Genomic DNA, 143771 nt, shown 5'->3' with positions numbered 1-143771 from the left:
TTAAAACTAGGACTCCTCTCATGATGAAAGTGGATTCACCCCTACCACTTTCATAATCCTCCATACTTGAAAAATTATTAAGAAGTCGCCACTGATGTGCAATAAGCCCACCATGCAAGGGCTACTACAAAGTCAGTTTCATTGCTTTTTCAAATAATTCACTTCAAGCTCAAAGTGTATCTGATTGGAACTTGCCAAATTTTGATGTTTTACCAGAGGTTTGCTCTTGCCAACAAAAACCAAAAGCTTGAGGGGAACTGATTTCACATGTCTAAAGATAGCATCATCACTCTTTGGTATGACCTGGTACCTTATGTCTGGACAATGAGGAATTCCCTCTCATTAATAAGCACCTGACTGCTAACCAGCCTCGGCGTCCTCTCAGGTGAAGAAAACCTCACAGTAAGCGCTCTGGGAACATGGTGATTAAGAAAGCCCTAAGAAGCGCTGCGACGTGCGTGTCTTCATTCATGAATTCTACAACAGAGGCAGTGGGAGTAATTCTTTAACTCGGGGTGAGGTGACTAGTCAGCTCCAGACTACTGTGTCTCCGGAATGGGAGGAACAGCCCACTAGCAAGAGAAGAGGGATGCTGAGCCCTAACGCATGTTTAAATATATATTTCTAATCTTTAACAGTTCAGCATCGGGCGCACTGGGCACACCAACCACCGGGCACTGTCAAACCGTGGCCTGAACCTGCAGTGGCTAAGGTCAGAGGGAACAGGACTGCTCCCCCTCCTACTCTCGCAACCTCGAGGCACACAGTGTATACTATTAGTGCTAATTAGCTCCGTCCGTCTTCCAGGTGCCTTCGCAACCCTCGCCAGTCCCTTCCCTGCCCACAACGCCGTCCGCCGCGGAACCCACGCGACCAGAAGCCGGAGATGACTAGCGGGTCTGGGGGTGCAGCCGCCCCGCCCTCTGGAGCGCACGCAGACCACTGACTCTTCACCCCTGAACTGAGGCAGGGGGCGGATTCCCCAGGGGCTGGGACCCGGAGGTCGCGCTCACAGCCCCGGCCGCAGAGGAGCGAACGAGCGGACACCGGCTCAGGGAGGTTCTCCCGGTCTGCGAAGCTCCGGGCGGGGACTCCGCCTTCACGCCTCCGGCCTCGGGGAATGCCAGCCTTGCTTCCTGCTCCTTTCGCTGTAAATGACAACTCCCGTGCCGAACCCTCCGGGAAACCCAGCCTGGACCCGAAAGTGGCCCCGGGCCCGGACCCCCCGCCGCCGCCTGCCTGGTGTTAGCCTCGCCCCCCGAAGCTCCTGACCTCCGAGTCTTTGCGCTGGTTGCGGTTGAACTCTCGGGCTTTGCCCCCGGGCAAGAGGCTCCCGGCGGTCCGCGGTGCCCCAGTTGGAGGCTGCGCCGTTGCGGGCGGCGGAGGTGGCGGCGGCTGGGGCTGCTTGTTGTTCATGATCAGCAGGCCGGGACTGCCGACCGCCGACTCCATCTTGGCTGCTCCACACCCCCGGCGCAATTTACAGACTGTAGCAGTGATGCAACTCTCGCGTGATTTCCTCCTGGAACGCTCCCTGGTAGCCATATTAAGTGTGGCAGCAAGTGGCGAGCCATCTTGGCTGCCCAACACCTCGCGAGATTTCCTCTGTCTGAAATCTAGTCCTTCTACGTCTTTTTAGTTTCTACCCTGTTTCTTTTCCAGTTTAGAGGTCGTTTTATCTGTGAAGGTTCCCTTAGCCCCTTCAGTCAGTTTTAGTGCCCCTCCCCTTCCTTTAACATCGCTTTGCACTTGTCACTTTTACAGCCCTGTCCAAAGGTTGGGGTTATTGTAGTGAACAAGATGGACAAGATCCCAGTCTTCACGAAGATTACATTCACGTGGGGGTGATGTGGGAAACAAATGAGTAAATCAATGAAACAATTACAGTTTTAACATTAATTAATCATTCATTCAACAAACATTTAATGAATGCCTCCTAGGCTCCAGGCAGTGCGATAGAATGGGGGACAAAATCAAGTTCCTGCACTAATGGTACATAACATAGAGCCTAGTGGGAGAGACAGACAATGCGGTCACAATTAGACAAATAAGTGCTGAGAAGAAATGAAAAGAAGTGTAAGGGATTGGAAGGTGACAGTGATGGGGGCGGGGGAGGTGCGGCAGGGCTATATTAGATAGGCTGCTCAGGGAAGGCATGCCTGAGAGTGCGATTTTGAATGAGTTCTCAAAGAAGTGAGGGAGGGCCACACCAAGATCCATGGAAGCAACACAAGCAGAAGGACCAGCTAACTGCAGAAGCTCCGAGGTGCCGTGGCAGGAACTGAATGAGCCAGGGAAAGAATAGTAGGAGATGAGGGCCATGTAAATGCAGGGGCCAGATAAATACAGAGGCTTGAAAGGCATGGATCGGAGTTTGGATTTTATTCTAAGTGAAATGGAAAACCAGCAAAAGGTGTTAAGCAGGCAGGTGTAATGGTCTGATGTTTAAAAGGCCAATCTGGCTGCTTTTGGAGAAGGGATTGGGAGAGTAGGTGCAAGAATAGGTGAGGGTAGACAGGTTAAGAGACTGTATAGGGAGAAATGATGGTGGTTTACACTGGGGCAGATCATTGGGTTGATATGGTATTTCTATATTGTGTAGGTAGATTCAACAGGATTTGCTGAAAGACTGGAATCCTATCAGCAGGATAGAAAGGAATAAAGAATGAGTCCTAGATTTTTGGCTTGAGCACTGGGTGGGTGGTTGTATTGCTTATTAAAACAGAGAAGTCTGGGAGAAAGAAAAATGGGTTTAGGGGGAAGATCAAGATGTCTGTTTTGGACGTGTCATGTTTGAGATGTCCATTTGACATCTTAGAGGTGATGTGTAATAATTACCTGTCACTATGTTGTGAAATCCTTAAAGGCATTTTATTCATCTTTCTCTCTCCAGAACTACATTTTGGCTGCTCCACACCCCCAGCTCAATTCTTGTAAAGTCATTGTGATGCAACTCTTGCATGATTTCTGCCAAGGTTCCACCTAGTAGGTGCTTTAAAAGTCTTTGTTGCAAAATAATGAATAAGCCCAAAGCTGCTGTGCTGGCACTTCCTCCTACCTATCTTCTTATCTTTTGCCCCTGTTCCTTCTCAAATCCAATAATACACTTTATAAATTAGCATTTCATCCAAGCTGGGCTGGGTCAAGCTGATAGGAAAAACTAAGGAATTTGCAGGAAAAGGACCAATGCTGAGAGGCTTTTTAGATAATACCTGCAAATCCCACACAGCCCAACATCTGACATCTAGTTTCAGTGACCACAGTTTGGTCAAGTTCTAAGGCTGACCAAAAGCTTAGAAGATTTGGTCAAGTTCTAAGACTGACTACTACAAGTTCTATCACCCAACACAGCCAAAAATAAAATAAATAAATTTATTTTAAAAATAGTACAGAAATAGTATTCCATTGTTTATCCAGTTACCTGTTGATAGACATGTGGGTTGTTTCCAGTTGTCCTCACTTGTTCAAACTTAATATCAAGAAGTAACATGCCGGGGCTTCCCTGGTGGTGCAGTGGTTGAGAGTCCACCTGCCGATGCAGGGGACACGGGTTCGTGCCCCGGTCCTGGAAGATCCCACATGCCGCAGAGCGGCTGGGCCCGTGAGCCATGGCCGCTGAGCCTGTGCATCCGGAGCCTGTGCTCCGCAACGGGAGAGGCCACAACAGTGAGAAGCCCACGTACCGCAAAAAAAAAAAAAAAAGGAGTAACATGCCTTTTTTATAAGAATTGTCTCTGCTTGTGTGGAAATCTTTCCTGAATGAAATGCAAGGTCTCCAAGCTGTGACCAGCTCAAGAATTCTAAATAGGAGAGCTGCTTAAATTGGCACCACTTCTGAGCTCCAGAGAGTCCTCACTTCACCATGGCAAAAACTCCTTAGCCTGTATTCCATGTGGCACCTGGTAGGAAAAGGAATCCCAGATGTGAGGGAGCTGAAGCACAGCTGGAGAACTCACTCCCCACCTCCCCACTCCCCATCCTCCTCCTCCCCACATTGGCTAAGAAACTTTCAGAAAATTACAACCCAGTAGAAGGTGGAAGATGTAGAAGTGCCTTCATGCAGTTCTCTTTTCTTTCTTCTTTCCTCACCTGTAAAATGAGGATAATCCCACCTCTCTTTGAGGCTATGGATCAAGTAAGCTAATTTATGGGAAATCATTTTAAAAACTATAAATCACTGTTTTCAAAAAGAGAATTATTATTATTACCAAGAGGTGAAGCCTATGATGAGAAGGCCCTTCCTTTGCCAGAAGCAAACATGGTTCAAGAGACCAGAGGAAGGGGGGACTTAGATGGTGTCCCAATGGTTAAGACTTTGCATTCCCAATGCAGGGGGCCCGGGTTACATCCCTTGTCAGGGAACTAGATCCCGCAAACCACAACTAAAGATTCCTCCTGCCGCAACTAAGACCCGGCGCAGCCAAATAAAATAAATAAATAAATAAATATTTTTTTAAAAAGAGAGAGAGAGGGACCAGAGGAAGGGAATTCCCTGGTGGTCCAGTGCTTAGGACTTTGCGCTTCCACTTCAGGGGACCCAGGTTCGATCCCTGGTAGGCGAACTAGAATGCCACAAGCTTCGCAGCCAAAAAACAAAAAAGAGACCAGAGGAAATGAAATTTCATATTTGGGTCACAATAGCATTGCAGGGGCTGTATTAAAAACATGGTAGAGAACACGTCTTCCGCCGCCAAGGAGTCACCACCTTCAGCTCCAGCTCTGTACTTTTCGGCTGCCCCAATGCATGGCAGCTCTCACAGCCATGTGGCTGACAGGGTCGTGGTGCTCTGACTGGGTGTCAGGTCTGTGCCTCTGAGGTGGGAGAGCCGAGTTCAGGACATTGGTCCACCAGAGACCTCCCAGCTCCATGTAATGTCAAATGGCAAAAGCTCTTCCAGAGATCTCCATCTCAACGCTAAAACCCAGCTCCACTCAACAACCAGCAAGCTACAGTGCTGGACACGCTATGCCAAACAACTAGCAAGACAGGAACACAACACCACCCATTAGCAGAGAGGCTGCCTAAAATCATAATAAGGTCACAGACACCCCAAAACACACCACCAGATGTGGTCCTGCCCACCAGAAAGACAAGATCCAGCCTCATCTACTAGAACACAGGCACCAGTCCCCTCCACCAGGAATCCTACACAACCCACTGAACCAACCTTAGCCACTGGGGGCATACACCAAAAACAACGGGAACTACGAACCTGCAGCCTGCGAAAAGGAGACCCCAAACACAGAAGTTAAGCAAAATGAAAAGACAGAGAAACACAGCAGACGAAGGAGCAAGGTAAAAACCCACCAGATGAAACAAATGAACAGGAAATAGGCAATCTACCTGAAAAAGAAGTCAGAGTAATGATAGTAAAGATGATCCAAAATCTTGGAAATAGAATGGAGAAAATATAAGAAACGTTTAACAAGGACCTAGAAGAACTAAAGAGCAAAGAAACAATGATGAACAACAAAATAAATGAAATTTAAAATTCTCTAGGAGGAATCAATAGCAGAATAACTGAGGCAGAAGAACAGATAAGTGACCTGGAAGATAAAATAGTGGAAATAACTACCACAGAGCAGAATAAAGAAAAAAGAATGAAAAGAATTGAGGACAGTCTCGGAGACCTCTGGGACAACATTAAACCCACCAACATTCGAATTATAGGGGTTCTAGAAGAAGAAGGGAAAAAGAAAGGGACTGAGAAAATATTTGAAGAGATTACAGTTGAAAACTTCCCTACTATGGGAAAGGAAATAGTCATTCAGGTCCAGGAAGTGCAGAGAGTCCCTTACAGGATAAATCCAAGGGGAAACATGCAAGACACACATTAATCAAACAATCAATAATTAAATACAAAGAAAAAATATTAAAAGCAGCAAGGCAAAAACAACAAATAACATAAAAGGGAATCCCCATAAGGTTAGCAGCTGATCTTTCAGTAGAAACTCTGCAAGCCAGAAGGGAGTGGCAGGACATATTTAAAGTGACAAAAGGGAAAAACCTACAACCAATATTACTCTACCCAGCAAGGATCTCCTTCAGATTTGATGGAGAAATTAAAGCCTTTAAAGACAAGCAAAAGCTAAGAGAATTCAGCACCATCAAACCAGCTTTACAACAAACGCTAAAGGAACTTCTCTAGGCAGGAAACACAAGAGAAAGAAAAGACCTACAATAACAAACCCAAAACAATTAAGAAAATGATAATAGGAACATACATATCGGTAACTACCTTAAATGTAAATGGATTAAATGCTCCCACCAAAAGACATAGACTGGCTGAATAGATACAAAAATAAGACTCGTATATATGCTGTCTACAAGAGGTGCACTTCAGACCTAAGGACACATACAGACTGAAAGTGAGGGGATGGAAAAAGACATTCCATGCAAATGGAAGTCAAAAGAAAGCTGGAGTAGCAATTCTCATATCAGACAAAATAGACTTTAAAATAAAGATTATTACAAGAGACCAAGAAGGACACTACATAATGATCAAAGGATCAATCCAAGAAGAAGATATAACAATTGTAAATATTTATGCACCCAACATAGGAACACCTCAATACATAAGGCAAATGCTAACAGCCATAAAAGGGGAAATCGACAGTAACACAATCATAGTAGGGCACTTTAACACCCCACTTTCACCAATGGACAGATCATTGAAAATGAAAATAAATAAGGAAACACAAGCTTTAAACGATACATTAAACAAGGTGGACTTAACTGATATTTATAGGACATTCCATCCAAAAACAACAGAATACACTTTCTTCTCAAGTGCTCATGGAACATTCTCCAGGATGATGATATCTTGGGTCACAAATCAAGCCTTGGTAAATTTAAGAAAACTGAAATCATATCAATTATCTTTTCCAACTACAATGCTATGAGACTAGATATCAATTAGAGGAAAAAATCTGTAAAAAATACAAACACATAGAGACTAAAAAATACACTACTAAATAACTAAGAGATGACTGAAGAAATCAAAGAGGAAATAAAAAAATACCTAGTAACAAATGACAATGGAAACACGACAACCCAAAACCTATGGGATGCAGCAAAAGCAGTTCTCAGAGGGAAGTTTATAGCAATACAATCCTACCTCAAGAAATATCTCAAATAAACAACATAACCTTACACCTAAAGCAATTCATGTAATTAAACACCTAAAGAAAGAAGAACAAAAGAGAAAGAAGAACAAAAAAACCCCAAAGTTAGCAAAAGGAAAGAAATCATAAAGATCAGATCAGAAGTAAATGAAAAAGAAATGAAGGAAACAATAGGAAAGATCAATGAAACTAAAAGCTGGTTCTTTGAGAAGATAAACAAAATTGATACACCATTAGCCAGACTCATCAAGAAAAAAAGTGAGAAAATTCAAATCAATAGAATTAGAAATGAAAAAGGAGAAGTAACAACTGACACTGCAGAAATACAAAGGATCATGAGGGATTACTATAAGCAACTATATGCCAATAAAATGGACAACCTGGAAGAAATAGACAAATTCTTAGAAAAGCACCATGCTCTGAGACTGAACCAGGAAGAAATAGAAAATATAAACAGACCAATCACAGGAACTGAAATTGAGACTGTGATTAAAAATCTTCCAACAAACAAAAGCCCAGGACCAGATGGCTTCACAGGCGAATTCTATCAAACAATTAGAGAAGAGCTAACACCTATCCTTCTCAAACTCTTCCAAAATATAGCAGATGGAGGAACACTCTCAAACTCATTCTACGGGGCCACCATCACCCTGATACCAAAATCAGACAAAGATGTCACAGAGAAAGAAAACTACAGGCCAATATCACTGATGAACATAGATGCAAAAATCCTCAATAAAATACTAGCAAACAGAATCCAGCAGCACATTAAAAGGATCATACACCATGATCAAGTGGTATTTATCCCAGGAATGCAAGGATTCTTCAATATATGCAAATCAATCAATGTGATACACCATGTTAACAAATTGAAGGAGAAAAACATATGATCATCTCAATAGATGCAGAGAAAGCTTTCGACAAAAATCAACACCCGTTTATGATAAAAACCCTCCAGAAAGTAGGCATAGAGGGAGCTTGCCTCAACATAATAAAGGCCATATATGACAAACCCACAGCCAACATCGTTCTCAATGGTGAAAAACTGAAAGCATTTCCTCTAAGATCAGGAACAAGACAAGGTTGTCCACTTTCACCACTATTATTCAACATAGTTTTGGAAGTTTTAGCCACAGCAAGCAAAGACAAAAAAGAAGTAAAAGGAATCCAAACCAGAAAAGAAGAAGTAAAGCTGTCACTGTTTGCAGATGACATGATACTATACATAGAGAATACTAAAAATGCCACCAGAAAGCTACTAGAGCTAATCAATGAATTTGGTAAAGTAGCAGGATACAAAATTTATGCACAGAAATCTTGCATTCCTATACACTAATGATGAAAAATCTGAAACAGAAATTAAGGAAACACTCCCATTTACCACTGCAACAAAAAGAATAAAATACCTAAGAATAAGCCCACCACCTAAGGAGACAAAAGACCTGCATGCAGAAAACTATAAGACACTGATGAAAGGAATTAAATTTGATACAAACAGATGGAGAAATATACCATGTTCTTGGATTGGAAGAATCAACATTGTGAAAATGACTCTAGTACCCAAAGCAATCTACAGATTCAATGCAATCCCTATCAAACGACCAATGGCATTTTTCACTGAACCAGAACAAAAAATTGCACAATTTGTATGGAAACACAAAAGACCCCGAATAGCCAAAGCAATCTTGAGAAAGAAAAACGGAGCTGGAGGAATCAGGCTCCCAGACTTCAGACTATACTACGAAGCTACAGTAATCAAGACAGTATGGTACTGGCACAAAAACAGAAAGATAGATGAATGGAGCAGGATAGCAGGCCCAGAGATAAACCCATGCACATATGGTCACCTTATATTTGATAAAGGAGGCAATAATATACAATGGAGAAAAGACAGCCTCTTCAATAAGGGGTGTTGGGAAAACTGGACAGCTACATGTAAAGGAATGAAATTAGAACACTCCCTAACACCATACACAAAAATAAACTCAAAATGGATTAAAGACATAAATGTAAGCCCAGACACTATAAAACTCTTAGAGGAAAACATAGGCAGAACACTTTATGACATAAATCACAGCAAGATCCTTTTTGACACACCTCTTAGAGAAATGGAAATAAAAATAAAAATAAACAAATGGGACCTAATGAAACTTAAAAGCTTTTGCATAGCAAAGGAAACCATAAACAAGATGAATAGACAACCCTCAGAATGGGAGAAAATATTTGCAAATGAAGCACCTGACAAAGGATTAATCTCCAAAATTTACATGCAGCTCAATATCAAAAAACAAACAACCCAATCCAAAAATGGGCAGAAGACCTAAATACACATTTCTCCAAAGAAGATATACAGATTGCCAACAAACACATGAAAGGATGCTCAACATCACTAATCATTAGAGAAATGCGAATCAAAACTACACTGAGGTATCACCTCACACCAGTCAGAATGGCTGTCATCAAAAAATCTACAAACAATAAATGCTGGAGGCGGTTGGAGAAAAGCGAACCCTCTTGCACTATTGGTGGGAATGTAAATTGATACAGCCACTATGGAGAACAGTATGGAAGTTCCTTAAAAAACTAAAAATAGAACTACCATACGACCCAGAATCCCACTACTGGGCATATACCCTGAGAAAACCGTAATTCAAAAAGAGTCATGTACCACAATATTCATTGCAACTCTATTTACAATAGCCAGGACATGGAAGCAACCTAAGTGTCCATTGATAGATGAATGGATAAAGAAGATGTGGCACATATATACAAGGGAATATTACTCAGACATAAAAAGGAACGAAATTGAGTTATTTGTAGTGAGGTGGTTGGACCTAGAGTCTGTCATACAGAGTGAAGTAAGTCAGAAAGAGAAAAACAAATACCGTATGCTAACACATATACATGGAATCTAAAAAAAAGGTTCTGAAGAACATAGGTGCAGGACAGGAATAAAGACACAGACATAGAGAATGGACTTGACACAGGGAGGGGGAAGGGTAAGCTGGGACGAAGTGAGATAGTGGCATGGACACATATACACTACCAAATGTAAAATAGAAAGCTAGTGGGAAGCAGCCACATAGCACAGGGAGATCAGCTAGGTGCTTTGTGACCACCTAGAGTGGTGGGATAACGAGGGTGGGAGGGAGACGCAAGAGGGAGGAGATATGGGGATATATATATATATGTATAGCTGATTCACTTTGTTATAAAGCAGAAACTAACACACCATTGTAAAGCAATTATGCCCCAATAAAGATGTTAAAAAAAAGTAACTTACATTCTCAGGTGGAATATTATTTAAGTAGAAATAAATTTATGAAAAACTTAGGTCTAGTTAGCTAATAATTTATTATACGTTGGTCAGAAAGAGTTATTCACTGGCACATAGTAGGTATTCAAAGTGGTTTATTAAAATGGAATTATAGTGGAGGAATTCACTGCATTTTTAATGGAACAATGAAGTGAGTTTGGAGGCAGATTGTTTACAAAAAATACTTTGCCTATTTCAGAGCTGAGAAGATACGCTTTCTGCTCTAATATTTATGACCTGGAATCATAGAACATCAATGTTAGAAGAGTCTGTGGAAGTCAGCCTCCTCAACATCCAGATAAGTAAACTGAAACCAAGGAGGTTAAAGGACACACTGGGTAATCCAGAAGTCTCTTCTCTTTTTTTTTTTTTTTTTTTTTTTTTTGCGGTACGCGGGCCTCTCACCGCCGTGGCCTCTCCCGTTGCGGAGCGCAGGCTCCGGACGCGCAGGCCCAGCGGCCATGGCTCACGGGCCCAGCCGCTCCGCGGCATGTGGGATCCTCCCAGACCGGGGCACGAACCCGTGTCCCCTGCATCGGCAGGCGGACTCTCAACCACTGCGCCACCAGGGAAGCCCCAGAAGTCTCTTCTCTTGAACATCCTGATTTTGTCTACTCAGTTTTTGCTTGACCATTTTTGGAATGAGAAGATTACCACTTTAGAAGGCAATCCATTTCGGTGTTGAAAGCTGTAATGGGTTGAATAGTGTCCACCAAAAATTCATGTCTACTTGGAACCTCAAAATGTGACCTTATTTGGAATGAGGATCTTTGCAAATGCAATCAAGATGAGGTCATATGGATTAGGGCAAGCCCTAAGTCCAATGACTGAAGTCTGTCTAAGAAGAGGAGAGGACACACAGAACCTCTGACACACACAAGAAAGAAGGCCATTTGAAGAGGGAGCAGAGATTGGAGTGATGCAGCTACAAGCCAGGAACCCCAAAGATTGCTGGGATACACCAGAAACTACCAAGATGCAAGGAAGGATTCTTCCCTAAAGCCTTCATTCAGAAGGAGCACAGCCCAGCCGACACCTTGATTTTGGACTTCTAGTCTCCAGAACTGAGAGAGAATAAATATCTGTTGTTTTAAGCCACCCAGCTGGTGGTGCTTTGTTACAGCAGCCCTAGGAGACTAATACAAATGGCTTCAAATGTTTTAAATGTATTTGTTCGCTACTGCAATCACCAGATGTTAAAGGAGCGCTCTTTATGTGCCAGGCACTTGGCTAGGTGTATCAAAGATAAATAAGACATGCTTCCTGCCTCCATTCCTAGAATGTGTCCATCAGGAAAGACAGCTATGTAAATACATGATTGCAGTACTTGATTAGGATTGTGTATGAAGTTCAGTGGTGGCACAGTGGAGCTGGGGGAACCACGGACGGTTTTACAAGTGACCTTTATGCTTGGTTTGAAAGAAAGAGCTGAACTCAACCTCTGTGGGAATTCTGCTTGATTCTGCCACCACTAGTGCTATCACCCCTAACTAGTTCAAGGTATGTAGCAACGTGTTGTTAGCATTCTCTCACCACAGATCAGTCAAAGTAATTTTTATTTTTATTTTCTTATTTTGGCTGTGCGGCACAGCTTGCAGGATCTCAGTTCCCTGACCAGGGATTGAACCTGGGCCTCTGCAGTGAAATCACTGAATCCTAACCACTAGACGATCAGGGAACTCCCCGAAGTAATTTTTAAAACGCAACCAGATCATGCTACTCTGCTGAAAACATCGATGGGTTCTTGTCACGATGAAAATAAAATCCAAACTCATTTTCATCATACAGCCCCATAAAATCTGATCCCTCCTAGCTTCAGTCTCATCTCCTTCTACAGTGGTCTTCTTGCTGTCTGTGAACGCTGTCAGATTTGTTCCCATCTTTGACTTTGCACTTGCTCTGCCCTCAGACCCAAGATCTTCCATGGCTCCCCTTCCTTCAATTCTCAGTTCACCTTTTGCAGGGAGCCTTCCCTGACCACCCTATTTAAAAAGCACCCCTCCCCCATCTATCTTATTACCTTTTTTTATTTATGGCACATATCACTAATTGGATTTGTCTATTTCTGCCTGGCTTCCACCCCCACCTTACCCTCCATCCCTGACACCATAGAATGTATGGTCAGGAATCAGGGATCTTGTTTATACTGTTTGCTGCTTATACTGTTCACTGCTGTGTCCCTAGTGTACAACACATAGGAAGTGTTCAGTACAGAAGAATGAATAAAAACTTACTCTTTTAGTCTCATGCTTATCATGTCAGATTATATGTCCCCATGACTCTCTTTGGGATGCATCCCAAACTGTATTCTTATAATTTCATTTTATAGTCCAAGCCTATTCCCTCCCTGCAAAATTGAACCTTCATCTTTATACCCTTTCTGAGCTGCCCTCTGTGGTATTGGAGCTATCTTAATCTCTAAAATTGTGTAGTCTTATTTAAGAATGCACTGAGATTTAGAAAAGTTGCCCAAAGTAACACAGCCATAAATGGTGTTTCTAGGATTTGAACTTAGATCTCTCTCTGACTAGAGGGCCTTACTGGTTGTGCTCCTATGGGGGGTTTTTGGTGAGTGGGAGGTAAAAATCCAGAATTAAAATAGGAGCCCTGTCCATTTGGACTAGAAATAGCAAACATTTATTATTTGTTTCTATAAAAAGAGCTGGGTGATATTTGTTTAAAGGAATTTTAAAAAGTAAATTTAATTTTTTTTGGACTAAAGTTAATTTGCTCGTTATAAAGAAAGAAAGTAAACATCATCCATAGTCTACCACCCAGAGACAACTGCTGTTAACATAAAGAACATTTTTATCCAGTATATTTCTGTGCAGAAAGAAAATAATGTCATGTCATTTTCCTACACAAATCTTTCTCTGAATTTTGAAATAATTTCCTAATGTAATTATTAGATCAAAGCATATTGCCAATTTTTTTTCCAGAAAGGTGATCCCAATTTACATTTCCATGAGCAGCATGTGAGTGCCTTTTCATACTGTGCCAATATTTTTGGTTTCCACTTCTTGGATTTTTCTTGATATTAAACTTGGAATATATGTTTATTAGTTACCTACTATCTTCTATGACTTGTCTATACCTATTGCCTATTTTTCTATTGGCAACTTAGTATATTTTAAATCAGTTTTTGAATTTTTATATCGATAATGAAAATTTTGTCATATTTGTGGCAAACTTCCCCTTTTTTGACTTATTTTTATTTTTTTTAAATTTATTTATTTTTGGCTGCGTTGGGTCTTTCTTGCTGTGCTCAGGCTTCTTCTAGTTGTGGTGAGCAGGGACTACTCTTCGTTGCAGTGTGCGGGCTTCTCACTGCGTTGGCTTCTCTTGTCACGGAGCACGGGCTCTAGGCGCGTGGGCTTCACTAGTTGTGGCATGTAGGCTCAGTATTTGTGGCTCACGAACTTGAGAGCACAGGCTCAGTAGTTGTGGTGCACGCACGGGCTTAGCTGCTTCGCGGCTGTGGGATTTTCCTGGACCAGGGCTCGAACCTGTGTCCCCTGCATTGGCAAGCAGATTCCTGACCACTGCGCAACCAGGGAGGTCTCTTGACTTATTTTTAATAAAATGATGTTCTACCTGTACTGCTAAGCCGTTATCCTAGTAAGTCTTATCTCTTTAATGATGTAGTCATCAGAGTGAATTTTTGTTAATAAAAGTTTTCAGCACTTTTAATTCTTCCACACAAAATTTTTGTCTTCAGCATACTAATTTGATAAAAATCTTTCTCATTTTAATAAGTTGTATGGACTAATTGTCAATAACAAATTATAGCTCATTATCTCTTTGTATTTTAAATATATTGTAGAAAGAAGGTGACATAAGTACTTTTCCAGAATAGAACCAAGAATGTGAAATTGGAGGAAAAATTTTATGCTTGGAAAATATATTGAAAATGAATGACTTGAGAACTTCTGAGTGTACTTTCTAAGAACTCTCACCATTAAAGCATTTGGCATGCAACCTATCCTCCTCCTGCAAACATCTTTAATTTTGTGATAATAACTCAAATTTTGTAGTAAGAAAAATGGAAAATAGGACCCATTTTACATGGCTTTTCTAAAATCTCTAAAATTTTAGAGAGAATTTATGTCTTACAAACATTTAAGAGGATTTTTAATGGCTTATAATATTAACATAAAAGAGGACAATTTGAAGATAAAAGCAAAAACATACGTTACCTGAAATGTGTAGAACCAACATTTTCATTTTTCTTTCATCACAGTGAAAATATTCCAAATTCATTTTCAGAGAAAACTTTCCAGAAGTGACTTCAAGAATTATTTGTGGTTGGCTTCGGTTCATTTCCATTTGAGATGTAGTTTTAATAACTTTTTCAAGGCTTTCCACTTTTATTTCCCCATCAGTGGTGTTTTTAAATTTCCTTTTCGTCATTTTTTTGTTTGTTTCGTTAGGGTCCCTTAGAGCAGGATTCAAGTGGGCTGTGCAAGAAAAGCCATTAAAGACGTAAAAATAAAATTTTAGAATGTTTATTTTTAACCTTATTGTTTCAGATCCTAATTTCATTTATGTTACATGGAGTACATAAAATTATATGTATCTAATTCATAAATAAATGCATTACAAGTTTGGAGAAAAAAACAAAACAAAAACATGGTAGTTTTTCCAGCTGGGCTCTGTAGAAGGAAACTGGCATATACTGTGTGTCTATAGGGTGTCAGGTACTGGGCAAGATGCTTCACATCCATCCACCCCTAAGTGCATGATGGGAGGCAAAGTGAGCCTATTTCTGGCAATTTCCATCTTAGCTCTGGCCAAGATATTGCTAGTCTCTGAAGTGCTCAATGTTAAAGTCATGACCCTTGGAGCATCTACGGGCCAGGTCTTAACTTCTAGTTGCAGTGCCACGTGGAGTTCTCTTCATTAATGGCTATGAGAAGAGGAAAAGATTAATAATGTTTTAGTTAGTTCGTAAATTAATAAATAAGGCAAATAATATTAATCCTGTCTTCCAAAGGAATCAGTTAGCCTAACTCTGTCTCAGGTCAGATTAGTTTATAATCTCCTAGCCTCTTACATACAGTATGGCTTGGTCAGAAGAGGATCCAAACATACATCAAAGGGCTGATTTGACATCTCACTTGGATGTCCATTAGCATTTCAAACTCAACATGTTACAAACAGAACTCTGGATTCTCCCTTTCTTGCCCCAAGCCTGCTGTTCTCCTGTTTTTCCTTATCTAAATCAATGGTATTACCAACCACCCATTTTTTCCTCAAGCCAAAACTAAGGAGGCATCTTTTTTTTTAAATTAATTCATTAATTTTTGGCTACGTTGGGTCTTCGTTATTGCACGCAGGCTTTCTCTAGCTGCGGCCAGCAGGGGCTACTCTTCGTTGCAGTGTGTGGGCTTCTCACAACGTTGTGGTTGTGAGCGGTGACTTCTTTTATTGCCAAGCATGGGCTCTAGGCAAGTGGGCTTCAGTAGTTGTGGCACACGGGCTCAGTAGTTGTGGCACAGGGCTCAGTAGTTGTGGCACATGGGCTTAGTTGCTCCGCTGCATGTGGGATCTTCCTGAACCAGGGATCGAACCCATGTCCCCTGCATTGGCAGGAGGATTCTTATCCACTGCACTACCAGGGAAGTCCCCAAGGAGACATCCTTAATTCCTCTCTTCTTCACCTCTCACATCTAGTCCACCCATGACTCTCTTACCAAAACATATCCTGGAGCTCCCTATTCATGATCATTGTCACGCTAGCCTTTCTCACTTACCCTCCTGCTGCCCTATAACTGGTTATCCCTGAAGCCAGAGCTTTTAGAGCCACGGACCAACTCGTGTCACTCACTTGCTCTCAATCTGCCATGGTTTCCCACCTCACTTAGATTTAAATCCTAACTCTTTACCCTAACATGCAAGGCCCACATGGGGCCAACAGGGATCTGCCTTCTTCTCTGACCTCATCTCCTACCACTCTTCTCCTTTAGCCTCATGCCCTCCATCCTATCTCCCTAGCATGCCAACCTTGCTACTACCTCACAACCTTTGCACCTGCTGGTTTTCTGAGGGTGACAGCAGGGGTGGGGGAAGGAGAAGCCTGGAATGTCTTTGTACAGATAGTAATAATAACAGCATGCACACATATTTATGTGTGCTTACTGTATGGCAGGAACCATGCCAAGGACTTAACCTCATTGAATCCTTACAACAACCCTATAGGATGGACACTGGTATTTCTCCCATATGGAGATGAAGAAACCAAGGCACATAGAGTTAAAGTATTTGCTCCAGGTCACATAGTGTCTTGGGTCACGGTCCCCAGAAAGCAGGTTCTCAGGCAGAGATCTGCAGTTCGGAGATGTTTTGGGGACCGTCCCTGTGCTCCTGGTAATAACACCTACCAGGAGGTGAAAGAAACAGGATTGGGTGGAGGGAGAAGTTGAACTGTGACACAGCTGCAACAGAGGTCTCAGTGTGTCCTTCAGGGCACTCTAGAACTGAGATGATCCCTCAGAGTTGTCCCGCACTGGAGGCTAAGGGGCCAGGCCTTTATATACCTGCACGGACAGATCCATGGATGGCAGACTGTCCCTAGGGAAGGGGCATGCTTATCTTTATACATGGTAGTTTTCTTTACCAAGGGCAATAACTGGAGAAGGACTTAGCTGCGAACTACCAGCATCCAGCGTTCCTGGCAGTAGAAGAATGAGAGCCCCAGCCCTGGACGGGGAATTTGAGCAGTGCATCATAGTATCCAGGATACATCATGCATTTGCTTCTAGTTTGTGGAGCAAATTACCCTAATACTTAGAGGATTAAAAAAACAAACATTTATTAGGACTTCCCTGGTGGCGCAGTGGTTAAGAACCCGCCTGCCAATGCAGAGGACACGGGTTTGAGCCCTGGTCCCAGAGGATCCCACATGTCGTGGAGCAACAAAGCCCACGCACCACAACTACTGAGACTGCGCTCTGAGAAGCCCACGCACCACAACGAAGAGTAGCCCCTGCTCTCTACAGCTAGAGAAAGCCCACACGCAGCAATGAAGACCCAACGCAGCTAATAAATAAATCAATAAATAATAAAAAGATAAAAACACTTGGAGTTGTTTTTTTTTTAAACCAAACAGGGCTTCCCTGGTGGCGCAGTGGTTGAGAGTCCACCTGCCGATGCAGGGGATGCGGGTTCGTGCCCCGGTCCGGGAAGATCCCACATGTTGTGGAGCAGCTGGGCCCATGAGCCATGGCCGCTGAGCCTGCGCGTCCGGAGCCTGTGCTCTGCAATGGGAGAGGCCACAACAGTGAGAGGCCCGTGTACCACAAAACAAAACAAAACAAAAAAACCCAAAAAACAAAGAACATTTATTATCTCATAGTTTCTATGGGTCAAGAATCTGGGGATGGCTTATCTGGGTGCCTCTAGCTCAAGGCTGTTAAAGAAAAAATTACTCTGACACTTGTTAAAATGGTAAGGAAGACTTTATCCAGGACAATTGTGATAGGTGTCAATGCTATCGCAATAGGTGAGAGAGATTGGGCTCAACTCCAAATACGACAAAGACAAGTGGAAATTTGTAGCCAACAAGTGGAATGAAGGGGTCAGTGGATGAAAAATTACTTAAGAGGAGACATCAAGGGTAGGGGGATTCTTGCTAAGCTGACTTAATAAGATTCTTGCTGAAGGCAGGCCAGGATGATCAGATATCATGGGTAGGGGATGAGGAATATGATCAGATATCAAGGGTAAGGGGACTCTTGTTAAAGTGACTTAGCAGGATTCTTGCTACAACTGGGCTATGCAGACCTAGCAAGGATGGGGGCCAAGGTCAAGGCTTAGACAAGAAGAAGGGTCAGAGAGCCTGACTAGAGTTTGTTTAAGTGGAGAGTCTTTGTCAAGGCCTCTCCTGAAGTTACAGCGTCGAGCTATTGGCCAAGGTTGTGGTCTTCTCTGGAGGCTTGACTTGGGAAGCGGGGAGATGGTGGAACATATTCAAATGATATTTAAGTGGTAAAATGGTAGGAATTGTGGGAGAGGATTCTGGGAAGATACAGGGAGTAGGAAGCCCCAGGAATCTGGCTCCCCACCTAGACAACATTTGCACTGGTAGAATAGTCTGATATAATTATTTTGGAACTCTGGAGTCTGTTGAACGCTTACAACTTCCAGGGGAAAACTTGGAAGGTAGATTGTGGTATATGCATGAGCGAAATATGGTACATACATACAATGGGATAGTATTCAGTCTTATAAAGGAAGGAAATTCTGGGCTTCCCTAGTGGTGCAGTGGTTAAGAATCCGCCTGCCAATTCAGGGGACGCAGGTTCGAGCCCTGGTCTGGGAAGATCCCACATGCCGTGGAGAAACTAAGCCTGTGCGCCACAACTACTGAGCTTGTGCTCTAGAGTCCGTGAGCCACAACTACTGAGCCTGTGTGCCACAACTACGAAAGCCCGTGCACCAGAGCCTGTGTTCTGCAACAAGAGAAGCCACCGCAATGAGAAGCCTGCGCACCGCAACGAAGAGTAGCCCCCGCTCGCCGCAACTAGAGGAAGCCCGCGCGCAACAGCGAAGACCCAATGCAGCCAAAAATAAATAAATAAATAAATAAGGAAGGAAATTCTGATACGTGTTACTACATGGATGAACCTTGAAGACATTATAAGTGAAATAAGCCAATCACAAAAATGCAAATTCGTATTATTACACTTATATGAGGTACTTAGAGAAGTCTAATTCTTAGAGACAGAAGTATAATGGTGGTTTCCAGGGGCTGGGGAGAGGCGGGAATGGGGAGTTATTGTTTAATAGGTATAGAGTTTCAGTTTCACAAGATGAAGAGTTATGGGTATGAATGGTGGTGATGGTTCCACGACAATGTGAATATATATACCACTGAACTGTGCACTTAAAAATGGTTAAGATGGTAAACTTTGTTATGTGTATTTTTCCACAATGAAAAAGGAAGACTTAATTAAAAAATCAGTTGAATATAAATATTATAAATATTTCTGGGAAAAAGTGGTAGGGGTTGCAGCATCTTCATTTTCGTATTATTTAGTGATATTTTCATGTTTTGTTTTTTTTTGCGATACGCGGGCCTCTCACTGCTGTGGCCTCTCCCGTTGTGGAGCACAGGCTCCGGATGCGCAGGCCCAGTGGCCATGGCTCACGGGCCCAGCTGCCCCGCGGCATGTGGAATCCTCCCGGCCCGGGGCACGAAACTGTGTCCCCTGCATCGGCAAGCGGACTCTCAACCACTGCGCCACCAGGGAAGCCCCTTCATCTGATTTTTTAAAAGGTGCTTTTATTATTTTTAATTTTTAAAATTTATTTGGCTGTGCCAGGTCTTAGTTGCAGCATGTGGGATCTTTTAGTTGTGGCATGTGGAATCTTTAGTTGCAGCACGTGGACTCTTACTTGCAGCATGTGGGATCTAGTTCCCTGACCAGGGGTCAAACCCGGGCGTCCTGCATTGGGAGTGTGGATCTTAGCTACTGGACCAGCAGGGAAGTCCCTGTTTCATTTGATTTTGAGAGGAAAATTAGAAAAGAGCAAAGAGCTTGTTTGCTGGACATTAGGAAACCCACAGCACAGATAGGAAACAGCCGCAAGTGCTGGTTTGCTCCCCATTGTATGTGTGACAGGTTTCTCCTCATATCTTACCATTACACTTGAGATAAATTAGTCTTTCCTTGAAAACAAGTTTACACAAACCAATCACCTCTGTTGACAAACTTGCGTAAAAGCAAGCAGTGAGAGGTAGTGCACCTCAGAGAAGGCTTCTCAGTTGACCTTCAGCTCCGAATTACACTTCCACTGACTAAAAAACACTTCTAAATGGCCCTTGGGAAGTAATTTGCCCAGATAGAAATACAAAGGCAAGAGAATCATTGAAGAGAAGGGCATTTTGTTTGGTGTTTTAAGCACTGAAATAGAGGAATCAGTAATGAAATGTGTGGTAACTTTCGTGACTTAAAAACAACCAGAGCACAAGGGCCCAAATGTTCATCAGTGAATCTTTGGGGCCCCAAGAGTAGGTAACTCTGCCCCAATTTGGCTCTAGCTTCGAGAAGCAGAGGCTGGTGCACTAGGATGCAGCAGGTTCCTTAGGTGTTCAGGGCTTGCATTCAGGAAGTATTAGGGAAGTCATGGCACCTGCAGTTTGGGTCTTCATGCCCATGCTAAGTTTCTTCTGCTGAGATATGAGTACCAGGGTATTACTGCCTGAAAGTATCCTTGGGGAGTCCCACGGTGACTCCAGAGAAGGGCCACAGGAAGCCAGAAAGACCAGGGTCAAATCCTAGCTCTACCTATCAACTGCACTGTGACTCTGGAGAGATATTTGACTTCCTTATAGCCCTGAGAGTTTGTTTCAGTAGGTCTGAGACAGGATCTAGGAATCTCTATTTTTAACCAGCCCAGCATATGACTGATACTAGAATCCTGGTTTGCGGCTGTTTCCTAGAATTGGTAGTACCTAGAGACAAGCATGAACCCTGGAGCCAGACTGCCTGGGTTAATTTCAGCTCCACCAATTTAGGAGTTGTACACTCTTGGGCAAGTTACTTCACCTCACTGTCTCAATTTCCCTATCCATAAAATGGTGATAAAGGTCGTACCTATCCCATGGGGTTATTGTGAGGTGATCTCAAGTATGCTAATTATGTAAAGCATTTAAAATGAAGCCACTTACACAGCAAACACTGTTATTCTTCTTCTAGATCTACAAACCTTTATCTACAACTCCAGAATTAAAAGAATACTAAAAATCAAAAAGTCTTCCCCTAAAGTTTGGCACAAATTAATTTGGCAGCAAAACCTGATCTAACTGACGGGAGGCTATTGTTAGTCTGTATTTATCCCTTATTCTGTATTAATAAACTTAAAAAATATCAACATGTTTGATTATGGAATGCTGCTCCGCAGCCCCAGAATAGGTGTAACATAATAAATTGTATATTTGTGTATTTCCTAAAAATCTGAAATGTTCTCAATTTCAAAACACAGGAGTTTCAGAGAAGGGAGTGTGAACCTGTATTTTATTATCCTTTGTTGGCCAGAGACCGTGTGTGACGATTGTGAGAAAACTCGCCATCTGGTGGTTGCAGTGGAGAACAAACAAAAACAATAAAACAAATAAAATAAACAAAATGCCATTATTAAAAGTTCCAATAATGTAGAGCTTCCAATACTGCATATATACAAAAAATTGATTGTAACTTAAAATTGATTACTAAGTCTAAATTGATTACAGACTCTAAATTGGAATCATAAATTTTAAAATATTTTTAAATTGCTTTATCAGTTTGCTGAGGTTTGCTAATCTCAGAGTGACTCCTAGCCAGGATGCAGGTGGATTTAGCATGTGCTACTTAGACTAGAATACTCTTTGATATTCTTTACTTTCCAATGCTTTCATTCTCACTTTCTGCTCTGAGACTTTCTCTTCTTACCTAATAGAATGCAAATCAAATGCCTTTGGACACCTTTCCCTTTATACCTAACACAACCTTTATGCCTGGGGTCAGCAAACTTCTTCTGTTAAGGGCCAGTTTGGACTTTGTGGGCCATGTGGTTGCACCTACTCAACTCTGCCATTGTGGAATGAAAGCAGTCATAGACATTACATAAATGAATCAGGGTGGCTTGTGTACAAAACTTCATTTATGGACACTGAAATTTAAATTTCATATAATTTTCACAAGTCACAAATATTAGTCATGATTTTTAAAAACCATTTTAAAATGTAAAAACTATTCTTAGCTTGTGAGATGTGCAAACACAGGCAGTGGGCCAGATTTGGCTCATGGTGTAACAGGGAAGAGCCCATTCTGACTCCATGTTGGATCTGTTTCTTTTACTTTAAGCTTTGCTTTTTGTTGCTTTTGATATTGTAATCAAATTACAGTCTATAGCTGTAGGCATACATAATGGCCTGACACAGGGAACGATGCCCCTCTGCCTGTTAAACTAAAAGGCTTTTGTTCAGCTCATAGAGAGACATTGACCCTGCCCACCTGTGAATGGCTGCAGAAAAGAAGAAATTAACACACACGCTCCTATTTTTTTAAAAAGATTTATTTATTTATTTTTGGCTGTGTCAGGTCTTAGTTGCGGCATGCAGGCTCTTTGTTGCGGCACCTGGGCTTCTCTCTAGTTGTGGCACACAGGCTCTTTAGTTGAGGCACGTGAGCTCAGTAGTTGTGGCACACAGGCTTAGTTGCCCTGCAGCATGTGGGATCTTAGTTCCCTGAGCAGGGATCTAACCCCAGTCCCTTGCATTGTAAGGTGGATTCTTTACCACTGGACCACCAGCAAGTCCCCATCCCCTCCTATTTTGCAAGATAAATGGTCTTTTTACCTTACTTCCTCACCTCCTCCCCGTTCTACAAAAGAAACTGGCATCGAGACCCCGATACGATGGTTTTTTGGGGACCCTAGTCCACCATCTTCTCGGTCTGCTGGATATCCAAATGAAGTCGCTATTCCTTGCCTCAACACCTTGTCTCTCGATTTACTGGCCTGTCATGTGGCGAGTAGAGTGAGCTTGGACTTGGTAACAATTGGGAGGGCTATAGTTTGCTGATGCCTGCTCTAACTCAGGGTTTCACAACCAGTTAAGCAGTGATGTCAATTCTTATTGTACATTCTTTTACAATTCAGACTTCTCTGGAATTTCCCACATTCAGAAGTTATTTGGCAGGTAAGATTCTGTTCAGGGAGCACTTCGGAGTGGAGCCGCACCTCTTATCCCCACCTTCCTGTTGAACCATCGAGGTCTACGTATTACTTTCATTGAGCTTGTCAAGTGAAATACTTTGTTTTGTGCAGGCGTGTAAAATATAGTTTTTCTGTTGCTTTCTTTTCCTTTGCTAACCCAGAGGGCTTAATACCTTTATTAGTACTATCTGGTCTAAGACGTTCCTAAATGGAGCAAACAGATTTAAAAAATTTTCTAAATCAATAAAGCCAAAGTCTGATTTTATTTTTTGATTTTGGAACTATTAAAATTTTTTAAAAATCTTTGCAATAATCAAACTTACAAAAACGTTAGTACATTATAATCTTCTCCTGACCTGAGAGTCGTTGACCTGATGACCCATCACCCCAATACTTCATCAGGAAATTAACACTGACGTTACTACCACATAGTCCTCAGACTAGTTTCACCAACTGTTCTAATAACGTTCTTGATAGCAAAATGATCCACTTCAGTTCGTTCAGTTAATGTATGTGTCTTCAGTTCTTTGTTCTTTGACCTTGGTAGCCTTGGCACTTTTGAAGATTATCGGCCTGTTATTTTGTAAAATAACAATTTTCAATTTGGATTTATCTTATACTTCCTCATGATTACATTCAGGTTTTGCATCTTTGGCAGAAATATCACAGAAGGGATGCTGTATTCTTCTCAATGCATCCTATCAAGTGGTGGAAGACTTAGATTTCTCCCATTTTGTTCACTTAAGGTGAACTCTGCCAGGCTTCTCCATTTTAAAACTCCTCTTTTTCCCATTGTACTTAAAAAATATTTTATGGAGAGGTACTTTGAAATTACTTACATATCCCATTCTTCATTAAACTATTCATTCATTCATATCAGTATAGACTCATAGTTTTCTTTTATTCATTGATTTATAAGCCATTATTTGGACGCTCAGATTGTTCCAGATTTGCCCAGCAAGTCCCTTAAGGCTGGTTTCTGTGTCCTTGTGACATGCAATTATTTGAGTACTTCCTTGCTTTCTTGCTCATCTTGTACTTTTCCTGCCCAGCCATGGAATCAGCCATTTCTCCAAAGACTCCTGGCTCCTTTAAGTGGAGAATGTAGTGCCTGAATCTGGATGCTAGGTGTATGCACTGCATTGGAGGAAGAGGGGAACTGCTGCTCCACGGCTCACTTAGTAGACAGTGCTCCCCTGTATTTCTTTATGTTGAAATTCATGAGTTCACACCAACCCAACACCCCTTATATTCAAACCCAATACCAGAGTTTATTCTAGTCTTTTCCGTTTCTGATGTGTAACATCTCCTCTAAAAATGAGAAAGCTGGCTTCCATTATCCTTAATATTTCTGCTTATTTAATCAAGTTCCCTGTTCCTACCCAATCCACCATTGCCATCCCTCCCCTGCGTGGATGCCCTCCCCATCCCAAGTGTAGGATGACTTCCAGCACTAGGCCACACCCCCAGCTCCTACCCACACACACCAGGCTGGGAACCCATGTGGATGCCTTCCCCATCTAATGGTGGAATTGTGGGTAAAGGAAAAAGGGGAAGGGGAAGGCTGAGTCTTGTTGAGGTTTTATGTAATTCCACAAAGGAAGAGATCTTGGTTTTCACTGATGTATCCCAAATACCTAGAACAGATCCTAGCACATGGTAGGCAATAAAAAACACCTTGAAAAATTTATAAAACTATAGGGTCAACAGTTCATTTAAATTCTTTATATTCAAAGATTTAACTTCAAGATATTTCCCCATCATAAGAGATTAACTTTTTATAACTATAAAGTTATCAGATTCAGGAAACAGTTAAAAAAAAAGGTTAAATCTCTGATTAGGCAATGTGAAGTTTGTCTTAAATTTGGATTTATGTGCATGGATAAAACCTCACAGAATTGCACTGAAAACATCAACATTGTTTGGGACCAATTTAACAAAATAGAAACGGTATTACTTCTGAACAATATTAACAGATACATTGTTAAATCAGAACACATGGGAGACAACTTCAGAGATGGGTACAGGTATGGGGGGGCTGAAGCTTACATAACTTTGGAGGCATTTTTTAAGGAAAAGAATTAGGTACAGGGTCTTATAAGGGGACTGTGTAAGTGAGGAGCCCTGAATTTTAGGCAGCAAGTCTGCTCCTGGAGGGAAGTCCGAATGAAAGTGTCCAGGCCCAATGCTCAGCACAGAGCAGGCATACAAAATTTTAAGATATTACTGAAGAACTCCGCATCCAGCCTGTTCTTCTACATATTAGGTCCTAAACAAATCTCTCTTAGATACTGCTAACTGACCCCTGACTTGTCCCTTCTTAGAAAACAGGTTCTAATGAAAGTTTTGCTGTATCAACCAGGAATGACACAGGATTCCAATAAGGTCTTATCATTTTAATTGACTTTAATGATTATTGCTCATCTGCAAGGATTAATATTGCATTCATTAAAAATCATTCAATACAAAATAAACTTGTTCCTCCCAAGTTGCTCTCTACACGCTCCCTCTGACGCCAGACATCTTCCCACAGTGTCCTTTGTTACATGGCTTGACAGAGACGGAGCCCTTATCTAGTATTCCTATGGACACTGTAATAGATATGGGAGCAGGGGCAGGCCAGAGGGCAGCAGGACCTGGGCCCCTTCCCTCCAGCAGAACTCACACGATGGATACCACTGTTGGCCAGGTTACCTCCCCTAAAGGATGTGCTGTTCTGATTGGCTGGTTAAACGCCTTGGGAAAAAGGGCCTGAACCATTAGCATCTACAGAGAAGAAAGCATGGTCACACTGGCAAGGAGTGGGAATGGGCTGGTTACGGAGAAACAGGAGAGGGAAAAACGTTTTGGCAAGATCACTGACCCCTGCTAGGAAGTCACAGAGTGAAAGCTTTCCTTCTTATATTTCTCTTTTTAATTAATGTTTGTCTTCTCTGATCAATGGCAATAGGGAAATGAAAATATCTAGTATCTAGCACTACTGCCTGACCCAACTTTGAAGGATCACCAGCTAGAACAAGTTGAGAATTTAGAATCCTGGATAATTATACACTTAAAGCTCATGAGCATAGGCTCACCTGACCATGCAGAAATGCTGGTAAGCAGGGTGCATGGCATGGGAATACATCTCTCTTATCTGAGGATTCTTTCAGAGTGTGAGCCAGGACACACTGATTACTTTCTCTATGCACAAACTGCCCTTTAAGGTCTTAGTTCACAAACTTTCTGTGACATGCGTCAATCAAGTGGTACTGCTTCTGTAAAACTAAAGTTACATGGGTCCTAAAGTCCCAGACAAGTTATACAGAGCTAATTTCCCTCACCCTGACCCAATTTATCATTCCTCCTCCCATCCACATCTACCTCCCTTTAAGTATTTTAAATTGCAGAAGCACAGCTGATTAGAAACTTGCGCTTAAAGGATAAATCCTGAAGACAGAGCTCAGTGCTGTATACTGAGTGATGGCTCAAGAAATTTGCTTTCAGCACAAGCTGATGGGGCAGAGCTGATAAAATTTACTGTTATGGCCCCAGTTCAGTGATGCTATAAACTATGGGCTAGAAACAGAGGGATTATCAGAGTTTGAGATCTGCATTTCTCTAGACTCAACTCTGCACTTTTCGCTCCAAAGGTTCAAAAGATAAACTGATTAACAACTAACCACTCAAGCAGCTCCTCAGTATTAAGACTAAACATTTTTCTTACTTAAAAAAACAAAACAAAAAAACAAAAACCAAAAAACAAACAAAACAAAAACAAACAGAAAAACCCAGAAATAAATGCTAGGGGACAAAATTCAACTTAATAGAGTACAGTCTGGATAAAAACCTGGAAAATGAGAGGGTCTGGTGGGAGTGGAGGACAGGCTGTACTAAATCCAAGTGGGCCTACCAGATCTTAACAAGCGACACTCGCCAGTACACATCTCTGAACCAAACATACCACCTTTACACAGGAAACAGGGCTTGGAACACCTAGGGGAAATTAACATGCACCACCTATATATAACCTACCTGCCTGGTAGGTACCATCCCTGCTCCTCTGAAGAAGTGAAAGAGCACTGATTTCAGCAGCTAAGAAATGGGCTCTTTTAAGGCAATTTAGACATTGCAGATTGTTCCACATAGAAGGTACCTTAGCATTTCCTGTTAATAAGGTACCCAATTAAGACTATAAAGTCCCCAGAAATGGTAAAGAAAGAATCACCTTTCTGGGCTGGGAGAGTAAAATCCTTCTTTAGTGACTAGGGTGAGAAACCTTCAATCTCAGTTTCATCTAAAGAGCCATGAAGCAAGTTCCTGTGTGGTCTGCAGAACTTGGATAATGAGATGAAAAAACAAGGAAGAAATTATAGGGAAAAAAATCAAGAGGAAAGGATTAAGAAGAAAATAAAAGTTTTCTTAAAAAATATTTCTTTTAGAGTTGTGTGGTTCATGTGGGCTGGTCCTTGGTAATACGGTCCATTAGTATCTGTAAAGAAAGAGATTGACTGTTTAGTACTTGTGCCTTCCACATGAGAGTTCCAAGAAAAGAATCCAAAACAGAGAACACTCTCCAGGGTCCTTCCCTGCCCAGGCCAGGGATGCCTGCAGTAATTCCCCAGGGATTGCTCCTCCCTGCGCTTCCAAAGGATTTCCAGCAATGCCATCTCTAGCTGTATCTCCTGCTCCCTAATACTATACATCAGTGGTTTTCAACCCTGACAATACATTAGAATAATCTGAAGAAGTTTTACAAAATAAGCCGGGGCCCCATTCTAGACTAACTCTATTAGAATCTCGGGGGGTGAGGCTCAAGCTCCAAAATCTTAGAAAATGCTGACTTCTTTACATCTACTACTAGATATACAATTTCTCTGTTTACCTTGTTAGTGTGGGGCAGAGTTCTTGTACTCTTCAAAATTAGCTATAACACTATTTAAGAAAGTCGGCTAGCCTGCATGGCTTAATATTGGGGAGAAGAGCTTTTCATTTACTTTCTCCCAAGTTACCTGTAATAATTGGGTTTGAATGGCCCATTTTTGTTGAGTCCCAGATATTTTGCTTGGTCATCTGTCAGCTCTGTCAGGTGGGCATCAAATGATGGCAGGTGCAAGCTGGCAACATACTCATCTAGGAAGAACAAAGCGGCAGGGGGGCAGACTCCATTTCAAACATGCCTCTCAGGGCATAACTTCCCCCTATTTTCATCTGAAGCTTCTTTGAGAGAGACGACAAGGCTTGGAATAACTGTGAAAGAATCAAACTCGGAATATTTGCTTAATTTAAAAAAAACCCTCAAAGTTGCCTTTAAGGTATTTCTCTCAGTAATCCAGAGTGCATTTAGAAAGCCATTTGCCAGCGGGACAAAATGGGCCGACTTGTTCCTCCCCATTCTTCTCTGGCAAAGCTTTTGGGTTCACCTCAATGGCCAACATACCATGTACTATTCTCACTTTCCTGCAGCAACTTCCTTAGCTGGATCATAGTCAAATTATGAATCAAAGTGGACACCAGTAAGGTCAAAAGAGTTAAGTCATCAACATTTACTTACGATAAGATCCATAAGGCCTCAAATCTTAGGATCATGGATTTCTAAGGCAGCTGGCACAAATGTATTAGTTTTCCATAGATAAGCTTCCTGGGCTTTTACCTTTATGAATATGAATTAAAAACCAAAAGCCAAAACCCAAAGGTAAGCTGAGGTAAGCTGTTGAAGGGGACAACAGCAAGAAGGTTTTTAGCTTTAAGAGGACAGGGGTTTGGGCTGACCAATGAGAGGGGAGGTTTTGGCACCATATTCAGAAAGGTAAAGAACTAAAGATGATGCATTATGTCACGTGAACACAACACAGTTGACCTCTGGAATGACAGAAGATTGTTCGTATATCTCATAGAAGATGGACAATAAAAACTGTATTTGTTTCTGTTTCTCCCATTTTGGTCCCAGGCTGTAATCAGTGGTAGTAAGTTTACTAAACTTCATAAAGCTACTCAGGATAAGAGCATCTACCCTAAACCATTGTGCTAAAGCAGCTTTACCATTAGCTGTAATTCCTACTACAATTTTTCAATATACTTAGTATTATTCTCACTTTACTGATAAAGAAACTGAGGCTCATGGAAATTAGAGCTTGTCCCGAGGTCCAAAAACCACTAAGTGCTAGAACAGGGATTAGAATCTTGACTCTAAATCCAATGCTTTTCATGATATTCATTTTATCAAACCATGCAACAGTCTGGGGATCAACATAGGTTTCTACTGTTTTCACTCACCCATTTTCTTAGGAAGCAAGTATACATCTTGTTTGTATCGTCCCTCAGGTGCATTATAGAGTTCTATCAGTGCCAAAGCCTAAGGCGGGAAAAGAGGGTCAAAAAACACAAAAACACTTCTTAGGGACATTAAGAAACAAGAACAAAAGAACTAGATTTAACAGGGTCTTGGGGTAAATATTTAAGTGATCTACCACAGTGACAGCACGCAGGACTTGGACTGTAATAAACACCAGCACACATCATAGGAGGATTATTGGTGCTTTTGTTTAGTTCCTAATAAAAGAAGAGACTAAATACAACTGAGCTGAAACACTATATTCTAAATTAAAACAGCCAACCAAAGGGACACAAACACTGACTCTGCCTAATGATTATTTTCTACACTTGAGAAAGCCGAAATCTTGACAACTGGTAACCTGAAGAAAACAGGTTGATGAGAACACAGGAGGGCGCACACTCACTGGAACTCTGATCTAGGCCCAGTTCCACTCATCTTAGTGCAGGCTAGGCCGGCCTTTTGTCACATACCTGTGTTGTAGCTGTGATGGACAGAACAAAGGTGGGAACTGTGGAGCAGCTCAGATTGAGCAGACGACCCTGAAAAGTTGAAACAGAGCCCTGGTATGAGTTGTGTTATCCCTCTGTCATGTCATGCAAGTCACGCAAATGCTGGAAAGGACTTTATACTCCTCTAGACTCAGTTAGTAGAGGAAGAATTACAGTTCCAAATCAGGACTCTAGGTTTTATCTTATTTTCTGCAAGTCCATCTGAGTCTGACAAACTGAAGAATCAGCTGTGGTCAGGAAGTAGTATGTTACTTAGTAAAAAGTAGATATTTTTGAGTGATTCTATTTTGGAGACCAGGCTATTTGAGAAATATACCTCTATCCAAAGACAGAATTCAGGGAAACATAGGCCGAATATGTTTACCCTGCCGCCCCTCCCCGGATGGCTCTAACCATATTGCTTGTGCTGTACTGCCCGAACCCTTCTGTGTGTGCACCTCTGCCAGAAGGACGACGCGTTTGCCATCTGGCCAGATGACATGATCCACCTGAGAACGTACTCGCTCCCATGTCAGCTCCGGAGTGCGGAGGCTGGTCTGAAAGGAAGAGAGCGCAGTTGACTGGCTATAATGGAAGGAAGCAAAAAAAGGCCTAGCAACAAATCAATGAGAGAAGGCTTACCACATCAATTTCCGTGTTTGAGTGGCCCATATTGCACACGATACAACTGTTTTTCATGCGATCCAAATGCTCCCGTGTCACTACATTCTTATTTCCTAAAAGTAAAGGAGAGTGGCTGGGGAAACAGATCCTAGAGGGGAAAGGTACTGACTGGCTTTCAGTTAGAACATGGGAGAGAGGTCTGCTGGCACTAAAGAGCATGTATACATTGTGAGGAAAGAAGTGTGCGTTGCAAAACAGCTCTTTAGGCTCAGTTATTTGGTTTTAAGATCAAGCAGGATAAAAAGCCATCAAGGAAAAAGGCTCTTTGTTCTGGAAAGTATGTTAAGGTTCTGATAGCTTACTCTAGTTCTCAGACTTTTAAACAGAACACAGGTCTTACCTACTTTATATAAAAGTCAATTAGATCATTTTCAAGATTTAACCTCAGAGTTTATACTCCTCCATGTACACCAAAGCACTGACACTTACCTGTGCAAGTTATTACGACATCCACTTGCCGGATGACTTCATTTAGCTTTACCACCCTGAACCCATCCATGCTGGAAGAAAAGGAAGGAACACTATAAGCAAAAGCAAGGAGGCAGTGGGACAGAAGCTGTTCACAAAATGAGACAATTAAATGTCTTTCTAAAGTTAAATCCAGGGCTACCTCACTGGAATGGTAGTAATAAGCTGTGCTAAACTATACACACTGGGCTCTTCAGACTCCCCAAGATTCCATCCAGGAAGGGAAAATACCAAGAAGCTCTATGAGTGCCCTATGATTACAATGCAGGGAACAAAGCAATCTTAGCCTTCTCCTTCTTTGAGAAATTTCTCCAAGGAATGGTTAATACAATAATCAAACTCTTAGAAACATAAAGTCCCTGGAGTGAACCTAATGGTATTACTGCTGTTCTTACCAGGCCTGCAGAGCACAGATGGGGTCAATTTCTGTGATATAGACAATTGCTCCAAGGGCCTTAAGAGCAGCACAGCAGCCCTTTCCCACCTGCAGAGCATAAGAAAGAAGTCAGGTCCATTCAGGCATGGATATTTAGGCAGATAGGCTCTCTGGGAGATGGGAATTAGCCTCCCTGAAACCATCAATCATCTAGCAAGTCCTTGAAAAGATGCTCCAATCCAAGCAGAGGAGAAACAGATCCTGATTATGTTGTGACCCTTAGAGGAGTGATTTAGCAGACATTTCAAGGGCTTTAGCAAGGGCTGGAGCTTGGGATAGTAAAAGAGATTAAGGAAATAGAAGTATCACCATCAAGGAAACAAGACCAAGGAAGAGCAACTGTAACCTCTAGTTTCTTGTTCCAGGAAAACCTGATAACTATCACTTGAGAAGCATCTCACTCAAGGACAGCCTAGCAGCTCAGAAACTTCTGTGGGTCACTGTTTATGACAATAAATAAAATCTCTTGTCATCTATTCTAGTTTAGAGATAATCAACTATATGCCACTTCAGATTTTACCCTTCACTCCACTAAGTCACCTGTGGGACCAAAATGCTACATATTTACTTGAATTAAGTCTCATAATGAAAAGGTTACTGTTATAACTGGGCGGAAATGATGCCAACATTCCATACCATAAGACAAAGTGACGAAATCTGAAAACTCAATTCGTTCTATATGTTTCTATTCATAAATCTGAATAAAGGACTTTTGCTACTATTTTGAGACACTTTATCTAAAAGCATATTTAAAACCCTGCATCAGTGACTCTACACTGACAGCACAAGTCTCCTTCACTCAAAATTTCTAACAAGTCTGAAAAGGCAGACACTGAGGCCCAGCTACTTACCTCACCATAGCCACACACCACCACTTGTTTCCCACCAAACATTACATCTGTGGTCCTCTTCAGGCTGTGGAAACAGACAAGCCTCAACTCAAACATTACTAGCTCAAATACAGTCCCTCTGAAAATTTAATGGGCTCAGCCCCATAAGAACTTCAACTGGAAGTTGGCTGGGCTCAGTATGAGATAGAACACCTCTAACAAACTTTTAAAGCCATAGGAAGACCAGGAGGCAAAACTGGAGGGATATCAGACTAACATTATAACCCAACCCAAATTTACCCCCTATAAATTTGAATAATTATACGTTTCAACCTACCCATCTAAAATGGATTCTCGGCAGCAGTATAAGTTATCAAATTTCTGTTTGGTAACAGAATCGTTGACGTTCATGGCTGGAACACAGAGTTTCCCAGCTTTGGAGAGCTGATACAGCCTAAAGGGAGAAGAAAGCCACAAAAACAAAAACAAAGTTAGCTGGTAAAACACAGTAGCTGGCAAAGTCTGCCTAATTCTCTTAAAGCTCTGTGCTGCCCTCCCCAGTCTTAGTTATTGCCCAAGAATATTAGTAAACAAGGTAATTCCTTGTTATCCCTCCTAACTTCTTTTCATTTTCTCTTCCCCAACTCCCGCCCCCCTTTTTTGGAAGGAAAAAAACCTTTCAATTGAAGAAATTTACTTCTCTTTCATAAAAGGGGATACATTTCCTTAGACCAGCATTTCTTAATCTTTAAAAAAAATCCATGCCTACTTCTGATAAAGATTATCAATGATCCTGATATGGTTCCGTGTGTGTGTGTGTGTGTGTGTGTGTGTGTGTATGTGTGTGTTTAAGCATGTGCAAGGTGCCCCCAAATGAGAAACACTCTCTCAGATATTTTTTAGGTACTCCAATAAGCAAATACTATTTTGCCCAGTTTTATTTTTTGTCATGTGTATAACATATAGTTTTACAATAGATTTTTTTCGTATTTCAGATATAAAATTATAATCCAAATTTGAATACAGTTTTTCAAGATATATTCACTCCCTACCTCCCAGCAATGACTGAGAATCACAGTGGAATAAATGGGAGAGAAAATCTCTGAACTAGAATCTGAAATAACTTCCTTTTAGGGTCTCCTTGATTTTTTTCAAAGGTAAATATACTCAAAAGTTTTATCTAATGAAGATACTCCCATTTAGTTACAAGCCTGAAACATAGCCCTAAAGCCTAAATGACCAGAAGAATCTGCTGAGGCAAGGACACAAGGAGCAGCTACTCCAGAATCTGTTACCTGTGAACACCAGTCACGCTCTCTTCCACAATGCCTCGGATCTTCTTAAACACGTTTGGATACTTCTTATAAACCCAGTGGGTTAAGTCTCCCCCATCATCCAGGATCTACAGAACAGCCAGAAGACTTCTATGGGCATTCAGGCTGCTAGAGCTGGGGGGAACTTTGAACCCACTTTCTGCACTAGTAAGAGAGCCCTGTATGTTTTGGAGAGCACTCCTCAGAGCTCCTTAGAGCAGGTTGAGACAGTGGAAACACAGTCAAATTTGTTGGTGTAAAATGTTTAAAAGGATTCCTAAGTTTGTTCTAGGCTATGGTGAAGAGTAGTAGGCTAATCACAGACTCATTTTTCAGTCTAGAGCCCTGATATAAAGCCCCTTGGAACGTAAAAGGAGAGCTGGGGCAGGAAGGAAAGAAACCAGAATTTTACTCCAAAGAGGTACCATATCATTTTCTTCTATTTCATTCTGCTGTGTATGAGCCACATGTGTTCAGTTGGTCTTACCCTTCCCCCGCCTTTCGATTCAGTACTCAGACCCATCCTGAATAGGTATCAAGCTAACCATTTTGGCAACAAAGTAAGTGCATTAAGACCAAACATCCGAAACATATTTAGGGAACCATGCTTTGAGGGAAAAAAGGAAAGAAATCCATTGTCAAAAGTGTAGGATGAACATGCGTTATTACCATGTTGGCTTGCCACCCATCCATGTTCACACAGCGATCAATACACCACCAGAAGTCATCTTCTGACTCGCCCTTCCAAGCAAACACTGCAACTCCTGTAGAGATGGAAACAAATCAGCTCATTCCTCTTTGGGGGAGTGTCCTATACCAACATCACTCTCTGAGATCCAGGTGAAGAGAAAAAGGCTAAAGAAATTACGCCGGAAAGGAAACAACTTACGGAGGGCAAGAAGTCAAAAGAGCATCTTTAGTTCAGAAATTAGTTAAGAATATAAGGGATTTTTGTTTTTGAAAGTATTTTAGAACCTTAAAATGTTATTCTCTTCGGTCAATTTTATACGTGGAGCTTTCTTCTAAGGAGATAAAATGAAGTGGGAATCAAAACAAAGCTGTTCTCTACAGCATTATTTATATTAGCAAATATCTTGAAACAACCTAAATGTTCAACATTAGGAAAACAGTGAAGTAAAATCACACGGCCATATGACTATTATAAATGATGCTGTCGAAGTTTTCAGTGACATGGAAACTACTTCTGAAAATGTTATATTTACGTTATAAAATTGTATATATACCGAGACTTAGTTCATCTCTGTAAAAAGTGAACAGAAAAATGGAAAAATATGTCAAATATTATCTCTGTGTAGCAGGATTTTAAGGTTTTTTGGGGAACTTCTTAAATTTTCTGCAATCAACATCAGAAAAGAGCAAACAAGAAAAACAAAAGTACTCTACAGTTGCTTTCTGAGGATCATAGGAAGATGGGAGAACCTTAAAGAAACTTCAGAGTGATTTTCCTTTGAACATTTTAACAATAAAAATTACTTTATGTTTAATTGAACTCGTAAGTAGTTCATATATTTTCAATGCAATATTGAATACCAAATTATCTAATGAACTATCAAATAGATGGTACTTCTTACTTGTGTTCTCTCCAAAGTGAGGAGACTTTTGTGAAAGGAGACCAGCTGAGCTCATACTCACACAGCTCACATAGTTTAAAGTTCTTTCTCATTCATTTAACATTAGAATTGGGCATTTCCCCATATATTAGATTCTTTACAAAGATCATTTTAAATGACTATACAATATTCCATTATGCATATGGACCTTTATTATCCATTTCCTTCCTGTTGACACTTTTATTACCCTCCACATTTTATAGCACCTAGACATACATGACATTGTAAAGGTAATTCTGATATGTAAAAATTATGTTTAGATAATTATTTTGCAGCAAAGTCGGTGAAAAAAGCTGAACTTACCAGCCTCAGCCAGTGCTGCAGCCACTTCATTTTGAGTGGAGTAGATGTTGCAGGCAGACCAGCGGCACTGAGCCCCCAGGGCACAGAGTGTCTCAATCAACACCTATATAGATGTATAGGAAGACAGAGTGAGAAGGAGGAGGGCCAGACTTGAGTGGTGATTAAGAGAACAATGCCCAGCAACTCAGCAGCAACAGGTGCTACACTGGGAAGTTACAAAAGGGTGTGTAATCCACTAGTTAGTATACTGGACTCTAACTTTACCCCCCAAAAATGGTCCCAAAAGTCTTAATAACATATTTATAACAATCACATTTTTGCAAATCGAGATCTCCCTAAGTTAGGTTGGTTAAAAGTAGGTTATATCTATACAATCAAAGTAGAAAACCCCATTATTGTGTAACTGGGAGGTTCCACTTAATAGTTAGCACTTGGAAGTTAGATAGGGAAGGAAAAGCAAGTAAAAAAAAAAAAAAGAAAAAGTGTCCCTCCCCACCCCCACTCCCATCAGAAGACCATCACTTTTCTCCCAACAAACTCACCGCTGTCTGGGCTGTGATATGTGTACAGCCCACTATTTTAGCACCAGCCAAGGGCTTCTCCCCCTGAGCACGTTTCCTGAGTGAAATCAGAGCAGACATGTCTGTGAAAGAACAGAGTATTTGAGCTAGGTCTGTACTAGCAATATCATTAATTCCTGCCCCAGCGACATCTAGGGCTGGTCTGGATCTGTTGAGATATGGTGAGGTAAGGAAGAAAAAACTCTAAGCACATTTTTTTTTTTTTTTGGCCGTGCCACGTGGCTTGTGGGATTTTAGCTCCCCGACCAGGGATTGAACCCGGGGCCTTGGCAGGGAGAGCATGGAGTCCTAACCCCTGGACTGCCAGGGAATTCCCTCTAAGCATATTTATTTGATGCCTGGCAGCTTCAACTGCAGAACAACAGCAGTGAGTTGTCATCTAATCACTTGGAATTTCTCTCTTCCTCTACTGTTTCAGCCTTATATGTAGAGGGCTTATATGTAGTCAAATTCTCAAAAGTGATCGAAATGGAAGGTGAGTGTCATCATTCATCTGGGAGAAGAGGGAAGTAGTTATGGCATTGGCTAATGGATTCCTATATACTACAATCATCAGACCAGGAAGAAAGACTTTACATCAGCAGAAGCCACTTGCTTCTGTTTTTCTACGCTGTCTAATCCTATTCTATCAGTTTGTTTGAGTTCTGTACTCCTGCCCAGTATAGAACATGCCTCCAATGTGAAAACAACAAGAGTAAAGAGACATTATTGGGAGTGAGGCAGCGTAGAGAAACCAAGATTTAACTGATTGTCAGTCATTTTTACTCTTGCTCCAGCAGAGGGTGCTCAGGATCAAAGACCAAAAGAGACCCTAAGTCACCACATCCTTAGCTGAAAACCCACCCACATTTGCTGCTTCTGGGAAATCTGGGTCTCTGAGATTGGCAGCTATGGTAGGATCCCGCAGAACTAACCACCATGTACTGATCCAGGACCTGCTGACTCTGCAAGCAGATCTTTGAATATGGTATCATGCAGGAGGAAAAGAGAAACTACTCTGTGTAATTACCACATGCTGAGAACAGGAAGCAGCAGGGAGAACAAGAACAAGAATCCTGAGGCTCAAGCTCCATACAGATAGATTTGTTTATATAAAAGTCCAGGATACTGGAGTTTCCCAGGAGACTTTCAAGTTAGCTTTCAAGCCTTAAGTTGCTTGTGCATCCTGATGACTAGCAAGTGGGCTGCTTCTGGTCCCCTACCCACTCCCTTTCTTTACCTTGCTCTGCAATCTCAATCTCCCGGCGTCCAAATTCTGCCTGCTTGATGTTCTTCACACAGAAATTGCTGCTGCCCTTGGAGTTGGTTTGCTGCTTTTCTCGGGGGGAAACCTCATCATCAGAGCTATCTGTATAGGACGCAGCTAGAGCCAGGAAAGAAAGAAATGAGGAAAGAAAAACCTCAATGGCCCCAACTCCACAGAGTGCAGTCACCAAGGGACTGTCGTTTAAGTTAAGCGAACACTCTTAATTGGAGCCACCTTTTACGTCTCTCTCCGTTCTACTCCTCCAGGGTCTAAGAAATGGTATGAATGAAACTGTTGTAGATCTTTCAGTATTGTGGCCCTTTTACCACACGCCCCCACCCCAACCGGTGACTTTGCCATTAGTGCCTGTGATAAGGAGCTATTGATCCCAAACCTGCACCAGCTCAAGAGAATCCCTCAAAATAGGGACACTTGGTCCCAACCGGGACTGGAACCAGACATGGCAAAAATGGAAGAATAATTTAGGGCATATAAGGAATGTTATTTCTATAGATCACTAGTTCTCAAACTTAAGTATCTAAAGCATCTGTCAGAATCACATGGAAGGTTTGTTGAAACACAGATGGCGAGGGCCCCACTGCCAGAAACTCCCATTCAGTAAGTCTCAGATGGGACCCAAGAATTAGCATTTCTCACAAATTCCCAAGTGCTGCTGATATTGCTGTTTAGAGGATCATACTTTGAGAACCATTAATGTAAAAGAATAAAAACAGTAAGATAACCTTATCTTATAAAATCTTATGAAGAGATTTTACACTAGGTTGCACTAAGGAACACAGAAATGACACAAAAGATGAGCAGCATTGGTTCTATTGCCAGCCCTGAGATCACTCAAGATGCTCAACTTTAAAAAGCAGCTTCACAAAAAGCTAAAAATGTCCTTTCAGATAGATACGCAGGAGAATATAAAACAATCACTCCTTACCTCTCAAATCACTTTTTTTCTCTCATTGAATATTTTCCCGATCACCGTCTCTGCTAGTGTACCAGGTCTCTCGCTGACTTCTACATACACATCCTCCTCTGTCCAGCTAACACAAATACTACTAAAGGTAATCTATCCACTAGGACAATTTAACTCTATCATTAAGCTTTTAAAAATGCTCTACTAGGTCCTCATAAAACATGGCCATCAAGATCTTTAAAGACTTCTTAAAGCTTCCATTACTCATCCCAGCTTTTTCTCTTATAACTCAATCTTTCAAATTTTTTTCTCTTAGCTATAATTAGCCTGCTTGTCACCTATCACTTTTTGTATCTGTCTCACTCCAAGACACCTTTTCACTTATGATAGCCATTATATTTTGGAACCTTTTCTTGCACACATGCTCATAGTGAGACTGCATATTCATTTATTTCCATACTTAACCCTGTAAACCACCATTTGTACTTGTCTGCCTATTTTGTCCATAATGGGTTATCAGTGTCACAGGGCAGAGAATAAGCTTTTAAAAATTGTCTATCCGTTTCTTTTTTTTTAAACAGTCCTTATACCTCAAACCCAGTCCTAATGTTAGTAATACAATGCAAACGAGATTATGGCAAAAGAAAATAAATGGCTTTTGGTACAAATTCCTTTGCTGACATTCATAGCAATCTATGACCTTGAGCAAGCCTTTTAACCTTTTAACAATGTTTCCCTCAGTTGAACAATGAGGGGGTTGGATTAGATGCCCCATTTCCTCCAGTACTCAAACTAAGATTCTATATCCTTTTCCATGTTAATTTTCTAATACCCGCCTCTAAAGTTCAGAAGGGCACAGTTCAAAGCAGAAAAAAAGACTGCTTATATAGGGTTAAGATAGGAGAGGAGAACTAAAAAGAAACAGCTGGAGCCACATTAGTTGGACTCTTTCCCACTCCAGAGGTTAACAGGGGAAGATATTTCAACATAAAGGGTAACCTAGTAAATAAAAAGAGCTAAACACTAATTTTTTATTTTTCATTTTTATTTTTTATTGCGGTACGCGGACCTCTTACTGCTGTGGCCTCTCCTGTTGCGGAGCACAGGCTCCGGACACGCAGGCTCAGTGGCCATGGCTCATGGGCCCAGCCGCTCTGCGGCATGTGGGATCTTCCCAGACCGGGGCACGAACCCATGTCCCCTGCATCAGCAGGCGGACTCTCAACCACTGCGCCACCAGGGAAGCCCACTAATTTTTATTGTTGACAATTCAAGCAGTCTTAAAGGCAAGAAATAAAAATAGGTGGCAGGGTATATCTTTAACAAAGAAATCAGAAATTATGCTTCCAAAGTACACCTCTTCTTCAAGGCCAGTTCTGGTAGCCAAAATACCATTGATTTTCTCCCTTCTCAATGTGGCTGAATAAACGTGGGAATGGGAACTGGCCCAGTACTACCAACCAGGCACTGGCCACAGACCACACACAGAGACCACTGGGGAGGAAAGTCTCAAGATGACAGAAGCTTCTCCAGCTACAACCCTGGCTGGGAACATTCCCATTGCCCAGCCACTAGTTATCAGCTTTCAGCACAAAGACAGGCAGTCCTGACATGAGGTATTTTCAGATCCTAGATACGTGAAGAGAACTGGGTAGAGTACTAGATCAAGACTCTGGAATAGGGAGGAGAGATCAGAGAGAACAGGAAGTTCACACCTACCTGAACTGTAGCTGTCAGTGGAGGACTGAGAAATAGAGCGAGACAAAGATCGTCGACCAGTCTTGGTGGGGAATTTGGTGAACTCCTGCATGTCATCAGCAAACTGGATTTGCTATAAGAGGAAGACAAAAAGTTGAAACTTACACCAAGGATTCTATGAAATGTTTCATTTTTAAAGGCCATACATTGTCTCCCCTAAAAGCTAGTATTATCAGGTGGCTCCTACTAAGCCAGCAATTCTTCCACCAGAAATGAGGGCAGAGGAGGTTATTCTCCGACTCCTCCCAAAATGCCGATTACTATCTCTTCCTGATGGTTTCAGCAGAATTTTGTGGGGAGAGGGGGAGGAGAGAGAGCGTAAGACCCAACTTCGTTTAGCATTTGTCTAATTTCACAGGTCTTCCTTCCCACGTTCCATAAAGTTTTCTTTTCTCTTATAATCCTGAGACATTAAACTCTTTACCCTTGCTCTCAACTCTATCAAAAAGCAGGCATAATCTCTTAGGACTTCTGCTTGTTTTTTATTTCAGAATATTCTCTTGTAGCACATTCTTATCCTGAAGTTAGCAATGGTCTTGTTTTTTGAAAGAATTATGAAGAGATGCCTTAAATGGTGATGGGCATTGGGGTGCTAATAGTCAGAGTCCAATCATGTACCTATCCTTCACAAAGCCAATGGAATATTGCCAGAACCTTCTATACACAGTAAAATACCAGAATATTCTAATAAAAATTTAAAAACACACATACCATAGTAAATTCCAACTACTTAGGACTAATTTTTTGTGTGTGTGTGGTACGCGGGCCTCTCACTGCTGTGGCCTCTCCTGTTGCGGAGCACAGGCTCCGGACGCGCAGGCTCAGCGGCCATGGCTCACAGGCCCAGCCGCTCCGCGGCATGTGGGATCTTCCCGGACCGGGGCACGAACCTGTGTCCCCTGCATCGGCAGGCGGACCCTCAACCACTGCGCCACCAGGGAAGCCCAAATTAGGACTAATTTGAAGGAAGGAGAAAATAATGACTTGGTAAACTCTGTATTAAAAACTTTCTTAACCATAATTCAAAAAGAGTCATGTACCACAATGTTCATTGCAGCTCTATTTACAATAGCCAGGACATGGAAGCAACCTAAGTGTCCATCGACAGATGAACGGATAAAGAAATATGGCACATATACACAGTGGAATATTACTCAGCCCTAAAAAGAAACGAAATTGAGTTATTTGTAGTGAGGTGGATGGACCTAGAGTCTGTCATACAGAGTGAAGAAAGTCAGAAAGAGAAAAACAAATACCATATGCTAACACATATTTATGGAATCTAAAAAAAAAATGGTTCTGATGAACCTAGGGGCAGTACAGGAATAAAGACACAGACGTAGAGAATGGACTTGAGGACACGGAGAGGGGGAAGGGCAAGCTAGGACGAAGTGAGAGAGTAGTGTTGACATATATACACTACCAAATGTAAAATAGCTAGTGGGAAGCAGCTGCATGGCACAAGGAGATCAGCTCGGTGCTTTGCGACCACCTAGAGGGGTGGGATAAGGAGGGTGGAAGGGAGACGCAAGAGGGAGGGGATATGGAGATATACATATGCACATAGCTGATCCACTCTGTTATACAGCAGAAACACAACACTGTAGAGCAATTATACTCCAATAAAAATGTTTTAAAAAAACCCTTTCTTAAATAAGGCAGAAACAGATAACTTTTGAAGGATACTTGGAAGACTGGCTTTAATAAATAGCAAATAGCTTACAATTAACATTATTTATAGTCAAATTAATGTTTCTGAAGTGTAGGAAAACACTTCTATTAACTGGTTTAAACCTTCCTCCTAAACTCCTGTTTAAACTCTGATAAACCCTTTCTTTGAAATATAAAATAAACCTCGACCTCCTCTGAAAAACAGAATGGTTTGAGAATCTGAATCAAGCTTCTCCTCACAAGCTGATTAAATCTGAAAAAGTTCCCATGGAGAATTCATTAAACTAAGTTTTCAGCAAATAATATCTGGAAATGTAACCTATTACAGATTAAAATCTTCTCTCCATAATGCTAGCAACCTGGTTATAGGCATTTTGAAGCCAGGAATAGTAAAACGCCCATTAGCTACAGCTGCTAAACATTCCCCTCCTCTGTCATATGTACCCTCCAGCTAGGGTAGCATCTGGTGGCAGTGTAAGAATCAGGCATAACTGTGCAGCCTAGGCACAGGCAGCTAATATGAGCAAGGCAATTACTGAATTAGTAGGATTCTACAGGTAATGAAGCAGTAATCAAGGGAACACAGACTTGTGTTTTTACACCAAGAATCAAAGCAGAGAATACTGACGTCATAGATAATACTACTGGGCAGCAGGCCTGAAAGAAAAACTTCAGTGTACTTTCATTTTAAACCTACCTTGGCTTAACATCCAACCGGGCAGTTTTTCTTTAGGTTACTTTGTGAAGTAGAGAGGAGGCAGAGTCCACAGACTGTATTTTTAAGTCTAAGGATAGATCCTAAAGGCACGGAAGGGAAGGAGAGCTACCTATTCTGGCATCTAGACCAGGATCTTGCACATAGGAAGCGTTCAATAATTATTTGTAGAATGAGTGAACCTTTCAAATTTCTTTCTTCTATAAGATAAAACCAATCGAATTTCAAAAATAAATAAGTAAATAATCAAGATTCAAGCTAAACCACAAACACTACACCTGAACTTGATTAACAAGTACCTTCGTACACCTGAAGAAGCAGCTTTTTTAGTTTAGGTGCTAAAACTTTAATTAGCTTAAATGTCAAAAACACAACTGCCTTTCAAACCCAACCCAACCCAAACCAAAACCATTTACTTAAGTGGCCACAAGTCAGCATCTGCCCTACTAGATAGGATTTCCCACTGTATGTTCACATGACTTCTGCAGTCAGCAAAGCTAGATTTACTGAAGGGATTAATCCAGGACCAAGGTAATGACTTTCAACCCAATATGCAGTTATTTTGGTGGCAGAAAAAATAGTCCAAAGACCATCAACACCATTTAACACTCTCCAGAGGCAGCTCTTCCTCCATCAGCTTCCTTGCTCCTGGCCTAGGCAGCCTATTTGGAAGTTGCTCTCCTCTAATGACTGTTACGATTCTCTCCCTGTTCATCTTTATTTTTTTCCCCAAAGGTTCTGGGTATATTCCCAGACACCACCTACCTGGGGGTAGGAAGGGTGGGGGAGGGGAATGCAGTAACATTTGCAGTTTTTTAAATAAAATATATAGACAGCCTGCTGTGTCAAGACAGATATGTATTTCTTTAGCAACCTAAGAACTAATAGTCATAATCCCACCTTGTAGAATGGGATTAGGCTTTAGTAGCCTAAAGCTTAGCAAAATCTTTCCCATCTAAAAATATGAGACTGTTGCAAGACTGTTGCAAGCAGCTTACTAATCACTGCAGCACCTCATCTCTCAGATAATGAATATGGTCCATATTTGAAGTGGGCAGAGAGTTAACTCAGGCCATGACATAAATGGGTCGCTGTCTATTCTTGCAGCATTTTGATAATCTCAATGCTTATAAATAAAATGATTCAGCTACACAAAGATACATGATAAGCTTGTCTTCTCTCCCACCCCAAACTACTTGCAGAAGAGAACCCATATCAATAACTGCTGCTGTGAAATGCAGCTTCTCTGCTAGTTTCCATCAGGCCTGCTAGCTCCACTGGCTGTCTTCATAGCTAGTAGCTCTGTCTTCTCCTTGGTGAAACACCTCCTGGAGTGTTGTTCACCTTCACATTGTAAATAGACAATGTTGCCAAAAGCAATTTACAGATATCACAAGTTTTCTCTCTAGTGAAGCTAGATCTCAAAATAGCCTTCTAATTGGGTTGGACTCACTGCATTTAAGCGAAACACGGTCATTTAGTTGAAAACAAAATACAAAAAATGACTACAAAGTCGTTCTGTTTACATTACTTCCTATTTATCATGATTTCTTCCAATCATTATTGCCTTAATTGGTATGCTTTCATGTTTCTTCAAATCTAGACCTATAAGGAATGCCAGGTCTAATATGATGTAGGATGGGGATGAGGAGGAGAGAAAAGCAGATAGTTGAAGTCCAAAAAGGTCTGAAAATCAAGAAGTCCTATGTTAAAGAACTATTCTAAGGCTTCCCTGGTGGCGCAGTGGTTGGGAGTCCGCCTGCCGATGCAGGGGACACGGGTTCATGCCCCGGTCCAGGAAGATGCCACATGCCGTGGAGCGGCTAGGTCCGTGAGCCATGGCCACTGAGCCTGCGCGTCTGGAGCCTGTGCTCCGCAACGGGAGAGGCCACAACAGTGAGAGGCCTGCGTACCGAAAAAAAAAAAAGAAAAAAAAAAAGAACTATTCTGTGTTTCAATACTCACCACCCCACATAAACAGCCTTACCCACAACAAACACATTAGTGTTCTATTTTTTTGGCCGGGCCGCATGGCTTGCAGGATCTTAGTTCCTCGACCAGGGACTGAACCCAGGCCCACGGCAGTGAAAGCATGGAGTCCTAACCACTGGACAGCCAGGGAATTCCCATCAGTGTTCTATTCTTGAACTAATATCAATCATATATGAGAAAGGTTAGAATATCAGATTGACCCATTCTGCAAATAGCACATCCAAATACAGAAGTGTACTTGCTGTGCTTTAGCGACTCAATTAAATGTCAGGCCAATTTTATGTGCTATTTTAGAGCACCTTTTAAAATAGCTTGGTGGATACAATGGTTGACTCTTCTATGTGATACTGAGAATGTTAAGAAAAGCTCTACTGAAGAAGCAATTTGGCGTATGGTACATCTACCACCTAGTGTTAAGTCTAGTGACAGACTGAGCTAAAAGAATTGCTCCACAGAACTTAGCAAGAAGAAGGAATCATAGGCAATAGATAACAGCTGTAAGACTCCAGAGAAGAAAAACAGTCGTATACTACTTGCTTAGTTTATCTTAATTGATATTTTTTACCATCAGAAGCTGAGAAGTTTACTTCCACAAACATACGGTCTATCTACTCAGATTAAGTAGCTTAATTACACTTCCTTCCCAAGTCTCACCCAATTTTGCCTTCTAGGTCCTAAATCAGAGAATTAACAGCCACAAGAATTCTGCTATGACACTATGGCCAGTGGAGGGTGATCAGGATAATATTCAGAGTATTACATTCCTTTAGTCAATACATCTAGTAGGCACCAACTAAGTACTCAGTGCTATTTCAGGAAAGATCTATGGAAGATCTATGGAAAGACCTATGGGCTCCTTCCAGGACTCCTACCACATCTTTTCTAATCCCCTTTTCACACATCTTCTGGCTAATTTATTCTTTCTTCCACAGATTCTACTCTCACCTGCTCTTTTTTCAGAGGAAATGAAGAGTATGGCTGTCAGCATAAAAGAAGTCCAAGACCTTTTCTTGATACTTACCACTGATCAGTCTGATTCCCATTTCAGATGAATCCAAAGAAACAGTTATTAATAATCACCAACTTCTTGGTACAAGACCTATTTCAGACTTTCAGTTAGGCAAAAGACATTTCCCAAATGAAAGGCATCCCTTTCTCAACTCGTGGCCCGCAGGTACACCAACAGAAAACAGCTTATCTCAAGGGAATCAATCTCAGGCCACAGAGTCGAATCCAGAGCCACCTCCAGTCACTTCTTCCATTCCCTGGTGCAGAAACCAGTCTTCTGAGACTCGGCAGGTTTTGGCTGCTCACTGTCCTCCTTCCCTGTCTCAAGTTTCTTAAGTTCTCAGTTTCCCCAGATGGGGCCTGAGTTTCTAGAGGGAGGGGGTAGGCAATCTAATCACAGCACACATCTCCCTCCCCCACTCCACCGGGCTGTGTCTCAACAGTAACAGGATATAACACACACACACACACTGCTAGAATCCAATTCCACTGTCAGAAGAAACACTCCTTTCAAAATGGGACCCAACTTGATCTTTCTTCAATGTTGGTGGGAGCAAGGTGTGTGGCAAAACCAGGGCCCACACTGCTGAGTCACTTAAATGGTGAGGAAGGAACATAAAGCTTGAAAAACTCTGCCAAAGAGTGGTTTTACTCTTATCAGCTACTCCCCCTCTCTTCGTAACAGAGAGCACACTTCATTGGCTTTCTATTATCTCCTAAAGTGCTCTAGTGAAAATGAGTGATCTAGGCCTCCAACTGCCAACTAGAGGTAAAACTAAGAGGTTTAAAAAATGGCAACAGCTTACCCTTCCCCCTCCCCAGAGTGGCATGGACATATATACACTACCAAACGTAAATTAGATAGCTAGTGGGAAGCAGCCGCATAGCACAGGGAGATCAGCTCGGTGGTTTGTGACCACCTAGAGGGGTGGGATAGGGAGGGTGGGAGGGAGGGACACTTAAGAGGGAAGAGATATGGGAACATATGTATATGTGTAACTGATTCACTTTGTTATAAAGCAGAAACTAACACACCACTGTAAAGCAATTATACTCCAATAAAGATGTAAAAAAAAAAAAAAGGCAACAAGTAGGAGGAAAGGCTTCCTAATCTTTTGAAAACCACTAATTACAGCAGAACATAACACACAACCGGACTATGTTTCAATGCCTATTTAGCTATCTACCTGTCTAATTGCCTGGCCAGTCCCAACTTTCCTCATCCTCAATCCGTCTACCAATATTATATGAAAACATTCCAGTCATTCTTCTTTTTCTCCTGACACTGAATTATCATTAACTCTAGGGTTGTTTTTTTTGTTGTTGCTGTTTTTTGTACAGGTGACTGAAGAAACCTAGGTTCTTAGAACATACCCATGACTTTACTGATACACCAAAGTTCCCCCCACCGCACCCCCCAGAACCAGTTGTACTTTCTATTTATTCTTCCAACTTTATTATGATCATTTTCAACATAAAAAAATTAACATAATATAATGAACATTTGTATACCCTCCACCTAGATTGAAACTTTCCATTTTCCATATTAGGTTTCTTTCTCTCTATATATACATATATACACATGCATACTTTCAAACAGTCCTGCAAAAAAAAATTTCCAAATATAAAAATTCATAATAAATTCTTCAGAATGCATCTTCTAACAAAGATATTCTTCTGCAGAACCACTATAACATTATAATACTTAAGAACATTAACAATAGTTCTATATCATCAAATATCCAGTCTGTATTCAAATTTACTTAATTTTTCTCAAGTATATCCTTCATAGTTGTAAACCCGACTCTTCCAACCCAGGATAGAATCAAGGTTCACTAAATGCATTTGGTTGTTAGGTTCTTTTAGTCTCTGCTAATCTAGAAGAGTTCTCCTGCTTCCCACATGCCCCTGTCCCCGCCCCACCCTGCTCTGTGATACTGACTTTTCCTCCCAGAGTCCAAGCCAGTTGCCTTATAGAATCTCCCATATTTTGAATTTTTCAGACTGTTTCCTTCCTGTGAACTGGATGGTCAGTTTTGGGGTTTGATTAGAAAGAGGTTAAAATTTGGTAAGAATATTTCATAGTTGGTGTTGTATACTTTACTTCGCAGCATATCAGGAGGCACATAAAGTCAGGTTGTTCCACTACTGGGGACACTAACCTGAAACCCTTGGTTAAAGTGACGAACATCAGTCTTTGAAAGGAATATTTTCTCCTTTGCAAGTAAAGGTTAATTTATGGGGTGATCCTTGTCAGCCTGTGAATGTCCTGTTCCCTAGTGACTTTACCATCTGTTCATAATCCTTGCCTGAGCCAATTATATTGGGGAGGAGGGGGGTTTATAGAATCATGATTCCTATCATTCTTTCCACATATATTAGGCTGGCATGTAAAGAAAAGCTTTTCTTCTTTCTCTTTCACTCTTTTTTTTTTTTTACATGGCATTCATATTTTATTTATCCAATATGTTACACTCAATTATATGAGTGCACTGAATGCTCCAATTGTCCCAAACTGGGCCAGTGGGAGCCTCCTTTAAGCTGACTCTTCTGTTCTTTTGACATGATCCCATTTAAATGATTCCTTTCTTTCCGACATAAGAAGATATACCAGGCTCATCTTGTTCTTTCTCTGCTTCAGACCTAGAATCAGTCATTTCTCCAGGGAGCCCTGATTTCTTTCAGCGGGGAAAGGTATTTAGAAACTAAAATCTGGATATAATGTCTGCCTATTGCTATGAGAGGTGTCAGTGCTTCTAAGTTCTTTCAGTAGAGAGAGAAATTAATTTTTTTTGTTTTACTCAGGAGTTCATATTGATACTTCTATTTCAAATGTAACATTACCATTTTTTAAACTTTTAATTTTCCTATTTGTATCTTTTTTATGGTGACAATCTTGGTCTCTAATAGCAATACAATATTTACTTATTTGCTTTAGTCTATACTACACATAAAATAATTTCAAAATTACAAGACTAATATTATTATTAACAATAATCTATGCAGTGAAGTGTCAATATTTCATTGAAGTTTTTTTCCTTAGAATATATTTCACAAAGAGTATGCATAGTCAAAGTACTTTTTTCTGGGTGATTGTGTAATCTTCCTGATATGTAGTTAGGTTTATTTGTTTCTGTTTATATGCAATTTTAAGATTTCCTTTTTCTTCTCTTAGTTTTATTTTTTGACATATAAAACACATCTAAAAAATTTTTAAAGGTATACTCAGAGAAGTCATTTCCATTCCTATCCCCCCAACTCTGTTCCACTCTCCCCAATTTTCATTAGTTTCTGGTTTAGCCTTCTTATGTTCATTTTTTGAGGTAGGAAAAGCAAATATGTATTTATATTCTTATTTTCCCTCTCTTTCTTACTCAAAAGGTAGCATGCTAAAATATTCTGCACCTTGTTTTTTTTTTTTCACTTGGAAATCACTTTGTTTTGGTTCAGAGAGTACAAGAATCAACAATTCTTGAATGTCAGGAAAGACCAAGCCTGGTTACACATATATATAAACCTTACATGTTTGTAATAAAAAGTCATTAGCCTTAATTTGCAGTCCTCTTTAAAGCCAATACTGATTTTAAGTGAAGCTCACAAGATGTTAAACTTGCAAACCTTACTGCAAAGTATGCTGGGATATTCTTTAAGATGAAAACTTGTCAACTGCTTACGAATTAGGCAAATCTGTATTCTTCAAACAAATTGCTATGAGAAGAAAAGTTAACACTGAAAGAAAGTAATCAGTGGATATCTCTAGAAGGAAGATGGAGTCTGGCATTTTGGAAGGTGGCCACATAGACTGAGTAAATGCCATCTGTGTAATTTCTTAGCCTATCAAGTTGGAATAAGATTGGAGATGTTATAAGAACAATTCTTCCTTCCTTGATCTGGATGTCTAGCTTAAATAAACTTGAAAGCCAATTACATCTTAGAAATTTAAATCCTCTTTACATATTCACTTGAGTGAGTGAATCCCACCTGTGATATGGCAGGAGAAATACAAGTAGCTCCCAATAAGTAGCAGCTGAGTCCAAGAGGGTCAGCATTCAGAACCCTAGACTAATACACAACAAAGGTTAATGAGACATTTTTTTTAGTCCCCATCCACTGCTTCCCATCAAGTACAGGCTCAACGGAGGAAAAAAACACCAAAACTCAATATTAAATAACATTATCTGACTTTAAAGACCTAATGTTAAATACTATGTAGTAACATGTATTGCTTCCAAAGATGAGTGGGTCAGTGGGACTCTTCAGAATCCATTCTGTAGTTAGACTGGATATTTTCAAGTTCAAAGGACAAGGTGAAACCACTTTAAAGATCACCTACAGCAAGCTTTAGTTTCCATAGCTCTTAAAAACAAAACACAAAATATTAAGCTTCTAATACATGGACAAGAATCTATCAAAGATAATCAGTCACATCAAAAACATGATTGTAGGGACTTCCCTGGTGGTGCAGTGGTTAAGAATCCGCCTGCCAGTGCAGAGGACATGGGTTCGAGCCCTGCTCCAGGAAGATCCCACATGCCATGGAGCAACTAAGCCTGTGCACCACAACTACTAAAGCCTGTGTACCTAGAGCCCGTGCTCAGCAACGAGAAGCCACCACAATGAGAAGCACGCGCACCACAACAAAGAGTAGCTCCCATTTGCCACAACTAGAGAAAGCCCACACGCAGCAACGAAGACCCAACACAGCCAAAAATAAATAAATAAAACATAATTGTATTTTTCATTCTAGAGAGGCAGTATTTGCCATCCTTCTTGACATTCTAACTTGAGGTGTTTATGTTCAATTTTAGATAAGTCTCAGTATAAAATAATGACCTTAGATAGCCTATAAGAAACAAGCTGGTTGAAAGAAATTGTAGGGGCTTCCCTGGTGGAGCAGTGGTTGAGAGTCCACCTGCCAATGCAGGGGACACGGGTTCGTGCCCTGGTCCGGGAAGATCCCACATGCCGTGGAGTGGCTGGGCCCGGGAGCCATGGCCGCTGAGCCTGCGCGTCCGGAGCCTGTGCTCCGCAACGGGAGAGGCCCGCGTACAGCAAAAAAAAAAAAGAAAAAAGAAAAAAAGAAACAAGCTGGTTGAGAGAAACTGTAGGCTGAAACTTCTTTGGAGCTATTGAAAAATAAGAGCTACCTGTTGTTCCAGAATGAATACAGTACAATCCCCCTATTCTCGCTGCCTCCCAGACCTGAAGACAAAAGTTTGGGTTTTCCTGACCTATGACTTTTTTTTTTTTAACACCTTTATTTGAGTATAATTGCTTTACAATGGTGTGCTAGTTTCTGCTTTATAACAAAGTGAATCAGTTATACATATACATATGTTCCCATATCTCTTCCCTCTTGTGTCTCCCTCCCTCCCACCCCTCTAGGTGATCACAAAGCACCAAGCTGATCTCCCTGTGCTATGCGGCTGCTTCCCACTAGCTATCTAATTTACGTTTGGTAGTGTATATATGTCCATGCCACTCTCTCGCTTTGTCACAGCTTACCCTTCCCCCTCCCCATATCCTCAAGTCCATTCTCTAGTAGGTCTGTGTCTTTATTCCTGTCTATGACTTTCTGATTAGCCATATTCTAATGAGTAGACAGATGAGCAAGGATAAAGTTCTCTTGCTTTTGGCTATATGGTAAACCAAAAGCCAAAATAAACTCTTGTATAGGAAAAGTTATTCAGCAAATTTTACCAGTAACACTGCTAGAATATCACTGATCTAAATGTTTTTCAAACCATTTTTGTTTAAATCTTGGCATACAAAGAACAAGTAAAACCACCCGAGAGCACTCAATTAGGACTTTTTACTTAAAGCTGATTAGCAGTTTGAAATCCACACTTGCTAGCATGGTGAAAACCAAGGTCCTGAATGCCTAGATTTCCATGACTTTCTAGTTTAAGCACCTGCTTCAACATTAGTGGCTGTGGCTAAGACTTTCTTATAGAGGATTTGTATTTTCAAAACATTCTGGAATCCTCTGACTGCTGGATCTACCCTTCACAGATGACAAAACAGAACAGGGGTGGGAGTTAAGTGACTTGCTCAAGGCAATTTGCTACCAACATTAAGATTAACAACAAGAACAACAAACTCAGTTAAATAATAAACAAAACAAAAACAACCCCCCCCCCTACAAAAACAGTACTATTATCCTTCTTTTGTAACAGGCTGGGGGAAACAGCAGCGTTCCCCTTTATTTTCAAGGGGTTAGTTTACAGAACAGTCTACTATTGCACTAAAGCTTTCTGAACTTACAATACCAGTTGAATATGGTGAGCTTTGGGGAGGGAAAAGAACTCTCAGTTCCAAAATCCAGACTGGTTTTGGGAGAAGTGAAATGATGCAAAGAAAAGTAATATTAAGTTGCCAATGAATTGCCATTGAGAGATACTGCTCTTTAGACTTGGAAAGGGTGAAGAGAGAATAGGAGAGCCCAAACATTGTGGAAGCAAAAAGCTCCACTCTGGCATATGCTTCAACTCTCTTTTGGGGATGGATTGGGGAGGAGGAGAACGTACAAGCAATCTAATCCTGACACTTCACTATGATGAAAGAAATGAGCCCAGAGCTTCCCATTGGAATCAAAAGCAGTTTAAAAACTCCACCTGGTATATAAACCAATTCAAATGATTGTGCTAATTTATTTCCCCTAGTTGACTACCTATAAAGTTGAATTACATATTTACAACTATATAAGCCTAAAATTTTAGACATGAAATTTTTATTTTTTTAGCCGTATCAAAGAAAATATCTTACGACGTAGATTTCTCCCAATAGTGAGTATTTACTTCCTTTTAGGAAAATGCCCCTTCTGTTGATATTTTATATTTGGGTTTTAATGTAATTTGGATTGGATATAGAGTTTATCCTTTACCCCTCTACCCTTTTTTTTTTTGGCCACACCTCACGGCATACGGGATCTTAGTTCCCCAACCAGGGATCGAACCCACACCCCCTGCAGTGGAAGCTCGGAGTCTTAAACGCTGGACCGCCAGAGAAATCCCTACTGCTCATATTTTAAATAATTTCTGCTTTCTTTTAAATGAGAAATATCTGATCTTTTAAAAAATATATAAGTAGGACATTTAAATGTAATTTATTTAGTACCTTTCATGTAAGGAGGAAAAGTTCATGTGAAAGATTTAATATTTAAATTTTAGATACTCTTAAACCTTCCAATCCTTAGTGTCTCTAGTCTTTCAGAGCCTCTTAAAAAAATATAGTAAGTCCCCTACATACAAACCTTCAAGTTGCCAACTTTCAAAGATGTGAACGTGTTTGCTTGTCCAATCACACAAGTTAGTTCACGTGTCTGGCATACGTTTTGCATCCCCTACCAGTGGCTGTGCTTTTGTGTACTTTACTGTATAGTACTGTATAAAGTACAGTAGTACAGTATCTTTATTTCAAGTCCTGGATGTCCAGAAGCAAGTGTAAAAGCAGCAGTGATGTAGCTGGTACTGCTAAGAAGAGCCAAGCAATAACGATGGAAACAAAAGTGAAAATAATTGAGAGAGTGGAGCGACAAGAGGAAGAAGTAACTGAAGAAGAACCAAAGAGATTCACAACCCAGGAAATGGCAAGGGAACTTTCTTTATTTGACGAGGCACTGTTAGTTTTTGAGGCCCAGGACCCGAACACAGAATGGTACACAAAGGTTGCAGCAGCCTTCAGAATGTTCAGAATGCAATCCAGTGCTACCGTGTTACCTATGATGAGAAAAAAAAGAGCTACTACCCAGACATCACTGGATTGTTTTTTCAAGAGGGTAGATGGAATTGTATCCAGCAAGGAACCAGAACCTGTGCCATCAACGTCAGGCATTTGAGTGAAATTGCAGCTTGCCCTCTGTCTCCTGTTGCTGACGATCCTTCAGCTCTCCCATCTCCCACCTCCTCCAGTCAGTAACTCTTCTTGCCTGTTCACTCAATGCCAGCCCCTGTATGCCAGCTGCTGTACTGTACTACTGTACTTTTCAAGGTACTGTACTGTAAGATTAAAAATGTTTTCTTAAAAAAAAACAACTCCACCTGTATTTACTTATACACAGAGGTTTTCAATTTGGTATGGTTAAAACTGACCAATGATTTTTTTTTCTGGTTATCTTGGAAACCTGCTGGCTATTTTCATAGGATATGACGATGCTTTAAAACATGCAGCGAATAATATATTTTAAATGTGCTTTTTATCAGCGTTTATTTATCCTGTGCAGAATAGTGATGGGGGAACTTTTCTTTCACACACTAACACTTAGTATAATTAGAGAACATGCCCTTAAATTGAGAACATTCTACTAGGTTCCTTTCTCAACTGTGGTGTACCACTCAAACACTACCCACTTCAAGTCACTTGCACTTTATAACATGTCTGAAAGATCTAGTGAGGTTGGATTTTCCCAATTCAAAATGAGCTATAAGTAAATTTGGGAACCTCCCAGTAAAATTTTTAGATAAAGACACATTTTGTCACTGATGCTTTCCCACTTTCTGGTACCACTTCTCTAACTGACTCTGCTACAACTAAAAAAAAAAGTTCTTGTAAGGTTATTAATTTTATTGAAGTATTCTGGACTTAGCTGACATAATATGTGATTACTGAATCTTGGTTTCATATCCATGGTAGACATTAATTATATAAAGTACTCATTTAATGAACAAAGAAAAAAATCCTGGCTATATGGTTTTTAAGAACAGTAGAATTTTCCCAAAAGCTCAACAGGTTTTAACTATATAGCTTCATAAGCTGAACAGAACCTCAAAATAAACCTAAAGAGACCCAGGAAGTGAGGTCTGAAATACCTTTGATCATTTTAAAGGGCTTCTTTAAAAATAAAAAATAAAGATAATTGGTGGCATGATTATATTCTACTAGATTAGGTGGCTTTGACTTTAATGCATCATTGAGCAAACAATGAGATGTCTTTTCTATTAAATAGCAGGTTGTAAGGTTTCACAGCAAAATAGTTTTTCCATATGCTGGAGAGCAGTTACAACTGGAACCATCTAGAGCCTCCTGGCTCCTCTGGGGAGGGCTATGAGCACTGTTCTCTAATGGGCTCTGAGTTTATAGAAGTTTGGCCTGGAAGGCCTTGAATACAGCACTTATTCAGCAACCCCTCAATGTGGGTCTGGAAAGTTCTCCTTAGACTTAGGCAGAGAAACAAGAATATCCCTGTAAAGACCACCTTAAGAGGTCTTGGCCTGCGGTTATACTAAAGGCCAGATTTCAGGGAGGTAAAGGTAGAACTGGCATAGAACTCTGCAAGCTCCTTGTGCTCCAATCTCTAAATCTGGCTGTGTCTTTTCTACATAATTTTTTCTCCTGTTGCCCCAAATGAAATTTCATTCATATTTCTGTAGTACATGTTACACACTGTACTAACTCTGAGGAATGGTTCTGCCATTCATTCAAGTCAAACACCAACTTTTATAGGGATAGAGACACACTAATATTGGTATAAATAAAGCAGGACTAAAAAGGAATCTTTTGTCTGGGTCTCAAATCTATTCACTTTGGCTTAAGGAGGAAACTGCTCTCCTGGCTACCTGGCTTACCAGCTTAGTTAATTGTCTTTCTGAGCTCTGCCCATTTTTTCCTATCATCTTTCTCTGATCTTTTACTCTTTGGCTATTTCCTCAGTCCCTCAATCAACTCCTGTGATTTTCTATGTTTTGAAGCCAGAATTTCACTAAAAAGTCCTCTCATGATCTTTATAATTTTACTATCTTAATCCAGGAATTCACAATATAAAATATCATGTTAAGGAAATTCTCATATTCTGACCCGATTTTTAATCTATTGAGTCCAAGAAGCTCAGCCAACCAGAAACTAGAGATGGGGACAGAGAGTCAAAATCATTCTTGACATTTCAAAGAGAACACAGACTAAAGAAATGCTATTGGTTTAGTGGAGGTGTAGCCATTCCTTATATTCTTTCTAGAGACACCCTTGAGTTCTTGGCAAATTGCCTTGGCTATACAGATGAAGAAACCACAACCCAGTCCTGCTAGGAGATAAAATGCCCATACACCCAAACTCATGACCTTGCTTTATCCCAATCACGACATTAATCAATTCTAGGCAAGCAAGCTGTCTAGGTTTTTAGCCTGGGATCCATGGATGGGCTTCAGGCTGCCAACTCCCCCTTATACGCAAATTGTTACATATATGTAATTTTTCTGGAAGATAAGCACAGCTCTGATAGGGCTCTAAACTCCAAACAGTTGGGACCACTACACCAGACTCACATGACCCAAATAATAACGTCATAAGAATGTAAATGCCACAGGATAGATATGGACCTTTGTCTTGTTCACTGATGTATCCTAAGCAGCCAGCACAGGTCCAGGGACACAGTAGATGCTCAACCTTCAGTTGACAGGGATGCATGATTTCTGGTTATGGCTTACTCTGTATACCTTGGAAAAGAAGAGTAAGTATAGGCTATTTTCAGGACCTCTTTTATGGGGCACAAGATTTCCCTCATGGCCAAAGTCATCCGAGATAGGTGGTGGCTGCATTACCATCCAAACAGCAGATTTCACAATAATTTTGGCTAGCCTTGCTAGATAATCTAAAAGAGTGGTTCTAAATCTGGGATCTCTCAAGTTTAGCTGAGAAAGCTGTTCCAAAATGCACATACCACCGCATTTTCCACCTGCCCCTTACTCTCAACCCCTCCCCATTCTGATGAAGTAGGTCTAGGTTAGGGCCTTGGTTACGAATATTTTGAAAAAGCTCCCTAGGTGACTCCCTAGCTAGCTCCCTAGCTTTTATTCCTTCCCACTCCATGAGGAGGACTGATCTGAGACAATCTAAGCAGGATCTGAAAAAGCAAACACAAGCACATGGAGTTTACCAGGTTCTTGATAAAGTGACTCAAGGAACACAGGAAACAAATGAGTTAGATAGTCTTGTACAGAAATAAAACAAATAAGTCCAAGGAAGTAAAAAATCTGCTTTTAATACCAACTCCATCTGTCAGCTACAGACAATCATTCAGATGGATCCACAAGGGTTTAGGAGATCATGACAAAGAGCCTGTCTGAGGAAGAGAGACTGTATTTTTACAATGGGTTGGTCCAAATTCAGTAAAAATTGGCAAGGTGCTCTCATTCCAAACATGCCCAGTGCTCAGCTAATCCCCTCCCTGTGAAGTCAGAAAAGAATGTGCAGAATTCTGAACCCTCTACTCCCCAAATAGGAGAGGTTCCTTCTCCTGAATGCAAGGGTTGAAACTAATCCCATCAACTCTCCACTCCTAATTACAAACTAGAGAAATGAGGTGCCTTCTCAACATAGGTGCTCTTTTTAAATTTATTTTTATTTTTGAATTTTATTTTTTATACAGCAGGGTTTTTATTATCTATTTTATACATATTAGTGTATATATGTCAATCCTAATCTCCCAATTCATCCCCCCTACCCACCCCGTGCTCTCCTTCTTAACCTTTCTGATTTGTAAACATTCTTTACTCCACCAAATTAAAAACCAAGCCTTTTCCAACCTCAATTAATTCTCAACTGGCAAATAAGAACAGAAACCACCACCAGAGTAATGTTTCCCTCTGGGAAGTTCCGGGGAAGGGGTGCCATAGGGTCAGTCCATCCAGTATGCATTTTCCTTGGACTTAAACTTAGAACACCATGTTCCCAACCAGCTTGGTCTCTTCTCTGTTACAAACCTGAAGTAAACAGATTCTACAGCAGCTACAAGCCTGTTACCAAGGCCACTGTATTGATCAGTATAATTAACATTCACAATTCATCTAGTCCAGCATGACAAGCCAGCTGGGCTATTCTCTATAAGAGCTGAACACTGGGAATCTTCATGCCTTGCCTGCAAAGAAGTCTGGTGCTCTGGACACTAAAAACTCAAGTACTGAATTAGAGGCTGGATGCCACCTGGCCACCCACAGGAAACTGAATTAGTTACCGGAACAACTGAACACATTTGCCATTTCTACAAAGCACAGACTTCTACTTCCAAAGCAGCAAAATTCTGGAGGTCCCCCATTCCCCTGAATCCTGCCTAGGTTACATACTGTGGGGAAACGACCTACACAGAATTCTCAGTGCCAACCAGAGCCCAAGCTCCTGATTAGGGCAAGCACTGGCCCAGTTCCCTGAAGACTGTGACTCCGAAGAAGGTGTGTTTCAAAGACAAGGGCACATATAGCTTTTGAGCGCTGAGCTCAGCCTTTGGTGCAGAAGAGGCCGCCAGGGTTGCAGAATGAGAAGAATCAGAAGTTTGCTCAGCACTGCCAGGCAGAGCTGTTGATTATTACTTTTATGATTCCAACACAGATTCCAAAATGAAACTGTTCAACTCATCACTGGCCCCCAAATCTCAAACACCCGAAGAGTAAGCTTAAATCAAGAGTAAACCAGAATACCAGTTTCAACTGTGGGCAGTGTCCCTAATGCTAAGGGTTTAAAACTTGGTGGGAAATTCAAATTACCTTTCCCATTAGGTCATAAGGACACCTCTAAGCTTCTGGCCTACTGCTTTGTGGTTCTCATGCTACGGGGCTAAGATTCTCAAACCTTAGGCCAAAGATTCTCTTACCTATTTCTGGCATTATAAAGGGATCTACTAAGCTGTTAGAAATTCTCATCAATTTCTCACCTGCAGTTCTTGGTACTCCGTTATCACTCACGTGGGAGGGGGTCAAAGTCAGAAAAACAACACTGGCCAGCTGAAGGGGAAAGTGAGGCAAAGCCACCATGTGAGTCCAACTCACTTCCTCCTAGGGACAAGCATCTCAAAATACTTTACTCAGTAAACAATTATTGTCAGTATTATGTACCAGGCCCTACATACTATACATATGTATGGGATATGGTCCTTGTCCTTAATACTGTTGGTCTAGAGAAATCAAATGAAAAGTAAGATTCAGATATCACCGTCAGTCTTGAAAACAGTCTGAGAAGTACTACATTGAAATCAAACCTATTTTTGAGAGACACAGAGGAGCAAATTATTTTGTTTAGTTTTGATACTCAGTCTAGTGAGTCCCCTATTCTAAACACTGCTATGGAATCAACTCTGGAGATTTAGGAGTACCAACAGTTCTTATGAGAGCAATGGGGCTGAGATAGTACAAAAACTGCCAAAAGTTGCTGAAACGCTGGTTTCAGTGTGCCTAAGTTCCTCAGTTGAACCCTCAAGGCATTGATAATGAGTCTCTTGGGAAGCTGAGGAGCATCCCAAAGAGGGGGGTGAAAAGAACACCAACAACCTCAGCTTTGTTCCAAGGACAAGCTGCAAGCTGGAAAGTTAATCTCAGCTGTTTCTTGATCTGTAAGGGAGAGAGATACTATGGCTTAGAGGCCTGGCCTTCTAAATCAGGGCTTTTAAAGCCAGGATCCAGAGATGAGTTTCAGGGAGTCCCATAAATCCTCTGAAAGTACAAGTTTTTGTGCTCCTGAATTTTGCCAAGAAAAGAACAGTGATTTTTATAAGATTTTTAAAAAGGGATCTGTGACTCAAAAGATTAGGAACCACTGTTCTGGAGTCTCCAATCCAGTGAATATCTCAGGAGCATTCCCTCAAACTGGCAAAAGAGAAACCTATTTATCTACCTTTCACACAGATTTGTCTACTTATTGACCTCCCTTCTGAAGTTAGCAACAGAGACCAGGGGCGGGGGCGGTGGCGTGTGTGTGTGTGTGTGTGTGTGTGTGTTGCACTTTGAGAATTCAAAGCGAATAGCTCTTTTCTACATCTCCAAAATAAAGCTATGAGAGCCCAAAAAGGTAAGCCTTTGAGTAAGGATACAATGTGGGGGTGGTCAAAGAGGGCAGAGCAGAATCTGTCCTACTGACTTTCCTGACAGGTCTCCTTTTTGATTTCAGGATCCTAAAACCATAATTGGAATAGGTCACAGCCCAGAAACTTTGACTTGCAGTCAAGCCAGTCCTGGGGTAAAGGGAAAAAGTAATTCCCATTATAATACCCATGGAAATCTGTCCTTCAAAGGTTCACCTTAATACAATTAATAAGTACTAGAAGAGTAGGAGCCATTTATTAAAAACAGAGCTTCCAAACTCCTGACATTGCTCACAACACAGTGCTATGAACAGCTTCACTCAGGAGGCCAAAATGAATGGAACATGGTTACGCTCATCTGCTCCAGGCCTTCAGCCCCTTCATTCTGCTACTCACCAGCTCACCATCCAGCTCACAGGGCTGCGCACACTGCAGGTCAGCACATTAGCATTTTCCTTGGCACCTTGAGCACACAGGCGCAGTGGGATTCCACTGATGCCATTGTACACACACAGGCTCAGGAAAGGAGAGAAAAATACATAAACAACAGGGCTTGCTCTAGCTGGGCAGTTCTTCAGATTGTAAAGAGCTAAACCTGAGGCAGGTCCAAGATGAACAGCATGGAACAGTGAGCAGTCCCAAACCCTTCCCGTTAAAGCCTCACTGCTAGCACACAACTAAGTACAGGGTGCCCATTTTGAAAGAACTGAACTGGTTTGGGCTGGTAGAGGAGAACACTTTAAGCCCATTAAGCCCTAGAAGTTAAGTACAGAGGCACATTAGCTGAGGCATTGGGGCTTTCAAGACAAGAAAGCAGGAACATGCTTTGCCGTCCTAGATTTGCGGTTCTGTCAAAGTGCTTTCCCAATCTCTCCCCAGCATTCCAAATAATACCTTTTTTCAGTAGTTCATTACACTGTTTTATTCTGTGTCCTGTTTGGGTAGTAAATGATTAAGCCCCACCGTATATTGCTAAGCAGTACCGATCATTATATACATTCTGAGATTAAGGCACCTGACTGAATCCTTTAGAAAAACTGAACAGAGATAGGAACAAAAATGAAACCAGTATGAGTGTTAACAAAGGCCAAGGGTGCTCCACCCGAGGTCTGTAATTGATATGGAGCAAAGGCCACACATTTCTGCAAGAGAAAATCAGTTACACGTAATTAAGAGCAGGCTGTTTAGAGCAGAGAGAAACAGTACCTGAGTGGGTGTGAGGGAGGTGGAGTACACAGGCCTGGGATCTGAAGGTGACTATATACAAACATAAGGTCACAGCTCAGATGAGCCTTTGGAACTGTTTCATGTGATTCAAAGATTCTAGTTTGGAATGACTCCCGAACTATTGCAGGTTGAGGAAATAACCTCCTGGACTCAGGCCAATGTCTGACAAACGCCCACATTCTATGGGTAAACTGTGCATTATGGGGAATGAGGTGGGGGAGTGGTCAGGTAGAACATATCTCATTTCCATCACAAGCTCTAAACTCTCCCACTATCTATGTACTTCCTGGAAATCAACAAATAGTCTAGTGTTCAACAGGAGTAAGCTCTACATAAAATAACATTTTTGTCAGGGATATTTCCTGTTGAAAAGATATTCCAATAGAAACATCTCTGTTTTGGCTCTTTGAGAATATATTGAAATTCTATATAAAGCAGGGTACTTTTCAGAGTGTAAGAAGGCACTCATTGACTAGCATGCTGGGATAACAGCATAAACCTGAATTGTACCAGGTAAACCAGGACATATGGTCACTCAAGTTATAAAGGAATAAGTACACTAATTAGTATTTACTAAATGCTAGTCTCTTCAACAATCTTGTAGGACTATCATTGTTCCTCATTTCACAGGTAGAAAAATGGAGGCTCAAACAGGTTAAGTCACCCAGCTTGTCCAAAGGTCACACAACTTTGAGATGGTAGAGGCTGAAGGTAAACCTCACTACAAAAATCAAGTGCTTAACTCACATCATACTCCTCCTCCTCCTCACAGTTTTAAGAATAAAAAGGGGGAAGTTAAAGAGGTCTCAGGTAACAGCCAAACAACAGTGGAATAGCAAGAGAACTACCTGAATGAGTCAAAGGGAAGTACAGAATCAGAATAGAATTCACAATTCAATGTGAATTTTTAGCTACTTACCATATGCAAGGCACTGATAGCGCTGACAAGAGTTGGAAGGAAAATTTGTGGTAAGAATCTGTCTTTAACTTTGGATTCTCGGATTTCAGGAAAAAACTCTGGTCTATGCAAATGTACTGTTCTTCATACATGAGGGGGATGCCTCTGAGCCACCTCAATATGATGTATTCTGAGTTATTATACCCAGTATAAGGTTGGCCCATCTTCATAAAATTTTAATATTCAAAATTCCAAACTTGAGAAACAGATAGGTATAAATGATTCTCCTTTATTGGTCAGTTCCTTTAAATAACAGCCCCAAGAGAGCATTAAGGTGCTTATTTACAGATTATAACTACTTGAGGTGACAGAGTAAACTTTTAGGAGTCACAGGCAACTAAAGATCGACATGATTCTATGTATCAAAATATCTTTTATAAACAACTTTACAAGAATATTATATTGGGTAACACACACTGGATCCAAATGATACCTTCCTGACGAAACAAAAGGTACACATTTATAATCTTGCCAGCAAAGTATCTAGACAATGAACAGATTTCTGTTACAAGTTAAAAATCTAAAGGAATTTACAACAAAGTAACATGGAAACTGTACCTAACGAACTAAACAGAATCAAACAAGAAAAAGAGAGGTAATCAATATCTGGGGAGAAATCTAAAAGAGATAGGATCTTCTTACACCTCTGATAGGATCTTCTTACACCTCTGACTCCTGTTCAAAGACTGGCACTAAAACAGTAGTCATTCTAAACAGAAGTAAGAGATACTAATGATGTGGAGAAGATAGGAAATGTCAACCTATCAAATCACTTCTCAGTGAATCTAAGAAGTACAGGTGTAAATTCTATAAAACTGCACCAAGGGCTTCGCTGGTGGCACAGTGGTGAGAGTCCGCCTGCCGATGCGGGGGACACGGGTTCGTGCCCCGGTCTGGGAAGATCCCACATGTTGCGGAGCAGCTGGGCCCATGAGCCACAGCCACTGAGCTTGCGCGTCCGAAGCCTGTGCTCCGCAACGGGAGAGGCCACAACAGTGAGAGGCCCGCGTACCGCAAAAAAACAAAAAAACAGAAAAGAAAAAAAAAAAACTGCACCAAGAATTAGCCATAACATAATCCTGATAAGAAGAGGATCATCCTAAACATCTAAGCATTACCACTGGGTCTCTACCTGGTATGCTTCCTAAGTCTCAGCTGACCCTTCTGATGAATTAGGGCTATATATACTTTATTCAAATATATCCTACAAATAATATCCTACAAGCAAAACTGTTCTGTTGTGGTTTTTTTCCTCCTTTCCCCTATTGTGCTGGTGGTAAAGGTCTGACTGTATAGATCCTAGGTCAAATGCCTAATGTATCACTCTAGAAAGTCACCCCAAATGTTCAACAGTACAGATGCTCTGATAGACCTTCCAGAGAAACATGTCTATCTTACGAGGTTTCATCAACAAGCTTGGGTTTATTCTATGAAAAAAAAAAACTTGACACAATGTCAATTTCCAAAGGCCCAAGGACAAATATCACAGCTGTAACACCAAGTACCAGAAAAAGAGGGATAAATACCCAGTTACAATGGGGAACTAGCTGACTTGTTTGGTTTGACTGATAACTGACAACATTAAACAAGGATTCTCTTCAGTTGTGGTACAATGTACACCGCCCTTACAACTCAAGGACTCCTTTTCTCTCCCAAATTTTCCTGGCAATTCCATCTGAAAGCACCAGTGACAGTCATGAACAAGGCTTAACAGGGGAATCAATACCATAGCTATTAATACTGTCCTGTGAAAATTTCCTTTAGAACTTACTACCAGCAGAAGTTGTCTCCCTGAGGAAGTGGTGTGTATCATTTCCCATGTCTGCTAATGAGACTATAATTCTGATTCCTTTTATCCTCTGGCTCCTAGGAAGCTTAGAGTTGCATGTGATGATCAGCCTCGTCCACTGTCTTAGCCCTCAGGGTTAACAATGTTTTCTTTCCTTTTTTCTATAGTTTGGACTTCCCATCTATATTGTGTGTGTCCTGTGTTATAAGCCATCTCAAATGCTCATTAAAGACAGGGAGCGTAAGTATGCTAATGGACTTCTTTTTAAAAACCACTTTTGCTATCTTAGCTCCCAACACACACCTATCTGCATTTGTTCCAAACAAAAAGCACTTATTTGGCAGATGAGGAAACTGAGGCACAGAAGCTCATTTGCTCAAGGTGGTACCCATTTAGTTGGCTTTTTGACACTCAGATCAAGCTCTGAATCAAACCAAAACAAGTCCTATTATCTACACAGTACTGTGGTAGATCCCGGGGCATACAAAAATGAGTAAGTTGTGATTACAGTTGAAGAATCTTGCTATTTATGCTTTTAGTTAAACGACATCTAGTCTATCCTAAAGTGAATAAAACTTCACTAGTTACAATGGAATCTAATCTGACTGAAGACCATCAAGGTGACCCTGAAGTAACCTATAGCCTCCGACTGGCACCAGAAATGTCCTCATTTCCTGAGGGGCCTCAGGGCTTGGAATGATCCAAGGATTACTTGGTCTAGAGCTACGCTGGAATCCTCACAGGCAAAGGACAGCACTATTTGAAGAGGCCTTTTCTCACACCATTCAATACAAGCCAAGATAAAATTTTTTCCTCTTACTTTGCTCATGCTTTCTCACATTATCAACACATGGCAGAGGTACAAAAGTGACTTAAGTCATTTTGTCTGATTCAGCTGAAGTTATGAAAAAACAGATTACTTAGGACTTGCAATGTGACCTTGACTAGTCCTCGATCAATTCGTTAACTAGATAAATGCCTTCCTTCATCACTACGGGAAGGGTAATTAGTCATCATAAAGCACTTTAATACAAAGTGCTGTGTAAATACTAAACAACAAAGCTCAGAAAGAGCAAGATTAATAAGAAACATTTATCAGAAAATGGAAACTTACAACAGGGTCTCCCCACATTCCTGGCAGAGACCACTCCTTTCAGCTAATGGAATATGAGTCTCTAAAATCATTAGCACTTGGCCTGACAATAGTTCACATTAGCAACATTTCTCCTCGGAAGAAAAGAAAATTTATTCCTGGTAGGCAGCCATAAAGACATCTCAATTACTAGTTAGCCAGATGGACAATTACTATTTGAGTACCTACTATATGCTAGGTACAGAGCTAGGCACGACAGATACAATGGTGAACACAAGTCTCTGCCTTTATGGAGTCTACAATCTACAATACAAACTTTGTCTTATTAATAGTGGCACCTGCAGAAACAAAGCCTTACTAAAATAAAGGCAAGTAAGAAAAAAGATGCCTAATCCCTGAAGAACTAGACGAACAATAGACTAATGGGGAGAGGAAGAGTTCAGGGAATTAGGTTACCAGGGATTTCCCATTCTTTCCCCTAACTCATCACAGGTACTATCCATATTCCATTAGCTTATAAAGACTGTGACTTTGTCTCCACATAGTGCAGATTACAAAGGTTTACTGCTCCAACAAAGCAGTCAGCTGAACTGAGAGCACTAAAAATAAGGTCAGTCAGACTTCTTAGGATCAAGGGATCTTCTACAAAGTTTTTTTAGGCATTCTATTGGTAAGATTTAAATTTTGTGGGAAGGCAGAGCTAAAGCACACAATGGTGACCTGTCTTTTCAACCCTGCATTTGATTTCTGGACTGGTAGGTTAATTTCCTTAAAAGAAAAAAAAATAATCTCTCCCACTTATGACAGCTTACCTAGTTCAGCCTGAAGGACTGTAACTATTCCTGCAAACCTTGCTTTGTGCAGCTTATACAAGCAGTGCATCCCCTCAAACACTGCAGGAAGAGATAGCCTTGAAACTCTGTCTTTATATAGGAGGGAAATATTTATCCATGTTCTTAACTGGTTTCAGAAAGGTCACCTCTCTGCAAAGGTTCTCTGGTCTACTGTTAACTGGGTACCAGTTATGTAGAAAATCAAGATGTGTTTGGCAGAAAATGCTCAGAAAGCACTAGGGATCCTAATTCCACCACTCAGAGAGCTGGTTAGATTAAAACCTCCAAAGGCTGTCATTTAATCTTCCGCAATAAGAGAATTAGAAGGATGTCCTTTGAGCTCAACCCACAGCACAACAGACTAAACTTGTTCTGCTTCAATAAGTGCAGTAAAGAATGAGCAATCGTTCCTTCCCACCCACCCCTCCAACCCACCCAAGTTCCTTTCTCAAGGGATGCCTAAGTGATCTATTCACATGACTCTACGATCAACCTGTATCCATGACAGTATCTGCTGTCACCAACCTCCAATTGTTAATTTCTTAAATATGTCTAAACTAGACGACCACAGAAGATGAAAATCACAGTTTTCTTTTCAATTTCATGCTGCCCTCATCGTTTTCACCTGCATAAAAGAGCTAGCTCCACGCATTTTTTTCATCTTGCCTCCAAGATCGCACGCAGTTGTTGGATAAGCCGGCCACTGCTCCCAAAGAAGCACTATCAGATTTTCACACTCACCTGAGAGGAGATTTCCCGTACACCCTCATCCCGAGACTGGTCACTGGGGTCACTTCGTTCACCCCCTCCCACTCCCGTCTTCGAGGCCCTTCATCCAGGAAAAATCAGCTGCAAATTTAAGGCCCGGCCCTGTCGGGTTTCGAAAAGATCCCGGAGGACTTGGGCCGAGGGACAAAGGAAAGTGAGGTCAGGGTCTGCCTTTCCAGCTCGGGATAGGCCTGGAGCCGCTCACCCTCCACCCCTCACACCACCTCCGTCGTCCCGGGTCCCTCAAACCTTGCCCCTGAAGTCCCGAACTAGCTGGACCCGGGCCCGGGGCTCGCTCGCGCCCCTTCCGCGAGGCCCTGGCCCGGACCCCCGCCGCCACCCAGAGCCCCCCGCACCTTCTTGGGCGCCTTGGTGACGGTGGCCATGAAGGAGTACTTCTCGGCGTCCTCAATCTCCTTGGCCTGCTTCAGCTCCTCCCCGACACCGGGCAGCGGCATCGCGTCAGGCATCGACATCCCCCGGCCGGCCCGGGCCGCGGCTGACCCGCCGCCCCCGCCTCTTTCCCTTACGGGCGCCCGCCCGCCTACCCGCGCGGCAGCCTCCGACACGCGCTCGCCCACCCTCCTGCCGGGGCCCCGCGCCGAGCCGCGTCCGGTGCTGAGGTGCTGGGGCCGGCGCCTCGTCCGCTCAGCCGTCCAAGACAGCCGGACAGCGACGGCAGCGACGGGAGCACCAAAAGCAAGCAACGCGGAGCTCCGACCAGCCCGCGCCACCACCTCCGCCGCACGCAAACACGCACGCAAAGTAAGGGTAGAGGGCGGTGACGCCACGTCGAGTACTGGCAGCTCCCGGCGGGCTGGGGAGAGGCGGGGAGAAACGGCGCTCTGTCATGACGTCACCACTCTGGACTGGGCCGCCGAAGCCACCCCTTTTCCTAGCTCGCTCAGGAAGAAGCTCCAGGGGTGAGCCGGGCCCTTTGTACCGCCAGGTGGCGCCATTAGCCTTATGAGCGGCGCGTGGTTCCTGCAAGGTTGCCGCGGAGCTGGAGGGCCTTTGGACTGCAGGGTTCCAGGAACGGTCTCAGAAGGGCGTAGGGATGCTTGTGAGCAGACCAGAGCCCCACACGACACAGCCTACAGCCAGTCCTAGGAAGCTTCCGGGGCCCAAGATAGCCCACTCACTCACTGCCCCCTCCCCAGACCCTTTGAAACAGAAGCCCCTACCCAAGAGGCAGCGTTTGCCTCTTTGACACCATAAGGGTGGGTAGAACAGACCCAGAGCAGTGTGGTTTCTGCACAACTCTTTGTGACCTCCTCCACCACCGTTTCCGCTGGGCTTTGCTTGTTTACAGGACCTTCGTGCCGCAGAGCTGATGGGATAAGGCTAATGATGGGTCAGAGGATGGAGAAGGAGGGGAAGAGAAGTCGTTGTGTCCCCCCCCACTCCCTCCCCGGATCAAGCATTATACTCTGACAGCTTCCAGGGCCGCACCAGGGCATTCATGGACTATTCACGTGCTATTACTGGGCCCTACTATGTGCTACCCCTGTGCTAAGGCCCTGGATAGTACAGATGTGTGTAATACATTTTATGTTTCGTTAAGCCTTAGTCCAGCTGGCAAGGCAATGTCAGCTAAGGTTGCTTGTCCTTTGACATTCAAATGACATTGGCTGAAATTCCCACGTCCCGTGGAAAGTCCAATGCTCCCCCCACTGATTTCTGTGAATTACTGGGGAGACTTAGATCTTTCAAGGTTACCTCTGGCTCTAGTTTTCTGCCTCATCTGAAGTTTTAGTCACTCTTCTGGTCTTGCGGCTGTTTCTTTAGTTCCTGCTGTCAATTCAAATATGGAAAACAGTCCCTTCTCCTTTCAACCCGCACCCCTATTCCAAAACAACCACAAAAATAATGCCGTAACATGTAGCAGAACTTCTAATGAAGGTTTGTGGGCCACAGGGGAGAGGTTACATCACACCACAAACAATTTGAAGTCACATTTCTGAAATGTTCTGAAAAGTTATTTTGGCTATCTTGTCACCCGGGACTTCTCATTAGCCACACCGCCCACAAAGCTCCCTGGCCCATGGTCGTTTCATCTCCCTTCCTCCTGTTCCTCCCTTCCCATCCCTCCACCTCACCTTCCCCTCCTTGATTGACTTTGGGAAACCAGATTCCTCTCTACTCTGCTGAGTGTTCCAGTCTTCCCAGGGCCCTTTTCTTAAATTCCTCCCATCCCACCTTCTTATATCCAGAAACCCAGCAAGTCTCTGGCAGGGTCAGCTCTTTCAAGAAAGAAGTTGTGATATGAAGAAACGTTTTCCCCACTGGTTTACATTCAAGGTTAGGAAGAGTGTGAAATACTTGCTTCTGGGGTCCCAAGAACTCTTAGAGAATCCCATGTTCCAACCACCCAGCCCCATGAGGCTGTCTGTTTGAAGTAGGCTGTGGAAGTGCCTGGAAGGATGCACTTTTGCAGATCTTCATCTTTAACTGTTAGGATTCTCTCTTCTGCACCTTGACTTCCCTCTCAGAAGTATTCCTGTAGCAGAAGCGACAAAGAGATGGGGGAGCAGAATACCAGATTGATCCATAAGGGTACCAGACTGGCACTTTTCTTCTTATTCCCCAGCTGGGGCCAGGAGCTATGCCTGCTCGCCCAGGACTCTTTGGACATATGGCCTAAAATAGCTTTCATCCTGTGAGTTCGCCCAAAGTGTTGTCAGAGTCCAGGGATCAGAGCTGCCTGCTTAGAGAACAGAGGCAGGGCCAGCTGGAACAGAGGTGAAAACTCCACATCCCTTGAATAGGAAAACATGTGACTTAGGTTAGCTTATTTGGGAAAAAAAAGGTGTTTTTGTCTTTTGGGTTTGATTTTTAAAACTCCCATTGCCTGAGAACTTTGTGTGCCAGCCCCCCAGCTCTGCCGTGCATGTTAGCATTCAGACAGCAAGACGGCTGGGGACTGGAGTTCAGCCTCTCTTTTATGCCCCCTGAACCAAGGTAACAGGTTTTCCCTCACACTAGGCTCACAGAATTGCCTGCTGCTGCTGCTGACGATGGTGACGACAGGGCCAGGTCTGCAGGAAGCAGTACCTTTGCAGTCTGAGGCAAAACGAGATCAGCAGGTGTGACTCCACTTACATGAGTGCCTGGCTCAAGTAGAGGCTGGGGAGGCTGACCTAGAGGAGTCAAGGTGCTTACATTGAAAGCGGGAGGGCCAGCACTCCCTGTCCTGGTGGAAAGGCAGCAGGCCTAGGTGGTTCATGTCAGGCTAGAGCCAAGGGTATTCCTGGAAACAAGCACACTGTGGAGGACATGGATGGTTGCCACCCCCACCCCCACCCCGCTATGTGTGGGCTGGAGATCAAAGAGCTCACCCAGTCGGAGAGTGTGACCACATAACATCGGTGAGAACCACCACATGCTCCCCTCCGCCCCAACCAGATGACCCCACATGGCCCAGCTACGGGCATGACTGCTCATGGATGGAAGAAATGACCTTCCCACCCCACCTGGCCCCAGCTCTAGCTACCAGCCTACTCACCCACCTATCTGAGCTGAGCCTCTGTGCTAGGTCAGGTGGGTGAGTCAGGGCTCACTCCCCTGAGCGGCACCATCCAGATGACACATGTGGCTACCAGGGGCCAAGGCTTGAGAAGAGCAGGGACCCAAGGACAGGTACACCTGTTGTGTGTGGTGGGAGGAAGTCTCCAAAGGGCCTAGAGCCCAGAGGGACCCTGCTCTAGAAAGGAGTAGCCTGAGGAGAGAGGTGAACTGGGAGATGCTGTTACCAGAAATATGGTAGCAGGAGGTACAGTATGTGGGCTGGGGCTGATTAATCAAATTCACTCTTCTGTCTACCCCCCAAATTACCCTCCACATGCATTCATTTCTATTTAATTCATAAGATATACCCTGAATGCTGAAGATGTGCTGCGAGCAGCGCTAGATGTTGGGACGACAGAGACAAGTGAAGTGCCAAGCCCTACCTGGGAGCGCTGGTGGGGTGGAGGGTGGGAGGGTGAGCAGGAAAGGCTTTGCAGAGAAGGTGCTGCCCCAGCTGATTCTTGACATATAAGCAGCTGGACAAGGCAGGAAAGGGATTCCAGGCTGAAGAAATAGCCTGAGAAAAGGCAGGGCAGGGACACAGCCTGGCATATTACAGGAACTATAAAGATTTCAGTGTGGGTGGGGCATAGGGTGCAAAGCAGGGTGGAGCAAGAGCTGCAGCCGGAGCCAGATGAGCCTGGTGAGCTGTGGGTGGCTGGTGGTGACGTCCCCCGGGCTGGTGAACACAAGGAGGAAGAGAAGCAGGTCAGGTGGAGGGTCTGCTAACATCAGGAGTGAGCCTGAGACATGATGAGTTTGATATGTGTGTGGAGTGCACTGTCCCAGAGGCCCAGGGGAGCCTGTGGTGGCTGCTCCCTGCTGGCCTGGCACCCTTCTAGAGCAAGACCGTGCTCTCCCTAGAGTCCGTTCACCTCCTGGGGTCTGAGCCCCACTCTAGCCATTTTCTTTCTGTCCCGGAGCCCCCTTGTTGCACAACCCTGGGAGGCACCGGAGACACAGTAATTGATGTGAAGGGTGCCCCGAAACGTGACTCCAGATTGCTAATCTGCCCTGCTGGCCCTGAGGGAATGCCCAGGGGCAAGATTCCCATCTTCACCTCTGTGGCTCTGGCCGCTGGCTCCCCAGGTGTGCCAGGCTCCTACTTCCCACAGCTCCTGGTTCCCTACTTCCAGCCTCCTTCCCTCCCCTCTCTGCACTCCCAGCCCTGTTGGGAAGAGGCTCCTGAGGGCTGAGAAAGACTCCTTCTCTGTCTCCTCCTCTGCTTGTTATGATCATATGTATTATTTATTTTACTACTTATTATTACTTTGAACATAATCTTTAGAGGAAAGAAAAACCTGTGAAGATAAAAATCTCTTTAGGTCTTAAGTTCACTTCTGGTTCTTGCAGTTTGCAGGAGCTCACTTTTGCGTACCTGTGATCGGTAGGTACATGTCATTTTGCGTTCTGCTTTGGTCAAATTACAGTATTTCAAAAACATGTTACCACATACAGAGATTGTTTACATACTTGTCATTGTCAGTGCTTCCCAAGGGTGCCATCATATTGCCATAGGAGCTTGCTTAATTGTTTTCCTATTGTTGTTTGAGTCGTTTCCAACTCAGTGAAATATAAACAGAGTGTGGGTCGGGGTAGGAGTCAGAGTGGGAATGGCTTTCAAGCAAAACGGACAAGCTAGGGTTGCAGCATCAGATCCTGCCAGAGAGAAGGATCAAAAATGTTAAGCACTGGGGTCAATTGTCCTAGCTGTAAACAGGGCCTGGGGGAAGGCACATTTTCGCCATAAGGGCATGTGAGGTCCATTGCCTGGACCTCACGATGGCTGATTCATGGGGAGGCTGCATGGTATGGAGGGAAGCTGGGCAGATGGAGGTGTGACCTCAAGTCTTGACTCTACTACTAACTTGGCCGCTGGAATCCTGAGGTTTTCTGGGTCTCTGTTTCCTCGTTCAAAACAGGGTGATAGCTCTCCATCTGAGGCTTGTGATGATCCAGTCCAACAAAATAATAAATATAAAAGAGCTTTAAACAACTTGCAAGTATTGTGCAAATGTAAGTTATTAAGATGTGGATCCAGGCTAAAAATCTGGAGGGGAAAGGAGTTATTGTCGAGAATTTGAAACTCTCCCTGTGCCTTGCTTCCCAGAATGACAAGAATAAGCACAAACCTGATTGCTGCAGAAAAGGATTGTCATTGCTAGACCTGAGTACTTGTTTACACTGGGATTATACTTCCTTGAAAAGGAAGGCTGGACCTGCCCCAACTATGAGCAGATGTTACTTCACTGGCCTGACCTGGCCCCGGATATGGCTACTGTGTGTCTAGAAGCCCCTCAAAACTTCCTCAGATGCTTTCTTTGGGGGGTTGGACCAGAGAGCCTGATGTATCTTTCTTTAGTTTCCAAAGCTGCAGCCCATAAAAGTTAAGGCTGAGAAGGCATCCAGTAACTGTAAACAATGTTCAAGGAATCTGTTCTGATGATTCTTTGTGCTACTTTGTATACTTTTCAGTGTGTGTGTGTGTGTGTGTGTGTGCGCGCGCGTGTGTATGTGTGTGTGTGCGTGTGTATGTGTTTGTGGTGAGGAGCTTACCAAAAAAGGACTCCAGAAATTGTGAAACTGGCCTTGGCTTTCAGCCTCTGCCCATGTCTCTGCCAGTCAGTTATTTATTGAGCACCAGCTCTGCTAGGTGCCAGGGAGCCCAAAGTCAACAAGACAGACACAGTTCCTGTCCTCATTGGGCTTAGAGTCAATAGCAGGCCTTTGTCACAAAATCCAGGTCCCCCAATACCTTCTCAGAGAGGAGCCCTCCACCTTTTACTCTCTCCATGTGCCCTACCCTGCAGAGTCCTTCCTAGAAGTAAAAGTCATCCTCTCCCTGCCTCTGAGATGGTGCCAGGCCCCAGGGTGAGGAGAAGGGCAGCAGTCCATCCCCAGAGTTCAGATAGACTTACCAACCCTTGGAGTTGCCCTGAGTCTTTAAGAAGCTTCTGGAATACTGTCTCCCTGGCAGATATCCTTTCCCAAGACAATGGAGAGTGGGCTGGCAAGGTGGAGGTGCCAGTTTGCCGAGATTAGGCGCTGCAGTGCTTATCTGTGACTCTCACAGGTACCGCCTCTCCACCCCTGCCTGCCACTTGCTCCTTGCCGGGCCATTAGATACCCTGCTGGGGGCTAGTAGAGACATTTGCCTTGATTGGAAAGGCACTGGGACTGGATGGAGTGGGACAGGCAGAAGCGGCAACTTCCCAAATCTCAGGTGGCCAGGGTCTTGCCCCCTTCACCCCAAAGGCCCTGCCCTGTGGCTGGTTTGTTGGAGCTGCAAGAGAGAGAGTGGTCAGCTGTTGGTTGTGTGGAGGCCTGCTGCTGGGTGGGAACCCGCCTTCCTCACCCTTTCTGGTGTGCAGGGCGGGCCCTATTGCATCACCCTTGGAGCCTCTGATCCAGCTTTGCAGCCAGCTGGGCCCCTGGAGGAGGGACTCTCCCTGTTTTTCAAAAAACCATTAACCATTTCATCCTCCTAGGCCTCCCTATAGCAGATCTGGATTCCCCAGGCTGCCCCTCATGCCTGTCTGTCCAGGCCTTAAAAACCCCCCTTCTGCTTCATGATGCATAGGTGTTCTGACTGGGCAGCCTTTTGAGGGTTGAAGTTTCCACCTTACCCAGTGCACGCCTGGCCTCTTCCCCAGGAAAGGAGTTAACCTCCCTCATCCCCACCCTAAGCATTTGTCCCATTCTGCAGCAGTGAGGAATGATTCGTCAGCCTCTGTCATGAGCTCATGCCACTTCCACACTCCAAACAGCGTCGGACAAAGGGTCAACACAATGTTTTAGACCAAGAGGAAGAGTGGTGCCCAAGACAGCATCTAGGAGCTTAGACATTGGCCTTGCTCCACAGCACCTCTAGCCATTTCCTACAGACCTGCTTGGGCCTTTGCCCTCTTTACAGGGACCAGGGAATGTGTGGGTGGAGCGACGGTCCTAAGGGGCCCAAGGGTCTGATGGAGGAGAGTACCAAGTACACAGTGTTTCCCTGCTCCTGTAGGGGCTGGGAGAGGAGACAAGGTGGGTAGAGTAGGGACAGGAGGAGTTCAGAGAGGCCCTTCCTGTCAGTAAGGCCCAGGCTACATTCCTGCTCAGGACTTTCATCTCCCAGTCCCAGCATTCCCCTCACTACCCCACCCGTTCTAGGGCCTGAAATAGCCTGAAACTTCATCCAAGCCTAGGCCTAGGTCCCAATTTTAGTTCCACAAACATTTGGCTGCACCATAACTTGCAGAATCCTGGGCTGGGTCCTGTAGGGGATGTAGAGATGAATGAGGCCCAGCCTCTGCCTTCAGGGAGCTTGTAAAACATACCCTGTGACTGTAGTCAAATGCATAAGATGTCTGTGGGAGAAGAAAGAAAGATGGCTTTCTGTGGAAGGAATGGGAGCAGACTTGTGGAGGAGAGTTGTTTTTGTTGAATCTCAAAGAATGAGTAGGATTTCAACAGGCAGAAATGAGGGGCACTGATTCTGGATGGAAGGAACAGCAAGAGCAAACCTATGGAGGTGTGAAACTTACAGTATGTTCTGGAACATGGCCCGAAGTCTGGTTTGACTGGAGTGCAAGGGGAAATATTGAGTGGTTTACAGTTTCCATGCGTGTATCATTTAATTTACCAGTGAGTTTGTCTAGCCTTCTTTCAGGCCGAAGGCTCCCAAGGGGCAAAGACCTATTGGTTCCTAGAACTGTGCAGGCCAGAAAATGGAGGCACAGAGAGGTTGATGAAACTTGCTTGGAGCTATACAGCACATTAGTGATAGAGCAAGGACTAGGACCAGGTTCCCCCACCCTTCTCTGTCTTGGCTCAGTTCAGGTCCCTTAGTCCAAGGAGCTTAATCCATGAGCTGACTGACCCCTTAGGAGGTCAAGAAGACATTTGAAATGAACAGCCATGCATCAAGGGTGAACACAAAGATTTAGCCACATGTGTGTTCCTCATGGTGTTGCATATAAGCGTGGAATGAATAGCCCCACGACACTTGATGGGAAAGAAAGGCCAATATTCTTTATTTTTCCTAGTTTATTTAATCTGGTCCCAAGCCCCATCACAGTTGGTGAGAATTTTAGGATCACTATTAGGGCTTCATCCCTTGGCTCATCGGGTTTTACAAAAAACAAAGTTCCCCAGACAAGCAAACAAAGAGCCTGGTCTTGTAGAGTTGGGGCAGCTGGTCCTTGTTCAGTGGAGATGGCCACAGTGTCGCTGCTCCTTGTGCCGTGTGTTGAATGCTGGTCCTTTCCGTCTGTGGACACTGCTTCTCCAGGCAGGCTGCTAAGCCACCCACTCACAGCGGCCTCTCCCAACAGCTGGCCACTTAGTGGTCTCTCTTCCTGCCTCCTCTTTACAGCCATCTTCATACCAGTTTTTGCCATCCTGAGAGGTGGGAGACTGTGTGTGTTCCAGGTGGCTCTCAACTTCTCCCACTTGTGGACGCTCATGATCCCCCACCCTCTGCTCAGGTACTGGAAATCACTGCCCCACAGGTAAGCCTACTCCCATTCCTCAGTTGGAAAACCAGCCCCAATCCTCTGTGACCTCCAGGACTGGAAGTCCCAGCTGCCCTCCTGGGAGGATGTGGGAAAAATACTTCACATACTTTTTGGAAGAGTCCGCAGCCAAGAAAATCAGATACGACAGATTTCTCAATCAGGTTACACTGCCACATTAAATGTTCAATTAATCACCCTGTCCCACCACCAATAACAAAGAAGGGTTCAGCAGTAGGTGACCAAAAATATGGTAAAGGTCATACTGTACAACGTGGGGACTGTTTAATAACATGGAAAGATGTTCACAATAAAATTGACAGCTGAAAAAAGCAGCTTTTAAAATAGCATTACAGTTTGAACGAATTTTTTGATAAACATAAAATTATGTGTTTATACAAAGGAAAAAGAACTGAAAGGTAAACACCAAAATGCTTATTTCCTCTGTGTTGTGAGATTACAGGTCATTTTTATTTTCTCATTTTAGCTTGCTTTTATTTGCTAAATATTCTACAATGAGTGTGTATTGCCTTTTTTGGGTGAGTAATTTGAAGAAAACATTAATTTTAAATGATAAAAGTAATGCATACTCATAAAAAAATCTAAAGAAACAGATGTATGTGCGACACAAGTGCAAGTCCTCTTCCCTGTTCACTTCCACACTCCAGGCTTAGAGGAACCTCACTCCATGTGCTATTTTTTGTATTTTCATACATGCATTAAGAAAATTGCACAAATAGGACTATCCATATTACTCTACAACAGTTTCCTAGTAAAACTGAGGTAACAATGTTACCTATCTTATTGGGGGTTTCATCACAATTGAGTTAATATATGTAAAGCACTTAGAGCAGAACCTGGCATATAAAAAGCACTACATGAATTTTAAGAATTTTAGTGTATTTATTATTTAATTTCCCATTCTACTTCATAGACGTCCCTTTATATTAGGACTATATCAATTTAATACTTAGGAAAAATTAAAAATTATATTTTTGAAAATTGAAACAAATAAATAGCTGACTTCTCACCTGTTCCTCCCATCACTTGGAGATGGGCTGCCTGGTAGAAAGTTCCCCCTTTGTTGCTTTCACATTGATGACCTGGGCTGGCATTTGTCTGAATGACCATGGGCCTCAGATGGGCAATCTATTCAGCCAAATGCCATGTTTACCTAGAGGCCTAGGCTTATCTGAACTATTTACACCCTTCTGGAGGAGAAGGAAGCCGAAATTCCCTAAGCCCCCTGGAAATCTACATAGTTGTGAACTGCACAGCGACCTTGGCTCACCTGGTTGTAGATTTTGTCCAGGTGAGGCTGCAAAACAGAGGAAGAAAGAAAGAGATCAGGTTGACAGTGCAGCTGTAGGAAAATCTAAACATTTGTTGCACATTAAACATTTTTAACATTTGTTTTCATCAATCACTGAAAACAGGTCAGCAGGGAAGAGCAGTTTTAATAATTGGCAATAAGATAGTGAGATTACAAAAGTCAGTTATCACTGCAGCCAGCATGACTACCATCTGTATTTTCGATTCAGGAGCAAAACATAGGAGAAATTATATCCAATTCACAGGCCGGCAAATATGACTGTCTCAGAACCCAGGAAGTATCTTTTATGGGATGTTTACCAAATCTTTGTCATTTCTTAGGTGCTATCCTTTTTAAAATAAAGAACTGCCTCATTAATAGGATATCATTATACTCAAGCCAGAAAAAGATATCACAAGGAAAAAAATTACAAATATCTCTCATGAACATAGACACAAAAATCCTCCACAGAATATTAGAAACTAAAATCCAACAATATAATAAAAAAGAATAATATACCAGCCCATGTGAGGTTTATCCAGAGAATGAAGGGCTTGTTTAATATCTGAAAATCAATCAGTGTAATTTCCATATTTACCATTTAAAGAAAAAAACAATATGATTATAGCAATTGATGCATACAAAATATTTGACAGAATTCAACATCCGTTTATGATTTTAGAAAAGATATAAAAGGAATGTGGATTACAAAGGAAGAAATATTACTGTCCCTATTCACAGAGAAGACCAAAGAATTCTCATACACACACAAAAAAATCACCTAGAACTAATAAGTGAGTTTAGCAAGATTGTAGAATGTAAGATCAATACATAAAAATCAGGGCTTCCCTGGTGGCGCAGTGGTTGAGAGTCCGCCTGCCGATGCAGGGGACACGGGTTCGTGCCCCGATCCCGGAAGATCCCACATGCCGCGGAGCGGCTGGGCCCGCGAGCCATGGCCGCGGAGCCTGTGTGTCCGGAGCCTGTGCTCCGCAACGGGAGAGGCCACAGCAGTGAGAGGCCCGCGTACAGCAAAAAAAAAAAAAAAAAAAAAAAAAAAATCAGTCATATTTCTATACACTAGCAATAAAAATTGGAAATAAAAAATTTTTTAAGTAATACCATTTACAATAGCTAAAAAATGAAATATATAAATATAAATCTCCTAAAACATATACAGGATCTATGTGCTGAAAACAATAAAACGCTGATGAAAGAAATCAAAGAAGACCTAAATAGTGGAGAGACATACCATATTCAGGGATTAGAAGACTCAATATAAAGTATAGATTTAATTCTCTCCAAACTGATAAGTAGATTTAACTCAATTCTAATCAAAACTTCAGTGGATATTTGGTAGATAGACACACAAGCTGATTCTAAAATTTATACAGAAAGATAAAGTAACCAGAATAGCTAAAACAATTTTGAAAGAACAACAAATTTGGAGGAATCACACTGCTTGATTTTAAGACTTACTTCACAGATACAGTAATCAGAAGAGTGTGGTATTGGCAACAGGAGAGACACATAGATCAGTGAAACAGCATAGAGACTCTAGGAAGTAAACACACAAATATGGTCAATTGATATTTTACAAAGGTGCGGAGGCAATTCATTGCAGAAAGGATAGTTTTTTTTTTTTTCAACAAATTGTGTTGTAGCAGTTGGACATCCATATGAGGAAAAGCAAACCTCATACCTTATATAAAAATTAACTCAGAATGGATCATGAATTTAAATGTAAACATAAAACTACAAAACTTTTAGAAAAAAAAATAGGAGAAAATCTTCATGACCTGAGGTTAGGCAAAGAGCTCTAAGACTTAACAAGAAAAGCATGACCCAAAAAGAAAAATATGGATACATTGGACTTCATCAAAGTTAAAAACTTTTGCTGTAAAAGAAACAATTAAGAAAAATGAAGAGACATGTTACAGACTGGGAGAAAATATTTGCAAATTATATGTCCAACAAAAGATGTGTAGAATATCTAAAGAACTCTCAAAAGTTCCTTACTTGACAGTAAGAAGGCAAATAATCCAATAAAAATGAGTAAAAGACTTAAACATTTTATTAAAGAAGATAAACAAAGCAAATAAGCACATGAGATGATGTTCAGCATCATTAATCATTAGGAAAGTACATATTAAAACCTCAGTGAGTTAACACGACATGTGTTAGAATGGCTAAAATAAAAATACTGACAATACCAAGTGCTGATGAGGGTGCTCTCATATAATGGAACATTGTTCCAATACATTGTTGGTAGGAATGCATAATGGTGTAGCCATACTGGAAGACAATTGGGCAAATTCTTATAAAATGAAAGGCAAATGACCATATGACCCAGCAATTGCACTCATATGTGGTTACCCTAGAGAACTGAAAACTTATTTTCTTATGAAAACCTGTACAGGAATACTTATAGCATCTCTATTCATAATTGACAAAAATTGAAACAATCCAAATGTCCTTCAATAAGTAAATGGATTTTAAAAACTGTGGTTCGTCCATACAATGGACTAAAAAGGAAGAAACTATTGATTTATGAAACAATCTTGATGAATCTCTGAGGCATTATGCTGAGTGAAAGAAGTCCCTCCTGCTCTCTTTTGATTATTGTTAGCATGATATATCTTTCCCCATCCCTTTAGTTTTAATCATATTTATATTTATATAGAATCTATATTATGTTTAAAGTGGGTTTCTTGTAGACAACATGTAACATGTAGATCATTGACATTTAAAGTGATTATTGATATAGTTGGACTAATATCTACCATATTTGTTACTATTTTCTATACATTATCCTTGTTTTTTGTTCCTATTTTTGTCTTTTACTCTTTTTCTGGCTTTCATAGTTTTGAGTATTTTTTATAATTCCATTTTTCTCTCTTTTCTTAGCATACCAATTATACTTCTTTTAAACTTTTTTTTTAGTGTGCCCTAGGGTTTGCAATATACACTTACAGCTAATCAAAGTCCATTTTCAAATAACACTATACCACTACAGGAATAGTGCTGTATCTTCTAATAACAAAGTATTCCTAATTTCTCCCTCTGAACAAACTGTTATCTATTAGATCAATTAAGAATAGCAAAAATAAAAGTTTTAATTTTACCTCCATTTATTTCTTCTTTATTTATGTATATCTGAGTTACTGACCTATGTAATTTTACTGCTCTCTGAAGAACTTAACATTTCTTTTTTTTTTTTTTTTTTTTGTGGTATGCGGGCCTCTCACTGTTGTGGCCTCCCCCGTTGCGGAGCACAGGCTCCGGATGCGCAGGCTCCGGATGCGCAGGCCCAGCGGCCATGGCCCACGGGCCCAGCCGCTCCGCGGCACATGGGATCCTCCCAGACCGGGGCACGAACCCGTATCCCCTGCATCGGCAGGCGGACTCTCAACCACTGCGCCACCAGGGAGGCCCAGAACTTAACATTTCTTGCAAGTCAGATCTACCAGCAAAAAATTTCCTCAATTTTTGTTTGTCTGAGAAAACCTTTATTTTTCCTTCTTTTTTTTTTTTTTTTTTTTGCGGTATGCGGGCCTCTCACTGTCGTGGCCTCCCCCGTCGCGGAGCACAGGCTCCGGACGCGCAGGCTCCGGACGCGCAGGCTCAGCGGCCATGGCTCACGGGCCCAGCCGCCCCGCGGCATATGGGATCCTCCCAGACCGGGGCACGAACCCGTATCCCCTGCATCGGCAGGCGGACTCTCAACCACTTGCGCCACCAGGGAGGCCCTCCTTCATTTTTGAAGGATAATTTCACAAGGTACAGAATTCTAGGTTGATGGTTTTTTCCACTCAACACTTTAAATATTTCACTCTGCTGTCTTCTTGCTTGCATGGTTTCTGAAAAGTCAAATTAATTCTTATCTTTGTTCCCCTATAGGTATGGTGGTTTTTTCCTCTGGCTTCTTTCAAATTTTTTCCTTCATTTTTGATTTTATGCAGTTTGAATATATTTAGATGTAGTTTTTATTGGTATTTATCCTGTTCTGTGTTCTTGGAGCATCCTGGATCTGTGGTTTGGTGTCTGTCATTAATTTGGGGGAAGTTCTCAGCCATGATTGCTTCAAATATTTCATCTGTTCTTTTCTCTTTTTCTTCTTCTAGTATTCCCATTGTACAAATGTTACTCCTTTTGTACTTGTCTCACAGTTCTTAGATATTCTGTTCCATTTTTTTTTCAGTATTTTTTCTCTTTGTTTTTCAGTTTGGGAGTTGCTACTGGCATATCCTCAGACTCAGAGATTGTTTTCCTCAGCCATATCCAGTCTACTAACAAATCCATCAACGCCATTCTTTATTTCTGTTACTGTATTTTTTATCTCTAACATTTCTTTTTGATTCTTTCTTAGACTTTCCATCTCTCTGCTTGCATTATCCATCTGTTATTGCATGCTGTCTACTTTTCCCATTAGAGCACTTTTCCCACTGAGCATATCAATCATAGTTGTTTTAAATTTCCAGCTTTCCTGCCATATCTGAATCTGGTTTTGATGCTTACTCTGTCTCTTCATACTGTGTTTTTTGCCTTTCAGTATGCCTTGCAACTTTAAAAATTTTGGTTGAAAGCCTGACATGATGTACTGGATAAAATAAACTGGTAAATAGGCTTTTAGTATTGTGGTGTAAGGTGTGGGGGGAGGGTAAGCATTCTGTAATCCTATGATTAGGCCTTGGTCTTTTCGTGAGTCTGTGCCCCTGGGCTATGAATTTCATATGTGAGTCTTAGTTTTCTCTCCCTTTAGGTGGAATAGAATGTCTAGAGTGGGCTGGAGTTGGGTATTTCCCTTCCCCCAGGTTGATTAAGCTCTGATAAAACCCCAATAAGTTAGGCTCTGGTAAAATAGTTTCTCTTGAGAGCAGGCCTTGTTAAGAAGAACAGAAAGAATTTGCTGGCATATTTCAAAATAGTCACTTTTCCTCTTCCCCTGACGGAATCATGAGGGAATTTTTCTCTGACATTCTCTATGAGAACCTGGTAGAGCTCCTATAGCTAAAACTCACAAAAGGGTGGGGATCACCCCTGATTGGTCCCCCTGGAGTCTTAAACCCTCAGGCTTGTCTATACTGAGCCTCTAGCAATTCGTTAGTTATAGTGTAGGTTGTCCTACCCCAATACTGGTTTTCATGGAAGTTCCTGCTCTGGTAGGTAGTGATGCTCTGTATCTGCCTGTCTGTCTCTCCGATTTGGGAAGCAGCAGTTTGCCCTGTGACCTTGCTTCTCTGATGGATCTAAGAAGAGTTGTTGATTTTCCAGTTTGTCCATCTTTTTACTTGGTGTCAGGATGGAGTGATGACTTCCAAGCTCCTTACACACTGGACCAGAAACCATAAGTCAACTTTGTTAATTTTAAAAAGAAAGGACTCTTAAAATGGTTAAAATGTAACTTTTATGTTATGTATATTTTAAATGATAAAATTTTTTAAAAAGAAAAGAATAAGAAAGTATAAATGAGGAACAGTGTAAGGAATAAGGTGATTTTTCCAAATCCTTGAAGGATATCTGTACTTGATAATGCCATCAATATATCAATTCAACATATTTTAAATCCTTTTAACTTACTTTGCCTCCTATGTTTTTGATTTTCATTATAGTGCCACCTTTCTGTTGGTTACCCACGCTCCAAACCTTGGGCCATCTTTGACCACTCTTTCTCTCCAATAGTCTATCAGTTGCCATGTCATGTCTATTATGTATTCAGAATTCAGTTGTACATCCATTTTCTCTTTTCGTTACCTCCTGCCCCTCCTCCAGTTCATCACCACTTGTTAGGACTTTTGGAATTGTTTCCTAACATCTCCCGCCCTTAAGAATCAGCTTTGGGGGACTTCCCTGGTGGTCCAGTGGTTAAGACTCCACGCTTCCACTGCAGGAGGCACGGGTTTGATCCCCGGTCAGGTAACTAAGATCCCCTCGTGCCGTGCAGCTCAGTCAAAAAAAAAAAGAGTCAGCTTTGAATTCAGACTGACCTGAGTTTAAATTCTAGCTTTGCCACTATCTCTGTTTTTGACCTTGAATGTAATATTCTTAACATCCTTGCTTTGAGGTCAAGCATCATCTGTAAAATTGTAGTAATATTCAACTCCCGGGGTGATTATGAGGATTGGAAAACACCATGTGCCAGGCACTGAATCTTAAATGCACTGTCTATTACATTTATCGAATGAGACGATGTTTACAAAGGGCTTGGCATGGTACTGGGTGTATAGTAAGTACTATATCATTGTTGGCTGCTTTATATATCCATCTTAGCCACTACTGTCAAATTGATTTTCCTAATGAGCAGCTTTGATTCTGTCCATCTCTTGCTCAGAATCTTTCTTTGACTCCTTCTTGCCTGTTAAAATAAGCCCAAACTCCTTTGCCAAGCATTCAAAGCCCTCCTTGATTGGTTCCCTCCTGCCTTTCAGATTTTATGGTCTGAATTTCTCTACTCACTGGACCCCATACGTACTCCCGGTTTTCCCTCCTCTTTAGCTTTGTTCAAACTGTTCCCTCTCCCTGGAATGCCCTTCCTCCTCCCATTTTGCTCAGCAAATATTTGCTGAGTAAATAGATGCTATCCTTTGGAAAAACTCCTCCCGAGAAGCCAGTTCTTATCCATGCCTTATGACCCTCCTGTGCTGGAGACACACAAGGGAGCTTATGTTTATTTTCAGCAGGACTCTCTGTAGGGGAGACATATATACAAATAGAGAGGTTTTAAAGAAGTCACCCCTGCTCCACAGCCCTCTCCACCCCTCCTGAATATTAATGCCACATAAAACTGATGCCAAGAGGAGATATTGCTTATGTCCTCTTGTTCAGTGAACCTCTCAGTTCAGACCATATTTTTGGAATACCTACCAAGTGCTCTATAACATATTGGGAACTGTGGGGGTCAGAGCACATTTAAGACCATCTGGTTGGTGGAGGGAAGGCTTATGCAACAATGGCAGACAGTGCATGGGAGTTGAGAATCAGGATCTAAATTCTGTGATGCCGAAGAGAAGTATCTGACAAGGATGGGCCTTTACACTAGAGAAGGGGTCAAAGAGGCTGCAGCCAGATGATGCTTTGCAACAGCCATGCCTGGGGTGAGTTTCCACATCCTGCATGCTTTGAGAATGTATGGTATGCTAAAGCAAACATCTGAAGTGTGCTCGGGAAATGCAAACCGATGAACTTCTCTCTTCACGTGATAAGCCAGGCCCAGGGCAGTTCCTTAAAAGGCAGCTTTCCTAAAACCACTGGTAACTTTCTGCTGCTACGGGCATGGATACAGGTGAAGATTTTTTCCGAGGACCAGCTTCCCACACCAAATGCAATCCATTTGGTTCAGCACAAGCTCAGTTATTTATTTATTTATTTATTTATTTTTTATTTTTTTTTTTTTTTCCTTTTTGCGGTATGTGGGCCTCTCACTGTTGTGGCCTCTCCCGTTGCGGAGCACAGGCTCCGGACGCGCAGGCCCAGCGGCCATGGCTCACGGGCCCAGCCGCTCCGCGGCATATGGGATCCTCCCAGACCGGGGCACGAACCCGTATCCCCTGCATCGGCAGGCGGACTCTCAACCACTGCGCCACCAGGGAGGCCCAAGCTCAGTTATTTAAAATGCTAAGGTATCTTTAATAACACTAGGAGTGATAAGCTTCAGGTTAATGAAAAAATGAGCACGTGGAGCCTTGTAATTTTACTCAAGACCTTAGCCCAGCTTAACTCAATATCTAGGTTCTCGAGGTCTCTAATCTAGGTTTTATTCCCAGAACATTCTCAGCTCCTGGATTATTCAGAATAGGAAAAGAGTTAAGTTCAATCACTTACTAGCTCTGTGACTTTGAAACTCAGAGAAATGCTCTATGATTCAGTTTCCTCATTTTGCCCATTGGGATGATACCACTGAAGTTAAGGTTTGTTGTAAGGATTTAATGGAATGACATGTGTGGAGAGCCTGAAAGAGTAGGTGCTCAATCTTTGATGGTTACGGGAGGCCCCTCTACCATACTCCATTCTATGCCCAAACTCTCTCCTCCAAAGCTACCTAAACTCTAAATTTAACAGCTTCCTCTGTATTTCCTTTACACCTCTTAGTAACAATAATAGTAGATATTAATAACAATAGCAACAGCCCAGCTATAATAGTGGGCCTACTGCATGCCATGCCCTGTGATGGGATTTTCTAAATTTTATCTCCAATCCTAATTTCCAGTTTACAGTGCAGGAAACTGAAGCTCAGGGCAAAGAAGTACCTTGTCCAAAGTGGCAGAGTTGGAATCAGAACTCAAGTCTTCTTTCTCTGAAGCATATGCTCTTTCTACTCAACCATATTTTCTCTTCTGGGATGACATCCCTTTTCTGGACATGAGGATCAGAGACACTAGCTACGCCTTAATAACTTTCAGATCTTTTCTAATAATTTGCCTCTGTAACTGCAGTTCATTCATTCATTCATTTCACAAATGTTTAGGGAGTGTTCACTAAGTGCTAGGGATATAAAATTGAATAAGACAGTCCATGTCTTCAAAGAGTTCACACTCTCCAGCAACATGGATGGACCTAGAGATTATCATACTAAGTTAAGTAAGTCAGACAAAGACAAATATTATATGATATCACTTATATGTAGAATCTAAAAAAATGATACTAATGAACTTACTTACAAAACAGAAACAGACTCAAGACAGAAAACACACGGTTACCAAAGGGGAAGAGGGAGGAGGGATAAACTAGGAGTTTGGGTTTAACAGATACACACTACTATATATAAACTAGATAAACCACAAGGACTGACTGTATAGCACAGGGAACTATATTCAATACATTGTAATAACCTATAAATGAATCTAAAGAAGTATATATATATATATACATATAACTGAATCACTTTGCTGTACACCTGAAACTAACACAATATTGTAAATAAATCAACTATACTTCAATTAAAAAAAAATAAAGACTTCACCCTCTCATGGAGAAGACGGACAAATGGATGGGAAATCAATGATTAAATAAAAGGGCACAGTGGGACCCCAGAATCCAGGTAAGGTGGAAGGGAGCAGTGATAGTGTCAGATAAAGCTTTCAAAGGAGGTGATCTGAGTTGATCCATTATCCTGCTCTTTATTTCATTCATTCCCGAAACATATTTTAGGCAACTACTGTGTTTCAGGCTTTAGGCTAAGGCCTGGGATTAAACACAGGCAGTCTCCATCCAGTATATGCCCCAAAGAAATTTACAGTCTAGCCAGGAAGGTTGGATTGTAAATAACCTTTGTGTACAAGTCTTTGAATGGAACTATGTTTTCATTTCTTTTGAGTAAATACCTAGAAGTGGAAAGTCTGGATTGTATGGTATATGTACGTTAACTTCTGAAGAAATGCCAGTTTTGCAAAATGATTGGACCATTTTCCATTCCCACCAGCAGTGTGTGAGAATTCCAGTTGCTCTACATCCTGCTAATACTTGGTGTTGGTCTTTTAAATTTTATAATGAGTATATAATGGTGTATTATCTAATTTAAAAGCTACACTTAAGAGTAAAAATAAATAAGTTGGTATTTACTTATAGCATTTCCCCCCCAGGTCTGTAAATAATATGATAATAAGAAAGTTAGTTGTTGAAATTTTTAGAAGGGAGGGGTGTTAGTTTTCTATTGCTGTGCAGCAAAACACCACAAATTTAGCAGCTTAAAACAATCTGCATTTATTATCTCGTAGTTTCTGTGGGTCAGGAGTCTGGGTGTGGGTTTGTTGGGTCTTTTGCTCAGGGTCTCACACGGTTGCAATTAAGGTTTGAGCCCAGGCTGCCTTCTTTGGTGGAGCTTGGAGTTCTCTTTCAGCTCACATAGCTGTTGGCAGAATTCAGCTCCTGTGATTGTAGCACTGAGGTCCCTGTTTTCTTGCCGGCTGTCATCTGAGACCCGTTCTTTAGCATCTAGAGGTCACCCACATTTCCTCTCTCAGCGTGGCAGCTTACCTCTTCAAGTAGGAGAATCTCTTTCCTCTGAGATAGTTTTATATAATATAATAGAATCACAGGAGTATCTATCCCATCACCTATGCCATTTTCTATTGGTTAGGTGCAGGTCACATATTCTGCCTGTACTCAAGGTAGAAGGTTATACAAGGACATGAGTCACTGGGGGACGTCGTACATGTGTTCATCACAGGAAGCATACTGTGCCAAACTTGGCACGGCTCTCAGATTTGCATGTGCACAAGAATCACCTGGGGGGGAGCTACTGAGATTAAGTTAGGATTCCTGGGACCCATCCTCAGAGTTTCTGACTCAGTAAGGCTGGGGTAGGCCTAGGAATTTGTTTTGCTGGTTGGCAGCTAATTTTTCATCTTGAATTTTTTTTTTTTTTTTTTTTTTTTTGCGGTACGCAGGCCTCTCACTGTTGTGGCCTCTCCCATTGCGGAGCACAGGCTCCGGACGCGCAGGCTCAGCGGCCATGGCTCACAGGCCCAGCCACTCCACGGCATGTGGGATCTTCCCGGACTGGGGCACGAACCTGCGTCCCCTGCATTGGCAGGCAGACTCTCAACCACTGCGCCACCAGGGAAGCCGGCAGTTAATTTTTCAGATGTGTCTAAGGCAGGGTCCCCAGGCCATATCTACAGAAACACTGTCATGGAGGTTACTTTATGACTTTGGAGAGGGACACACTTGGATCTGAGCCTCCCCTTTGCCAATAAGAAGTGAGACTGACTGATTTCCAACTTCTCTTCTTGAAGACCAAAGGAGAGTCTGGATACTTATCAGCAGAGCCCCACAGAGGCAAAGACCACAGCCAGGGACAAAAAATTCTACAAAGCAGAAAAACTCTTAGGACAAAGTAATCCACTAGGACATTGCTGAAAGGCAAGGCTAATGAATCAAAGCAAAACCAACTGGTAATATAATATTTAATACAATTTGAATTATGGTTCTATAACTTCTAGATGTAAAACATTGTCACTTAACCTCCCTGAGCCTCAAAGCCTGCAAAATGAGGATAATATCTACTTCCCACATTTGTTACCACATGTCAATGAGACACTGTCAGCCAAAACACAACAAAAAAAATGCCCACATTCAAACATCTGCCAAGTCCTACCTAAAAAACTAGAATTTCAAAAAGGATTCAATACTGTCAAAATATTACCACAGAAGTTGGTGCTTCTGTTTCTCCACAGAGACAAGTTAAAGAAAACAGGAAAGGGACTTCCCTGGTGGCACAGTGGTTAAGAATCCACCTGCCAATGCAGGGGACACAGGTTTGATCCCTGGTCCAGGAAAAGCCCACATGCCGCGGAGCAACTAAGCCCGTGCACCACAACTACTGAGCCTGTGCTCTAGAGCCAGCGAGCCACAACTACTTAAGCCTGCGAGCCACAACACCTGAGCCCGCCTGCCACAACTATTGAAGCCTGCGTATCTAGAGCCCGTGCTCCACAGCAAGAGAAGCCACCACAATGAGAAGCCCATGCATCACAACAAAGAGTAGCCCCTGCTTGCTGCAACTGGAGAAAGTTTGCCCGCAGCAATGAAGACCCAACGCAGCCAATAAACAAGCAAACAAACAAACATACAAACAAACAAACAAATAAATTTATATAAAAAAGAAAACAAGAAAGTAAAAAATGGTGCAATAAAAATAAATATAAGTGACAATAAAAGATCATACAAGTATATCATTTATATTACATGTCAATGAGATAGACTTCCCTATGAGGAGAAAAGAAGTTTGAAGACTGGGTTATAAAATAAATATAACTATTCATTACCTATAAGAAAAATAATTAAAGCCAAAAGACTTTATTTATTTATTTATTTTTATTTTTGGCTGCGTTAGTTCTTTGTTGCTGTGCATGGGCTTTCTCTAGTTGCGGTGAGCGGGGGCTACTCTTCGTTGTGGTGCACGGGCTTCTCATTGCGGTGGCTTCTCTTGTTGCGGAGCACAAGCTCTAGGGGTGCAGGCTTCAGTAGTTGCAGCACGTGGGCTCAGTGGTTGCAGATCACAGGCCCTAGGGTGCACAGGCTTCGGTAATTGTGGAGCATGTGCTTAGTTCCTCCACGGCATGTGGGATCTTCCTGGACCAGGGATCTATCCCGTGTCCCCTGCATTGGCAAGTGGATTCTTAACCACTGCACCATCGGGGAAGTCCAAGACTTATTTAAAAAGGACTAAAATGATGGAGTACTCTAAGTTCTCTTATGAATGTGTAAAAAACATGATGTCAAATAAATTAGATTTTAGTCACAAATATTAAGGGTGATAACCCAAACTGAGCAAGGAGTGCCTAACAATTCTCACGTTTTTGGTCTTAAATAATGTAATAATAAAGACATGTAAAAAGCTGGTAAAAATTAAAGAGAAAAATAAAAAACAATTGCATTTGGATTCTGTGGCACTTCATTAACTAGTTAATTTTCACTTTAAAAGAGAGAAAATGGAGAAAATTAAATCATGTATGGAAAAGAAAAGTAATTTTTAAGCATATAATCATATTTTTAATAGTTGTTGAAAAGACTGTCAATAAAGTTTAATATTTATTCCTATTTAAAGCTTTGAAATAAGGTGTGGAGATTTTTATTCTTTGATGAGAAAAATCATGTACTTAATTTGAAAAGCCAGTGTCACACTTAACTGGAGATATAAGAGTTCCTCTCCTTGAAAGCAGGAACAGAAGATTCACCCAGTGCCATTCTTTTCAATGTGGTATTGGAAATGCTGATAATAGCTATTTGGGAAGGATATAAAAATTTAGGGATAAAAAAATACTGCTTTTTATATTTGACATGATTATATACCTGAAAGTTCCAAGAAAAGCAAACCCTAAATTACTAGAAATAATAAATGAATGCAGCAAAGATATAGCCAAAAGAAACCCACATAGAACAATTGCATTTCCATTTGTCAGTGAAATACAGCTGCATATTAATTAAAACATAAAATAGAAAAGGGAGAAAGATTCCATTTATAACCACAAACCAAAAATGAATTTGAGGATTTTCTTCGAGCCACCAGATTTATTCCAAGAAAATACTTGAACCATAACAGGAAAAGAAAAGGAGGATGTGAACAAATGGAGAGATACACCAGATCGTTAATGAAAAAACAAAATCTAGTAAATGTGACAGTGTTAACAGATTTAATGCAATAGTAGTTAAAGGCCTTATAAAATACTTATAGTAGCCGAATAATTGATATGAACCTTAGAGAATAATGGGAAAAAAATAAGGACTCTCTCACAAGATTTAAAATGCGTTATAAAAAATTATTTATCAAAACTATAGGTCCCCAAAGAGAAAAAATAAGTCAGTGGAACATCTCTACTTGGTATAGCATCTTAAGCTTAAAACAGGACCAATTCCAAAGTCAAAAATATTCCTCCAAATCCCAAACTGAGTCTGCTTCATCTCAGTAAATGGCAAAACCACCCTTCCAATGTTCTGGCCAAAATATGTGGAGTCATCCTTGACCTTCTTTTTTACCACCCACCACATCTAAGAGGTCAAAATGGGTCCAGAATTGACCACTATTCACTGCCTCACCTCCATCAACCTGACTGAAGCCATCATGGCCTCTTTCCGGTACCACTGTCAGGGACCTCCTAACACATCTGCCATCTCCGCTGCTCTCCTACGGTCTGTCTCAGCACTGCAGCCAGAGCACACCAGGCATATTTCTCCTCAAGGAACTTGACGTTCTTTTACAACTCTGTTCTCTCGACTGGAACCTTCTTTTTCTTTTTTTGCGGTACGCGGGCCTCTCACTGCCGTGGCCTCTCCCGTTGTGGAGCACAGGCTCCGCGGCCGTGGCTCACAGGCCCAGCCGCTCCGCGGCACATGGGATCTTCCCGGACCCGGGTACGAACCCGTGTCCCGTGCATCGGCAGGCGGACTCTCAACCACTGTGCCACCAGGGAATCCCTGGAACCTTCTTTCTCCCAGCTATTTGCATGCCTATTCCCTCCCTTTCTTCAGGTCTTTGCTCAGATGTCATCTTCTCACTGAGGTCTTTAAGTTCCCCATTGAAAAATTCAACTTTTCACCCCCTGTGCCAGGCTCCCTATTATTCTTTCCTACCTAACTTGTTATTTATCTATCAACTATCAACTCTTTTTTTTTTTTTTTGCGGTATATGGGCCTCTCACTGTTGTGACCTCTCCCGTTGCAGAGCACAGGCTCCGGATGCACAGGCCCAGCGGCCATGGCTCACGGGCCCAGCCGCTCCGCGGCATGTGGGATCTTCCCAGACCGGGGCACGAACCCGTTTCCCCTGCATCGGCAGGCGGACTCTCAACCACTGCGCCACCAGGGAAGCCCTCAACTATCAACTCTTTTAAAAGTTTGTCTCTTTCCCCCCATCCTTCCACCAGAATGTTAGCTCCATGAGGGCTGGGATGTTTGTTTTGCTCATACCTGTATCCTTAGCACCTAGAACAGTGCCTGGAACATAGTAGGAGCTCAATAAATATTTGCTGAGTGAGTGAAACAAAACAGAAATTCTTGTAGCACAGATGTCCTACTTTAGAAACTTAATTTACAACAAAGGAGAAACAATACAACAATGCAGAAAGACTTCATTGCTTCATTGCTTACTAATTGTTTGGGTAATGGAATAATAAGGAAGTTATTTACTTTAGAGTAATACATCACATCATAAATAATAAATTTCAGATGCATTAGAGTAAAACATACACTAGTATTTTTAAGAATGGGAAAAAATTACATGGCTATCTCATGTTTGAAGAACTGATAAATGTCTGACTGTTGAAGAAATGAAAAAGTTATTAAGCACAAGATAGAGAAATATGAATATGTAAAGATTATTCTAAATTTTATGGTAGATACATATAAAACAAGGCTATAGAAAGAAAAGATATGTGAAAAATATAGTTACTAGCAGCTTATTCCAAAAAAGGAAAGAACTGATACAAATATATAGTTCATGTCTAGATTCCACTCTGTAAGTAGCCAAAGAAGATGAAGAGTTTATTCCCAAATAAAAAGGAAGAACAAATATCACATAGAGAAATATACAGCCTTGAAAGTGGTAAAAAATATATATATCTAAACAACTTAAAGATATCATTCTAGAACTATTAAACTGCATTTTTTCTTTTTCCTTTCTTTTTTTAAAAATTAATTAATTAATTAATTTTATTTTTGGCTGCGTTGGGTCTTTGTTACTGCACGTGGGCTTTCTCTAGTTGCGATGAGCATGGGCTTCTCACTGCGGTGGCTTCTCTTGTTGCGGAACAGGGGCTCTAGATGCGTGGGCTTCAGTAGTTGTGGCAAGCAGGCTCAGTAGTTCTGGCTCGTGGCTCTAGAGCACAGGCTCAGTAGTTGTGGCACACGGGCTTAGTTGCTCCGCGGCATGTGGGATCTTCCCAGACCAGGGCTCAAACACGTGTCCCCTGCATGGGCAGGCAGATTCTTAACCACTGAGCCACCAGGGAAGCCCCTATTAAACCATTAAAGCAAATAAAAATGATAAACTGCTTGTTAACAGAACTGTGGGGAAATAGGTACTGATTTGTTGCTGGTGACAATATGAGTTTGTGTAATTCCTTAAACAATCAAATGACATGTATCAGAAGCTATAAAAATATTCATATCTTCCAGACTATTCCATTTTAGGAAACTTAGCTACAAGGAAGTAAATAAACCACAAATTAAGCAAACAAAAAAAGTAATCTGTTTTTATACTGTGTAGAAAAGCGAAAAATTGAAATGGCCCAAGTGCCAAAGAGTAAAGGAATATCTAAGCAAACTTTCTTATAATAACACGTCAGACCATTACAACTGACAATGTGGGGACTTTTTTTTTTTTTTGCGGTACGCAGGCCTCTCACTGTTGTGGCCTCTCCCGGGGCACAGGCTCCGGACGCGCAGGCTCAGCAGCCATGGCTCACGGGCCTAGCCGCTCCATGGCATGTGGGATCTTCCCGGACCGGGGCATGAACACGCGTCTCCTGCATCGGCAGGCGGACTCTCAACCACCGCGCCATCAGGGAAGCCCTGTGAGGACTTTTTTAACACTTGGGAATGTGAATGTCAACACAGCATAATTACCATCCTAAATGTTGAACTTAAGGTGTGATCTTTCTGTAATCAAGTAGAGGTCACCTTTGGGATCAGAATTCTAATCTTTGGGACAATGCATCCACTAACGATCGTATCAAATGAAGGACTACCTTGCACAGCATTATGCTAACTCTTCAGAATGAAAAGTCTAAGGAACCCCTTGGTGAGGCTTGAGGCTGGAAGTCAGGATTTAACTTAGCCTCTTGGGTGCTATTAACTTGGTCTCATGGACACACTTGCCCTGCAATAAGTGGAAGGGAGGAGGAATGGCCAAATAGGCAGGACTGTACAGTTCAGAGGCTGAGCACCCACTGAGGAGGAAGGAGTAAACCATCTCAGAGGCTCCTGGAAACGAGAGGACCTCACAGGGAGCCCTGGGCCTGAGAGCTGCCCTCAGAAGCTCCAGGGGTGGCAGGTCTGAGGGTGGGAAAATGCCAGAGGAAGGGTCCAACATTAAGGGATTCCATGTGAACCCAGAGCCCTCTGTATATGAGGCAGGATCCCTGAAAGCCCTAGATAGAAGACGTGGCAAGATGGAGAACAGCTGCAGTTTATTTGTCCAACTCACAATCCAGGTAATCAGGAAGATGAGGTGTTTGCCTAATGGTGCCGGACTGCCTGGATTTGAATTCTGACTCCACCACTTATTAACTGAGTGACCCTGAGCAAGTCACTTAAGTCCTCTGTGGCTCGGTTTCCCTCTGGGGAAAATGTGGGATAACAATAATACCTACCTCATAGAGTCGCCATGAGGATTAGATGCAACAAAACAGGTAAAGCTCCTATGCTGGAACTCTCGTCATTTTTATGCACTTGGGGTGACTTGCTTAAACAACAAAGTGCCTGCGAGCACAGCTTGGAGAATCAGAAAGGACTGGATCATGTCAGAGCATAAGGAATTTATAGCTGAGAGTTACTGAACCCAGTGAGATTTTACCCAGACTCATTTTTTTTGTTGATGACATTAATTTGGGAGGAGGAAGAAGGAAGACCTTCAAGGTGCTCACATTGGAGATGCTGTGCTGACTTGGGGAGGTGGGACGTCCCTGAGGGTTTGGGCCAGATGGGCTGTCAGGCAGGTTTCTCCTCCTTGGAGTCAGCCTCAGGGCCCTGGCTGGAGGGCAGTTCCCCTAGAATTTCTTCCTGTGACAGAGGGCTGGTCCTAAATATGTCCAAATGGGATCACTGGGGACTCAGACCTCACTGTGTGGCAGACAGATCGAGGAACACGCCCAAGAATTTAGGAAGTGGATAGTGCTTTTTTTTTTTTTCCCCCCTTGATAGTCTAGCCATTGGTTGAGAGCAAGTGCTGTCAAAATTAAATCCTGATGCTCATGTGTTTTCCCTGGGAACAATTACAAGTTTGGCTGCCTGGGGCAGTGGATGGGCAGGCAAGTGGAGAGACTGAGTGAAGGGGCCTGGAGGAGAGGGAGAAATGTCTCCAGAGCATTTTTAGGAAGCTTTGCTGTGTAATGTCCTCCTGCTCTATGTCTCCAAGAGAATTTTGCTAAAGACTGATTCATCTTTTAAGGCTTTTTTTTTTTTTTTTTGGCGTTACGCGGGCCTCTCACTGCTGTGGCCTCTCCCGTTGCAGAGCACAGGCTCTGGACGTGCAGGCTCATTGGCCATGGCTCACGGGCCTAGCCGCTCCGCAGCATGTGGGATCCTCCCGGACAAGGGCACGAACCCGTGTCCCCTGCATTGGCAGGCGGACTCTCAACAACTGCGCCACCAGGGAAGCCCAAGGCTTCTTTGAAGTTAGATTTAGATTTCATTGAAATGTTGTTCTGTGATGGTCCTTAAGGTGGAAGCAATCCATAGATATGGGGTTATTTATTTGTATAATTATTTATTAAGCACCTACTGTGTGTGAAACACCATATTAGGAATAGAGGTAAATAAGGTAGAATCCTTGCTCTCAAGTTGCTCACAGTCTACTAGAGAGAGAGGCAAATATACAATGAAAAGGTAAATTGTAAGTGTAATGATAGTCAGTAGGCTGAATAATGCCTCCTAAAGATATCCGAATCCTAATCCCTGTGAATATTGCTTATCCAGGTGGACCCTAAATGTAATCAGAGGTGTCCTTAGAAGAGAGAGGCAGAGGGAGATTTGACCACAGAAGAAAAGGTGGTGATGTAATAATGGAAGCAGAACCTGGAGTGATGTAATCTGAAGATGAAGGAAGGGGCCACAAACCAAGGAATGCAAGTGGCCTCTAGAAGCTAAGAAAGGCAAGGAAAAGGCTCCCTTCAGAGCCTCCAGAAGGAACCAGTCCTGAAGATATCTTAATTTTAGCCCGGGGAAGCTGATTTCTGACTTACAAAGCTGTAAGAGAATAAATGTATATTGCTTTAAGCCACTAAATTTGTTGTAATTTGGTACAGCAGCAATAGGAAGTGAATACACTAGTGTTGAGTGAAATAAGTGGCACATAATGCAATGGATGCTCTGACTATTGTCCCATTGACATGCAGTACCCACGGATATGAGAAGAATTCAGAGGGGTGTTGCCATTGATTCTTCCAAGTGGGGAAGGACTGTTAAGGCCATCTTCATAGCACTCTTAGGTGTGGAGAGGTGAAGGGATTGTCCAAGGTCATACACATTCTTTCACTAAGCAAACATTTATTGAGTATCTGCTCTGAGCTGGATCCTGTGTTGAGACTGATGGGGATCTGAAAATGAATATGGCAAAGTTCTTGTCCTTAAGGAATTTACACTTCAGCAGGGAATAACTTGGCATAAAAGCCCTGGGTTTGTCATTACACTGGACCAGTGACTCAACCTCTTTGGGTTCAGTTCCTTCTGTGTAAATCATAAAAAGAGCTACTTCACCAGATGTTGTGAGGACCAAATGATAAAAGTGTTTTGTAACCTGTAAATCATTTTGTAGGGCTGAATCCTGGTCTTTCCGTAAACGCTTCTTAATCTGCAGATTTCCCTGGGCTTCCTCACTTCCACCACCTTCACCTTAGAGAGGGTCCTGGCTCCTCATTAAGGTGTCCAGTATTAAACCCAGGTGGTGTGACTCCAGTCGGGGCTCATCCCACCAACAGTGCTATCTTAACAACAGGCACAGAGTCCGGGACTGGCCTCCATTAGCCTTTTCTTTAAAAAATACTGCTCAAGTTAAAAAAAAAATTTTTTTTTTTTAATGAGAAGGCTGCTCACTGTCAATTCACGTGAAGGATGAAGAGAATAGTTTCTGGGAGAGATGATCTGTTATTGTGAGCCAAAAATCAAATGCTGTTTAAAGTATGTTCTATTTGGACCTCTACTGATATTTCCATATCAGATTACGTTGTGCTGAAAAATTGATGGAGAGAATGTTTGCACTAGAGCAAAAGTCCCAGCTCAGCGTTTGGTTCCTGGGTAAAAGTAAAGAGGGAAATAATTGATTTAGAAGTTGTATTTGTCTTCTCTTTCTGTTTTGTCCCTTCCAGCTCTGCAGAGCTGAACTGAGTGCCTTCTCTGCCCAGCCGTGTGTTGCGCGGTAGGCAGGCTCTGTGAATGAGTTCAAGTCTGGTGAGGCTGTGTGTCAGGTGTGGTTCCTCTACCTCGGTATTTGAACTTTTAAATCAAAGGGTTATGACTTTTAAGGAAGATTCTGAAGCCCATTTCAAATCTTTCCTCCTCTGTGTATTTTCACTAAACGTTAGCTAGAATGACTCTGTCTCTCTCTCTCTCTTTCTTTTTCTCTGTTTCTGTCTCTCTATCTCTCTCCCTTCCCCACCCCCTTCCTCCAAGGGTAGTCTTTACTCTGTATCCCCCAGGACAGTTCAGATTTCAAATATTTTGCCCCACAATCCCTACATTAGAATGTGCTACAAATACAAATGTTTTCACACCAAGCAACAGCTTCTGAAATACTTCTGTGTCCCAAAATAATAAAAACAGAAACACTTGCATAGTGCTATTTTCCAGGACAGTTTTGAGACAGGTACTATTATCGTCCCCAATTTACAGGTGAGGAAACTGAAGCATAGAGAAATTAAATGACTTGTCAAAGGTCACCTGGGTCAGATCCTGTGGACCAGTTTTTAGCTCAGAAAATAATGGTCCTCACAATCACCCATCCTCACAGTGGTCTCTTTCACTCCTCCCTAGCCCTGTCTGAAAGCTTTGCACATCTATGTCCTTCATCCCCTCATGGATAGAGACATTGTTGTAGTCACATGCCTTTGAATGCTCCACCGTACCTGCCTTGTACAAAGTGGAAGCTCAGTTAATAACTATGGATTCGGGGCTTCCCTGGTGGCACAGTAGTTGAGAGTCCGCCTGCCGATGCAGGGGACACGGGTTTGTGCCCCGGTCCGGGAAGATCCCACATGCCGTGGAGTGGCTGGGCCCATGAGCCATGGCTGCTGAGCCTGTGCATCTGGGGCCTGTGCTCTGCAATGGGAGAGGCCACAACAGTGAGAGGCCCGCGTACCACAAACAAAACAAAACAAACAAAAAAAACTATGGATTCGTTAATCAGCTCAGAAAAACATAGAAGATAAAAGAATAAATAATATTTATAAAAATTGTAATGATATGAGAAATGGTTCCTGATTATGATACTAAGTATAAAATTGATATAAAACTGTATATACATTATGATATTAACTATATAAAAATCTAAGTAGACTATTAAAAGACTGGAAGGAAATACAACAGAATGTTGGCAGTGGCTATTGATAAATGGTGTGGGTAAGAGTGATTTTATTTTTTTATTTATACTTTTTTGTATTTTCCCAATTTTCTGTAATCACCTTGTGATAACTTTATATACAGAAAAATGTAAGTTTTAAAATATATCATCCACTTAAAAGAAAGCAAGAACAACATGGAAGAAGAGACTGGTCGATTGGAGGGTCTCCCCAGGGACTGAGCTGTGTGAGTAGAATTGGGGTTGTGGTGTGGCTCTCACAGCCTGTGTGTGTGTGTGTGTGTGTGTGTGTGTGTGTGTGTGTGTGTGTGAGAGAGAGAGAGAGAGAGAGAGAGAGAGAGAGAGGGAGAAAGAGAGAGACAGAGACAAGAGACATCTGTGCCACAATCCGATGGTATACATATGAAGACATAGTTTAAATGATTACTTATGAACTAGGAAACAAAAAATCTCTCTCTTGGGTATAGTTCAAATGGCCCATGAACTTTGGAGGAAACTGATCCCAGAAAAGATTAACATGTCAGAGTGGGAAAAGGGCCACCAAGATCTAAAATCGAATCTTCTTTTCTTATAGATCAATATCTGATGCCTATGGCTTGAGGTAGACCAGGAAGGAAAAGGTAGAAATCAGAAATAGAATTCTCACTTCCTCCTCTGTCTGGGTCAGACCTGCAGTCTGGTCCTGTTGCCCGGGGGGAGAGCCACGTAAGCATGCCTCTGACGGTGGGCTGCTGCCCTGGTCTAGCCCTGCTTAAGGTACCTGTAGTTGTCCCTGGTTGTCCTCACTGCCGGGGCGATCATGTCTCTGTGGTTGTGTGTGTGTGATGTCTTGTGGTGAGTGGTTTGGAGGAGGGCACAGGGCAGTGGGACTGGGCTTTCTGAAGACCCAAGTCCACCGGCCAGGCCAGCCAAGCTAAAGAGTCTGCCCTGCTGGCCTTCCTGATGAACTGTTCTCCACTTCTGCTGTGCCCCTGTGACCAGCAAACTGGTCTTTGTGACCAAAATGACCATTCAGAGACATCAGACAACCAGTGACCAACCAGTAACTTACCAGTAATTTGTTCAGTTGGTCAAACTGCTTTGTTTGTTTAGATCTTAGATCTTGCTGCAGAAGGTAATATTTTGTGGTCCTGTGGATGACTTCAGGAAAATCACAACTTTACACACAGAAGAAGGTTTTACAAAATATTTTTAAAAATTTCTGATTATAAAAGAAGTGTGAACATATTATTAGGAATTAGAAAATATAGAAAGAATAAAGAAAGAAAATAAATCCCCCATAATTCTAATCCTTAGTTATAGCCTCTATTGACATAATTGTTTTTCCTTGCAATTAGTGGTTCCCTCCAACCTTTTTTCTCTCTATAGATATATGGCATAAAGCATATATTTTTTATTCCTGCTTTTTCCCCTAATGTTATATGATAAGCATTCCCCGTATCCCTCAAAATTCTTTGAAAAGTATGATTACTGATAAATGCATAAAATTTCATGGTAACAATTAACCATCATTTGCGATTATTCTCCTAGTATAGGAGAATACCTTTAAGCTGTTTCTAAATTTTACAGATAAAAACATATAATATCATTTATATTCAATTTATGGAAATGTGGGTGTCAGAGGAACACACTAGTAACACTATAGCACTGCAATCAGCAAAATCCAGATTCCAAGAAACTCTGCAGGACAAATGAACCAGTGTTTTCTAGCAAATAAACTACTGGGGGGAAGAGATCAGGGGAAGGGGTCCCATAGAGTCCTGTGGATGAAAAGAGGTTTAAAAGGCATATCAACCAATTGCAATGTATAAATGATATTTGGGTCCATATTCAAACAAACGCTAAAAAAATTTAAGAGAGAAAAATGGAAACACTGACAGATATTTGATGATATTAAGGAATTATTATTTTTTTCAGAAGTGATAAGAGCATTGTGGTTATGTTTCTAAAATCAAATCCTTGCCTTTGAAAGACTTTTAAAAGGCAAGGATTTGATTTTAGAAACATAACCACAATGCTCCTTTTAAAATTGATCATTTCAAAAGATATATTTGGGATTTGCTTCAAAATAATGGGAGGGAAGACAGGGGATAGTGTGTGGAGATACAGATGGGTCAAGATTGGCCACAATTATTGAAGCTGAGTGATGGGTACAAGGAGGTTCATTTTACTATCTCTTTGCTTTGGCATCTGTTTGATATTTTCTATAATTAAAACGCAGGAAAAGGAACAAAGGAAAAGGAAGCTGGCATCTCTGATGCCAAGTGCTGAGTTTCGCTATGGAGGAAAGAGCCCTGTACTTGAATAAGACAGACTTAATTTTAGTCCCACCTTTCATACTTACTGGCTATGCGTCCTTGGGCTGCTTTCCTAACCTCTTTGAGCCTCAGAGCCCTCACTCATAAAACTCATACTATAAAGCCTGCCTCACAGTGTTTCTGTGAGGAAGAAACATGACCTTATCTGGGAAGTGCTTGGAAAACTAAGGAACACTAGGTATTTTATCTTAAGAGATGAGTAGAGCATGAGGTCAAGGGGCAAGGACAATGTGTACATCTTTCCTCCTCAGGAAGTTGTCTCCCCAATTTTTCACTGACAGCTGGAAGGAGAGTGAGGCTTTTATATAAAAGTACTCAGGTATGCCTTTTTAATTCCCTTGTCATTTCTTTTATTATGTTTTTTTGTTGTTTTCTTAGTGGTTGCCCTGGGGAGTACCATTAGCATCTTAACTTACAACAATCAGTTTAGATTACCAACCAACTTAATTTTGATGGTACACAAAAACTTTCCTCCTATATAGCTCCATTTTTCCCCTCCTTTATGCTGTAATTATCACAAATTACATCTTTTTAAATACATTTTTTATCCACCAACCTAAATTTATAATTATCGCTTTGTTCAGTTTTCTTTTAAATCAATTAGGAAAAAAAATACACTCATACTGTCTTTTGTCTACAATGTATACTGTAAATATACACTGGTATATTTACCAGTGTAGTTACATTTACTGGTGCTCTTTATTTCTTCATGTGGATTCAAGGTACTATCTATTATATTTTTACTTCAGCTTGAAGAAGCCTCTTGGTATTTCTTGTAGGTCAGATCTGCTTCAAGACAAACTCTCTCAGTTTTTATTTATCTGGGGATATTTTAATTTTGCCTTCAGATTTGAAGGATAGTTTTGCTGCATATAGAATTCTTGGTTGACAGTTTTTCTTTCAGCACTTTGAATATGTCATCTCACTGTCTTCCAGACTTCATGATTTCTTTATTTTTCTTTTTCTAACTCCTTTAGGTGGTAGGTTAGGTTGTTTATTTGAGACTTTTTTTGTTTCTTGAGATAGGCCTCTATTCCTATAAACTTCCTTCTTTGAACTGCTTTTGCTGTATCCCATAGATTTTGGAAAGTTGTGTTTCCATTTTCATTTGTCTCGAGGTATTTTCTGATTTCCAGTTTGACTTATTCACTGACTCATTGGTTTTTTAGTAGCATGTTTAGTCTCCGTGTGTTTGTGTTTTTCCCATTTTTCTTCCTGTAATTGATTTCTAGTTTTATATCATTGTGGTCAGAAAAAATCCTTGATGTAATTTCTATCCTCTTAAATTTAATGAGACTTCTTTTGTGGCCCAATGTGTGGACTTCATGATTTCTGATGAAAAATCAGCTGTTAATCTTATTGCAGATTCCTGGTACCATATGTCACTTCTCTCTTAATGCTTTCAAGAGTCTCTGCCTTTTGAAACTTTGCTGAACTTCTTGGATGTGCAGATGAATGTTTTTCATCAAATTTGGAAAGTTTCAAACATTATTTCTTCAAATATTCTTTATACTCTTTTGTTTCTCTCTCTTTTCCTTTTTGGACTCCTACTATGCATATGCTGGTATGTTTGTTGATGTCCCATTGGTCTCTGTTCATTTTTCTTCATTCTTTCTGTTATTCAGTATGAATAATCTCAATGAATTTATCTTCAAATTCATTGATTCTTTCTTCTGGATGTTTAAATCTACTATTGAGCCCTTGTGGGGAAATTCTCATTTAGTTATTCTAAATTTCAAATCCAAAATTTCTTTTTGACTCCTTTTTTATAATTTCTACATCTTTGTTGATATTCTCTGTTTGGTGAGACGTTGTTCTCATATTTTCCTTTAGCTCTTTAGACATGGTTGCCTTTAGTCTCTGAACACATTTTAAATACCTGATTTAAAGTCTTTGCCTAATAAGTCCAATGTCTGGGCTTCCTCAGGGATAGTTTCTATTGATTGCTTCTTTCCCCTACATAGGGCCCATACTTTCTTGTATTTTTACATGCCTAGTAATTTTTTTGCTGTTGTTAAAGCTAGACATTTAAAATGACATAATGCAGCAACTCTGGAAATCAGATTTCTACCCCTTCCCCAGGATGTTTTTGTTGTTTCTGCTATAGAAAAATACTCTGAATATAACACAGGCCTTGGGCCAAATTCCCTTCAAGCCTGAAGCTCTTCTTTGGGTAAGTAGACTGTCAGAGTGGGCTTCTTGCCTATGGGCATGGAGCTCATTTGAGGAAAACCAGCACAGATTGAGCACCCTCAGTGCACTCTGGTCATGATGCCTCTTTGAGGCTCTCCCAAACATCACACTCACGGGGAGGGTTCTGCTCGTTCCACTCCTCAGCCTTTGGCTTGTCTCTCCAGAATCACTAGAGTGTGTTGAACCTGTAGATGTCACATTTAGTGGTCCTGATCCAGCCTTGCCCACACAATCCTAGCCAGGCCTGGATAACCTCCCCTGGGTGTCTGGCTGGGTGTGAGGAGAACAAATTTCCAGCCTCTTCATCTGAGAAGGTCACATCAGCCAAAATAAAAATGATGCTAAAGCCTGTTACCAGCTGGAGTGATCAGTGCCCAGATGTCACCTGGGCCAATAATTAACCAGGGGCCTGGGAGATGCTCAAAAAGCAGGCAGGGAGAAAACATATGGGTTACAAAGAGTCCAGGACAAAGGAAGCCAATGGGAGGACTGGTAGTCAAGAAGGGCCGTTCCCAGAGGCCCAGATGGTGGGCACATTGCCCAGGAGGGACCTTCCTCCTTTCATGGTGGACTCAAGGTTAGGAACAGGGTCAAGAGAGTAGAAATCTGTCATAGGCACAACCACTATCCAGTGCCAGACTAAACAGTCCTTCTGAGGGGAATAAGGCAGAGGATGCTAAGGCCCTGGGGACCTTCAACCCCAGGCTGGCACAAGCTGTCTGTTTGCGCAACAAGTATCTGTCACTAGGGTGTGATGTGACAAGAGTGTGGGCTTTGAAAACACACAGACCTGGGTTCAAACCCAGACTCTGCCACTTACAAGCTGCTGTGACCTTGGCCAAATTTTATGTTTCTCTAAGAAAAAAAAAGAGGATATTAGCACCTAGCTCATGGGGTTGCTGTAGGGTTGAATGAAATTGCATTTTTATAGAGTACCTCACACATAACGGGTAGTTGATCAATGAAAACTGTTCATCCTTGTTGGCAGCATTGAATAAGGGAGAGGAATAGACCATGCCACACTGCTTGAAACCATCCTATGGCTTCTTCTGCCTTAATCATTCTGAAGGCCTGCAAGGCCCTGCATCCTGGGTCAGGCCCCCTATTAGAAGCTCTCGCAGCACTTGTATCTTCCTACCTCTATTTACATTTTATGATTAGATACTTATTGGTGTGGTTGTTTGGATAATACCTGTCTCCCCCACTGGCTCTTCTGCTCACCATTCTGTGCTCAGTGTCTAGCAATCAGTGGGGAAATGAATGAGTGGATGAGGATGAGGCTCCAGCCCTCACAGACCTCACTAGGTACACACATATAAAGAGAGGCTGGGGCAGGAGTCCAGGACCACAGGGTAGTGATGGGGCCTGTGGGCCAGAGAGGCTGGAGTCCAACATGGAATTCTCACCCAGCCAGCCTCCAGAAATTCACCCGACAACTCCTTTGACCCAGCCTCCTCCACTCCCCAATCCATAACCTCTTCTGTCCCACGGCCACCCAGTCCAGGAGCTGCATCCATGTGGACTCTACACAGGACCATGGGGGTCAACCTACGGGCTTCCCTGTGGTCCCAGACCAGGGGTGGGACCGCAGCTGCTACAGCCCCAGTAGGGCTTTGGGAGTGAGCCTCTCTATGGTTCCTTACTTTGCCAGGGGGCCTTCCAGGCTGGCACAGTCCACTTTGTTCCCTCAGCAGTCCCAGCATCCAGGGCGGCAGAGCCTGGTCACCCCCCCTTCCCAGAAACTGGCCCAGGAAACCAGAGGACAAAAGTGCTGCTCTGGTAGAGGGTGCCTTCACTGGGGGCTGGGGGCCCTTGTCAGGAAACATGGTCTCTTTCCCCAGGGCTGCCCTGCAGCTGACCTGCGCCTCAGGCTGCCTAGTCACTGCCCACCCCCTAATGACTTTAGCTCCTCATTCAGGGGATCATCAGATACCCACCCAGGCCCTGCCCAGACCCTAGGCCACCCCAAACCCTTCCTTGCCATGGCCTGCAGTCTACATGAGGTTAACCTCAGGCTTCTTCCTGGTTCCCTCTGATTCAGTTTCCTGGCTCTGGCCGGATAATGGTTTGGGGTTTGGCTGGGCCCTTCTGCTTGCATACTCAAAGCCAGAGTTCCTGACCCTGCCTGCTAACAGGCACCCGCTATGTCCCAGGGCCATTTCCTGCTCAGTCTCCTACCTGTCCTTCCCTTCAGCCCCAAATCCTTGAGCTACAAGGTATCTGAATCCTCATCCCAGCAGGAAGCGCCTGGCTCTGCCACCTTCTGCTGAGTACAGCCAAGCCCTGGCAGCATCCTGGGTCCCCAGTGCCTGCCCAGAGAGGAGCTGTGTTTGGCCTGGGCACCATGGGACCAGCTGGCCGGGGCAGCATCAGAACACACTTTATCTGAGGGCAGCCTTTAGAGTCCACAAGGTGCCTTTGGGTTTGTCCCTGCATTTGAACCTCAGACCAGGTGTACCTGGCTTGTATTCTTAAACCAGTTCTAAAGATGAGGAGAAACCTGAAGTTCAAAGAGATTAAATACTTCCCCAAGTTCACACAGCAGGAAGAGATCCAAGCCAGTGGCTTAAGTTCTTTGGCTCTGAATCCAAAGTTGATGTCGTTCCACAGATACGACACTTCTGAAGCAGCACGTGCAGCCCATGAAGCCCAGGAAAGGCTACTGAGATGCTTTGGCATTTCTTTCTGGATACCTCCTGGGACCTCTGGAAAGGCAAGTGAGGGGCAGGGGCATTTGTTTGTTTGCCAGTCCTTGCTTAAAGTCCTTGAAATTACTCTCCATCCACTGCCCAGTGATCAGTTAGGGTTCTAACCTAGCCGCATCTCCAACAGAAGCCAGGGAGACCTGCTGAAAATGCCTCCTCTACTAATGAATTGTAGTTATTAGATATACATTCCATTGGCTAATATCAGGTAAGCCCCTAGAAAAGGCCACCATGAAATCTGGTCAGAATTTGCCTTACTATACCTTTGTTCATGCATTCAGTATTAACCTTTTGATGCACATTTATTGGGCACCTACTGTGTGCCAAATACTCTCAGGTACTGGGATGCAAGGAGGAATACAGCACAGTTCCGCCATAGTCAGTGGCCTGGTGGGACAGACAAATAAACAGGCTCTCAGTCTGGGGGAGAACAGGGGAGGAAAGAACTGAGCTAGGGTGGGCCTCCGGGGCCTGGGTCAGGCTGGGAAGGCTTCTCAGAGGAGGCAACTTTTAAGTTGTGACTTGAAGGAAAAAAATATGAATAAGTTTCTTCAAAAATCTTTTCTGAGGAGCTTTTGATAGAAAGGGAAGAGCTAGCTTAAGGGAAATGATGAGAGACAGGGTGGTAGTGGGGGCTCAGGGCACAGAGAGGGGTAACTGAGATACCTGGGTACTTAGTTCCAGGCGTGTTTGCTTGGTGCCCATTCTGACCCTATAACCTTGGCCTCCTAAGTCGGGGGACACAAACTTTTGTGCAGAGCTGTCCAGTATGATTTCGGAGATGATGCAAATGTTCTGTTTCTGTGTTATCCAACATGGTAGCCACACGTGGCTATTGAACTTTGAAGTGTGGCTAGTACTACTGAAAAACTGAATGTTTACTTGTATTTCATGTTAATTAACTTAAACCCAAATAACCTCCATATCAGACGGTGTAGCTCTACATGCTTCTCATCCAGGATCACATTTGAATTACTTGAAATGTCTTGAAAACCTTCTGATGCCTGGTGTCTGAGCCTCACCCCTGAGATTCTCATTTTGTTGATCTAGGGTGGGGCTTGGGTACCAGTATTTTTTGGAAACCCAAGTTAGTTTCAGGTGAGCCAGGGTTGAGAACCACTGATGCAAAACTTTGTCCACCACACTCCTAGTGGTGGGGAGGACCCTTTTATCCCAGCCTTGCCTAGGGTGTGTGTTTGGGCTATGCTGGGCCTTCAATCACTCTGAACCTTCCCGACACCCCTCTGCCCCTGGAAGTCTGCATCCTTGGTCTCCTCTCCACTCCCAGAAGGAAGATCAGGGCTTAAAGCCACTCACAGAGCTTGCTGGCTCTCCCTCTGCCAGCCTCGCCTAATTCCCAGTCCAGAGACAGTGCTCATTCACCTCAGAGCCTGCTAGGACCTGGACAGCAGGGGTCAGTGGTCAAGGAACCTCATCCTTACAGGCCCCTTACAGGCCCCTCGGGCCCTTGGACAGAGCTCAACCAGCCATGCTGGGCTAGGCTGGGCTGGGGTAGGGGCTGGTGGGCAGGCCTGACGTTTGGCTGGTTTCCGTCTGTTTTCCTATTATGCAGATGAATGTGTTTGGGACAGCGATAACGCAGGAGGTTTTGGTAACAAGACTGGAAGTTGGAGAGAACCCTCCTTCCCCACGAACCTTGAAAAATGCTGAGCTGGGTCTCACCCAGCAGCTATTGGTCACCCCTCCGACTCCATTTTTGCCATTCACACACCAAAAGCAACTTTTCCCGTGACTCAGACATGGCAGCTTGTGCACTTCTTTTATTATTAAATATATAAGCAGCTTCCTATTTTTTAAATAGATATTTAAATGACTTCATAGAAAATAATTCACCACTTCCAAGTATAAAAACAAAATCTCACAGTGTGTGAGCCAATGTTCCCTCTCGGCTTTCTCAGAGAAAAGAAGGGTTCCTGTTCAGGTAGCTGGGGAGCCACCCAGAGGGGGCTCTGGGGCCCCTCCCACTCCTGTGTCACCAAGAGCCCACAAAGAGTTTCTGTGATGGATTGGACTTGCTTTCTTGACCTTTAAAATACCATACGTTTAAGGGGTGGGGAGTGAGGGAGGAATGCTTTTTCTGTGGGGTTTTTTTCCTTCCACTTTTAAATATATATATTTTTAGTATCAAATATAGAGTCTGTGACTAGGAAAAGAGACCCAAAGGGGAAAGTTCTCCACTGCCCTTCCCTCAGCTGACAGCAACAGGGCAGGGGAGGCAGGGACCAGCGGACCCTCACTTTTAAGGGCAGGAAGGGAAGCTCCTAGGCCCCAGTCCAGTAGCCAAGTAGGGCAGGGTCTCTCAGTGGAGGACCCAGGGCGGCAGGAGAGGAGGGACACAGTAGCACAAAGGGACCGAAGGTAATCAACAGCCCTGTCACCTGCTGCCCAACTCTCAGAGCCACAGCCATGGGCTGACCCAGGAAGCTGAGGCCCTCAGGCAGACTTGAAAGCAGATGCCTGGATTCTCCAAGTCCCTCTCCCACTCTGGCTTGCCTGGTGAGAGAGATGGTGCTAGCGAGGGGTGGGATGAGAGCTGGAGGGTGTCACTGCCTCCGGGGCTCCTACCGGGGACAACCACTCACCCCAGGTGCCAGCCAGCAGCAGCCTTGGGGCTGTGGTTGGGGCAGGGGCCTAGTACAGGGCAAGAGCGCAGGCTGGGGGGTCAGGGGTGCAGACCCCTTCCCCCACCTCAGGGGCATGCCCTGAACCTCAGAGACCTATTTTCCATCAGAGCTCACCTTGCAGCCTCTCTCTGTGTCTGTCCCTGCCCTCCTTTTCTCCCTCCCCCTAGTCACTTCCCTCTCGGGAATGTCAAAGTGCAAGATGCAGAAACCTGGGCGAACAACGCAGCCTGAAGACCAGCTCTGGCTGGTGGCCCGGGCAGTTCTCCCACCCTAATCCACCCCAGGGATTCAGAGCCGGGTCAGCAGAAGGTCGGGGCTCAGGGGCTCCCTCAGTCGACGGGCAAGGCCGGCTCGGGCACTCAGTGCAGGAAGCTGGGGAGAGGCTGGAGGGGTGGGAGGACGGATAGGTGTTTGCTCTCTGGGACGGATGGGGCAGGCTGTTCAGCAGGCAGGTTCAGTATTCACAGTGCAATGGCTTCCTTCATGAGGAGAGCCTCTGCGCGGCCTCCTGGAGAAGCTCTGGCAGGGCTGGGGGGACGCTGGGGCCGAGGCCAGAGCTTGGTCTTGCCCTTGGCATCACGAGCCAAGCCAGGCAGGTCCTGAGGGTAGGGTTGGCATCCCCTCTCCGCCTGGCCACCAGCAGAGGGCAGTTAGGCAAGTGGAGGGTGCAGACCCGCTCTGGGCTGTCAGTGCAGACCAGCAGGCCCAGAAGCCTTCTCTTCCCGTCTTTTGGGCTACACACCTATACGGGAAATCCAGTGACGCTGTCCTGCCCTGCGAATCTCATGCTTCTCTCTCTCTGGAGACGAGTCCCTGCTTGTCGGTGTTGGGATCCCTTGGCACCAGGCGGGTCCTCTGGCACAAGGGCTCTTCCATTCCTCAGCACCCACCCTGCACTCCTATGTCCCACGGGCCTCTGGGTCCCTGGCCCAGGTGTTGGCTTGGAGGGGAATGGGAGGAGGGCACAGCCCCTGGGGGGCAGAGGGTCCTCAGCCGGGCTTCCCAGCCTTCCTCAAGCGGATGGGAGCCTCCAGGGCCCCCGATAAATATCAGCAGCGTGGGGGGCATCCTCCAGGCCTCTCTTAGTCAGTCCAGAGTCTGAGGGTCGAGGGCTGAGGGCCCCAGCCTCGCTGCTCTGGTCCAGTCCTGCTCTCCTGAGTCCAGGGGCTCTCACGGTGGGCAGGCCACATTCCCAGGAGAATGGCTGGGGAGGGGTGGTGGTGGATGTCCCCATAATGTCTCCTCGCATGGAGAGACTGTCCTGCGCGCCCAGCTGTAGGGGAGAGAAAGAAAGGCTGGTCAGCCGGGTGGGAGTGAAGGAAGGAGTCGCTGAGGACATGGGGAGGCGAGGTAGAGCATTCCTGTGGGCCGCTGGTGGTGCTGCAGACAGGACTCCCCCCATGCTTTCCCTCGCCTTCCCAGCCACCCCAGACACCACAAGGGACCGGGCAGCTTTCTCTGGCAGCAGCCCAAGCCACTGGGCAGACTGGCCTCACCTCCTACCTCCTCCTGGGGAACCAGGGACCATAGCGGGAGGTAACAGGGCCTGGTAGAGGTCTCAGCAGGGCTGGGGTAGGGGGCATTGCTCAAGTAGAGGGGTCTGACAGGGAGGGAAGGGGGCACTTGCATGTCCTTAGACCCCTCCTCAGGAAAGACCATCTCACTGTCCTTGGTCTAAAAAAATCAAGAGTGAATCCTGCTAACTCTAGCAAAGAAGAGGAATTGCTCATTCCCACCTCCTCAGCACTCATCACAGAGGGTCATCACACATGATATTCAGGACAGCAGGGCAGAGGTATCTGAAGGGGAAGAACTGGAGGTAGTTCCGGACAAGGAAACTCCCACCCTGCCATTTGGCATACTAACCCCTAAGCAAGCCAGCCTCCTGCCGGATGGACCAAGGGACTTGCCTCCCTGCATCATCCGTAAGAGTCAGGGCCCTGCTCTCTCCAAGCCCTCCCCCATCCTTGTCCTCAGAACGCTTTGTTCCCAGAGCAGAAATCCCCTGGACTCCATCCAACAGTTTGACTTTGGACCCAGTGTGGAGCTTCCCTCCCTGACTGTCCATGGGCCCTACTAGCAAAACCCGTGATGGGTAAGGAGGAAAGATAGGACCACAGCTTCTGGCTCCCAGCCCATTCCCATGTTCTGGAAGGGGAAGAAGGGAGGACCATAAACTGGACATGAGCCATGCTGGGTACAGCCAGGCCACAGGCCGTGCTGGGGCCAGGAAGGAAGAAGAACAAAAAGGGCAACCTCCAGCCCATTGCCCCTATGTCTTGGTTCCTTGGAGTGGAGGGTCTGGTGTCCACGTTTCCTTTCTGAGGGTCCCTCTCTCAGACCTCTGCCTCTGTGTTTCCTCCTGTCATTTCTCTCACTAGAGCAGCAGTAAGTCTTGAAGCTGGTCCTGAGTCTCCCTGAGGCTCCTGCTGCCTGGCCTGGAGACCACTTTAGGGCTGGATCCAAGTGGAGGTCTGGATGTGGCCCCTGCCCTGGGTTCCTCTCTAAGTGAAATTTTAAGGGGAGGAAGAGGAAAGCTTGGGAGGGCCTGAGATTAGGTAGACAGAGTGCCAAGACCAAGGGGGGAGGCAGGCGACCAGTCAGAGGGTGGTACAGCATTGAGCCGTGAAGTCCCCAGGGACCTTGGTCCATCCTCTGCTTGCCGGTCCTGACGGCGTATGCGTCATTCTCGCAGCCCTGCTACTGTCCCATCTGACCCATCTTCATTCACCCTACCAACAAGGTGACCCCAGGATTCCAGATGTGTTACTTCTTGCTGTTTTCTAAATAGGCTCCCCTGGTTTTCAGCATTTAGCAGATCCCCTATCTCGCTAGGAGTGGCCCAGACCTGTCACTCTACCATGAGAAGGCCCTGAAGTGCTGGCTTGCATTTGGCACGGGATGTGACTGGAAACTTGAATGGGTTCACTCCAGCTAGTCAGCCAGCCTGCCAATCCGCAACTTAGGCAAGCAGCCAGCCAGTCAGTTAGCCAATCAGCTCACCAATCGACTAGCCAGTTAGGCAGTTACTAGCTAGTAACTGGTCAGAGTCACCCAGCCAGCTGGTCAGCCAGTCAGAGTCAATTAGTTAGCTGGTTAACTGGTCAGCCAGAAGGCTGGACAGTTAGAGACAGCCAGCCAGGGCCAATCGGCCAGTCAGCCCTGAAGCCAATCAGTCAGCATTTACTGAGTTCTTAGCAAGTATGAAGAAGCCCTCTCTGTTTAGGACTCAGGATAGAAAAAGAAATGCAAAAAAAGTAGAAGACACAGTCCCTGCCCTCGAGGGGCTTACAGACTTCTTAGGGGTATGGAATGTACACATATGCATCAAGTAAGATTTTAAAATGTATAAAAACAAACAACATCCAAGTACGTGCAAATCGATATAGTATTAACCAAATACAAAAGAGCAGAGGAGTGGGAGCTAAAAGAGCAGCCAGAGGGGGATGGAGACCATCAGGAAGGGCTGATTCCTGCAGCCTGATTGTGGTCTGAGGGGAAGGAAGGGAGGAGGGCCGTGGGCTGCCTGGAATCGGGGAGCCCAGGGTGAGGAGTGATAAGAGTCACATGTTTATCAAAAACATGGGCGAGGACAACAGAAGGCACTCATCTATGTGCAGGAGACACAACTGGGAGGGCTATGAAGACAGAATTAGGATTTAAAACAATTTCAGTAGGCTCGGATGATAGGCCTGAGCCCACAAGGTGGTTTTAACAAGGATGAATATAAATTCCTGCACGTTGGTAAAAAAATTAAATTCTCCAAGTACAGGATAGAGTCCAGCTTGACAGAGGTTTATGAAAAATGGAACTAGGGGTTTTAATAGACCACAAGCTCAACATATGACAACAGAATGATGTGGCTGTTAAAAAAACAAACAAACACAAATGCAATCTTAATCTGTACGAATAGAAGAACACTGTCCAGATCAAGGAAGGTAACAGTCCCACTGTACTCTGAGCTGGTCAGACAACATCTGGAGCACTGTGTCCAGGGCTGGGCGCCACATTTTCAGAGGGACATTGACAAACGAGTGTGTCCAAAGGAGGGCGAACAGGATGGTGAGGGGTCTGAAAACCATATCATATAAGGAATGTTTGAGGGACTTGGCCACACTTAACTTAGAGAATTCTTAAAGGGGACATGGATAACTGACTTTAAATATTGGAGGGCTCTCATGAGGGAGGATGGGGAGGAGGCAGGGAAGCCAGTTATGCCTCTAGTGAGGAAGGACTTCCCTACAGTGCTATTGGGAGAGGGCAGGGAGCTTGCCTGTGACTGAGAGTGTGTGACCAGAAGCTGGCTGACTCCCCATCTGGGATGCAGAGACACTAGGCCAAATGACCTCTGAGAGCCCTTCTAAGACTAAGCCTCTATGGCTCCTTGCATCTAAAAGCAGGGAAGTAGAAATGATCTTGGTTGGGAAGAAGGGTCAAATCAGGGTGCAGACAGAGAGGAAGCTGGCAAGAGGTGCGTGTTAGGGGCAGCTGCTGGAGGAGCTTGGGTGCCAAGCTGAGAATGTTCGGTTTGAAGTGGTTGGTGATGCAGAGCTGCTGAAATTCCCCAAGACTCTAAAGAACAATTTGGTTGCTCTGGGATGGAAGGTGGCAGCAAAAGTAGAAGCCCAGTCCAAAAATAATAGCCCGACACAGAATTAACAGTGCCTGGCCTCAAATGGGGTGGAGGGAATGAAGGGGCAGTGGGAGGCCTGAGGACTCAGGGAGAAGAGGGCTGGCCAGACCTGGCGATAGATGGAAAAGGGAGTAGGAGAGAGAGAGAAGGGAGTCAAGTGTGGGTGCCTCAGGGGAGTTGGTGGTACCACAAACAAGTTAGGGTGACTGGAAGATTTGGGTGTAACTAATTTTAAGGGGTGGCGAGAGATCCAGATCAGAGTCTTACCTTAGAATTCCCTCTACACTGGCAGTTCCACCTGTCTGTCCTCATCCTGGGTCAGGGGGCTGTGGGCAGAGCATAGGCTGGCATAAGACTTTAGCAGAGGCCAGGGAGTGAGGGGATCCCCTAAGTTTGCCCCCCAAGCCCGCACACACGTGTTCCAGTCCTCTCAGATTTAGAAGACCCAGAACTGCCTAACCCTAAGAAGAAACTAGGAAAAGTCCCAGATAGCTAGGAAAGAAGAGACACCCTTCCTTCTCCCCACCCACCCCGGAATCCTGTTCTGAGCCTTACAGCAAGCGGGAGAACGTCTCTTCCAAATCTAGATGGGAAATAGATGCCAAGACAGGCCCCCCATGCCTATCAGAGCCCCGCCCCCCCCAAAAAAACCTCTCACCTGCCCTCTGATTGCTCCATGGGAGAATCCACTGTCTGAGGCTCTCGATGGCTCTGGGGACAGAAAGGAGCAGGCTCACTGAGGAGCTGAGGGTGCGTGGGGACGCCGTGGCCCCATCCTCAGGCAGGGCTGCTCAGGGACTCTATGAGAGAGTTACCAAGCCTCCCCATTCGGGATCAGCCAGAGGGCCAGGGGGCTTCCAGAGGCCTCCCCTATCCTCATACCCCAGCTCTGCAGAGCTCCCAGGGAATGCCCTGGCCTGACCTCACACGCATCACTTTCCTCCTCCATCTCCCCTCCCATCTGGGTTCTCATCCTGCTTTAGTCCAAGCACAGCGTCTCCTACTCTTCTGCCCCAGGCCCTACTGGTTCATCTTGCAGCCTGAGCCTTCCCTGTTCTTGAAGAAGCCCTCCATTTCAACCTCCCATCCTCTGTGCTCAGTCAGCCTCCTGTCTCTCAGCGCCTGAAGAACCCAGTCTGAGCCCAAGTCATCCTCCGACCTGCTCCTCCAGCCAGGCTGTGCCCTGCCCCCACGCGGAGCCCTCCTCTCCCGCATCAGGCTCTTCTTACCCGCCGCCTCCGCCTGTAGAACAGGAGGCCGCCGACAGCCAGCAGGACCAGGATGACGCTGGGCACGAGCAGGCGGAAGACAAAGCCGGGGAGCTGGGGGTCGGAGGGTTCCTTGTGTTGCCTCTCATGGCCTGCGTCAGTCAAAGGAACGGAGTTAAAACGGGCTGGGGGCTTGGCCGCCCCCTCACTTGCTTGTCCTCCTTCCAGCTCTGTGGTGCTCCTCCGGTCTCTGGTGCTCCTCTTGCCTTCCAGCTCCCCAAGGGGCAGCACGTTGCCCCGGGAATGGCTTCTGGGAAGCCTTGGCTGAGAAGAGGGGGCAGAGGGACTGCTGAGGCCGTGTGGGCGCAGTGCTGGGGGCCCGGCAGAGCCTGGCTCCTGCTGGTCTCTGGGCGAGGCCGATGAATGGTCTGCATTCTCAGGTGTGTGACTCCAGGCCTCGGTGGGTCTCACGGGGCCCACCATGGGCAGTGGTGTGCTAGTTACATCCGCAGGCTGCCAGCCCTTTCCTGACCCAGAGAGTGGTGAAGATGCTGACAGGAGACGGCTGGTCCTGGCGGTCTCTGCCTGGACGCTGCCTCCCCACAACGTGCGGGAGGCAAGCTCTGCCCCTTGGGGCATAAGACCCTCACTAGCCTCTCCGGAGGCCTCTTCCAGGGCCAAGTCAGTGCCCAGCACAGAGTCAAGAGTGTCCTCCATCCCAGTGACAGGAGCTCCGACAGAGGGCTGGGGCTGAGGTGAACCTCCAGTGGGGCGGCCCTCGACGCCCAGGGTCTCTGGTGACTCAAAGCTCTGGCAGGTGCTCCTGGGTAGTCGCTGCTTGGCACTGCCCGGGTCCACTGTGCGAAGGGCCTGCTCTCTGGGCAAGAGGGAGCTGCCCTTTGTCCCCTCAGAGTCAGCCCAGGTCAAGCCAGCCATAGGGGCCATGGAGGGGGCGAGGGGCTGCTGAGGGGAGACAGAGGCCAGGTCACTGCTAGGGGTGGCTTTGGGGTACAGGCAGTTGCAATCAGGCTTGGTCACCACATCTGAAAGAACCACAGAGAGAGGGAGAGAGAAGGACGGGGAGGAGATAGAGTCACCAGCCTCCAGCACAGCTTTCCCAGAGGGATGGAGAGGGGTATGTGGGTCTGGGGGTCCCCTCATGCCCTAACTCAGCCCTGGGGCTGAGGAGAGGACAGGACTGGGGCCAATGCTCATGACACAGGCCTTAGACAGGGAAGGTGCAAACTGCAGGAAAGAGCAAAAAGTGGGGTTTAGACACACAGATTGGGGGTTGGGGTCAGGCAAGACCAGAGAACAGCCCTTTCTGGAGTTCCAGCTGGCCAGACGCCAAGCCAGGGGTGACAACAGCCAGCCAGGAGGTTGAGTAGTGGCCTCCAGGACTGACACAAGACACCCTCAAGCCCCAAAGACACTGTTGGTTGGAAAGCAGCAAGGTGGTTTCATGCACAGCAAGGTGCTAAACAGTCACGGCCACAGGCGGGAACAGGCTGGGGCTGGAATGTGGCCAAGGCTTGAGGCCTTGGGATTGAAGCAACGAGACTGGACTTGGCCATTGGCAGGTCGCAGGGCCTCAGCCCCTGCCTCGGGGAGCAAGGTTGAATGTAGGTGGGCACACGTGGCACAGGACGCAGAGACGAGGACAACGCAGGGTAGACATGTGTGCAGCTGGGCCAGCACTGGGAGAGTTTGAATGATGCTCAGACTTCAAATCCAGCCTTGTCCCTTGAGGGGACACTCAAGGCATCCTGGGGACTTCTGGAGCCAGGGTATCCTGGTGATTCGCAGCAGGGCTCCCGGAGCAAGGGCCCTGAATCCCCGATGGAGCCTCTGCTCTCTCCACGGTACCCCCCATACGTTCAGCCAGCCTGCAGAGCCGGTGGGAAAGCCTCCATGCCTACAGGGCTCTCTGAGGGGGCCCCCTTTTCCACTCCCTGATCTCACAGCCACCAGCATGATCCTTCTTGATGCCTCAACATGCAGACATATGTAGGTGTGCATGCACACACATGTCAGAAAAGGCATGTGCCTAGGACCACCCAGAGGTACATGAAGCCACATATGTACACAAAACAAGCACGTCTACACACACAGGAGCACGAGTAGCAACGAGGCTGCCTCCCAGGGGTCCCTCTAGCCCCATGCGTCACCTCCCAATGCAGCTCTGTTCCACATGCCCTTCCCCAACCCCACACTTGCTGGCCCCTTCTGTGCTCACCTTGGCTGGAGCATTTAGCAAAGCTATTGTTGCAGTTCTTGCTGAAAATGTTCCAGTCCTTTTTAAGGAGATTCTTTGTTTCATTAAAGACATTCTTAATCTTCTCCAGCAACTGGAGAGGCGTCTCATAGAAAGTTCGGACACAGGCCTGGAAGGAGAGGAGAGCCCCCCTTGATGAGGATGAGCATTGGTCCCATGTCTCTAGCATGTTTGTCAAACTCCCTTGGCCTTTCTCACATCTGTCTTATTTTTCTCTTGTTTTCTCCCTCCCCTCTACCCTGGTTTGCAGAACCCCTATGTCCTGAGTTGGTGAAATTTATCATTTATTCATGGCTCCATTTAACACATATTAATGTGCCAGGCATCTGGTAACTACCTGGAAATCACTCAGTGAACAAGAGAGAGGTGGTCCCTGGCCGATTTGGACATTGAGTCCAACAGGGCACCGTTATTAAACATATTGTTACAAGTGTGGTGAGTCCTAAGAAGAATGATCTGGGCTTCCCTGGTGGCACAGTGGTTGAGAGTCCGCCTGCCGATGCAGGGGACACGGGTTCGTGCCCCAGTCCGGGGAAGATCCCACGTGCCGCGGAGCGGCTGGGCCCGTGAGCCATGGCCGCTGAGCCTGCGTGTCTGGAGCCTGTGCTCCGCAACAGGAGAGGCCACAGCGGTGAGAGGCCCGCATACCGCAAAAAAAAAAATAAAAATAAAAAAATAAGAAGAATGATCTGAGAGTGTATAACAAGGGGAACTAAATGAGGGCCTGGGGGAGTCCCCAAGGAACTGACCAGAAGATGAGCAAGAGTTAACCAGGAAAGGAGGTGGGGTTGGAGAGAGCTGTCCAGGTGGTGAGAATAGACTGTGCAAAGGTCTTGACACAGGAAAGAGCCTGAAATGTTAAAAGATGAAAAAGAAAGCTACAGTGGCTATAGCACAGCCATCTAGGAGGAAAGTGACAAGAGATGCAGCTGAGAGAGGTCAGCAAGGACCAGGTCCTGCAGGGCCTTGTTGGCCATGCCAAGAACCATTAACCTGGGCTTCCCTGGTGGTGCAGTGGTTGAGAATCCACCTGCCAGTGCAGGGAACATGGGTTCGATCCCTGGCCCAGGAAGATCCCACATGCCGTGGAACAACTAAGCCCGTGCGCCACAGCTACTGAGCCTGCGCTCTAGAGCCTGCGAGCCACAACTACTGAAGCCCATGTGCCTAGAGCCCGTGCTCTGCAAGAAGAGAAGCCACCAGGATGAGAAGCCCGTGCACCGCAACGAAGATTAGCCCCCACTCGCCACAACCAGAGAAAGCCCGCGCACAGCAACAAAGACCCGACGCAGCCAGAAACAATAAATAAATAAAATAAATAAATTTATTTTTTAAAAAAAGAACCATTAACCTTATCCGTAGAGCAGAGAGAACTGAGGGGATGTTGGGGAGGTGAGTGGAGCATAAGACTCCAGTCTTTCAGAGAGATCATCCTGTGTGGTGAGGAGAATGGCCTGGAGGAGGCCGTGGGGCCGTGGGTCCTTCTCTGGCACTGGTGTATCTTGGAAGGAGAGCCAAGGCTGCCCCAGCTATGTCTGCTGAGCTGCTCTTTTCTCTTCTGCTCGTGGGACCCAGGCTCCCCACACCCACTGGAGCTCTGAGAAGCTTCACACACTCCTGGTTTTCCTCCCACCCCTTGAGCTGCTCCGTCTCAGTCTCCTTACCAGGCTTCCCCCCTCCACCTGACTTCCATAGGCTGGCACTCCTCAGGGCTCAGTCCTGGGCCCACCCCTACTCTCACCCCAGACACTGTGCCCAGGGCTTCATCACATCTATGGCCCACCTGCCGATGAGTCCCAAGTCCTTCCTTAAACTGACCTGCCTGGGGAAGAACTACGGGCTTTACTAGGTGCTGAAGTCCTTGAAGGCATCACTGGATGCCCAGGGGCTGTGCATAGTAGGTCCTTAGTAGATGTTTACCAGATAAAGGAGAGAATGAACGTGGGAATGGGAAGACCCGGACTTGGCTGCATCACTCACCAGCTCAGCAACGATGGCCAAATGAACTTTCCAGCTTGGGTTCATCTCCTCATTTGTAAAGTCAAAACAACAATCCCTGCCTGCCTCCCACCCAGGGCAATTGTAAGGAACAGGTAAGCTGGCTTCTTCTCATCTTTCTTATAAAATCTCTGTCCTTCAAACCTCACCTCCTACTTCATAGAGAAAACAAGGACAGAAGGTCCCGATGCCTACCTGTCTCAACAGAGTCTGTGCCTTCTTGCCTCCCGAGCTCTGAATCCCTCCCCTGCCGGCTCCTCAGGAGACCAGCTCCTCCAGCTTCACTGGCTCCCCGCTCCTGGAGTCTGTCCCCCTGCCCCCGGCATCCCATACAGTGTGCAGGGTAGGCGGCTTGCTAAAATGCAGATTCCGAGGCCCACCCACAGACCCAGTGAATCGGACTTTCTAGGGGTGCATACTGGGAATCTGCATTAAAAATTTTTTTAACTAAAAAATGTTTTTTGAGTTTTTATTTAAAAGGAAGGTGTTTTTTTTGGAACCTGCATTTTTTAAAATGAAGACTTCCTTTTTATTTATTTTTATTTTTTGGCCACGCAGCATGCGGGATCTTAGTTCCCCAACCAGGGATCAAACCCACACTGCCTGAAGTGGAAGCGCGGAGTCTTAACCACTGGACCACCAGGGAAGTACTGGGAATCTGCATTTTAAACAAGCTCCCGGGTGATTCTTATGAACCTCAACATTGGAAAACCACAGATCTAATACCTCTCTTATTTAAAAGTCTTCCCTCCCTCCAACCCACACTCACTCCAGCTACCTCTCTTTTTCTGCGGTTCTTTGGAGCCAGGTTCTTCCACAGTGCCGCCTCTACTTCCTCACTTTCTGTTCACTGATCTGGCACCTGCCTCCAACAGCGACCTCCACGTTGCCAAATCCACTGGACACTTTTCAGCCCTTCTCTTGCTTGGCTTCTCAAACCCCGTTTGATAAAGTTGACTACTCTTCCCATCTTGAAATGCTCTTTTTCATGTGCTCAGGGATCCCACACTCTCCTGGGTTCCCTCCCACCCCTTAGACTGCTCCTCAGCCTCCTTGCCAGGCCCCCTCCGGTGCCTGACTTCTAAATAAATGCTGGGTTTCCTGGGCCTGTTTCTCTTCTCACAGTGGGCAGTGTTATACAGTCCCCTGGCTTCACCGATGACCTACAGACCAACACCACTTACATCTGTCTATCACCAGCCAAACTCAAGACCCATACGTCGAGCGGCCTGCTTGACATCTCCACTCGGCCATTTCACGAACATCTCAAGTGTAATGTACCCCAACCTGAACTCCTGCCCTTCCCCAAGCCTGCTCTGCCCCATTTCAGCATCACGGCAACTCCACGTGCTGGAGACAAAACCATCACGACTCTTCCCTTCCCTCAACACTTACGGCCGCTGCACTACCAAGTGCTCGGGTTCTTTCTCTAAACTCAGGAATGTGTCCCCTTGCCTCACCTTCACTGCACAACCCTAGTCCAAGCCGCCTGGACTTGCACCTCCTGCTGGCCGCCCAGCCTCCATCCCTGCTCCCTACATACCATTGCCCGCAAAGCAGCCAAAATGGTCTCCCAGCGCAAGTTAGACTAGGTCCCTCGCTCTTTAGACAAAACCCCCCATTTTTAAGACCCCAGATGATCTGGCTCCCACCTCCCTGGCTCTCTCCCTTTCACTCCCCTGCCTTGGCCGTGCTGCCCACACCTGGGGGCCCTGAATGTGCACTTTCCTGCTCACCTAGGGCTTTGTGCCCAGCGTTCTCTGTTCTGGAATGCTCTGACCAGCCTATTTCTTCCTCTTACTCATCTTTGGACCTCAAGTGAATATTTTCTTACTCAGAAGCCTTCCCTGTCTCTTCTTTCCCACTGCCTTTTTTTTTTTTTTTTTTTTTTTTTTTTTTTTGCGGTACGCAGGCCTCTCACTGTTGTGGCCTCTCCCGCTGTGGAGCACAGGCTCCGGACGCGCAGGCTCAGCGGCCATGGCTCACGGGCCCAGCTGCTCCGTGGCATGTCCCACTGCCTTTTAAATCCAAGTCCTGTTTCTCTCTCCCGGAGCCCCACGTACTTCACCTTCCTGGCTCACTCCCTCACCTGCCTGCTTCAGGTCTTCCCTCTCTGGTTTTCTTTCTGCAATGCACTTATTGACACTTTACTTACGCATTTCGTTAACTGTCTCACCACCCCTACATGTAACCTCCATGAATGTGGGCAATTTTGTTTGATCACAGCTGTATCCCAGAGCCTAGAACAATACCTGGTATGCAATAAGCACTCATTAACTATTTGTTGAATGAATGAATGGTCCTCATGGGTTAAAATTCTATTTACTTGTGTCATTGTTTCTTTAACGGCTGCCAACCTCACTTAACTATAAGCTCCAAGAGGGTGGGAACCATGTAGTTCTTGCTCATGAAGACATCGTCAAGGCTTAGCACTGTGCCTCCTGCATGGTGAGTCCTCGGCAAAGGTTTATGGGATGAATACGTGAGTGAGAGAGCAAGTGAGCAATGACATGGGTGAGGCCAGTGAGTGCCTCTGTGCCTCTGGGTAGGGATGGTACCACCGCAGCTGCCCTCTGCCCTCCCCCACTCAGTGCTCCTGGCTCCAGGGCCCTCCTACCTTGTCCTGCTCTTCATAGTCCCTGGTGAAGCAGCTCCTCAGCCTCAGAGAGAGTTCCTGGAGCCGGACAATGACAATGGCATTGGGGGTGTTGTCTTTGAAGCGCATGGTGTCCTCCATTATGTCTTGCACCAGGAGAAATGCCTTCTTAAGGTAGCACACGGGGTCGTTCTGAAAAGTAGAACCTGGAGTTGACGACCTGGCTGATGCCACTTGGGAGCCCAAGCTCTGTGCTGGATGCCCTCATCCCAGGCAGATGGAGGGCTGCAGCCTGCCCTACCCTTACTCCTGAGGAGAGGGGCCACCCCCTCCAGTAAGAAGGAGAACGCTGCCCTCAGCTGGCTTTCATTCTCCCTTGTTGGGATCTGGCGCTGCTGGGGATTGTGGTAGAGGGAAGGAAATGTGGATTCTGACCAGAGAGATCCTCAGATTTCTGAAAGATGAGGCTTTAATCAGGATGAAGGTGTATAGGTAGGGCGGGTTCTGGGGAACTTCCGTTTTTCTGTCTTTGACCCTCTTTTGGCTTGCTTTCACACAAAGCCCTTTACCATATGGCTCCTTCTAATCCTCCAGGCCATGGGGATACTGGAGACTACCTCGGGGTCCAAAGAATGACCTCAGTGTTTTGTCTCCCTAAAGAGATGGTGGGTGCCTCAATGAAGACTCTGCTTTTAGCTCTGTATTCCTAGCACCTGGTGCAATAGGTTCCTAGTAGTAAATGCTTGGTAAGGTGTGAGTGAGTGAGTGAGTGGAACGCCGAGGTTACTCCTTGGACCATGAGGTGGTCTCCAGTTCTAATAGAAATGTGGGGCTTCCCTGGTGGCGCAGTGGCTGAGAGTCCGCCTGCCGATGCAGGGGACACGGGTTCGTGCCCCGGTGCGGGAAGATCCCACATGCCGCGGAGCGGCTGGGCCCGTGAGCCATGGCCGCCGAGCCTGTGCGTCCGGAGCCTGTGCTCCGCAACGGGAGAGGCCACAACAGTGAGAGGCCCGCGTACCGCAAAAAAAAAAAAAAAAAGAAATGTGTATGGGTCAGGTGTGCAGAAGCTCAGAGATAGGAGCAAATTCTGGGCACGATGGCGATTTTCTAGGAGGCACAAAGAAGAACAGACGTGGAATAAAGGCTGGGGTGGGAGCAGCTGGAAAGGCATTACGGGCATCAGAAAGAGCTGGTGCAAAGGCTTGGAGGCAGGAAGAAACAGGGAATGGGGGTAGTGGGTTGGGCCGTGTGATAGAGACTGGAGCTTATAAACCCCAGGCTAAACAACCTAGGCTTTCTCCTGGAGTGAGGGGTCTCCAGGTTTGGGGGAGGCGGTGAAGATAACAGGCTGTGGTTCAGAGAGCTCCCCCACTAGTGGTGGGGTGAGGGGTGCACTGGATGCAGGAAGGCCATTTAGGAGGCTTTTGAAATCGTCCAAGCAACTGATGGGGTGAGGCCCCAGAAGCCGGAGATGCTGGGAGGTAGAACCAGCAGCACTCAGTTGGGTGTGGGATAGGAGGAAGAGGGAAAGGGCTGGACTGATTCCCTGGTTGCTGGTCTGTCTGCTGGATGGAGGTGACATCCTTAAGCAAAACATCTGACCCAGAAGAAGTACTGGTTTGCCTTAGGCCTTAGAGCCAGCCTGCCCGCGTTCAAATCACTATGTTCTCTCCCTTAACCTCTCATGAACAAGAAGAGTGAACCACACAGTCAGGATCAAAAGTGCCTGGCACATAGTAAGACCTTGACATGTGCCAGGCCAGCAGAAGGGAGCAGCAGGGGACTTGAGCCCTGGGCCCTGCCCAGCTCAGCCCTGGACCCTGGCACCCCAGACTTGAGTACCAGGGGTCCTTAACACCGTACCCTGCCCAGCTCTAGGACTTCTCCTGCCTTCATGCTCCCACACACACCCACCCTGGGAAGTTCATACATGCTGGCACATGGGCCTTGTAAACAGCCATAACTCACCAACTGCTCCTGGTCTACAAACTCGAAGGCAATTTGGCATGAGGTCTCCATCTGACTGTCAATCTGTAAAAGAGAGCAGGCCAGTGGTGGCAGGGTGTCTGCACTCGACTGAGCTTGCCTAAGAATGGGGACTAGAGTTTCTGGATGGATCAGGGTTTGATCCTCATCCATCTCCCCCAACCACACCTGGAAAGACAGAGCCAAGGCTAGGGGAAGACCTGTGCCCTCCACATGCCCAGGGGAGGGTTATAGAAGAACAAGAAGTCTCTGTCTTGTACCTCCCACTCTGAAATCTCACAGATGCCAGCTTGTTATAAGGAAGAACTATCTAATATAGGACATAATCTCCTGCGGGAGGTAGTGAGCTCCCTGTCCTGGAAGGAATTCAAGCAGAGGCTAGACAAGCTCTGGGGATTCAGGATCTGTAGAGACTGAGGCTAGATGCCCTTAAAGCCCTCACTGGTCCTCAGAGCAGTGGTTCTAAGACTCAGAGAATGTGGTGGCTCTTGGTCTACCTTGGACTGCTGCAGCAGTTACATACAGGAGGAAGAGTGTAGCGGGTAATAGAGGCAGGAGGCCCAGCCTATGGGCTCCAAGTTCAGGGCCCTGGAGCTGGCCTTAGCCTGTGGTGCTCCCCACTGCCTGGCTGGCTAGAGGGATGGTAAATTCTCTTCTGAGCAGGACAGCAGCCATGACAGCAACCTGATTCTGCCTGGCTGAACCATGTTTGAAGTTGTTGACGACTCTGCTGGCATGATTAGCGTGAGGCACGGGCTCCTTCATGGCCTGGGTGATCAGGCCATCCCAGCCCCAGGGCTCGGGCAAGAGCCAGGGAAGTGAGGGGGAACGGCTGGGAGTTAGGCGGGAGCCTCCCTTCCAAATCTGGCTGAGGCCCTGGTGCCAGGCTGGCGGCACATCTGGGAGTCCAGGAGCTAGAGGCAACATCTGGACACAGCAGGCAGACTGGGCTGGCTCCTCAGAGGAAGCATCCCACCGAGGGAGAGCTGGCTTTACAACCTTTTTCAGAGTCCACGTTTGACATTCCAGGCAATCATTAACCTAGGCAACCAGCTAGAAGTCTACCCTGTCCACCGCCTGCAGGGGAGTGGGAGAGGGCTTCAGGATTGAGGGGGGCTCAGAGGCATTGACCTTTAGAAGGTCAGTGAGAAGAACATCCGTGGAGCTAGTGGGAGCCACGAGCCACATCCTGCATAGCCGTATTTCTCTGCCTACAACCACTCTCTTTGGCCCTGCTCCCTGACTCCTGCCTCCGTTTCCCCAGTGGGGAGAAGGTAAGGTAGGCTGGGCCACACACTCACCAGCTGCTGCAGGAACTGCAGGTGTCCGTTCCCAATCATGTGGCTACAGTTCTCCGACACCTCCTCGGTAGTACTCCTGCTCACGAGGAGACAGGCCAGCAGCAGCAGGCGGCCCAGCCATGTCTGTGACAGAGAGGGCATCATTTCTCCCCAGCTCTCACACTCCCCAGGACCCCCCACGCCTTGCTGGGGGTGGAAAAGCAGGGGCCTCAGATCCACAATGCTACAGATCTGCCTCTCATCCCAGAATGCAGCATTCTCCAAACCCACCTTACTCAGGATTTCCTAGCAGCCACGCACAACCTTGCTCTCCCTCGCTAACAATCCAAATGTCGTCTCCTCCAAGAAGCCTTCCCAGATTAACCCAGGCCAAGACTTACTACACACTGAACTTCTAATGAGGACATGGGAGGTATGCCTACCAGTCTAAATGTCAATTACACAGGAAACTCCTTGAATGCAGGACTTGCATCTACCCGCCATTCTGTCTGCAATATCACACACTGAGCCAGGCATCTTGTGAGCTGCCCACTCCTCTCAAGTTCATGTTCTTGCACTGGCTGGCTTCCAGACTTGGAGCCAGAGGTATTTGCCTGGGCCCAGCCCTTCCTCCTACCTGATTCCACACAGGTCTGGCTCTGCTACTGGAAAAACCAGGGGCCCAAACTCAGTTTCACTGGGAACCTATCCCGCACCACAGACCTTTGGAGCCCTGGGTATGTGTGTCAAAAAGAGCCCAACCGATTAATCAGAGGCAGCAGTGCTAGCTCTAGACCATCCCTGGCTGGCACCTGCCTATCGGAGCCCCATCAGGCTCTGCATCCAGCCAGTCAGCTCTTAGCATTGCAAGAATGTTTTCTGAGATCTCTCCCCTCTTTCAGCACCCACCTGGCCCGGTAGCTGCTTACCCCCAGAGTGATGGGACAGGCTCCTGACACCCTGTTGTTCCCCTTCCCTCCTTCTTGCCAAGGTCCCCTTAGCCCTCTCCCTGGCTCTAGGTCTCCCCTTCTCCAGCCAGAGGCAGAGAAAGACCCTTGGGCTTTCTTTCCGAAGCTGGATATTGCCTCCTGGCAGATTCAGGGAAATGCTGTCAGGGTGGGGTGCGGGCTGGCACCTTCCTGGGTTCTGGGCTCTGGGCTCTGGGCTCTGGGCTCTGCCTCAGTAATTCAGATGACGAGACAAATACTGCAAACAAGTAGCACATTGGAGGCTATGAAACAGCCCACAACAACATGCTGATTTACATGTAAGTAAAAGCCCAAATGTTTGTTAGCTCTTACTAGGGAGGAGAGGCCCTGGCTGGGCTCCAGGGAGGTTGCAGGGAGGAGGGGCCACAGTGAGGCCTTGAAAGATGGGGAGACGTTGATGGCAGAGAGAGGGAAGGAGAGGCCTGGAGGAAAGAGGCACAACATGGCCCAGTGCCATTCAGCACAGGGATCTGGTGAGGGTCCTGGTCTGACCTGGGGGAGGGAGACTGTGGAAGAGGTAGAACAGTCATGGAGGAAACATTGGGCTCTGTTGCCTGGTTGAGGAGGTAGCTCTGGGTGGGAATAGCTGTCCAGGCCCTCAGGAACCTGCAATTCCATGGGAGGAAACTGGGCCATGCAGAAGGTATGTCTCTGCCCCAGGCTGGCTGCCCCTGAGGCTCTGAGCCCCAGGCGTCAGTGGTATGGAGGAAAGGGCCTATGGGGAAGGGGATGCTCAGGAAGACAGCCTTGTCACACACATTTCAAGATATTGATGTTTAAGGACAGCAAGGAGAGAGCAATGCTTAACCCCAAGGGCTGCCTGGCTTTTGGAGTTATTTCAGGCACCATGTGGGAGGCTGACTTTGAAGGTAGCCAAAGGGGCTACCCTGCACCTGGGGCCCTGATTTGGCCTCAGAGGAGGATCTGGACAGGCACCAAAGGGTTAACACTCTAGCTTGCATCTGGCTGGGCCGGCTCTTCTCCCCCCTTCTTTCTTCCTCCCACCCACCAGCCTTGGCCTCTGGGGCAACCACAAGGAATCTTTGCTTCAGTCTCAGAGAGATGCTGGGACATCTCAGCCCAACTATCCATCCTCACCTGCCCTCCTATCTTGTTCTATCTTCCCCACCAACAAGGTCCCTGGAGAGATCTTAGCATGAGTGGCCCCTTGGGCTGCCCCTGTCTAAAACCAGCCTCTTTCTTTCCACCTTTCCTTTCCTCTTCTTTCCTCGTGGTCTCACTTCCAGCCCCTGTTTGTCTTGTTGCCTATCACCTCACCCTTCCTGATTTCTCCTCCTAAGCCCATCTCTTCTCTCTCAGTTGGACCCTTCCTCCCCCGTGGAAGGGCTCTTCCCTCTTACCCTACCTGCAACCCCCTCCCTTATCCTCCAAATATTTTTCTGCTTCTCTCCCCCCTGGGTTTCTCCTCTAGGGTTCCTCAGAAGCAAACCCATTGGAAGACCACTTACTGTTCATTAACGGTGCCACCCTGCGCCATCTAGGAGCTGCCCCACAGTTGGGGCAGGACAGTCCCCATGCAGTCCTGAGCAGCCCGCTGCCCCTGTCCACAGTTCTGCAACCCCAAACCTTCCTTCCACCCTCCTCTACCACCACGAAGCCCAGGATCTCCCCAACGGACTGAACCAGGTTTGGCAGGAAGATTCAGAGCTGGCCCCATGCAACTCTGGGACGCCGCCCCCCACAAAACATACTTGATCCAGCCACCCAAGTGCCCAATGGCTTCTGTCTGTGAACCGGAACAAGTAGTGGCTTGCCCTGTACCTTCCTTTTGCTTTGGCATTCTATAAGCTGGATGGCCCCTGAACTTTCCCCATCCAGAAGCGCCCACTCCCCAGCAGGACCTAGAAGCATGTGTATGGCCCATGAGGAATGCCCGCTGGGAAGGCACCACCCTCAGCGCACAGCCACTCCGTCCCTTGGCGGTGGCTGATCAGAAGGGAGAGAGTCAGGGACGCAGCCTCTGCCCCTTGGCTTCGAGCCCCTTTCTCTTGCCAGCGGGTGGCTCAGTGTGCCTCTCCGTGCAATGGGGTGAGCAGCCTTCCCTTTCCCGAGGGAGTGCCGCAGCCCCAAGAGTAGCTGCAGGGCCGCCTCGGGTCCCAGCCAGAGCGCGAGGGGCCTCGCGCAGTCCGTGCGCAAAGATGGGATGGAAACCGGAGCCCGCTGCCGGGGCGGAAGAGCCTCGGCAGTCGGCGCGTCCGGGCAGCGGGCTCCCACGGGCCGCGCCGCGCCGCCGAGCTCCCGCCCCAGCCCGGCCAGGGCCCCGCGCCACGGCCGTCGCTTACCGTGGGAGGGCAGCGCCCGGCGGCGCCCCGCGCGGTCATACGGGCAGCTGGGTCCCGGCCGGGCGCGTCGGCCGCCCTCGCTCTCTCGTTCGCTCGCTCGCTGGCCGCTGCAGAGTCCACGCCCCGGCCGAGGGCCACGCTGCTGTCCCAGGAGTGCGGAGGGACCCGCGGCGGCGCAGAGAGCCCCCTGGAAAACTTTCACTTTCCCCGAGCCGGGCTCCACTGGCCAGCTCCTCGGCACAGCCTTTTAAGCGGACTTGTGAGGCATGTGGTTTATGGGAAATCACCTTGGACAGGCGCCAGACACACACACACACATACACAGGCACACACACGCGCGCGCGCGCGCGCGCACTGACACAGACACACAAACTCCAGAGGCCCACTGAACCGCCTCCCCGCCCCCACCCCGCGGGCTGGTCTTCTCCGCTCGTCTTCCAGTCGCCTTGTTTGCTGTGCTCAACGCCGAAGCCTTCGAGAAAGTAACGCGGGCTTCACCGCTTCCCTCCCTCCAGCGCGCCGGCTCTGGACAGAGCCTTGCCTTTCCTTCCGCGCTCTCCAGGCGGATCCGGTGTTCTCTCTCTCTTTCTAATATTCCTTTCAAGGGACTTTCCCTCTAGGCCTGAAAATTCCCAAATCTGAGCAGGAAATGGCCTGAGGGCAGGGGCAAACATTGGAGACTGGGGCCTCCCCCGCTGCGCTTCCTGCAGCACCTTGTGGAACCCGAGTCAGCAGGTTTGTAGGCAGCCCTCTCCTTCTTATGCAGCCCCCAAGCCGCCCGCCCAGCCTCTGTCTCCTGTTCTGGTGTCAGGGTAGAGGCAGGGAGCCTAACTACCTGGCCAGAAGGGGATGAGTTGTGTCCTGTGACAGGGAGCTGGGAGGCTCTGCTGTGTGCTAGGAGATTCTCCCAGCACCTGACCTGCAGGTGATGTAAATGCTGGCTGTTACCCATGCTCCCTTCTGAGCCTCCAGACCTGAGGAGATTGGCACCTGGGCCCTAGATTTCCCTTGATGCTTTTGGAAATGCATTTACTAAGATGATTAATCACATTTTGTCTCTACATGAGAATGAATCTAAATGAGGCCTAATAGGAGGAGCCTATTAATCATAATGCCAAATTCAGGAGCTCTCTCTTTCTTCAATTCACTATGGTTCAATGTTTCAATCTCTCTGTGACTCCACCCAACCCCAGCCCCTGGGAAATACATGATATACAGCCAGGTCTGGAAGGGGCATCTCTTGTCACTTGCTCCAGCCCCAAGAAGTAATTTTACACCTGCATGCTCTTGTTCATACTGGTTCCTCTGCTTAGAATTATCCTTTCCCCACTTGTCCTTAAGGCAAACATCTCACCCTTCAAGGCTGAAATCACACCACGTCCTTCACCAGCAAAGCCTTCTTTGACTCCTCAGGCAGATCGATGGTTCCTTTTCCTGTGGTCTCACTGAATTTGGCTCCTTTCTCTGTGGTCTCCCTAAGTTGTTTGTCTTTCATTCATTCATTCTCCACATTATTCCAAAAAGTATTTCAGGTGGTGCTGATAGTTATCTTCTGGATCATCAGACTGAAACTTCACCCCCACCCTGGACTGAGAGTTCCTCCAAGCTGGTCCCATGTTTACCTCCAAATCGAAAGTGCCCAGCACATAATAGGTACCCAGTTGATAGTGATCGAATGAGGCCATTAGAGAATAATTCATTCATTTAATAAATGTGCACCAAGTGGCTACTATGTGCCAGGCACTGAGCTAGGCCTGGGAATGTGATGATGGACATGTCGGCATATCCCTGCTTTCATAGGTTTGGGAGTAGTCAGAGCTTAAAGGGTGTGGGGCAGGCCTGGATGTTCAGAAACTTGAGGAAGGAAGGCCAGAGACAGAGTCCAGCCAGAGGAAGGAGTCTGAGGGCTTACTTCCCCTGGGCATTGTCAAGTGGTCCCAGTATAAAATGATTTAAGATAACATGTTGACACCACTTGTTCTGAGGACTGATAAGAGGTTAGAGGAAGTGATGTGAGGAGATAAACCTCTTGACTTGTTGAACTGGGAGTAAAATTTTACCTGCTCCCTCCTTCACCTGACCCGACGCTGTGGGCTCACTGAAGCCAGTGTCAGGACATAGCTCTGCCTCTGGAAGTCAGCCTTCCTCTGTCAGCACAAGCCTTGGGTTCTTGTTTCCCCTAACGGAAATTCTTTACACCCCCAGATTCGAACCCTGAGTCCACCACTTACAAGCTATCTGACCTTGCAACTCTGCCCAGTCATTTGTTGTATGACTTGGGACAAACCTCTCTTAGCCTCAGTGTCTTCATCTATAAAATGGAGACGTTTATATTTCTCACCAAAGTGTTGAGGATTTAGTAGGATGATGCCTGTGAAGTGTTTAGCCCAGGACCTGAAGGTAGTAAGTGCTATTGGTATTAGCATTATCATTAGTATTAGTATTATCTGCCCACTCGAATGCGTCTTAAGCAATGACACTACAGTAGTGCAGTAAACTTGCAAGTCCCAATGCCAGACTTTAGTCCCAGCTCTGCCATTCATGTGCTGTGTGACTTTAGACAAAGCCTTTATTCCTTCTGAGTCCCTCTTTCTTCATTTGACAATGGCGACGATAAGCCCTTTCCCCAAGGAGTGGATGAGAGGTCAAATGGGTGACAAATGGGGGTCTCTAGGGCAATGAACAGCACAGAATAAGTGCCTGGTTATGAAAGAACACTTTGGAATTGTAGGCTATGGGATGCTGGGAGTCTCTGCCTGTGTGGAGCTGCAGAGGGATGAGCAAGGTGACCGTGACTCCACAGTGGGACTTGCAGCTGTCTCATCTCTGTTACCTTAAAAGGAGAGGTTGTGAATCTGCTTGACCTCAGGCAAGCTTTACCACCAGACATGGAGAAATTGAGGCTGGAAGAACTTATGGTGTGCCTGGTAGGGCTCCCCTGGACAGCATCTCCTTGGCTCTCTCCTGCACTGGGCGGATACTCCAGCCCCTGCCTGTCTGGCGGGGAGACCTTGGGCAGGCAGGTTCTGGCTGAATCTCAGGGCCAAGCCAGCAGGATGGTTTCCATCTGCATGTGGCTCCTTAGCTGTTTACACCCGTGCGAGCCTGTGTGTGCCCATTGGTGGTCACAGAGTGTTGGAACCACAGACCTGACCTAGAAGCTGTTCCACCCATATTGCCTCAAATGAGCAAACAGAGTCTCAGACAGGCGAAGCCACCTCCTCCAAAGTCACACGTGATTGGTGCAGTGTGGGGTGGGGGCCTCAGGACCGAGGCCTGGATTGACCCAACTCTGGATCCCCTGTGTTCTCCCTGGTCAGAGTAGCTGCTGTCCTCCCTGCTGACTACTGGTGGAGTCATGTCCGGAGCAGGGTCCTGGGGGAGGCATAGAGGAATTTGGAACAATCCAAGATTTGGGGTTTCAATGATTTCCTAATGTAGCATCATCAAGAAGGCAGTGCTCAGCTGACCCTGGAGGAGGGCAGAAGGGAGTACCAGAGGGACCCTGCTTGTCAGGGGAATGAAGCAAGGGTGGGAGGAGAGAGACAGAAAAGAGAGAAATGGAGACGGATGGGAGGAAGTGGGAGGAAAGCTTCATTTGCTAGTTGTCAAAATGTCATTTCTTTGAAATTATTTGACAGGCAATTTCCCCTTGAGATCTTCTCTAGGGAGTTGACTTCTATCACAAAGGACTCCTTTCTTTCTCTTTCATTTTCTTTCTTCCTTCCTTCCTTCCTTTCTTCCTTCCTTCCTCCCTCCCTCTCTCTCTCTCTCTTTCTTTTTTCTTTCTTTCTTTCTTTCTTTCTTTCCCCCTCTCTTTCTCTCTTTTTCCTCCCCCTCTTTATTTCTTTCTTTCCCCCTTTATTTCATTCCCTCTTCATTCCTTTCATTTTCCTTCCCTCCTCTCTCCCGCCTCCTCTTCCTCTTCCTCCTTCATTTTCTTCTCTCTCTCTTTCTTCCTTCCACTACAGTGGCCCAGGGCTCTTTAAGAAGTGGACTGGGGGTGGATAGCATAGCCTTGGAAGCTTGGGGCTGCAGAGGAAATGCCGCTTTCCTGTCCCCGTGCTCCTGGCAAGGTGCTGCAGAGATGGCCAGAGTGTGCTAAGACGCCCCAACTAACCCATCTCCTGTGCTGCCCCACCCAGGTCTATTACTCTGTGGGCTGCCTTTCTAGTCATGCCTTCTCCCTTTTTATAGGGCAGTGGTGAGCGGGGTGGGGGGGGGCAGCACAAAAGTGGTAAAGTGGCCATAACGGAGGGACGTTGGACTGGGTTTCTCATCAGATGAATGGGAATGGTTGGGACTTCCCTGGTGGCTCACTGGTTAAGAATCCGCCTGCCAATGCAGGGGAAAAAAAGATCGATCCAGGATCGATCCAGGAAGATCCCACATGCCGCGGAGCAACTAAGCCCATGCGCCACAACTACTGAGCCTGTGCTCTAGAGCCCTTGAGCCACAATGAGAGAAGCTACCGCGATGAGTAGCCCACACATCGCAAGGAAGAGTAGCCCCCACTCACCGCAACTAGAGAAAGCCCACACCCAGCAACAAAGACCCAACGCAGCCAAAAATAAATTTAAATAAATAAATAAATAATGAATGGGAATGGTAGCTCCCAGCCAGCTGGCTTCCCAGGGCTGCTGTGAAGACCTTGTATTTGGTAAACTACCAAGAACCAATATTTGATACTTTGGAAAATGACTGATAGAATTGTTGAGACCAGATCTTCCCCTTGGAGGACAGCCAGCTATACCCCTTGTCCCTGCAGGTACAAAAACACTTGTGCTGGCTTCAGCGCCATGCCACCAGGAGTCTTGCCTCTGAAGGGGAAGCATTCTGGGAGGCTGTCTGTACCAGGTGTCCAGCTCTTTCTTCTGCCCTGAGCTTCCTGCCAACGCCAGGAGGCTGGGCACCATCTTCTAGACCTGGACAGGCTCTCTCAGGTGCTCATGAAGTCCTCAGAGCTGATCAATCTAACCTAGAAGTGAAGAAAAAATTTATTTGCATGAATTTTGGCTTCCCGAGTACCCTCCCTACCTGCTAGAGTTATAACTCCTTAGCTGAGGACCCTTCTAGAATGAAAGTTTGTCCTAACCGTCATTGGAAAAAAAGAATCATGAAGAGGATCATGTGTCTGCTGGTTTCCAAGCAACAGATAAGCATACTTCCTATCTTTGGCCCTGCATGACTTCAGAGCAAATAAGGCAGAGAATTACCTGGAAAAAGGAAGTGAAAATCTACGCCATCTGTAATCATGTGTTAATGCAATAGGCATTTTTGAATGTCTGCTGTGTGCTGGGCCCTGCGTTCATCCTCATCAGTTGCATTACATGCCCTCCCTGCTCACAGCCTGCCAGGGAGACAGACTCCTCAGGGACAATCCAACTTGAGGCAGTGAGTGTGATGATGGGGAAATGTATGAAGTGCGCCAGGAGCCACTTGGCTTCTGGAAGTCACTGAAGGGAGCCAGAAACCTGGAGCAGAGAAGAGCCTGAGGGTTCTAGTCCCAGATACGGCTGGGGGACAGACCTCTTTCTCCCACCTCTTGTGATTTAAGGCTATTCCTTGCCTTGGTTCTTTATGTTGGTTTGCCCAGTGCCAACTGGGAAGTCCAAAAGGAGGCTTCCTCACGAGAGTGCCCAGCTAGTTGGGATGGGGAGGCCCAGAGCACGGACATGAGTCAGGAGGTAAGACTTTCCAGGGTTGCCCTATGTGAGGGGAGGAGAGGCAAGAGTGACGCCCCCTCCAGTCTGCAGCCCTCATCTCTGTGGCTGCCCTAAGCCCCGGGCCACGGTCCTAGCCCAGCCCCAGGCCCTTCAGCCAGATGGCAAATCTCCTTTCCACTGGCTGGTGCTGTGCACTTTTCCCTGAGGAGTAGGAAGAGTCCGAGCAGCCCTCATGGGTGGAGCAGTGAAGTGTGGTAAGAGCATTAGCTCTGCGGCCATAATGCTTGGGTTAAAATCCCAAGCCTCTTGCTAGCTCTGTGTTCCTGGGTAGGTTACTTAACCTTTCTGTGCCTCAGCTTCCTTATCCGTAAAATGGGGATAATAATGGCATCTTCCTCATAGGCCTTCTGTAAAGTTGAGTTATTATGTATAAAATGCTTAAGACATTGGCTGGAATATAATGGGTGCCATATAAGCGGGGGAGCTATCGTTATTAAGGAATAGTGAGAGCGAGAGGGCACTGCGCCTGTTGTCCAGTCGGTGCTACTCGAGACTCCGTTAAACGAGGACTCCAGGGCGGCGGTGCTATTGCTTCCTAGCAGTGCCCTAGCCAGGCAACAGTGGGGCAGGGTGGAGGCGGCACATGGCCAAGGCTGCTTCCACCCCAGAAAAGCCCCTCTCCTACTGTGAACATTCCTCTGGATCCTGCTGTGGAGAGAGCCCTGCTCTGGGGGCCAGGAGGGTGTGGGGTTGTTGAGGGGCAGGCTTCATCCTGGAGCCAAGGGGGTGGACAGGGTCTGTGCTCCCAGCTCCCACTTGGAGTTGCTGTCAGAAACAGGAATGCAGTGTTCCTTGGGAGCCTCTTTCCTTCCCCAAACCACAATTGGCCCACAGAACCACAACTACCAATCGGTCCATTCATTAGAAAGCCTCCTGATTGTCCAGCCGGTACAGCTCCCGCCCTCTCCCTCACATTCCATCTCCCAGGCGTGGGGCTGCTAGCCCCCAGAGCAGCCTGGTCATCAGGCCTGGAGCGCCCTTCCCTTCTCTCCTCCCAGGAACAGGAGTCTGGGACAGAATCCAGGCAGTCCTACGACGATGCCTGGGGGCTCTTTGGGGCTGTTAGGTTAGAATTCTGTTCCTGGGAATTCCCTGGTAGTCCAGTGGTTAGGACTCCATGCTTCCATTGCAGGGGGCCTGGGTTCGATCCCTGGATGGGGAACTAAGATCCCACAAGCCACACGGTGCCGCCAAAAAAAACAGAAAAGAAAAGAATTCCGTTCCCGGAATTAATTCCTTCTAAGAGACTACATTGCCCAGCTCTGTGCTAGAAGGCAGCAGGGGCCAAAATTAGATGATCCAGTCCTCAGTGTGGTGTTGCAGGATTTGTCTTCACCTCAGACAGGGACTTTGGCAACTTGCTGGAACTCTCTGCACCTCAGTTTCTTCATCTGTAAAATGAGGATTATAACAATTGTGAACTCCCGTGAGTAGTGTTAGTATCAAATTAGAAATTTCCTAGAAAATACTCTGTCCTCTTGGAAGACGCCTGCAGATGTTGGCCATCACTAGTAAAGGACTTTGGGTTTGAAACTGGGTTTCAGATCCAGATCTGCTTTCTAGCTGCAAAACCTGGAGCCATGTAGGAACCTCTTTTAAGCCCCAGATTCCTCATCTGTTAAGTGGAAATAATACTACATGCCTCAGAGAGTTTATAAAAAGTCAATACCAGAGATAACCAGACCCTTGGTGCAGAGAAGATGTTCAATGAATGTTAATTACAATCATTCATAGAAGTAGTAGTGATGATACGGCCGGAGGGAACCGGCCATGGAAAGTAAACTGGGTTCACACACATTTTCCCTTCTACTCAGCTGCAGCTCCCCATGCTGTAATCACTCAATAAATATTTGCTGATTGATTGAGGACGATTGACTCTGGGCTCTGGTGCCAATATCCCTGCACCAGGCTCAGGGCCTGCTTCAGGGGACATGGAACTGTCTTGCCTGGAGCCCCTCTCCCCTCCCTTTGTCCGTGCCTTATGTCAGATATTTGCTTCCCTTAAAGCTATTTCATAAATAATAAATAAATAGGTCATAAAACACTATTTCACTTATACAAGAAGACTGTCATGTCAAAGCTATTTTATTATGAAGAAAGCAGAAAACCATAGAAAAAATATTTTTAGAACACAGCAGTAGAACTCATGTTCTGGTTCTTCCTTGAATTTGAAAAATAAGGTCATGGACTATATGCCTAATTTTTAAGCCAACTTCAAATAGGGGTCTTTCTAGAGCTGAGTTTTGGGGGGTCCTAAACTGTGGACTCATGCCATCTTAGACACTCTGGGCCCCAAGGGAGTTTCACCCCTTCTTGCAGGTGGGAGCCAGGACTCAAGAGGAAAATTAGACATGTACCTCTGAAAACACTGGCACTTCTTCAGACATTAATTAACTCGTTCACTTAATGAACATTGAGCACCTACCAACTGCCCGGCCCCAGTCACTAGGGCTAAAATCATTGAAGAAGACCCATCCCTGCCCTCAAGGAGCTCTCTCTCGGGCTTGTGAACACACTGCTCCCACACAGAGCAGCAGTGCTGGATGGGATTTGAAGCAGGTGAGTGGGTGGGGAGTCAGGAGCGCTTCTAGGAGGAGGAGACCTTGGAGCTGCATTGAGAGCAATAGTACACCAGGTACAGAAATGGGGAAGGGATTTCCAGAGAGAGGGAACAGCATGCACAGAGGCCAGGAGAGGTAACTGACAGTATAGTGGGCTCTGGGCAGTATATTCTGGAATGATTGGAGCTGGGGAGGAAGTGTAGAAGTGAGAGAGAGGCCTGGAGGTCATACACACAACATTTGACTTTACCACGAGGAGTTGCTGAGGAAGCTGGAGGGTGCCAGGATCAGATCTATCCATTCAGTGCATGTTTTTTGAGCTTAGGGCCCCTTCCTTAGGTTCTGAGGGGCACGTGAAGAGATGCATATGGTACTGAATGGACTCCTGTCCTCGGGAAATGCAGCATCTAATCAGGAAGTGAGGGGATTTGGGGGTGCCACAGACTTAACTAAATTTATCAGCTAAAGGGACGTTGCCCAGAGAGAAAGAGGCTAAACAGATGGAGCGACAGAGGTCACTGAAGGAGCGGGATCCTGGGGGTGGGCGGGGGTAACATCAAGGATGCAAGGAAAGATTTGTGGGGTCAGGAGAAGAGGTGTTTTGCCTTTGAGGTCAATGGTGTGGGTTTCAGAAGAAAAGGGGTTTGGGAGACCAAGTGCTGTTGAGAGCTCAGGTGGTTGGTGGTGGGTCCTGGTGGGGAGGAAAGGGGGAGGGGCCAGGAGAAGTTCACTGCCTCAATCAGCAAATAAGACACATGACTACTGAGCACTGCCGAGGACCAGGGACAGAACCAAACAGCCATGGTTCCCTCCCCCAGGAGCTCACAGCCTTCTTCGGCCTGGCCTGCTGCCCCTTCCTACCGCTCCCAAGTCCTCCTGTGGAAATCATGTCTTTTAAGGCCCTCCTGAAATGGCCCTGCTCAGGAAGCCTTCCCATTGCTCTCAGCAGGAATGCTTTTTCCCTCCTCTGGATTCCATGGTGCTTTGGTCTCTGCCTCTCTTTTGTTTGTGTCTTCCTTTGCATGTATATTTCTTACCCTTCTGCCAACTAAACTATGAGCTTCTAGAGATAGCTTTTGGTCTCCCACAGGACTCAAATATACTAGGTGCTCAATAAAAGTTTGTTGAATGAATGAGTGAATGAATGGACTTCAAGAACTCAAGTCGTTCCCCCTGCTGGAAATGACCTCTCCTCCCCTGTTCCTAAGCTGAGCTCCTCACTTCCATCCCACGGTGGCCTATCCCAGGGCTGGCTGCTGGGTCACATGCTTGTCACAGGTCCTCTGCACTTGGTTGGGGTCATGGGTTCCGACAGGATGCCAGAGCTGCAGGGTTTGAACTCACTGTGTCTGTGAGTCAAGGTGTGAGCAGAACCTTGGGGGCCTGTGCAGGCTCACTGAAGGCTCCGGGGACCTGTGTGCTAACCAGGACGCTGGAGCAAGCCTTCCTCCCTCGTGGCCTCTCATTTCTTTTCTCTAGCCCTCGTGTCCCTGCAGGGCAGTCCTGTCAGTGGCCACCGCCAGCCACCATGGCTCACTGAGTGCTCCAAGGGCTCCATGCACCCCTGCTTGTTTGATGGCAGGGCCTTCCTCTGGTTGGGCCTAGCCTTCTGCTTCAGACTCATCTTCTATTATCCACCCATAGGCCCCCCAAAATTGGATACACCTCTACTCAATAAATCTTTATTGAATGTCTCCTACGGCCCAGCTCAAGGTTAGTTGCTGGAATTTCCAAAATATATAAAAGGCAGTCTGCACTCAAGGAGCTCACAGTCTAGCAGGGCTAGAGGTGGTTGGACAAGTAAGTGGCCGACTATAGCGCCCCAGCCCATAGTTAGTGCCACGGGCAGGAAGCCCAGGTTGGGACATCCAGGAGAGGGTCGGGGAGTCAGGGGAGTGGCGAACCAAGGGAAGAAGAGAAGGGAGAGGAGGGGAATTCTGGGTAGGGGGAGCAGCAAAGGCAGAGGGGCAGAGAGGAGTGCGGTTTGGGCTGGCTGGGTGTGGGCGACACAGGGTTTGATGGGGAGAGGACTGATGAGGCCAGAGACCGGTCATTAGAACCCCATCCCCAGCCAAGGAAGTAAACCTCTCCTTAAAGCCCTCTCAGCTGTCACCTTCTCTAAGAATTCCTATTTCCCCAACCCGTGAGGTTTCATCAGAAGCCTATGGCCTTTTGTCTTCCTCTGGGGGCCCCTCTCCATGTTCCAGTTTATTTTAGGCATATGTGTGTACCTTCTCTGCCACCTCCACTGGACTGGGAGCTCCTCCGGAGCAGGGACATGTCATTTCAATACTCTCCACAAATATTGAGAGACAACATACTGTGGGCCAGGTTTTGGGTACTGGGAATGCAGCCAAGACTTAGATGGACACATTGAATTAAAATACCAAAGTATCCACCCATATCACCTCTGTCCTTTTATCAGGCTCTCCAGTGAGTCATCGGGAGGTTACTTAATAAGCAAGGAATTCATCCAAATGGAGGGGAGCTGTCTGGTGCCACTTGCTGTGTGACATTTAACAAATCTTGTAGTATCTCTGATAGGGATGAAAGAAACTCCTTCCTCAGGACATTGCCATGAGAAAATGCAGTAACCACTGTGGAGGGGCTGGGCTAACTTTGCAGCAGCCTCCAGAGGCCAGAAGTTTGAGGGTGGGGTGCTCTTCCACTGCTCCCGCCAGAGTACACCTTCCAAGAGATACTCCCTCTGCATCTGGACTCCCTGCCTGGACGAGGTCCACAGGCTCAGCTCGGCTCAGCTCAGGGCTCCTCTCCAGCTTGCCCAGAGCCTTTTTTTTTTAATCAGTAAGGAAAAGCTTCTCGTACTACTAGGAGATCTCATGCATGGGGGTGTGATTTCCAAGACTGCAGTTTTTCCTCTGATTCTAGAGGATCTGATTCTTGGTTCCTTTAACCTCTGGGTTGAGTTGCATCCAAATTTCAATATCAGGGGAATGGGAGGTTCTCAAACATGTTCACGTGGTGGAGCCCCTGGAAGCCAGCACTTTTGTGGAACTCACACACACAAAAAAGTAATATGTGCAACCTCCCATCACCCTTACTTGTGCTAAATCAGAGACCCCTGGATCCTTGATTCTCATGGAGATAAACAGTAGCAGGGGCTAAGGTTTAAGGTTTAAGAAGAATGTTAGCACCTCCTGTCCGAAGTGGAGAATATTTCACACTCGGTCTTCAGATTGAAGGAAGGGGATCTTTATTTATGTTTAGGGGCGGGACTCTTGCTCCAGGGAACAGGATTTGAGAGCTCTGGGTCTCAGAATTGAGCCAAACCTCAAAAGCAATGGCCCAGGGTCCTAAGGGCTCCACGGGCCTCCTGGCTGCCCTAGCTTTCTCTATTTTCCATTTTCCTTTCCTTTTTAATAGGCTACACCCAAATGCTTCTGACCTCCTGACTTTCCCTCTCTCTTCCTTTCCCTTCCTAGAAAGGTCACGGAATGTGGCAGCTATTAAATAAGAACGTGGGCCTTGGAGCAAGACTGCCTGGGTTCAGTATTTACCGTGTGACCTGGGACAAGCCTTCTGGGCCTCAGTTGCCTTATTTGTAAAATGGTGAGGATAATAATAAACTGGCCTCACTGTCATTGGTGAGCAGTAAGTGAGTTAACACAGGGCTCAGCGGACCTGTTCTGTAAAGGGCCAGATGGTAAGTATTTTTGGTTTACTGTCCATACTGTCTCTGTCATCACTATTCAGCTCTGCGGTCCTATCTCGAAGGCAGCCATAGACAGTACATACATCAATGGGCGTGGGGACCAATAAAATTTTGTTTATAAAAATAGGCAGGGAGCTGGATTTGCCCTGAGGCTCACAGTTTGCTCTACCAAGTTAATATGCGAAGAAAGTGCTGGCTTGTCGTAAGCACTCAATAAATGTTAACCATTATTGTTCATTTATGAATAAACTAAATATTTGAGCACCTTTCTGTGCCAGGCACTGTCCTCACAGCCAAGAGCAACATAGACAAGGTCCCTGAGCTGGCGGAGCTTACGCCATGGATGGGGGACAGGAGTAAATGAGGAAACAAATGACAGAAAATCGCAGATGGTGGTAAGAGCTGCTGTGAGAATGATCTAGGGGCTGGGATAGTGATGTCAGGGTGGCCTCCATTAGAGGTGCGGTCAAGGAGGCCCTCTTAGAGCCTGTCATGGTTCAGCCAAGACCGTGACAAGGACCCAGCTCTGTGGCAACTCTGAGAAGAGAATTCCAGGCAGAGGGACAGACTAGCTTTGGCTCCCACTTACGAATCAGCTGCAGGGTCTGCAGTGCTGGGAAGACTGGGAGATGGGAAGTGAGAAGGAGGAAGGATAGGACAGAAAGGAAAACCGGGGTCCCTTCTGATCTGCAACTCAGGGTGCTGCAATGGCTGTGGGAGGGGCCCTCTTGCCCCGCAACCCCTCTCCCAGGATATGTTCCTTTCCCCGAGGTCCCACCCCTCAGCCCAGCTCCCCTCTCACCTTCTCTCCTGCTGCTGCCTGCCTCAAAGCCCTCAGCCCAGGCCTGGCACCCACATCTGCTCTTCACATCTGCCTCTGGGGCCCAGGCTTGCTGAAGCCAGCTACTCACCACTGCAGCCAGGGATGTCCCCTTCCCGCCATCCAGCAGGTGAGCAGAAGGGTCTGGATTCTGCTTCCTTCTGTGCAGGGGAGAGTGGAACTCCAGACACAGGAGATGGAGTGGGTTTCCCTGGAGCTGCTCCCAGACACAGAGCCTGGAAGAGAGCTGGAACTGAACTGGAGGAGAACTTAGAAGTCCTGCCCTCTGGCTCATGGTTCCCACAATCTTTGGTGAGCGTATGGGTTCCAGACCCTGCTCCAAGTTTCCTCTCTTCCCTACTTCCACACCCAAACTTGCAACTTGCTCTCTCTCTCTCTTTTTTTTAACATTTTTATCCGAGTATAATTGCTTTACAATGGTGTGTTAGTTTCTGCTTTATAACAAAGTGAATCAGCTATACATATACATATATCCCCCTATCCCCTCCCTCTTGCGTCTCCCTCCCTTCCACCCTCCCTATCCCACCCCTCTAGGTGGTCACAAAGCACCAAGCTGATCTCCCTGTGCTATGCGGCTGCTTCCCACTAGCTATCTATTTTACGTTTGGTAATGTATATAAGTCCATGCCACTCTCTCACTTCATCCCAGCTTACCCTTCCCCCTCCCCATATCCTCAAGTCCATTCTCTAGTAGGTCTGTGTCTTTATTCCCCTCTTGCCCCTAGGTTCTTCCTGACCTTTTTTTTTTTTTTTTTTTAGATTCCATATATATGTGTTAGCATACGGTATTTGTTTTTCTCTTTCTGACTTACTTCACTCTGTATGACAGACTCTAGGTCCATCCACCTCGCTACAAATAACTCAATTTTGTTTCTTTTTATGGCTGAGTAATATCCCATTGTATATATGTGCCACATCTTCTTTATCCATTCATCTGTTGATGGACACTTTTAGGTTGCTTCCATGTCCTGGCTATTGTAAATAGAGCTGCAAAGAACATTGTGGTACATGATTCTTTTTGAATTATGGTTTTCTCACGGTATATGCCCAGTAGTGGGATTTCTGGTAGTTCTATTTTTAGTTTTTTAAGGAACCTCCATACTGTTCTCCATAGTGGCTGTATCAATTTACATTCCCAACTTGCTCTCTCTTTCTCTCTCTCTCTCAACATCTGTATTGAGGTGTAAATGATATACAAACAACTGTACAAATTTAATGTACACAATTTGATGAGTTTGGACAGATGCATGTGCCCATGAAACCATCACCACAACCGAGGTAGTGGACATATTCATCACCTCCAAAAGTTTCCTTGTGTCCCTTTGTGTTTTGTTTGGCTTTGCTTTGTTTTTGTGGTAAGAACACTTACCAGGAGACCTACCCTCTTAACCAAATTGTAAGTGCATGAAACTGCATCGTTAACTATAGGCACTTTAGCTTTCTCTTACTAAACATTCTGGCTCCCATAGAATTCTGTGGGATGGTCTAGCCAAGGAACTAGGCCACCACATGTGACGTCCCTCTTCTATAGAGAACAAATTCTAAAATCCAACAATTTGGGGGTTGGAGCCAGCCTGCCTGGGTAACTGCCACAGTGAGTTAATTCTTGCCAGCTTCTATGTCAGAGAGACCAGGTCTACTTGACCTGGTCCCAGTTCCATGATATACCCTTCTGGGAGCCTGCAGCCCTCTGCCCCCGCCTTCAGTTCTCACTTCCTTAAGAAGCCTTGCCAGATTTTGTCCCCACTCTGATGCCCTCACTGGCTCCAGTGTCCGCCTGAGAGCCAGAGCTGGCTGGTGTGACCCCTTCGCCCCGACCAGCCTGCAAGGGCTGGAATGGCGCTGTGGACCTCACACCTCCCCAGCTGGTGGTGAGAGGGTTTCCAGGGCTGCCTGACTCACCAACAGCTGGTGTTGTCAAGCTGGCTGTCATGTGGCACCGTGGGTCCTGGGTGGGTGGGCGGGTAACGTGGGTTGGGCGGGCATGCTCCCAGCTCATTCAGGGGTTCCCTCCCCACTCTTTGCTGTCCTGTGTTGTTGTCTTGGTGTCCAGGAAGCCTCCGGGGAAGGGAAAGTCTGACCCCTCTTCCTGTCAACAATGACTTTCTGCTCGGAGCTGACCCTCTGGGGTGAGTCACCAGGGAGGGCAATCAGGCCCTGTGGTGGAGAAGGAAGGCCGGGGTAGGTTTCCTTCCACGGCCCAAGGCTGCTAGAGGTCTGAGACTAGATTGGGGTCTTCCAGCTGAAAGAGGGGCTTGGAACAGGCCCCCTGGGGCCCTCCAAGTGGGAGTGTTCTCCAAACTCCTCCTCTATCCCCCTGCAGGCCACGCCAGAGTGATGTTCTTAAACATGGCTTTGGCCATGTCGCAGCTTGCTCGTAATCTTTGGCAGCTCCTTACTAGCTCTGGGATAAAGTTTGAATGCCTTAGCTTAGCCCAACCTCCCTCCTGACCTCATCACCCTTTACCCGACTCCTGCCCTCCACTCCCATCAGGTGACCTCCTCTGCCCCTGAATGTGACATACCCATGGCCATCCCCCCACCTTTGCCTTTGCCATGCCCCTTCTCCATCACTCTCTGTGATGCCTTTTCCTTCTTAGATGCACCCATACTCTAAACCACATTTCCATCCTCACATCATCCATCCACTCAAAAAATATTTGTTGAGCACCTTCTACTAGAATGCCAAGTCCTGTGCCAAGAGCTGAGGTTTTGACCACCAACAAGCTAGACAAGGTAAACACTAACAGACCTGCCAGGCTTGTGGATGAGACAGATATAAACAGGCACTTGCAATGGAGCAAAGTGAGCTCAGGGTGCTAGGGTGACACCTGGGAGGTGCACCTCACCCAGCCTTGAGAAGATCATAGAGGGCTTGCTGAAGGAGGTGATGTTGCTGATTTCTTGAGGCGTGAGTAGGAGTTAGGTAGGCAAGGGAATCAGGGAGGGAAGGGGGCAGCAAGAATGCTGGGACCAGAGGAAGCAGAAAGTAGGAGAGCCTAAGGCAAGAGGCAGTCATTCTAGGAACTGAAAGTTGATCATAAAGTTTGGAGTAGAGGGTGTGAGAGGGAGTTGCAAGAGGAGAGGCTGAGAGTTACCCAGGGGCCCTGCAGAGTTTAAACTTTATCCTAAGAGCCATGAGAAGCCAATGAGAAGTGTATAGTGGAGGCTTACAATGAGCAGATTTGCACCTTAGCTGGTCCAGAGTGACCAGAGTGTAGCCCATGGTTGGGAGGAGGGCAAGCGACAGGTTCAGAGACCTATTAGGAGGTGATTTACATGGTCTGGGCAGGAGGCAGTGGTGGCTTGAACCAAGTGATGGCTGGGGAGCTGAGGCCAAGAGGAAGGGGTCCAAAGCTCTTACCAGCTAACAGGACTTGGTGATTGCTTAGGCATAGGGGTGGAGGGGAGAGGAGTCAAGCGTGGCTCCCAGGTTTCTGATTAAGCACATGGGCAATGGGGCTATTTTACTGAGGGGAGCATGTCTGCGGGCAGGGGATGATGAGTGCAAACTTGGACGTGTTCAGTCTGAGCTCCTGGAGGGGCTGCTGAGGGCAGGCAAGTGCCAGAGAGGGTGGGCAAGGCTAGATTTCTGGAGAGAGTTCTGTGTTGGAGGGCTAGACTTGGGGTCCCAGGTGTACATGGTCATTGAACTGGGAGACGACGAGTTTTCCTCTTCCATGAAGCCTGCCCTGCTTCCTCCAGTTGACTGCACCCAGCCCTAGCTCCCTCTCTACATAGTACATGCTGCTTTGTGCTATTGAGCTTTTCTCCAGGTATGGACCATCTTTCTGTTCAGAGAATTATCAGAGGTTAGCTTTTACAATATCCTCATCACAGGGGTGGGAGTCTGATCCAGAAAAAAAGGAAACTGATACAAGAAATATTTTAAAATGGGGTTTAATGGACTTGTGATTGGCTGGGTGTGTGGGGTAAGGGGCCAGGAGCTGTCCCAGCTACTCCCAGCTTACCAACATGGGGGATGGTTTAGACCAGGGGACAAGAAGAAGAATAGGTTTCTGGAGGAAGAACACGGGTTAAGTTTTGAATCCACTGAGTTTGTGGTGATGCCTGTAGAAGCTCTAGCTGGGAAAGTCCAGAAAGACAGAGGAATTGGAGTCTGAGGTGGAGTCTGGAGTTATATGTGAGGCAGCCTCAGCCACCACCCCTCCCCCTGCTCCAGCCACAGTAGCCTTCTTTACAAGCTCATTTCTCACCTCAGGGCCTTTGCACTTGCTCTTTCCTCTGCCTGAAACACTCTCTTCTCGGACATCCACATGGTTTGTGCACTTAATTAATTCAGGTTGCTATCTGGAGTAGCCCTTTCCCCCATCACTCTCTATCTGCTTACCCTGCTCTAATTTTCATCATAGCATTAATCATTCCCCAACATTCCATTGTAAAGTTGTTTACATGTTCTTCTGTCTCCACCACTGGAATGTGACTTCCCTCAGGGCAGGGGTTCAGTCTGACTGGTTCACCTTCACCTGGAAGGCACCTGAGGCGATCCCAGAGTAGGTAGCTGGTGCACACTGGTGATGGAATGACTCACCAGGGGGTGTGACAGCTATGCCAGCAGCAGGGGCAGGAGGGGGTCACAGCTGGATGCAGTCAGAGTGGAAGGAGAAGGGGCCTGGGGCAAAACCCGGGAGGGACCTCAGGGCAACACTGAAGCCTAGGTCCAGGGAGAGGGGCCGCCAGAGGAGGGATGAAGGATGTCGAGAGTGGACCTTGTATAGGCATTTGTATGTTTCACCTCAGATGGGGGCCCCAGGTAGTACCT

At 45.1% G+C, this 143771-nt stretch overlaps 3 protein-coding genes across 6 annotated transcripts in view; all 3 read right to left on the bottom strand.

Annotated features, from left to right (window-relative positions):
• STRIP1 (striatin interacting protein 1) overlaps window positions 1–1466 on the bottom strand; it is an 18050-nt gene extending 16584 nt beyond the window's left edge. Inside the window, exon 1 of the mRNA XM_060090230.1 lies at window positions 1273–1466. Within this exon, the coding sequence (XP_059946213.1) occupies window positions 1273–1452 (180 nt within the window). The 5' untranslated portion in view covers window positions 1453–1466. The remainder of the gene's footprint in view (window positions 1–1272) is intronic.
• A 24055-nt stretch (window positions 1467–25521) lies between these two features.
• AHCYL1 (adenosylhomocysteinase like 1) lies at window positions 25522–66716 on the bottom strand. Of its 2 annotated transcripts, XM_060090228.1 has the most exons (17): window positions 66310–66715; window positions 40081–40192; window positions 37410–37553; window positions 36152–36252; window positions 35610–35712; window positions 34345–34439; window positions 33658–33764; window positions 32700–32816; window positions 32384–32447; window positions 31492–31580; window positions 31058–31128; window positions 30587–30681; window positions 30403–30501; window positions 29927–29995; window positions 29396–29474; window positions 28132–28252; window positions 25522–27611 (listed from the first exon to the last, which is right to left on the bottom strand). In XM_060090228.1, the coding sequence occupies exons 1-17, from the start codon at window positions 66427–66429 to the stop codon at window positions 27605–27607; spliced, it is 1593 nt and encodes a 530-aa protein (XP_059946211.1). In that variant the 5' UTR covers window positions 66430–66715; the 3' UTR covers window positions 25522–27604. The 2 variants fall into 2 exon arrangements, with proteins under 2 accessions (XP_059946211.1, XP_059946212.1); XM_060090229.1 differs by lacking the exon at window positions 25522–27611 and having other exon boundaries at window positions 28128–28252; window positions 66310–66716.
• A 39312-nt stretch (window positions 66717–106028) lies between these two features.
• Window positions 106029–126585, bottom strand: CSF1 (colony stimulating factor 1). Of its 3 annotated transcripts, none has more exons than XM_060090227.1 (9): window positions 126188–126585; window positions 122917–123039; window positions 121598–121660; window positions 119651–119821; window positions 114997–115144; window positions 112782–112912; window positions 112211–112263; window positions 111820–111878; window positions 106029–108192 (listed from the first exon to the last, which is right to left on the bottom strand). In XM_060090227.1, the coding sequence occupies exons 1-8, from the start codon at window positions 126224–126226 to the stop codon at window positions 111833–111835; spliced, it is 774 nt and encodes a 257-aa protein (XP_059946210.1). In that variant the 5' UTR covers window positions 126227–126585; the 3' UTR covers window positions 106029–108192; window positions 111820–111832. The 3 variants fall into 3 exon arrangements, with proteins under 3 accessions (XP_059946210.1, XP_059946208.1, XP_059946209.1); XM_060090225.1 differs by having other exon boundaries at window positions 112782–113803; window positions 126188–126578; XM_060090226.1 differs by lacking the exon at window positions 106029–108192 and adding an exon at window positions 110277–110990 and having other exon boundaries at window positions 112782–113803; window positions 126188–126580.
• Between the last annotated feature and the right edge of the window lie 17186 nt (window positions 126586–143771).

Source organism: Mesoplodon densirostris, chromosome 2 (assembly GCF_025265405.1).
Source record: "Mesoplodon densirostris isolate mMesDen1 chromosome 2, mMesDen1 primary haplotype, whole genome shotgun sequence".
Taxonomy (NCBI): Eukaryota; Metazoa; Chordata; class Mammalia; order Artiodactyla; family Ziphiidae; genus Mesoplodon; species Mesoplodon densirostris.
The sequence above is the reverse complement of the archived record's forward strand: the minus strand, read 5'-3'. Positions and strand labels throughout refer to the sequence as shown.

What these genes read in the sequence shown, in the direction of transcription:
- AHCYL1 (XM_060090228.1), bottom strand. Translation starts at nt 66,429, where the DNA reads ATGTCGATGCCTGACGCGATGCCGCTGCCCGGTGTCGGGGAGGAGCTG. An exon ending in TGGTGTGTGGCTATGGTGAG is followed by an intron (nt 31,581 to 32,383) that starts GTAAGTAGCTGG and finishes TATGCTCTGCAG; the next exon opens with GTGGGAAAGGGCTGCTGTGC. An exon ending in ATCTGTGCTCTGCAGGCCTG is followed by an intron (nt 31,129 to 31,491) that starts GTAAGAACAGCA and finishes CTTTTCTTCCAG; the next exon opens with CATGGATGGGTTCAGGGTGG.
- CSF1 (XM_060090226.1), bottom strand. Translation starts at nt 126,226, where the DNA reads ATGACCGCGCGGGGCGCCGCCGGGCGCTGCCCTCCCACG. An exon ending in TGCAGTTCCTGCAGCAGCTG is followed by an intron (nt 121,661 to 122,916) that starts GTGAGTGTGTGG and finishes TCTCTTTTACAG; the next exon opens with ATTGACAGTCAGATGGAGAC. An exon ending in ATGGAGCAATCAGAGGGCAG is followed by an intron (nt 111,879 to 112,210) that starts GTGAGAGGTTTT and finishes CTCTGCCCACAG; the next exon opens with CCCCCTGACCCAGGATGAGG.